The 135,835-nt window shown below is 46.3% G+C and overlaps 3 protein-coding genes across 6 annotated transcripts; 2 read left to right on the top strand and 1 right to left on the bottom strand.

Annotated features, from left to right (window-relative positions):
* The first annotated feature begins 5,931 nt into the window (after positions 1 to 5,931).
* On the top strand, positions 5,932 to 25,329 carry FCN3 (ficolin 3). Its single transcript, XM_048500938.1, has 9 exons — positions 5,932 to 5,957; positions 6,041 to 6,216; positions 8,386 to 8,508; positions 13,207 to 13,251; positions 15,305 to 15,340; positions 16,187 to 16,314; positions 18,425 to 18,554; positions 23,023 to 23,157; positions 25,017 to 25,329. The coding sequence occupies exons 2-9, from the start codon at positions 6,126 to 6,128 to the stop codon at positions 25,256 to 25,258; spliced, it is 930 nt and encodes a 309-aa protein (XP_048356895.1). The 5' UTR covers positions 5,932 to 5,957; positions 6,041 to 6,125; the 3' UTR covers positions 25,259 to 25,329.
* Positions 25,330 to 30,030: 4,701 nt separating this feature from the next.
* Positions 30,031 to 92,023, top strand: MAP3K6 (mitogen-activated protein kinase kinase kinase 6). 2 transcript variants are annotated; one of them, XR_007244838.1, is made up of 30 exons: positions 30,031 to 30,621; positions 43,190 to 43,329; positions 47,042 to 47,065; positions 48,418 to 48,605; positions 57,628 to 57,796; positions 59,675 to 59,781; positions 60,423 to 60,593; positions 61,627 to 61,739; positions 62,941 to 63,100; positions 64,091 to 64,241; positions 66,348 to 66,455; positions 67,029 to 67,078; positions 68,132 to 68,227; positions 69,886 to 69,964; positions 70,430 to 70,563; positions 70,759 to 70,886; positions 71,550 to 71,686; positions 71,835 to 71,940; positions 72,633 to 72,790; positions 75,298 to 75,481; positions 75,596 to 75,758; positions 80,320 to 80,491; positions 81,554 to 81,727; positions 83,518 to 83,623; positions 83,927 to 84,191; positions 85,479 to 85,588; positions 86,695 to 86,807; positions 87,866 to 87,942; positions 90,522 to 91,105; positions 91,462 to 92,023. XR_007244838.1 is itself a non-coding variant. In XM_048500749.1 (29 exons), the coding sequence occupies exons 1-29, from the start codon at positions 30,324 to 30,326 to the stop codon at positions 90,598 to 90,600; spliced, it is 3,960 nt and encodes a 1,319-aa protein (XP_048356706.1). In that variant the 5' UTR covers positions 30,031 to 30,323; the 3' UTR covers positions 90,601 to 91,184. The 2 variants fall into 2 exon arrangements, 1 of the variants encoding a protein (XP_048356706.1); XM_048500749.1 differs by lacking the exon at positions 91,462 to 92,023 and having other exon boundaries at positions 90,522 to 91,184.
* On the bottom strand, positions 90,120 to 134,840 carry SYTL1 (synaptotagmin like 1). Of its 3 annotated transcripts, none has more exons than XM_048500750.1 (15): positions 134,549 to 134,840; positions 113,478 to 113,845; positions 108,573 to 108,712; positions 107,865 to 107,979; positions 106,513 to 106,561; positions 105,613 to 105,655; positions 104,556 to 104,653; positions 103,471 to 103,596; positions 101,991 to 102,157; positions 101,342 to 101,444; positions 98,926 to 99,087; positions 97,023 to 97,101; positions 95,552 to 95,651; positions 94,678 to 94,883; positions 90,120 to 91,632 (listed from the first exon to the last, which is right to left on the bottom strand). In XM_048500750.1, exons 2-15 carry the CDS (start codon positions 113,645 to 113,647, stop codon positions 91,493 to 91,495), a joined length of 1,698 nt encoding a protein of 565 aa, XP_048356707.1. In that variant the 5' UTR covers positions 113,648 to 113,845; positions 134,549 to 134,840; the 3' UTR covers positions 90,120 to 91,492. The 3 variants fall into 3 exon arrangements, with proteins under 3 accessions (XP_048356707.1, XP_048356708.1, XP_048356709.1); XM_048500751.1 differs by lacking the exon at positions 134,549 to 134,840 and adding an exon at positions 128,743 to 128,858; XM_048500752.1 differs by lacking the exon at positions 134,549 to 134,840 and adding an exon at positions 124,474 to 124,494.
* Between the last annotated feature and the right edge of the window lie 995 nt (positions 134,841 to 135,835).

The following is a 135,835-nucleotide window of genomic DNA, read 5'->3' as shown; positions in this document are numbered from 1 at the left end:
CTCATGTGGAGGAGAATGGAATCAAACCCGGTTCTCCGGATTAGAGTTCACCACTATACCATGCTGGCTCTCAGATATATGAAATTCAGCAACTTTTTATTTTTGCGTTTGCTTGAAAATAGAAAAGGCCAAGTTGGCTGGATGTAGATAAGCTCAATAGTGCTAGATTTTTGTTTCAGCCTTTGAAAAATATATTCATATTTGAAATATTAAGTAATGATGGTAAAGAAAAGGGAAAATATTTCATTCACAGAAACGGTTAGAATGGCAAGGAAACAACAATTAGAGTAGTCAAAAAATAATTGACTGCAATACAGACTAGTATGACTTATATTAGTCACATACAAACTGTACCATTAAAGAGCAATTATTAGCTAATTATAGGCCAGCATTAAAGAACAGTAAAAATGATACTGTTTTTTAACTAGAAGAAGGCTAATAAAATTGGTGGTTAGAAACATAGCTGATGCTGGTGATTGTATAATTACACAAGAGTTTTGATTAAAGATGAGACTGAATAAAAAGAGGGGCAAGAATTTCAATCACAATTCTGCCTGCCATTAGAGCAGTCTGGAACAGAGTTACACTCTTTTAAACCCCTGTTCAGTTAAAATTAGAAGAGTATAATGGTTGTTAAGTTTGCGAAGGAAAAAACTGGCAGAAATCCTAGTGGTCCCTGTACATGGAGGCAGATGTTTCTGAGAAGAGCTTGCTCTTCATAACCATTGTACAATCAAGTAAACAGCTTCCTTTAATTCGGTCATATCTGAAATCCTTTAAATCCCTCAAAAATAATAATTTAAACAAAGCTTCTTTTTAAAAAGATGTATTTTAAATAGACCAGGCATCTATTAGGAAGAAGTCAACTTAGTGCAGAGTCTTGGTCTAAAGTTTAGGAGACAAAATATGGTTCTTCGGGGAAATATGGTTTGACTTTTAAAGAAAGCTCAATCCTTTTTGGGAGGGAACTATGCAAGTTTGCTGAGTATAGAGGGAAACACACTCTGTACATGCTCAGAGGTACTTTTTACACCATAGCATGTCTTTTTTTCCTCAAAAAGGGGCACAGCAAAAGGTAGGTGTAGAAGCAATAAACCGGCATGGATAAAATAGAAAAAGAGGGTATTACAAAGTTGCTGCTACTTGTGGAAGGAAAATGCACACGAACACATAAAGCTACAGCAAAACAAATGCTCTATACCAGAACATCTCCCTCAGCTTAAAAGGGGGAGGGAGTCGGAGCCATGAGTGGAAGAAATGAGCAAATAGAAAAACTTTGCAACATGGCTTGAATCTTCAGGTAGACCGTTCCAATGCTGGGAGCAACAGTTAAAGCGGGACTGCAAACCTTCTGCATTTAATTCTACACCAAAGTAATTCTGATTTTGTGAAATATATGGGTCATATTTCAGATTGCAACGTGGCTGCTGAGAGGAGGTGTGAGCAATGGGAGAGTCCTGGGTTCAAATCTCTGCTCAACTCAGTGGGTGATCTTAAACCACCTCTCTCAGCCCAGCCTATCTCACAGGTGGTTGTAAAAATTGCCCTATTTACCAGTGTGTAGTGGTTAAGAGCAAGTGGATTCTAATCTGGAGGATGAGGTTTGATTCCCCACTCCTCCACATGAGTGGCGGAGGCTTATCTGGTGAACCAGATGTGTTTCCACACTCCTGCATTCCTGCTGGGTGACCTTGGGCTAGTGCCAGTTCTTCGGAACTCTCTCAGCCCCACCCACTTCACAAGGTGTCTGTTGTGGAGAGAGGAAGGGAAAGGAGCTTGTAAGCCACCTTGAGTCTCCTTACAGGAGGGAAAGGAGGATATAAATCCTAACTCCTCTTCTTCAAAATGGCTTACATTGTTCTCCTCTCCTTCATTTTACCCTCATAACAATCATGTTAAGATAGGTTAGCCTGAGAAAGTGCAGCTGGCCCAAAGCCGCTCAAAGCTCCTATGGAAGAATGGAGATTCAAACCTGGGGCTCGTAGATATTAGTCACACACTCTTAACCAATACATGACATCGACTATTCTGAGTTAAAATTTATCAGAACTGCCCACCATGCAAAGATATAGATGATGTCTATCCAAACTGCTCCAGACTTTGTGGAGTGGGACTTTCCCACTTGCTTTTCCTGCCGCAGTCCTCTGAGCAACACCCCCCCCCCCAAATATTCTATGGGAGAAAATTGCCTGTGAACCCTCAGAAACAACATATAGGGCAAAATGGAGGTCTGCAGCGGGAGCCAGGATTTGGTGAAAGCCGCCATTCCCTCTGCCAAAGGTTGATGTGCCGTGACGTTGCTGCACCTGCATAGTTGGATACCTGCATACTTTGGGAGGCACCGCCATTTTACAGGAACCTTTCCAGCCTGTCCTGAAAGGTAAGTGGTTCTGTATCTTTCTTTCCCTCTCTGAGCAGGCAGAACTGCAGTTTCCTTTTGTGGCCTTCTTGTGCACCAATAGCAGTTTGAAAGAGGAATAAATGAATCTCTTGATCCAACAACCCCCAAAGCTTAGTGGTTGGTGGGACCAATATTTTGACATCAAATTGAGTCTGACAGTCATAACAGAGGATAATGAGGGCATATGCTTTTAGTCCAGGGAAATATTTATTTGAAGCATTGCTAAGCAGCCCTGTCATGCCCCCACAGAGGCTTTTGTTATTTCCCCATAGTTAGCATGGTTTTAGTTCATTGTTATATCTTCTAAGAGAGGGCATTTTAGTTAGCCCCTGTCCCTTTAAGACATTCCCCAATAGGCAGTTTCCTTTCTTTACCCAGCAATCCCCTGTTTTAGCTCTAACCAGTCAGTCAGAAAGAGGTGCTAAGGGTAGTTGGAGACCGGAATATTCGTGATGTCCATATTATTATAATGTGGTCCATAGAGCACAAGTTAAGTTTAACAGCAGTTAGAACATGTCAAAGACTGAGAGAACTAAAAGGAAGCAAGGCACAGTGAATTTTCTTGAAAGCAACCAAGAGAAGACACAGTCTACAGCTTCAAACCTGCTCAAGACAAGCAAGTACTCTGACTTAGATAGACCCAAGGGAGGAGTTAGGGTCTTGTTTCTCTCCAGTAATAAACCTATTGTAAGAACTGTTGAACCTGGCTTTTGTTTCCCACTCTGACTAGCCAAGTACAGGGTACCTCAAACAGATTCACTTGGGGGGCAGAACAAGTCCTTCAACTGTGCATTGAAAGTGCATTATTCTGCATGTGTGGAAGGGGCCTAATGAGTCACGGGTTGACTCCAGGTTAAATTTCCTGTTAATGGAAGGCACTTCTGGCTGCCAAACACAACTTTCCTGCCTCTTCCACTGCTGCTGAAGCTCGCTGGTCTTTCCAAAATGCTACTCTTAGGGGAAAGGGGACCCTCAGGAATGACATGAGGAGCAAATCAGGAGTCTTCAGCAGGGAAGGAGAACTGTGGAAATTACAGCTGGTTATAGACTGGCACTCTGCCCCACAGTGGGTGTATGGTTCATCCAGGATGGAGATTCTTGTACTGACACCATTGAAGTTGCATTGCTGGAGATCCCTGACACCTTGCAGTGACTTTTGCATTTTAAAGGGGAAGCCTGCCATCAATCCCTGTGTATGTGTGTGTGTGTGGGAGTAACGTTTCCCCCCTTCCTCTCAGGGATCAATGACTACTTTTTCCCTTAAAATGCAGAAGCCACAAAATCAGCCTCCATGGTATTGATATAAGCAATGTCAATATTATCTTTGAAGAGTAATATTGATCATTCCTGTTGACTATCGATCTTTCCTTTTGAGCAACGCAGGGGCAGGTGATGGTGAGCCATGAGGCAGACAGTAAGGCGGCTCTTCGTGTTTAAATAGGGAAATATGAGGAGATCACACTGCGGAGGGTCTGTGGGGCAAGGAGTGCCACAGAAAGGGCTCCATGCATAATGAGCCTACGTCTCGCATTAAAATGGAGTGCTTTCCTATTAGCAGAAACTTTAGTTTGAATCCTACCCAATGTCTCAGAAGAAGAAGAGGAGGAGGAGAAGGAAGACGAGGAGCTGTTTGGATTTATATCCCACCTTTCTCTCCTATAAGGAGACTCAAGGTGGCTTACAAACTACTTTCCCTTCCTCTCCCTACAACAGACACCTTGTGAGTTAGGTGGGGCTGAGAGGGTTCTGAATGAGCTGTGAATAGCCCAGGGTCACCCAGCAGGAATGTAGGAGTGCGGAGACACATCTGGTGCACCAGATAAGCCTCTGCCGCTCAGGTGGAAGAGTGAGGAATCAAACCCGGTTCTCCAGATTAGAATCCACCTGCTCTTAACCACTACACCACGCTGGCTCTCTGTTTAGTAGTATGTGTGATTCATCTTTTGCTTAATATAAAAATGACATTTAATTTTCTAAACAGTTATCTTGTGTTCTGTTAACCTAACACAAATAAAGGGTTAATTACTGGGATGCCAGCACAAGTTAAAAAGAGACCACAACATAATAGGGAGGTTGTCCCAAACAATGGTTTTCCAACTTAGCAGATTCACATCTGAATTTACTGAATTTTACTGAATTTTCGCTTCAGTTAATCAGAAGTTTATGCAATTAGTTAATTAGTTAGATCCTCCCATAAGTAGCATATTGGGCAACAAGTGCTCTCCAGCAGTTCTGGTCTTAGGCGAGTGTTTCAGCCTTTTCCCATGCAATACTCAGTGTCTTCAGGTCTTGCTTGAGTGTTCTCCTCCAAGTGTTTCGGGGGGCGTCCTTGCTGTCATTTGGCATCAGGAGGTATCCACCTCATTGCCCTCCTGGGGCCAGCCAGTCAGTTTAGGTAATGCAATTCTAATGCAATTCTAATATTTTTGCAAACTGGAAAAGTTGAGGAAGAGGGGTACAACAAACTGAAAAGTTACAAGAAGGGATATCCAAATTTAAATACATTCATTTCTGGCTGCCAGATGTAGTTACAGGAACGACTTGTGCATGCTTACTTCACCAGATGAACGGATGAGTTCTGGGTGCTTGGAAAAGTGATGCATCCCCCATAATAGAAGAAAAGGATTGTTGTCTGGTGTTATTGTCAGAATGGTTGTGGGTGCTTAATGTCTTGGCTCCACCCGATCCTGATTTGGGCCCCTCTGGGTTGCTGGGTCTTTCATTTCTTCCCTCCTTCCCTCTGTGCTTGATAACTGTAGATAACAGTTGCATCTTTGGCCTTCCCCGGGAAGGGGGGTTGGGTAGATGGCTTCCTATCTCCGCAACAACCTTGGAGGGGGACTGTCGCTTCTTTCACTTTTCCCGCTGTCGCCTTGCATGGGAAGGGAAAGGGGTGTGTGGGCAGTAGAGGTAATAAAGCAAAGGGGGATTTGGGAAGCGGCCTTTGCAAGCCAGGGGCACGTCAATCATTCCAATAAAGACTTCCGTGTGATGAAATCCAGACTCTGTCACTGAGTGAGATCGTAGACCTGACAGTTATACTCCTTCTTCTAATAAAATCATTCAGAGGCGAAGGCTCTTTTTATACTTTATTTGCCAATAAAGGGGAACCTTACCCAGCAACAAGTTGGGAGGGCTCCGAAGAAACATCCTCTTCACTGTGTACCCTTTAACCAGCCGCTTAATCCCGCTCTCTTAGGCTAAAGGTACTTGAGAGGTACAGACTTCCAACACACCTAATTGTAAACACTTTTTAATATGCTCTCCCTCTCAATTGCACATATGTGTTCCTTATTATTCACGTAGGGGCTGCTCAAAAGTTTAAGCTGACTAAGCATGTCAAGAGCTGAAGCTGACCCAAAAAGGCTTGAACGGGTTCCAACAATAGCAATCAAAATCCTTCCCTGCAACTCCTTATCTGGATAAGACCAAATTCCATCCTAGAAAACACCCATTTAACCCTTACATCGGGGACATGTTGTGCTATTTAGGGGATGAGGCAAAGACTCAGTTCACCCAGTTCTGACCCACTTCAGCAGATGTTTTCCAGGAAATGGTCAGTATCTTTGGAGATTATTCTAGTTGCATTTGTGACTGATGTAACAATGGTGGGAAAAATATTTCATTCGCTTTCCGCAGATAAGCTTTTTGCAAAGGCATTGCTTCTATTGAATTTATAAAGACTGTGAGGACAAAGACCGGTGGTCGCAAAAAAGGGACAAAGATGAATCCTCACGTCCCTCTGAAGATTTCTGCAGCCTTGCTTTGGCTATCTTTCTGGGCCATGGCAACTGAAGATCCCAACACCTGCCCAGGTAGGAGACAGTTGATTCTCATGCAGTAATTTGAGATCTGTCAGGCAAGACAAATTCAAGGAAGATGGGTCTGTCTAATAGTTATTGAGGATGACAGCTAATGGAACTTCTATGCTCAGGAGCCAGCATGGTGTAGTGCTTAAGAGCAGGTTGATTCTAATCTGGAGAACCAGGTATGATTCTCTGCTCCTCCACCTGAGTGGCACTGGCTTAACTGGTGAACCAGATGTGTTTCCGCACTCCTACATTGCTGCAGGGTAACCTTGGACTAGTCACAGTTCTTCAGAACTCTCTCAACTTCACAAGGAGTCTGATATGGGGAGAGGAAGGGAAAGGAGTTTGTAAGTTTAAGTCTCCTTAAACCTCGAGTCGTTGTCTTCTTCTTCTTCTTCTTCTTCTTCTTCTTCTTCTTCTTCTTCTTCTTCTTCTTCTTCTTCTTCTTCTTCTTCCTCTTCCTCTTCCTCTTCTTCCTCTTCTTCCTCTTCTTCTTCTTCCTCTTCCTCCTCCTCCTCTTCTTCTTCCTCTCCTCCTCCTTCTTCTCCTTCTTCTCCTTCTCCTCCTCCTCTTTCTCTTCCTCTTCCTCCTCCTCATTATTATCTTGGGAAACAAGATATTGGAGTAGGAAGGTCTGATCCAGCAGAGCCATTCTTTTGTCCTAGTGGATGAACTTTGTCTTGACTTCTGAGGTGGTTTCCCAGCTGATCTAAAAGCATGTGTTGTTCTAAGGGCTGAATATGGATCTATATTCCCAGGCCCCTTTAAGGAAAGTCATAGGTCCCTTCCACACATGCAGAGTAATGCACTTTCAATCCACTTTCACTGCACTTTGCAGCTGTATTTTACTGTGCGGAATAGCAAAATCCACTTGCAAACAATTGTGAACGTGGATTGAAAGTGCATTATTCTGCATGTGCAGAAGGGGCCATAGAGACAGTTTTGACATGGTAGGACAGCCAGTTATTTTTTAACAGATGCAAACCCATGAGCTCCTGGAAATTACGTTCCAAGAATGAAACTCCCAGAACATCTGCCAGTGGGACCTGCTGGAGACATATATGTGGGGAAAGAATATAAGGAGGTTTGTAATATGTCAAGCAATCCCCTAACCCAGTTTACGGACTCCTCAAATTGCCTACCAACACTGAGTTAAAAGCAAGGAATAAATACTTTTTTTACCTTACGCGTGGCTCCCCTGCATCTCTTCTCTTTCCCCTTCTCTTTATTGCCTGCTGGGAAGTAAGCAGAGGTGGGATCCAGCAGGTTCTCACCAGTTCCCAAGAGTGGGTTACTAATTATTTGTGTGTGCCGAGAGGGGGTTACTAATTGGGTCTGCTTTTCTGTTAGAAATTCCATTAGGTCCAAAAATCATAAAGTCCTGTTGTTTCCTTTGTGGCTGGTTAGCGAAGGTAGAAAACGGGATAATTCTCCCTGTTGGGCTGTTTTAAAAACATGTTTTAGTAATATGGTAAAGTTCCTTGTTTAAGGAAAGTATCCTTCTTTTGATTTCTAGAAACAAAATTAAGTATTTGAAAGTATTAAGTATTTGACAGGCAGTCAATTAGAGGAGAAGTAGTTGTTTCTGTTGGCAGTAGACGATAGGACTTGCTATAATGAGTTGAAATTATGGACAGAAAGATACCAGCTGGAAATTAGGAACTTTTTTTTTACAGTAAGAGTTTTTTACAGTAACAGAGAAATTATTAATGCCCCGCCCCCAGAATGCCAGGCCATGCCCCTGTTCCATTGGCGCTACACCACTGTTTGAATCCCACCACCATGGGAACCTGTTACTAAAATTTTTGGATCCCACCACTCAGCCCCATTGGCGCTACACCACTGTTTGAATCCCACCACCATGGGAACCTGTTACTAAAATTTTTGGATCCCACCACTCAGCCCCATTGGCGCTACACCACTGTTTGAATCCCACCACCATGGGAACCTGTTACTAAAATTTTTGGATCCCACCACTGGAAGTAAGGCTATTTCAGGAGCATGCAGAACACAGCAGGTGTTCCACAGCACCCAGTGGCTCAAGAGGTGTCTCTAGTCTCAGACACAGCCTCACCTTGGAGAGAAGGACGGGTGTTGGGTGGATCTTGAATGCATCTCTTTCGCGGCAGGGAGTGGAATCTTCTGCTTCAAAAGTGTTGCTTTCTGTTCACACAGAAGTGAAGCTTGTGGGTCTTTCTGGTCAGGAGAAGCTTGCCATCCTCCAGGGGTGTCCTGGAGTTCCCGGAGCAGCTGGAATCCCTGGAGAGAAAGGGGCCCCTGGCATAGCAGGACAAAAAGGTATGAAAGAAGCAGAGCCATAAACCTTTCTTCAAGGGGAAGGGCATCCTTGAAGTGCTGTGGCTGACCTCCACCTGGGTGGCAGCGGTCAGCATCATTCATGAACACTTAATATAGATGTACATGGAAACACTTGCTCATATTTTACTTTACCATGGGTGGTACAGGGATGATAGGAGTTGGTTAATTTCAACTTTGCTGCACAGAGCCCTTGGGCACTTGGACATCCTGATGACTTTGTGATAAACTATCCGCGTGCTGATAAGAATGACACAGTTTCATATACAGTAGCAAAGTTTCGCTACAATGCTTGAAGGTTTTGGTTGGCAAGTCTATTAGCTACACGATTTTATTGTACTATTGCCGTGCAGTCTTATTTGTTTGAATGTGTTACTCTGCTGGTCTATAACTATATTTAAAAATAATAAACTGAAGCAAATATGTATGTGCATTCAGGACTGATTCACTCATGCAGGAGAGTGAGGTGGCAGAATAGACTGTAGGTGGGGCTGTTCTAACTTCACATTTACAAAGTTCCCTGCAGATAGAAAATTAGCAGAGATTCTACTCCCTCTGGTTCCTTGCTGTGCTAGTTTTCTGTTTACAGGGAATTTGTTTTAATGGAGAGAGAGATCCCAAAATATGAACCTCCACCTGCACTCTGATGTGGCACAGTCCAATCTTTCCTCTCGGTATTTAGCTACCTTATTCGATGTACAAACTGAAACCTGATTTAGACATGCCAAAAAATGAGACAGTCAAATATGAAGGTGGTAGAATGGAAGGCACCACTGTCGGACTGCTCATGATGGCTTTCAATGATCTTTTTCATACCAGACTCCCCACAACTAGAAATCTAGCTCTGCAGGCAGAAAGATTCTTTGCTTGTAGGACTGGTTTTCTGTTTGCAAGGAGCTTAACTTAAGAAAGTATTCCAAAATGTGAAACTACGAGCCTTCACCTGCAGTCACAATGGTCACTCTGTTAGTTTCTGTGTTAGATTTGAGGGTCAGGTAATTACCTATAAAATTCCTTTAAGGCCTAGAATCTGCATATCTGCAGGACCACCTCTCCTGCTAATAGCAGCTTCACTCACCTGAGGAAAACCTTCTGAAGGTACCACTCTGCAAACAGTGTCCATATCTGTTGTGACCCCCACCTGGGGGAATGGCTTCCAGGGTCTTGCTTTTTTTAAGCAGCATATGTACAACAGTATTGTCCATGGGGGTACTTTTTATAAAGAGAATAGAACAATAGATGTAAGTGTGTATGAAAATTTTTCAATGGCATTAAATTGTTTATTGAGCGTATTGTTCTTTACATTATTGTTGGATAATTCTGCAAACCTCCTTTAGTTTCAAGAGGAAAGGTGGATGATAAAATACATAAATCCATTAATCCACACTACCCCCTCCTCATTTGATTGCCTAATCCCCACTTTACTCTCCTGCAGATATAAATAAGACCTCAGTGAGAACTTTAGTGTGGAAGTGACCACCATAAATACCAAGTCAGGCCAAACAGAAATCCTGATCTCAAAAAAGGTGATGTCTTGTGACACACAAATGCACCAATTTCAAGTCAGCATGGCATATGCCCATTGCTTTATGCTTCCAGTGCCCAATACCTGGAAAGTACAGGGTTAACAAAGATTGATGAAATGTCAGTCATCCAGAGACACTGCAGCCATTCAGTGGGATATGTTGATGCCTGACAGCAGGAAGCATGACGTGACTCTGTTGAAAGGATCCCTGGCTGCAGTTCACATGGAGATGATTCTTTATTGTGCTCTTGTCTTACATCAACAATAGAGCACCACATGCTGGGTAATTCTTCTTTCCCCATTTTCTCTTTGCTGCCACAACAATCCAGTCTGCCTTAAAAAAAATAAATCAGTGGTAGATATATCCCTACATTATTATAATTATAAACCTACTACCAATTTCTTTAAAATAGCCCAAAACCTTTGGTGGGCAGCAGGGAAAAGGGAGGTAAATGACACTGGATGATGGCAGAGAGAGATGGAAATTTCCACCCTCCTTTGTACACTGCAGAAAAGCTTGATTTGAGTTTGGTATTTACAGGAATAGCAGATCAAAATTCCAAAAACAAAATGTCAGAGGAGGGAGACCATGGATGGTGAAGGGGTGGAGGAACAGGATATTATCTGAACACTTCCCAAATCGCTTCTGCAGACTGGGAGACAAGGTGAAAGAAATGCCTAGTGCAGAAGAAGCCGTTGTGCCAGATCCAGCATTTGGCATTAGAGCTATGATCTCTCATTCATACGAATGCTTACCGATGCTGCATCCTCAAAACAAATATGCTTGTGTTCCAAAGCCCCCATAGAACAACTTTACAAAAATGCTGGAAGATATGTAGTCCCACCTTACACTTCACAAACATAACAACCTTGAGCTAGAAAATGGTTTAGATCCAGGCTGTATTTGTGGGAGAGGATACGTATAATGGAGCAATGGGATGAACAAAATGTTCCATACTGAATGCAAAAAGCTGCAACGGGGTTGTTTTTTATGAACCAGTCATTGATTGAACTGAGGTGTATTTGTGCATTATGTAATAGGTACCAGGACACAGCTGGTACAGACATAGCATTTCAGATGTGAAACTATACAGGATGTGATTTTTTCAGTGATTTGCTTTCCTGTTGGTTGACATGTTCTTTTCCGCGTGGTTTCTTGATAGATGAGGCCAGCTTTTTCCTTAAAGTACAATCAGAGGCATCCTTCATGCTTACAATGGCAAAAGTTCAGTGTGACAGTTGGGTTTTCCACCCCCTGAGTTTCTCTATGTCATGATCTGCTCAGTTCTGGTTCGATCCTGCCATGTCTCCCGACCGGGACGTGGGATCCTCCCTCCCTCCCACATGTCTGCTTTTGCTTTAGTTTTGTTTCCCAGGCAAAGTCTCATCTGCTTGTTAGACACCTGCAAGCTGCTGCCCTCCATAGCACTGGGGAGTGTGGGTTGTTTTGACCTAAGTGAAGGTCGTGCTGTCTCTGGATCGTGGGACTACAGGATGTCCACCCACCCCCTTGGGAACTGGTGTTCAGGGCAGGTGACATGGTGTGACATGGTGGGGCATGATGTGGGGTATAATGGAAGATGTTTTGGGCACTAAAACTTTAGTTCTGGCAATAGAGGTCTAAATGTTGTTCCCTGATGCTGTTTCATGATAAAGCAATCATCTGAATACAGAGTCTCATCACTGAAAAATCCAGGGGCATGATGACACTCTTCATCAGTGCTCTGAGCACACCTTTTGTTCTTGACATAGGGAAGATGGCAAACTCCACAACAGTAATTCATGCACGGATGCACTCCTGCGAGGCCTCCTTTAAGGGCTACACATTCTATATTGCATTGCATTTAATGGCTATTGATGCAGTTACTTCCAACGCAGAGACACAGCAGACGTGGTCACCCCATTGAAGGCTGATTGGACACAGTAGAAATCAGAACAGTGAGTCATGCTGGAATGCAGTGGGCAGACTCCTTTGAGTATTCTGTACCATCTTTGCAGTGAGAGTGATTAATGATTCTGTCCCATCTGCTACAGGCCACAGTGGGCATACCCACCCTACTGGAGGCTAAATGCATGCAGAGATACAGCGAGCAGCCTCTTTTCTGTTTGAGTGCAGGAGCGATTGGTGCAAATTCCAGAGCCAACCACACACAATGCCAGACCAGAGTGGACATTTAATATCAGAAGTCATATTATACTTAGTATAATCCTCTGATTTTTGAGTGAGAGAAATAGGATGCTTTATCTTATCGGATTTGTTATAACTAGGTCTGCCAGAATAGACATGTGTTTAAGAACATAAGAACAAGCCAGCTGGATCAGACCAGAGTCCATCTAGTCCAGCACTCTGCTACTCGCAGTAGCCCACCAGGTGCCTTTGGGAGCTCACATGCAGGATGTGAAAGCAATGGCCTTCTGAGGCTGTCGCTCCCGATCACCTGGTCTGTTAAGGCATTTGCAATCTCAGATCAAAGAGGATCAAGATTGGTAGCCATAGATCGACTTCTCCTCCATAAATCTGTCCAAGCCCCTTTTAAAGCTATCCAGATTAGTGGCCATCACCACCTCCTGTGGCAGCATATTCCAAACACCAATCACACGTTGTGTGAAGAAGTGTTTCCTTTTATTAGTCCTAATTCTTCCCCCCAGCATTTTCAATGAATGCCCCCTGGTTCTAGTATTGTGAGAAAGAGAGAAAAATTTCTCTCTGTCTACATTTTCTACCCCATGCATAATTTCATAGACTTCAATCATATCCTCCCTCAGACGTCTCCTCTCCAAACTAAAGAGACGTCTCAGACGTATCCTCCCTCAGACGTCTCCCTCTCCTCATAGGGAAAGTGCTCCAGTCCTTCAATCATCCTCGTTGCCCTTCTCTGCAATTTTTCTATCTCTTCGATATCCTTTTTGAGATGTGGCGACCAGAATTGAACACAGTACTCCAAGTGCGGTCGCACCACTGCTTTATATAAGGGCATGACAATCTTTGCCGTTTTATTATCAATTCCTTTCATAATTATCCCCAGCATAGAGTTTGCCTTTTTCACAGCTGCCATGCATTGAGTTGACATTCCCATGGAACTTTTCTTCCTCTTTCTCACAGGACGCCTTTCCCTTAAGTTTTCAGTGTTGTTCACATTCCATTTTCCATTTAGGAGATTTGGGACCTCCTGGCAAACAAGGACCAAAAGGGGAACCAGGTAACCATACATAAGCTTTCCTTTAGAAACGACGTTTGGGCTGGGAATGTGTATTCAAAAAAGCCAAGCTGAAAAAATAGCTAAAAAATACCTTACTGGTATCTGCTAATTTTTTTAGCTGGAAAAATGGCAGTCCTGAAAAAACATTCCCCCCTAACCCCAGCTTTTTTGGGATCACCAGCTGCAATAGCAGAAAGGGAAGAAAACACTACTTAAAGGGGGGAGGGGGACCCTGCAATACATTTGAACCAGGTTCTGCACAGAGGTGTATTTAGGGTGGGGCAAGGTGGGGCATGAGCTTGCAGTGTTGAGTTGCGCTGCACCCCACAATGTGTTCCACATGGAGATTGGAGGCAGGGTGCATTGTTGAACACTGAACCCAGCAAGGCTGAACTCAGCATTCAACTGAGCTTGCTGGTCCCCCAAACTCCACATGGAACAGGAGTGCCTGTTCAGTGCTGAGCTCAGACGTGTGGAGGTGGAGTTTGGGGAGTGCAGCCAGCAGTATAAAGCTGGAGCCAAGCAGAGCGACTGCTCAGTCCAACACTGAGCTCATCCTGGCTAGACAGAGCTTTAAACAATAGGCTCGAAGCCTGCCATTTAAAGCTGGACCATGGGTGCCATTTTCTACAGATATACCCCTGGTTCTGCAGGGCTTTAGAATTTAAACCCTCTCCTTTCATCCAGAGGCATAGCAAGGGGGAAAAGTGCCCGGTGCACTGGTGCATCCTCCGCTCCCGCCCTGCAACGCCCCCGGAATTCCCCCTTGGAGCTACGCCTCTGCTTCAGCTCCACTATAAAGGTAAAGGTAGCCCCCTGTGCAAGTGCCAGGTCATTACTGACCCATGGGTGACATCACATCATGAAGTTTCCTAGACAGATTACATTTACAGGATGGTTTGCTATTGCCTTTCCTAGTCATCTGCACTTCAGACCCAGCAAGGTAAGTACTTGGTTATGGGTTGTCTTTCTGGGGCTCTGGGAGGGGGGGGGTGTTTTGAGGTAGAGGCACCAAATGTTCAGTATAGCTACTGGTATAGTGCATTCATAAATGGGAATGCTTACCGTTGCTGCATCCTCAACACAAATATGTTTGTGTTCTTCTTAAGGGGGAAAAGTAAGTGGGATAAAGATTGGATCAGAGGTCCAATTTAATGGGCCCCCTCAAAGTGAGTGCCCTGTCTACCCCATTGTTTCATAAAATCTTTAGCAAACTTGTGAGATTTTTAAGGAGAGTCACCAGCAGCTATGCTGCAAATTTGATGCCTCTTAAATTAAAAATAATAATAATAAAAAAACAGCTCCTCCAGAGTCCCAGAAAGATTTTCCACAGTCTGTAATAGGGCCAACCCCCCTCCCCCCGAAATTATTGTGGGAGAGAAGGGGGGAAACCCATACCAGTATAGAATTTGGGGATTTTCAGGAATTCCCTGGAAATGTTCAGACCCAGTACACTTGGATCTGACTTTTTCTGAATTTTTTTTTTGCATACCCTTAGTTTGGAGGGAGGGAATACTTGTCTGCCTGCTATAGCAAAAACAATATGTATTTAGATATTTATGCCTTGCTTTTCTTCCCAGCAGGGATCAAAGCAGCTCATAATATTGTTCTTCCTCTTCTGCATGCTAACCATAACCCTGTGAGGTAGGTTAGGCAGAGAGACAATGATTGGCCCAAGGCCACATACGGACGGTAATTCCTGCAGAAGAGAGAAACGAGTTCTCCCAGATCCTGATCTAATCATTATACCACACTGGCAGTGTATGCTGTAGAGTTAAATGTTCCCTCTTCCCAGGGAATTCTGGGAACTATGGGGTAGGCAGTTAGGATCTGTAACAGAGATTGTAGCTGATAATAAATGTAGATCATTTCCCAGGCTCCTTTGGGGAGAAACCACGGCAGTGAAACTGTTAGTGGTCTTTGCAATGTAAATTTACTTGCACACATAAACAAGGAACCCACAATTTCTGTACCTTTTGCCTAACCAAGATCGACATGATGAATGTTCACATTACAATTTGATTTTAACAAGTTCATCTTCTTCAAATCCTAGGAGACCCGATGGACTTTACAGCTGGCTGCCAAAGTGGTAAGCTTCTTTATTGCTTTGGTAGGAAAACAACTCTCAAATGTCTATACCCATTCTAATTATCTGCACCTCAGAACTGTAGAGATAGGAAGCAACAGTCCATTAGTGAATTTTCAAAACCTGATCCAATCATCCTTTTTCAAAGGATGATGCAGGCTTTGAAACTCCACTGCTTTGTAATTCTTTATGTATGGTTGAGCATTTCCCAGTAAGAAGCACAGCTGAGCTATTGATAAAATTCCAGCAACATACACTGCAAGCAAGTTTTTTCTTGATGCCTCAAAAGCATCAACCAAGATTCATAAATGTGGAAGTCTTATAAAAGTTGTATCTTAATAAACTGTGCTTGGATTAAACCTTGGTTGCAACAATCAAATGCAAACTAAAGTGTATTGGTAGGTGCTAGACTGGGATTCCAAACTTGAGTTTGCAGGTGGTTTGCTAACCACAGTTGGTACAAACTGTGGTTTGTTTTGATGTCTGAATTTTTAAACCACACTTTGTTGAGTAGTGCTACCCCTTGTAGCTGACTACAGAAATGCAGTTGATCCAGCCCAGAATCGCATTGGCTATTTTGGCTGCTGCATCTCACTGTTGACTTGTATTAAGGCTGAGAGCGTGACTTGCCCAAGGTCAGTCTGTGTGTTTCCATGGCAGGGTAGGGATTTTTACCTTGGTCTCTCAAATTCTAGTCCAACATTCTAACCACAGTAGCTCTTAAATGTCAAACGTTCTGTTTGCTCTCAGTGCTTCCTTTTCCCTGCTGCATTTGAGTTTTACCTTTGTAAATTTACCTTTGTAATTTGTCATATTTCACTCGAGGACCAAATTCTGTTTTGGTTACAGCACCAAGGAACTGCATGGAGCTATTGAGCAAAGGCAACTTCTTGAGCGGCTGGTACACAATCCGTCTGCAGGACTGCCGGCCACTGAGGATCTTCTGTGATATGGATACAGATGGAGGGGGATGGCTGGTAAGAGCAGTAGATCCTTCAAGGGGGAAATCTGTGTTGATAAAATTATGCATATGGTAGAGAAAGCAAGAAGAGAACTTTCCCCTCCCTCTCTCATACTAGATAGGTAATTGACAGGTAAGAGGTAATCAATTCAGGATGGACAAAAGAAAGGTATAACAAACAATTGCCTCACGGAATGCTGCCAGTGATAGCTGATACTTTAGATGTTTCTAGAAAGAGGCTAGGATGACTGGATCCATCCATCAATTACTAGAATGGTGGCTCCATATTCAGAGGAAGTGACTTTCTGAGTCCTCAGGTCATGAGTCAACTCTGGTCTGCTCTGAAGACTGTTTGTCAGACGTGCACTTGTGAATTGCTGGGAACTCAGTTTCCAGGTGTGCAGGGTCCGATTTAGATCCAGTTCCTGTTGGGAAGACCTTTTTGTGTCCTATTAGTGCACCTGGAGCCCCCAGTGGGAAAAACAGCAGCCTCACTAAGGCCATTTCAAGATAAAATGTGACATGTGACAGACCCATCAAAGTTGGGCCCAGTGTGCTCAGCAACTACATGTCCAGTGGGGAACTAACAAGTACGTGTGGGACAGGCAGACCTGTGGAATAACACTGCATGGTATTTTTCCCTGGAGGAGACTTTGTTCTCTGAGCTCTCCTTGGATCCCTTCCAGGGTCAAACAGATTGCTAGGCTGTTTGCAACCTGGTGTTGTGCTGTTCTTACATTCGGTGCTATCTGAGGGCCTTTCCCCACCCTCTTCTATCCCCCCTATGCCGTGCGCTGCTCTCAGCGTGTGGCATCCCAGGCGCACGCCCAGGCATCCCCACAACCCCGCTGTTGAGAAGAGCGCCTGGGATGCCACGCGCTGAGGGGGAGCGACAGCGGCAGCGTCAGGGCATCTGCGCTGTTGCCGCCCCTGTCGTGGGGAGTGCCGGGGAACCCCGCGCTACTCTCCTCAAGTAGCGCGGGGCTTAAGGTAAGTGGGGAAAGGCCCTCAGATTATTCCACAGTGTGCTACTTGTTCATGGGGGAATTGTGCTCCAGGTGGGTTAGATTTCCCTGGGACTGTAGCCTTCCTTGCCAGTGTCTCCAGGGGAGACCAGACCTGAACCAAGCTGGTTTGTATGGAGGGTGAGAAGGAGGAAGACAGAAGTTACATCCTGGTCGGAGAGATTCCAGTGCTTAGCCATAAGAGGTTGGCTACTCCTGCTTTAGGATCCCCAAACTTTTAGATTTCATTCCTTCAAGTACCTTGCCCTATTCACAGACATAGTAGTTCATTATTTTTAATAAGCGGCTATTATTTTTTAAACCAGAAATGTTCCTTTTCTTAAAATAAGCTTGCTGTTGCTTTCAATAAAAAGGAAACTAACACCACAAGCTGTCTTTTAAATAAGAAAAATACTTGGAGAGAAGAGGTGTGGCCAGGCCCTTTCTGTCTCCCCACTGCAGCCCTTGGCTCTCCCCTCAGTAGCTTATCGCAGAACTAGATTCTGCAAGTCTCATTTTTCATTGCGTCTGAAAAAGAGAAATTGCCGCCTGCCTAATCAAATAAGCCGATTTCACTGACATCTGCCTCAAGCTGGTGAATCAAATGGTTAGCCCGTTATAATCCCCAAACCAGGATTGTATTCACTTAAAGTAAGACCCCGTTAATACAATCATATTAACAAAATGCCTGTATGGATTAAATGTCAAACTAGAGGGGGGGGGGGTCAATAAAACCACCAATCACCATCCACTCAGGCCACTTCCGCACATGCAGAATAATGCACTTTCAATCCACTTTCACAATTGTTTGCAAGTGGATTTTGCTATTTCGCACAGTAAAATCCAGCTGCAAAGTGCATCGAAAGTGGATTGAAAGTGTATTATTCTGCATGTGCAGAAGGGGCCATAGCCCTGCACAAAGGAGTCCTGGCGGCGGTGGCATTGCCCTGCTCCGGAACTATGGTGGGGGCATCGATCACCTGGTGGCGCTACCGTATTTCATGGCGTCGCCAACTGAATCAGTGGCCGAAGAGGCCACAATTCCATGACCCACTTTGGGTCGCTGGGCTGGCTGCCGCCGAAGCACATTTTCCCGTACACCGACTACCATGTGCGGCACAGGTCTTTCAGAGACGGGTAGATGGGTCTGTTGATTTCTACCGAACCTGGAGCGACTACAAGAGAGGCTTTGGAAACGAGCTGTCAGAATTCTGGTTGGGCAATGACAACATTCATCAGCTCACAAGTGAAGGTCAGGGTATCTGTATTTTTTTCAAATTGGGGAAATCTCATCAGCCGTGGTAACAGACATCCTGGCAGCCCCCTCTCTCATATGAATCTGCTCTCCTGTGCTTTTCGCTGCTGCCCTACTGCTGGAAAAGAGGCGAGGCAGGAATCTACTACCCTAGGGGGAATTCTGGGTAGGCTATAAAACACGTATTAAAAAACAAAACTTATGAGGCAGAACTTGTAAGTTATGGCTGTGGGCTTTATTTGCATGGTGATGTCTCTTCTTCTTTATATAATACGTTCCCCACCCTGGATCCTGCTAGTGCTGGGAGAAAGGTGGGATATCGCCAGTAATCTTATCCTAAATATATGGCGCGAGCAGCGGTGGCGTAGGAGGTTAAGAGGCTTGCCGTAAATACCAATCTGGAGGAGCTGGGTTTGGACCCCAGCTCTGCCACCTGAGTAGTGGAGGCTTATCTGGGGAATTCAGATTAGCCTGTACACTCCCACACATGCCAGCTGGGTGACCTTGGGCTAGTCACAGCTTCTTGGAGCTCTCTCAGCCCCACCTACCTCACAGGGTGTTTGTTGTGAGGGGGGAAGGGCAAGGAGATTGTAAAGAAGCCTTTTAGTCCTCCTGCAGAGGAGAAAGGGGGGGGGGATATAAATCAAAACTCTTCTTCGCTTCGCTGCAGCTGTTTAATCTAAATAAATAAATGGGCAGGTTGGCACCATAACTCAGTGGTAAAGCATCTGCTTTGCATTGGAAACATCTTGGGATCAATCCCTGGTATTTCCAGTTCAAAGGATCAGGTCATATGAAAGACCCAGTGGTTGGATTCAGCAGGTTCGCACCACTTTGGCAGAACTGGTTGTTAAAATGGTGCTTGTAATCAATCGGTTGTTAAGTTATTTGAATCCCACGACTGGAAAGACCTCTGCCTGAGGCTCTGGAGCTTGCTGTCAGTCAGGGTAGACCAGACCAAGAGGCTTATGCATCCTCCAGAAGACACGGGAAAAGATTTTTTTTAAGGATTTATGTAATAGGATTTTTATCTGTATTGATTAGCTGACAGCTTCGTTTCTGGTGCTCTTCCTAGTCCTGTTTCTGGAACAGATCAAAACTTGGTAACATGCCGAGCAGGAAATAGTAGCTCAGGATACTTTTCACTATTCAAAAATGGCCATCTTTTAAAGAAAACTGTCTGATTAACGACAGGGGTCCAGTTGCGTTGAAGGCAGCTTGATGTTATGGAACCTGCAATAACTTCATGAACCTCAGGGAGGCGAGGGAGATCTACGGCTTGGTTGTTTTCTACTCTTAACAAGAACAGCGGCAGCATCCTTACTGACTCCTCCCGCTTCCTGCTCCTAAGATTTGAAAAATCCTGTGATCCCGTATCTCAGTTTGAAAACTTTTAGGCAAAGTCTTTTCATATAACAACCACCCAAATAAAAGAACGTATGTCAGTGCTACAAAACGAAGAGGTTTTGTAGCATCAAATGCAAGTTCCAGAGTTCCTATTGAAATTAATGATGTTACTCTTTAAGGAGCCACTGGACATTTGCCTTATTCTGCTACAATCGGCTAAAAAAGGCTGTCCAGAATGACTATCAGATGCAGGAAAAGTTAATGAGCCTCTTTTGGCACCTTGAAGGCAAGCAAGATTTTGTTTCAGCATAAGATTTTATTGATTTATTTTCTTTAAAAATATTGACATGGCTGCCTTTCTCCTGAGCCCATCTGATTCGACCAAATGATACCACAGCCAGCGTGGTGTAGTAATTAAGAGCGGTGGATTCTTACCTGGTGAGCTGGGTTTGATTCCCTGCTCCTCTACATGAAACCTGCTGGGTGTGACCTTGGGCTAGTCGCAGTTCTTCCAGAACTCTCCCAGCCCCACCTGCCTCACAAGGTGTCTGTTGTGGGGAGAGAAAGGGAAAGGAGCTTGGAAGCCACCTTGAGTCTCCTTACAGGAGAGAAAGATGGGATATAAATCCAAATGCTTCTTCTACCATTTGGACTAGAGATCCCAGCCTGAGACCCTACAATTCCAGGTTCAAGCTAAAAGTCTTTGAACTAGGGGCTATGGTCATGGGCATTCTCAGTTTTGGGGTGGGATAACAAGATCCTGGTTTTGCTGTGCAAGGCGAGATGTAGCAGCTGAATCTATTTGTTTTGAAGAAAGACAGGTTAGGGGGAAGGTAGTATTGTAAACTCTTTGTTCAAGCCTCACCAAGATTCTTAGCTAAGGTTGCCAATCTGCAGTTGAGGCCTGATGTTCTCCTTGAATTATAACTGATATCCTGGCTACAAAAATCTGTTCCCCAAGAGGAAACAGCAGATTTTGAGAGGGTGTTACCGCGACCCCGGTAACATAAAGTGATTTCTAGGAGTGATTTCAAGTGATTTCAGCTCATGGCAGCAAGGCAAGGAGGAAAGGTGCAGGAGACCAGAGTTTCTTCAAAAGCAGGGAGGTTCTTTATTGGCAAGTGATTTCTTGGCACAGCTCAGCTAAAAGAACCCCCACATGGGTGTGCATCAGCCCTTTTATACATTTCCCCAGTAACCCAGAAAGGGGGTGTAGGGCAGTCCCAGCTCCATAGTGCAAAAACCAGGAAGGGGGCGGTCTCCTTCCATCTAATACAGAGAAAATTTCCTAGAACGCCAAAGGGAGAAAACAATCCGTTTGCACATGCTGATGAAATCAAATCCCAGAAGAAAAGCTTGCACCTTCTTGCCTGAAGGGTGAGTTTCCCTTTGGGAGGGTATAGACAGAGACAGAGTTTGAAATAGATCCAATGAATGGTCTTGATCCTGGAAAGTAAAGGATGTGGAACAGTCCAATGAGCTTCTGGGATCCCTGAGAGAGTAAAACTTCTGAACAGGTCCAATAAAGCAAAACAGGGTGACATGCTTCTGTTGGGGTCAAAAGGCCCTTTTGTTTGGTGAAGATGGGATTTAGCCTGGGTGTTGGTCCAAACTAAATTCCAGGAGTAACTTCCTTTGTCTCCTTAATAATTTTCAACTCTTTCTGGCCACACTGTTGCTTTGGCTGGCATCAGTAACAAATTTCAAAAGAAATAAACATTTCTAAACTTAAACGTTAGGGAAACCTTAAAGGATAAACACATTACGTACTTATACTTCTATGGGCAAGACTTTACAGATACTCTCTTATTGGCATGGCTTTCTTTAAATCTAACAATAACAAAACCTTAAACTAACTGAACAACCTAACTAAACTAACATCCTAAACTGCGGGCACATCATAAATTCAACTTAAAAGGGGCTTTTATTACATCCTAGAAAGGCATAAACAAGAGGGAAACCATATATCATTGGCACAAGCATACATAAGCATTCTCTATGAGCCTTATGGAGGCTTCCAAACCATACAAGTCTCCGCGTCCGGGCATGGAGCCAGTGTAGCCAGGCAACCTGACTTCAGGAAAATATTTTGTTTATTTTCCTGGCGGTAACTGGGGGGAGGGGGGTCCATATCTCACACCTCCTGAGCTCCCTTCGCTCCCCAAACTCTACCTTCCCCAAATCTCTGCTGCCCCCAAATCTCTCAGCATTTCCCAAGACGGAGTTGGAAAGTGAGCCTGTGTCTTTAACTAAGCATAAAAGGAGTGAAACATTGGCTGGGCTTGGTATATATGCTAAGAACAAACCCTTGTTGCTTTGTTTGGTCAACAGACCAGAACCTTCCGCTTCCAGCAGTTCCAACAGTAGCATCCAGCTCCACTTTTCAACTGCTTTCAATGGACTCAGTTATCTTTATGATGTTACCAGTTGGTTTGGGGGCTAAATTTGGTTCTGACCTTTACAGCCCTATCTTGGCTCACAGTCTTCTAAGCCTGCTGACTCTAGGGTCATAGAGTTTGAAGGGACCCTACAGGCCATCTAGCCCACCCCTGAGATCAATGCAGGATCAGCCGCCTGTGCTGAAACTAAACATATCAGTTGGTGATGTGTGTCCAGTGGGAAGAGGGCCTAGGAATCCTATGCAAGCCACCTAGAGTTCAGTGAAGGAAAAAAAGCTAATTATCAGTGAAGTCATGAACCTCACTCTGTGATTTTGGGATAAAATTAGAATATTTCTTCTACTACATATTCACATTTATACTTAGAGCAGAGTTAACAGTGTGCTGTAAAGTTCTGTTATGTGGAGAGCAGCAGTGGCATAATGGTTAAGAGCAGGTGCACTCTAATCTGAAGAAACCGGATCTGATTCCCTGCTCTGCCGCTTGAGCTGTGAAGGCTTACCTGGGGAATTCAGATTAGCCTGTGCACTCCAACACACGCCAGCTGAGTGACCTTAGGCTAGTCACAGTTCTTCAGAGCTCTCTCAGCCCCACCTACCTCACAGAGTGTTTGTTGTGAGGGGGGGGAAGGGAAATTAGTTTGTAAGCTCCTTTGAGTCTCCTTACAGAAGCGAAAGGGGGAATATAAATCCAACTCTTATTCTTTTTCTCTTTCTTAGGGAACTCAGAGCTCCGTGTGGACTTGGTGGACTTTGACGACATGAAAACCTTTGCTCATTATAAATCATTCCAACTCAGGGGCGAAGAGGAAAACTATCAGCTTGTTCTGAGGCAGTTCCTGAGTGGTTCAGCAGGTGAGGGATGTTTCCAGATGGATTTGTTTAGAAAAAGATCAAATAGCTGAACATGGAGATTGCAGCAATACCAAGTCAGCAAAGTGCAGTTGAATAACAGAACTGCAACAAATGCTGCCATTTCTTCACCAGCATGGTGTAGTGGTTAATACAGTAAAATTTTATTGACCAAAGGACCTCACAGTACAGAGAGAGAGAGAGAGAGAGAATAAAACTTATTAGCTTTAAAAGGGGCTTGGACACAGATTTATGGAGGAGAAGTCGATCTATGGCTACCAATCTTGATCCACCTTGATCTGAGATTGCAAATGCCTTAGCAGATCAGGTGCTCGGGAGCAGCAGCAGCAGAAGGCCATTGCTTTCACATCCTGCATGTGAGCTCCCAAAGGCACCTGGTGGGCCACTGCGAGTAGTGCTGGACTAGATGGACTCTGGTCTAATCCAGCAGGCTCTTTCTTATGTTCTTATAACAAGATTTAACGTTGAAATATTTATGTTGAAATACAATCTTTTTTTGTTAAATCATTTTCAGCCACTCAGTGTAGGTGCTTTCTTTACAGACTCTGTGACTCTTTGGCTCTAATCTGTCCTGCTACCAATGCAAAGAGAGTTACTCTGTAGGACATATAAGGGCCAGTATCAGACAGCAAGTATATCCATTTATCAACATCTGAAGCAAGATTGCCCGGGATAATCTTAACGATACATTTGTTCCTGAACTCTGCTTAAAATGGACAATCTTGAATGCCATTGGGGAGATTTTTGACAACTGAATTCTCGCATGCATCAAGAAGATGAGATAATGGAATTCAAAAATACCGCCCAGTAAGAACAGCCGATGGTATTGTTTGGAACCATGGGGATGTAAACGCAATCCTTAGGTTATGTGCAGACACGTTTACCAGATACAGTGCTCTAGAATGGGTGTTTTTTTGATGGTTTTAAATCATGGAGCGAATTTTGACTAGAAAATAATGGAACTGTCAATCAATGCACCCAGTCTCGTAAGTCAGTACCATCTTCGGTGTCTTTCATCAAGTCACCTCAGATAGCATAGTTTTGGACTAGGATCTGGAAGACCAGGTTCAGATCGCCTTTTAGGTATGGAAGCTCACTGGGTGACCCTAGGCCAGTTAAACATTCTTGGCCTAATCTACCTCGGAGGATAGCTATTGTCAAGGTAAAATGGAGGAGGGGTGAATGCAGTTGTAAGCTGATCAGCATAGACCTTTGTTGATTATTCTTTTGCTTTACCCATTGAAATTGGTGTCAGTGAAGACCCCAATCTTTCTCCAGCATTGTCGAAGGCTTTCGCAGCTGGATTCAACTGGTTGTGGTGGGTTTTCCGGGCTGTGTGGCCATGGTCTGGTAGATCTTGTTCCTAACGTTTCGCTTGCATCTGTGGCTGGCATCTTCAGAGGTGTATCACTCTGAAGATGCCAGCCACAGATGCAGGCAAAACGTTCGGAACAAGATCTACCAGACCACAGCCACACAGCCCGGAAAACCCACCACAACCAGTTTCTCCAGCTTGGTTGCAATGCTGAGGAGCAGCCTTCCAGAAGATGTCCAGAATTCTCCCTCCTTTGAATCATTCTGCAGAACATGAAAAACTGTGCCTTTGATAGAAAAGGCATTTGATAGAATAAGTTCTCCAGGCAACACTTTCCTTTTCTATTCAACTGAAACTGCAGCATTTGTTCTGGGTTTTTTTTTTAAAAAAAAAGAAAATTGATGATGTTATGCTTAATTTTTATGGATTTTATTGCAAGATGTTTTGATCCATTTTGGAGAAGTGGGACACTGTTTTATTTTTTGAAAAAAATTAGATCTCACATTTCTGTCCCTGTGTTTTGCAGGTGATTCCATGACTTTTCATCACGGGCTGCCCTTTTCCACCCACGACAATGACAACGATAAGGGGACACAAAACTGTGCTGTAACTGTGCACGGAGCCTGGTGGTATGAAAACTGCTATAGAGCCAACCTGAATGGGGGCTATCCGATTGGTGTTAGGAAGGGACAAAACTACGGCATCGATTGGATAAGTGGCAAAGGCGTTGGCACTTCCTACAAGCGCACAGAGATGAAAATGCGCTAAATACACACTACCGTGAGAATCCGTATTGGCCCTATGGGAAAACCAAAATAAACAAAGTTTTAAAAGACTGATCTGTTGGGTGTATTGTGATTTATTTTCCAGTATTTTTTGAGCAGAGGCAGCTGTAGGGATCTTGTGAGCTACCAGGCATGGAGTGATCTCAGGGCCATCTGCTGCATTTCCTTTCTCCCATCCCCTAACTGTGGCCATTGTTCCCCTATTCTTTCCCTTCTTCCCATATTAACAGAACAACATAACCTTTATTAGGCATGAATATCTGAAAAATCACAGCAGGGAATCACAAACAAATCAAGACAAAAGAGGTTAGACACCTCTTACCATCAGGACATGCAATAAGAAGAGCAAGAGGAAGAGGAGTTTGGATTTATATCCCCCCTTTCTCTCCTGTAAGGAGAATCAAAGGGCCTTACAATCTCCTTTCCCTTCCCCCCCCCCACAACAACAAACACCCTGTGAGGTGGGTGGGACTGAGAGAGCTCTGAAAAGCTGCAACTAGCCCAAGGTCACCCAGCTGGCATGTGTAGGAGTGCACAGGCTAAACTAGTTCCCCAGATAAGCCTCCACAGCTCAAGTGGCAGCGGAAAAATCAAACCCGGTTCCCTAGATTAGAGTGCACCTGCTCTTAACTACTGCACCACTGCTTAGAAATTGGGCTGTTTTCCCTAGCATCATAGGATCATTACTATTCAGTAGTTTTACAATGCTTGCTTTTGGAGAACAGTTACGTATGGTCCCTAGTAATAAAGCATCCCTAAAAAACTTGTATTTTGGGCAGCTGAGCAAAATATGTTCCAGTTTTTTGATAAGAGTTGGACAGTATGGACACACTCTATCAGAGAATTGCCAAACCGGCCCTGTAGAAGAGCTGGGGAAAACACGTTACGCCTGGCCCTGGCGAGGGCCCACTGATGCTTAGGATGGGGTAGCTGCAGTAGATACATAGCCATCCTGCCGAACACCAGAATGATGCCAAAGCATAAAGGGGAGCATGTTTTTCTTGCTTGGCTCCTTCCCATATTACTGCTTCCTCCTTTCCCAGATGGGTAGTGATGTTTAGTGTGAAGCAGCAAAATAAAACAAGGCATCCCCTTTAAACACTAACAATTTATTCTTGTAGAAGCTTTGGTGCGTCAGAGCTCATTTCTTCAGAAGCAAATAGTCATGTGTGCTACTACATGCACCCGATAACTCTTTTATGAAAGCTTACGCTGGAATACATATTGCTGATCTTGAAGGTGCTACTGGATCCTGGTTTTATTTTCCTTCTTCCTATGCATGGCTCTCTTCCAACATCACCTATTGCATATGCACCAGAGGGAGCAGCCAGAATTTCTTTCATTCTTTTTTAAACAAAAAGGAATGAGAGTTACTATGCAAACTCCTGGACAAATGGGGAGGGTGCCTAGCAGAAGCCACAAAGTGGGATTCTTTTGTTCTTTGTTTCCTCTGTGGCCTCCAGACATTGCATCCATTGGGAGACAAAACTAGAGGCACAGAGCCACTTACATTGGAGGAAGCCTTTCCAACCTACAAGAGGTTTTTGATCCTAAAGTAGAATGTAGGCCAGTTGTGGCTCTGCTCTAACCAAAACGGCTAGCAACTTTTCAAAAATTAAAACCTGAGGATTCTGAGGAATTAGTAGATTGTGACAATAGACTGTTACTGTGATAGAACTCACAACTGTTTTAAAAACGCTCAGAAAGCCCTCTAGTGGGATGAAAGGGATTGTGTGGCTGAAGGAGGAAACTGTGCACAAAACTCCTGTTTTCTGGACATATTAATTTCTTTGTTTGCGAACCCTTGCTCTCCCTTTTCACATGTGTTTTGCTCCCTCTAGTGGCTGCTTCCATATTTCCTTGCCGTATCACTGACTTATTTACAAGCATTTTAAAAGTGCAATACAGTCTTGCTGCTACTTTCCAATAGGACATTTTAACACATTGCGCTTCTTACCTGTAAACCAAGATTCTAAACTGTGGATGACTCCTGGTTAGTAAACAGTGAAGACTGACGTTTATTAAAGCCTCTCCTTGGGTGTCCTGATAAAGTGCAGTTAATTCTGTAACAGCAAAGTCTAAACTCAGTCGAGCCAGGAGGGGAGAAAGGAGGCAGTGTGTCTCAAAACTACCAAAGTTAACCTTATGAATAAAATTGTGTCCCAGGACAGCAGGCAGCCCCGCCTCGCCAGATGTCACTGCCTGGGACTCAGAAGGAAGGGAAGCCTTCCATCATTCCTAAAGGTGGGGGACATCATGGACCGGGAGGCATTGGCTGCTATGAAACCTCCTTCCTTATTTCTGAGGCCATACAAGAGGGGGAGGAAGCAGAGGAACCCACTGTGGAGCAAGCCGAGGAGGATGCCCCAGCCAGCGGGGGTGGTGGTGGTACCACAATGAGGTTTTATTAATTTTGTTCATGGCATCTGAATTCTGTTACTGAGTCAAACAAATGATCCAGTTCTGCCCAATGGCAGTGGCTACCCCAGGCTTTTTCTTCACAGGCTGTTTTAATTTGAGATAAGAAAGATGGAAATGAAGCCCTTTAGAGACACAAAGCTGCCGCTCTGCCGCTGAAATAAACACCTTTTGCAGTTCATTGACGGGAGGCTATGTAGGGACGTCATTGTGATCTGCATGGAAGTTTTTACTGTGGGCAACTTTGAGACTGTAAACGGCAGTACCTGGCTTCAAGAGCTATGAAGAGTCTTAGTCAAACCAGACTACCTATTCTCCATTTTCACACTACTGGAACACCCTCTTTTCCACTTCTGCCGGTTTCTGTTGAAATGTATTGTTGAAGGTCTTTCATGGCTGGACTCAACTGGAAAAGGATTTGCAGAGCGTTTGACACAGCAGAGTTCAGTATTCCCAAGTGTTCCTCCCTTCTATTAGCTTTGGACTGCAGGCGGATGATGTACCCAAGAGCAACCAGCTTGAAAAACAACCTCAGGGCCTAGCCTTGGACTTCAAGGATCTTCCTTTGTAATAATAGTTGTAAAGGTTTACAACCAAGCGAAATTTCAGGACTGCAGCAATAACAGTCACGCTTCTAGGGTGTGTCTTCACGCATCTCACCAAATGGGTCAGAAAGCTTCTGCCACAAAATGTGGGACTCTGACATCTGCAATGAGAATCGTCCTTATTTTGGCTGCCACAGAGTTGTGCTGGCAGCCCAATCAGATGCCGGCGGGGGGGGGGGGGGGGGGGGGCCTTCCTGGGGGTGGAACCAATGTTTGTCAGCTTCCACCCCGGATTTGCGGCTGGTTGTGCTGTGGCTCGGGTCCTGAATTTAAGCCATTGGAATTAAACCCTATGGAGAGCTCTCCGGAAGCGGCAGATTGTTGTTGGGGTTTTTGCCTTTTTCTTTCTCCCCACGCTGTTGGAGAAAGGTGGTGGTGGGGTGGTGCTATCTACAGGGGCTCTGGATTGGGCTGCCCTATATATAAGCATAGGCAGAAGCATTCAAGAGTAGAACCCAGGGCCTGATTCACACATGCAAAAAGCCATGAGAAAGCAGAATGGACAGCACCATGTCAAATTATAGGGGGTAGATTCCAGTTGCAATAGTTCTTTTGCATTAGAAACAGACAAACAAAAGCCTCTATTGTCGAAGGCCTTCACGGCAGGACTCAACTGGCTATTGTGGGTTTTCTAGGCTGCGTGGCCGTGGTCTGGTAATTTTTGTTCCTAACGTTTCACCTGCATCTAAGGCTGGCATCTTCAGAGGCGTGTCACAGTGAGATGCAGGCAAAACGTTAGAAGCAAAAACTACCAGACCACAGCCACACAGCCCGGATAACCCACAACAGCCAACAAAACGAAAACCTTGTAAATAGAAAACTTCCCCTTTTCTTGACTTTTGTGGTGGTTTTCTGTTTGTATTATAGGAGATATTGTCATCTTCCTTCCTACAGTCTGAACTGGTGCAATCCAGCCTACCAATGCATTCCTACCTTGTATGTTAGAGACCAAGGAGGGCTTTCGGGCAGAGGATTTCCAGGGTCAAAGTTCCCTTCCTCAAATACAAGAGTGAAAAAAGTCTTGAAAGCTTAAACCTTGAAAATCTAGTTGGTCTCTAAAGTGATACTGGACTCAAATCTAACTGTACCTCTGCAGTGTATAACATGGCAGCCTTCTGAACCAGAAGAACACTGTAACAGCAGCAGGAGTTTCCTATTGAAGCTGGCCAGAAAAAGTCTCCACTGAGTCTTACATGAGCCAGCGATACATGAACCCCGCAGCTTCTCTTCTCCCTGCTTTTTAACAAGTTTAAACATGAGGCGGAAGCGTCTTCCTGGGCTGCACCACAATAAACAGGTGAGCCGCGGCATGTGAGCAAACACGAACGAAAATATCTCCGTGCACGTAGAGAGCTAGCACCTCGGGGAGAATGATTCTGGTTTATCTTTCTTTTGTGAAGAAACGTGCGTATTTAATATATGCATGGGGGTCTTTTCCTGGGGGGAAAAAAACACTGAATCGTATCCTCCCTACCCTTGGAGCTGCATAAGTTCCTAGGAAAGGTAGTACTAGAGTTTCCGGCATGTTGCATACATGCTGTCGTGCGCAAGGCAGGGCGAGAAGCAGGCAGGCGTCACCAGGGCCGGTGGCTGCTGGCACCCCGCCGCATGCCGCAGTTTCTTGCCAACAGGAAAGAGGGCAGAGGAGCGGCTGCCCCTCCAACTGGAGCCTCTCCCAGGATCGCGGCGGGCCGTGGGCGTCACTGTTCAGTCTTTGGCGGGGTTTGTTTTCTTTTGCAGAAAAACGCACCGGAAGAGCGCTTCGCGACCGCAGCCGCTCTCCTCCTGGAACTGGCCGAGGAAGTTTTCTGGCGGGGGCGGCGCTTGGGAAATCCCACGTGGGCCTGGAAACGGACCAAATTTAGGAGTTGCAAGAAGTCCGCCTGGGGTTTGAAAGGGGAAGGAGGCGCGCACGCACCACAACGCCGCCCTGGCCTCGGATGCGGGCGGTGGACAAAGTCACTCCGCTTCTCCTTTTTTTTTTTTTTTGCAATGGGGCGCTCGCTGCAAAGCAAGTAGGGGAGCATGGAAAGCTACGGCGGCAAGCTGGGCAGAGCGGGGAGTCTGTGGCAGGACCCCCTGGCCATCGCCCTCACCCCCAGCAAGCCCGTGTCGGCGGGGAGCCAAGACAGCCGCGGGGGCAACGGCCGGAGCCGAGCCTTGAGCGTCGTCCTCGTCTTCACCGAGGATCTCACCGAGCCGCTGCCTCTCCGGTGCTTGGAAGACGCCTGCAGGGAGATCCCGGCGGCAGAGCTGACGGTCGTGCCCTTCGGTACCGTGGCCCTGGGCGACATGGGCGCCTTGGACAGTTTTTATAACGCAGGTGAGTCCCTGCTGTGTCCAAAGCAGCCGGGTCAGCAGAGGAGCCCGGTGGCACCTGGAAGACACGCGGCTTTTTGGGCATCGTTTCCCATTTATTAAAAGGAGAAACGAATTCGTTTATTTATAACAATTGCAGCGCGTTATAAATATGCTGTCCGGAATCCACTGGAGCTTGCTTCATCAGATGCATGGGAGCGTGCATCCGTTGGATGTCTATTCACTAAAATTACGAGTGGCGGGGAGATGTGGGAGCTACCCCTTCCGCTCCCAGCTTTCTGCAGCTTTTAAGCACAAATAGATCTCTTAGGGACGGCCATGTGTCTGATAAAAGGGAGCTCCCATTTCCAAAAACTGATGCTGGAATTTTTTGGAAAAAAATGCTTGTCTTTTAGATGCAGATGGGGCCCTGTCCAGATTTTTTTCTCTGAAGCTATAGCTTTATTAGGTAACGACACTTCACTGTGTTTGGCCTGGCTTGCCAGCTTTTGGGTTTAACTGGACTCCTGAATCAATATGACAAACAGAACCCTGTGGTTCATCTCTCCATCAAGTGAAAAGCAGGGAATTAAAAATCATCCAGGCCCTGCCAGCTGCATCAATGGCAAGACATCGCTGCCTGACTGGCAGGGACCCAGCGGGTCGTGACTGGTGAACTGACACTGATCCCTGTTGAAGAATGGTCCAAGTGGCTACTTTAGGCTGACAGGGCTTCTGGGGCTAGGTTTTGCTCGGTCCTTACGACCAGTACCTTCCAGAGCTGCAGCCTGTCCGGAACTTTCCTGGGAAGCTAAGTGATCCGCCTGCCCCTAGATCAGGGGTAGGGAACCTGTGGCTCGAGAGCCGCATGCGGCTCTTCTGCCCTTGCACTGCGGCTCCACGAGCCGAGCTGCCGGCCCCATCCTTGCCCGCCCTGCAGGCAGCAGGGCAGGCGCACCAACTGCCCACGGCCGGCTGGGCTGCGCCACGGGCTTCCCCTCTCGCCCACCCCGTTGGAGTGGAGCGGGCGCTTTCCCGGCGGCCAGCGAGGCTGAGCCGCCGGCTTCATCCTTGCCCACCCTGCAGGCAGCAGGGCGGACGCATCCATGCACTTCTCAGAATGAGCGGAGTAAAAGGTTAAAAAAACCAATATATACAGTGTTATCTTTATTTTAAATGTCAAAAATTATTTGCAGCTCCAAGTGTTTTCTTTTCCCGTGGAAAACGGGTCCAAATGGCTCTTTGAGTGTTAAAGGTTCCCTACCCCTGCCCTAGATAGTATTGTCTAGTGATGCTGGCGTTAGTTAAACCCCCTCTCCAAAAAAAGCAACGATCCCTTAGAGTTTTGCCTTCACGTTCTTGTTCTTACCGCCCAGTATTTTCTGGCAAGTTCCAGTAACGCTCTTGCTTCCATCTGCAAACAGCGCTTGGGCTGTGGTGACTCAATGATTGCGAAATGTATGATCTTACTATTGGCCCAATTTCAATTGAGGCTATGTTTTGCACACTTTTGAGACACACAGAGTTCTTTGTCAATCTGAATTTGCTTTAGGGCAGTGTTACAGAGTGCCAGTCGTCACGTTGGGAAACCCGTCTCTGTCACACAGACAGTGATATGAATTCATTTTTATTGCCCTAGAACTGAGAAGGTTTCTGGTGGTAAAACTCATCTGTGCTCCAGCACATGTTTTGAGATATCCTTTTTCTCAGTATTGAGAAAAGTAGTGGTGTTAAGAGCCAGTGTGGCATAATGGTTGGATTGACAGGCTACAATCTGGGAGTGCATGGTTCAGACCCCCACTCTGCAATACAACTAACTGCTCTCCACTTACCCTACCCCACAGGGTTGTTGTGAGGAAAAATGAAGAAGGAAGAATTGTACACACAGTTATATAATTCACAGAGAAAGAAAATATAGTAGCATTGTAGATAGCTTAAAAATAGATCCATTCTTCATCATTTCTTTACTGCAGAGTCTTGGGTGGGTGGGGGGAAAGTGGTATCTGAGAGGGGTAGTTGCATTAGCCGAAAATAACTGGATCTTGTGTCATATAACCAATTATATTGTGGCATGAGCATGGCCCAGTGTTACAATAATTGGTCAGAAACCTTTACACCCAAAAGTTACAAAATGGGTGTGGGAAATTAATACAAAGAGAGGTCAGAAGGTCCAGTTTCCCAGGACACAGTGTGTTGTGTCACATTACATTGCAGAACACAGATGGAAACAAAATCCAGTTACAGCCATCCACTCAGAAGTGGGTGTGGGTGATGAATTGACACAGGAGACTGAATCTGGATCCAGTAAAGAGGAACAATTTCCTTTTGTGGTGAGCTAACCACCCCAAATCCCTGTTGAGACCAAGTCTGATGGTGAGCCTATGAAATCCAATTCAGTAGCTTCTCAGTCTGCTTTTTGAAATGTTTCTGCAGCAACATTTTGAATGTCCTGGGAAGTTAAATCACTTCCTACACTATTTCTGAATGTTTTCATTTTGAATATGTGGTCTGCTTATCCGCTCGCTGAGCAGGGTTGGCTAAGTTTTACCCCACAATCCTTTGCAGTGTGCAGTCTCTGAAGGTAATAATGAAGAACGCATTCTGAGTTCACATGGGTGGAACCAAGTGCCTTGTATTTGTTAAAATGTGCCCCAGGGCACATTTCCCAAACATAGGCTTGTTTGAAAACAACTCAGCATTCTTTATGGTCTTACCAATTGGTTTGGGGGCTGAATTTAATTCTGCTTTTACAGCCCTTCCTAAGCTATGTTATATTCTTCTAAGCCTATTGACGTGAATAGGAAGAGGGTATAACTCTGTTTATGATGATAGTGTCAGTGTCTTGAACAGCTGGTGTCTGAGGTATTTTCCTCTAGATCCTGGGGAGTTAAGATTCTCTGGAGAAATGCTTATTCATGTTCTACAGCCATGATCTGTACAGGACAGCAGGCACCATAAAAGTCGGGGTTCTTCTATGTTTGGAGCCAATTTATGGTGCCTGCTGCCCTGTGGAATTTCTTTCCTCATGAAAAGGATCTCTCACATCCCTCATCCTTATGCCGACCGTTACTTATTTAAATATTTGAACCCTGCTTTTCTCCCTAGTGTGGCCCAAAGCTTCTTACAACAACATTCTCTCCTCCTTTTTATCTACACCACAACAACCCTGCAAGTGAAAGTGACTGAGCTAGCTCACCTATGAAGCTTCCATGGTAAAGTGGGGATTCGATCCTGGGTCTCTCATATCCTAGTCCAACAATCTAAATATTACACCTACTGACCCACGGGGTGATATCACATCACAACATTTCATGGGGTGTTTTGCCATTGCCTTTCCCAGTCGTCTGCACTTTACGCCCATCAAGCTGGGTAATCATTTTACCAACCTTGAGTCAACCTTGAGCTGGCTATTGGAAACCAACTTCCATTGGGATCGAACTTGGGTCTTGATCATAACTTGGACTGCAGTACTGCAGCTTACCACTCTGCACCACACTGGCTTACTAGCTTTCCAAGTGTGTGGAGATCTGGTCAGTATTTTTGTTTATTTTGGTTTTCTTTACATTTGGTCTTATTTTTGCCAAAGAATATACATATCCCTCTCCCCCTCCCCCCCTCTCTCTCCATCCATCTTCCATCCATCTATCTATAAAATCCAAAGAATATAAAATCCACCCATGGATGGATGGATGGATTTTCACCAAACTCCTATTCAAGGGGCTGATCCAAGCCTGTGTAACTACAGTAGCTCACACACTCTTTGATCAGACCTTGCTCTGGAAGGCAAAGTGATTGCTCTTTCAGGAATTATGGCTTGTGGATGCTGGGGGAAACAGATCCCCTTTTCACTAGACTGACTCCCAGTCACTTTTATATTGGTGGGGGTGGGGTTACAGTTTTCATGACCCCCCTGGCAGTGTGTTTTGGTCTCGGATAACTCCACCAAGAAGGCTTAGTGCAGTGGTCTGATGCCAGAATTCAGCCAACAAAGAGCCAGTATAAGAGAGCTCAACCACATTGGTGCTGGAAAGTGCTGTCCAGCAGCAGCTGACTTATGGTGACCGTGTCGGGTTTTCAAGACAAGGGACCTTCAGAGGTTTGCCATTTCCTGTCTCTGAACTTCCTTCGTGGTCTCCCTGAACTTCTTTGGTGGTCTCCCAGCCAAATACTAATCAGGGCTGACACTGCTTAGCTTTCAAGATCTGTCAAGGTCGGGCTAGCCTGGGTCATCCAGATCAGTGATTTATTCAGAATGCAAAAGTCAACATTGCTGAAAATGGACATATTGAGTACTTCACAGTTTTCACAGCCCACATTCTGGCTGTTGTAAGTCTTTTATTAGCAAATGCCACTCGCATGATCTCAGAATAAGTCATTAATATATACAGGAGCATCCTGCACCATCGTCTTAGTGCACTGTCATAAATCTGTGCTTGGTTTGCACTTGCATTTCTGGAAACCGTAAACCTCCGTTCTTTCCCTTTCTGTAAAACACCCCTAAGAAGCTGTTTAATCCTGTTACAGTCTTTGCCTGCCATTCCCTATGCGTACAGGTTATTCTAGCATCCTACATACCCCTCCAAGAAACCTCATCAAAAAGATTTTATTTTTTTAAAAGAGCCATATTTGGTTCTGTACTGAGCCATATTGAGTTTCAGATCTTGATTTAGCATCTGTATATAGAGCATCCTTGGAGAGTTGACTAGAAAAGGGGTGTTTCCTGGCTTCTTCTACGTCTCCCAAGTTGTGGCTCAGGCATTCATATCACACGTAGCAGAGCATCCTTTGCCAGGAAAATAAGTGTTGCCATTCCTTGAAGGAAGAGAGAAGGAATTGCACCGTGGCTAAAAATGAACAAAGTAATTATTATGGTGATTATTAAAGGAGTGAGCAAACATCCTTCCACTTAGCAGCTTGTTTGACTAGTAGGACAGGTAATAAATTGGGGAACAACTTGCCATGTTATTCCATGCCACTTTATGTATTCCAGAGGTCCTTTTTTACATGGTGCCCTTTTTGATAAATTGCTGTCCCTGCCTTGACTTTTGAAGGGATGCATTTAAAAATTCTATTAATGCACATTTACCTTTTTCAGTCTTCTTCCTGAGATCTGTAGAAGTTAAATATCTGGGGGTGGGACAGGGACTGATACAACTTGATCCTATTGCTCATGTGCACCACCAGGGTGGGTGGGTCATGTCCAGATGCTGGGCCCTCTCCCCTTCCCTCCCCTCCCTTAGACACATGTGTGTAGCCTAATACATCATCCACGGATCAGCCCAGTAGTCTACCTAGTCCAACACAGTCTTTTCCCACAATAGCCTACCAGATATCACTGGAAAGCCCAGAAGTAAAGGCACAGAGACACAAATCTCCCCCTGTTGTTTTCCCTATCATTGATATTCAGAGGTATACTGCCAACAAAAATGGAGGTTCCACTCAGTCCTCTGTAAACCTCTCTTCCAGGACTTTTTAAAAGTTATCAGGACATTAACTGTCCCTTATTCTGGGAGAAAGAGCTATACACTTATGAGTGGGGAATACTAATACGGGAGTATAAATGGCTCGTTTTATTAGAGTATGTTATAAATAACAAAGAGAAGGGAAATAGAAATGTGTGTTTATTTGTTCATTTATTTATTAGATTTGTTAATCGCCCCTCTCATCTCTGGCTCGGGGCGATTTACAATCAAAGTGCAATTCATAAAAACTGTTTCAACAAGGACCTATGATTTAAAAAGAAACAATGCCCAAATCATAGATAAAATAACCTATGTAGTCCATAAAATCAGAATTTAAAAATTGGACTACACTAAAAGCTGTAAAATTGAGCGGTTTTATATTTATTTTGTTTTGCTTTTATCGCCCATGATGTCTCATAGCTGCTTACAAGTTTGTTCTCTCTTTCACCTTCTATCCTCACAACAGCAATTCTATGAGGTAGGGTAAGCTGGGGAAAATGACTGCCCCGATCACCCAGTGAGTTTCCAAGGCAGAGTAGTGGATTTGAACTTGGCCTTCCCAGATCCTAGTCCATGACCCCAGCATGGTCACCACTGTGCCTACCAATATGTTTTCTGGTTCTCACTTCCTTTTTCCCCAAAGCAAAGAGCCAATCCCGACTTTTCTCCAGCTCAGCAGAGCCCAGAAGGCATCACCCCTGGGTATGCAGGAAACATCTATTCAGAAATGGCAATCTCCATTGAAAGAGGATGGTTGGCTTTGAATCTCCCAACTCTTCATGAAACCCTCCAATATTTTGCAACTGACCTCATTCCTCTCCAATGGCAGCCATTTTGAAGTGGCACCCACTTCTCATTCGCAAAACTCCCGAAGTGCCCACAGAGTCAATAAGGTTGGGGACTCCTTCATAATTTATTGTGACCACTACACCAAACTGGTACATGAATAAATGAAATTATCTAAGCTTGTGCCTCTCACTAAGTGCTGAGGTCGACTGTTGTGATGGGGAAATGCAGGATCCTTCAATTAATACTCAGGGGAAAACATTTCTGTGAGAACAGAACTATAATGTCTCAGATTGCTGGCTAAGAGGAAATGAGTTTCCTGTATGGAGTCAAAGAGGCAGATCATTTGTCCACCTCCCAGGAAAGGCAAAATTTGTGCCTTAATTTGACTGGATAAAAGGTACAAGTGAGGATCCATTCACAGTTTCATGATGCATTATTGGTGAACTAACTCAGCTGGGACAGGATGCGTGAAAAATCAGAAGCATGCAAGTTGAGGTCTTGCTTTGAAAACCCTAGGGTCACCTCAAGTTAGCAGTGACTTGATGGCACCAAAACCAAACCAAACATTCAGGCCCTGACCCAGGTAGCCCAAGCTAGTCTATTTTCATCAGATCGCAGAAGTATTTGAATGGGAGGTGATGGGAGTATTTGGATGGGAGATCTCCAAGGATGACCAGGGTAGTGATGTGCAGGCAGGCAATGGCAAACCACTTCTGAACGTCTCTTGCCTTGAAAATTCCACTAGGGGTTGCCATAAATCAGATGTGACTTGACTGCTAAAATAATCCTCCTCAGAGATCCTGTGTATGTGGGGAGAGGGATGCATACCCTTCACTGGAACTGAGAGCCCAGCACAGGGACCCAGCAACAGACCTGACTACCATCCCCATTACCGGCATGAGGAGCAACAGACCTGACTACCATACCTATTACCATGAGGAAAAAGTTGGATTAAACTATAGATCTTGCCTGAGGATGTTTATAGGAACTTATTTCCTCATAACTGTTGTTCATATTTCTTGCAAGATTTGCTGGTGCTAATCAGAAGCAGCGTTAAGCTGCAGTCTCAAGCGACGTTCTAAACTGCCCAGCCTAAGGCCTTTCTCTGGAGCAAGAGAGTGTGTTTGTGCAGATAAACTGGAATTATGTGAGGGAGACTTAGGAGAGATTTGTTTTCCTCAGTTTCACCAGGGGCCTGGAATTATCCCAGAATTACAATTGATCCCCAGGTTACAGAGATCAGTTCCGCTACAGAAAATGGTACCTTTGGAGAGTGTGCTCCACCCCCAAACCCTGACCTTCCCAGACACCACCTTTACATCTCCAGGAATTTTCCAACTTGTACTCCTATTTACAAGTCCCAGAATCTCTTTGTCATAGGCAGGAGGAAGGGACATCTGGCAGGAAGGGCAAAGAACCAAAAGACAGTGTTTCTGTTGCTGTTTCTAATGGGATTTGCAGTCCCAAAATACATGTGAACATGTATCTAATTCATTCGTAGTCTCTCTCTCTCACACTCACACCATGTCTGGTGGTAACTATGAATGAAAATGAGGTAACTAGAAAGATGAGATGAAAAAGAGAACAAAAAGTAACCAAGGACACCAGTATATCCTCTGGTTTTTTTAGATCAGACAAGGCCTTTCTGCAGTTGCACCACAACACAGTATCTAGAAAAGCAGATGAAAAAAATCAAGATAGAAATGATGTTGCCTGTTAAAAAAATCCAAGACATTGACAGGATAATCCATTTTTGTACTGGCACATCAGCTTCTTCAGAGTAGATGTGATTTTGTGTGTGTACATGTTCACTTAGGCTGAAAAGGTTGCTGCTCTAGTATGTCAGGTTTTTTTTAAAGCAATACAGGATAGTCTGTGGCAGGATAAATAATGCTGCGTATAGCAAGTAGAGAAGGGATTTTAGTGTATGCATTCCAGAGGGGGTAGCTATGTGAGGCTATTGCTATAAAAAATTAACAAGCATCTTGCAGCTTCGTGTGTGTTTAGAATCTTCTGGCTTTAAAGTGTGTTTATTCCAGAACAAACATTGATACATGAGAGCCCACTTTGTCACAAGCGTGTGATTCAGAGGCTGATATTTAAATAACGAAGTTATGATGAGAAAGGTAAAAGAGCAAGGCCTCAATGATGATATGCAGGAAATACAGGGTGAGATTTCATTACAAGGATCCCTCCTTTTTCATTTGTGAAATGTTGAAGAGTATAGTAAGTGCTGTCTTGGCGGGAATGGGTAAATAATTCTTAGCTCCTTATCTCAGCAGCTGGAGAACCAGCTGTGTTTATTTCAGGGGTGGGGAGAGTATATAATCTATATATATTATAAAACTAACAGTGTTTTTGTTGATGATAGTATAACTCAGTAACTGCTGGGCCAATTCCTCTGGAAATTCCCACCCACTATAGTCAGCCAGGTGAGAGTGTTTTTAGATGTTCACATACCTGAAATTTCACACCTGGCCCAGGTAAAACACCTTTTTCCTGGCGCTCCATGGTGAAGGACATGCAGCTGCCTGTGTGTAACTGTCACCCTTAGAATGTTCATGCAGCTTAGAACGTTCGCTTAGATGGCCAGATATGAGCAGTGAAAACAGTACATAAGCAGTAACTCGAGTGGAAGTGAAACACCTACACACACATACACACGAGGGAGAGAGAAGGGAGGGAGAGGGAGGGGCGGCATGCAAGGGAAGAGAGGGAGGGAGAGGAAAGGGACGGAGGGGGGGCATGCAAGAGAGGAGAAGTGAGAAAGGGGAGAGAGTGATGGGTGGCATGCAAGGGAGGGGAGGCAGGGGGCCCAGCATCTTGATATGACCCACCCACCCTAGCGGAGGGAAAGGGAAGGGAGGGAGGGGGAGGGGTGGCATGCAAGGGAAGAGAAGTGAGGGAGGGAAGAGAGTGAGGGGCGACATGCAAGGGACAAGAGGGAGGGGCCAGGCACCCTAGATTCCCTGAATACTGCAGTTACAGTTAAGAAAACCAGGCACGCATTACTCAGGAGTAAGCTCGGTGCAGCAACCGTGACATACTTTGAATGGCTGCGTCGCGCCCCTCAGAGGGTTTCCTCAGAAGCGACACCCATTGCCACCAACCAAGCTTACTCCCAGGTAAAGGATCATGACCAGCCAGCCTAGATGTGTGGGAGGGGTGCCTTTCCAACCCCCACCCCCCAAGGAATGCGGGCACACACATCAGTGACATCGCACAGTATCAGGCTGCGTTTTTGCATGAGCACATACTGCTGGCCTCTGCAATTGATTTGCTGCTACTGTTCCTTTCCCATTTCACCACAATAAGCCACAGTAACGCGTGGCCGGGCCCCGCTAGTTCAGAAATTAAATGGCGAACTGTGCTGAGAAGAGATTAGAGACCCAGGATTCTGAATCGAGATGAGGGCAGTATGAAGGCACTGTTGACCACTGGATTTATTGCTCTCTCATGCACCCAGTTTTGATACAAGATCCTTCACCTTTAATTGAAAGTTCTGTGCAATGACTGCCAGGATTGTTTGCTTTTCAAACAAGGTAGAAGCATCATAGCACCTGGAGAGTGAATTAGGTTGCGCATGTTATTTGCTTATTTTAAGGAAAGCAGTGGAGGACATGCTGCAATTGGGGAAATCCCAGATCTTGCTTTTGGAATCAACTTGGCATAGTTGGCTGAATTAACCAGGACGATAAATACTTTGCAGGGAAGAGGGGGTCAGGCAAGTAGAAATGCCTTGAATTTCTCCTCGCAAAGATCACCCAGATTGCTCTGAGCATAGGATAGCTTGAAAATGTCTTTTCTGCCCCAGGCAGTGAGGTCTCCACTTACTTACATTGCCAAAGTTTGAAGTTGATGTTCAGTTCTGGTTTAGAGGGGGAAGTACACACCATCGAAAGCCAGACTGTAGATTGCTAGTTGATATGTAAAGGCAGGTACAGTTTGCGCTAAATCAGGAACTGATTTGCGGGATCACAGCATGCGGGGGAAGTGTGCCGCCTCAGGGCACATTCACAACTTTCAGCACTAAATTCCTAGTGACATACAGTATACTTTCTTATCGCAAGGTGGGGCATGGCGGGTGGAATAGACAATGATGTTAAAGTGACGAGAAAAATATTCCAGGAGTTTCTTGGGGTGAAATGGGTCAGTTAGGCTTTCCAGACTCCAGTGGAACCTGAAGTCTCCCAGAATTACAACTGATCTTCAGATTACAGAGATCAGTTTCCCTGGAGAAAATGGCTGCTTTGAAGGGTATACCCTGCTGAACTCTCTCTCATCCCCAGACTCTACCCTCCTCCCCCCAATCTCCCAGAATTCCCCATTCCAGGATATGTAATGCTTGGTATCATTAGCATGTTAATGACAACCAACCCCCAGATTACGAAATATCTGTCCTAAAGGCTCCTGTGGAGTTCCATTGAGCACAGTTTTATCCCTTATGCTTTTCATCAGTCTGTATTGATGAAAAGCATGAGGAATAGAACTGTGCCCAGTGGAACTCCACAAGATGGATCCCACACTGATCACAGCTGGTTTCTAATAGCAACCCTTTGAGTCTGATCCACAAGGAATGATTTAAACCAGTCCAATTCACATCCCTTGGTGCTTGCTTTTGCCTCTAAATGCCTCAGCCACATGGCATGATCTAGGCTGCAGAGAAATCCAATAAGAGCAACAGAGAGGCATGGCCGTTGTCTACACTCAGATGGAAATAATCAACTAAAGCTAGTAGGGATATCTCCGTCCCACAGCCTGGCCTGAAGCCAAACTGAAAAGGGTCAAGAACAGATAAGTTTCCAAGATTTGGAGTTACTCTGCTACTGTTGTCTCAATCACTTTGCCCAGAAAGGGTAGATTAGAGGCGGGGAGATAATTAGTCGCATCATTTTTCTGTAGGGAATGTTTTTTAAAGTAGAGGACAGATAACTACCTCTTTGAGTGGCTGAGGGAAATAGTTGCCTTCACAAATCCCAGGATCTTGTTAACATCCATCATGGAAACTGAGTCAAAATTATGGTATCCATAAATATACCAGGGGGGTTATTAGACCTTTCTGGTGCACCAGTCATCCAGATCACAATATATTCCTGACATTTTATCAGCAAAAGATTTGGCAAAAGCATCACAGCTGGTTGCTTATGATGCATATAATAGTACACTGTTAAAAATTTCGGCATTCTCAGTGTTACAAAGTTTAATGCAATATCCAAATATTCTGCTAGCCCAATTACGACTGAATAAGCTTGTTTCTAACTGAATAATACTTTTGAGAAGGTATGGGGTAAAGCCCCTATAGCAGAGTAGCACAATATACTGGAACGCAGTAGGAAGTCAGACGCACACAGCAGCTCAGCTTCACAGAAGCGGTCCTACTTTTATTAGTTCACAAGTATAGCTCACACAGACAAAGTGTTCCGTCAGGCAGTGCGAAGACAAGTGTCTCACAGACCTCAGTACACTGCAGCCTTATATCTGGTTTACTGGCCAATCACAGTTCTTTACCAATTAAACCCAGAATGAGGCTGTGTCATGTGATATCTGTCAGTTAGCTGTCAGTTAGATTTTGATGATCAGACACCAGTTACAACAGTGCTCTAACAACTTTTTCTTTGCTACAAAATCTGTTTTCTGATTTTCAGCTTTCATTTTTTCCCTGTACCTTTCAGGCTGAAACAGTTTGCAGCCCCTCTCCCCCAACTGGACGTAGTTACAATTTGGCATGTGGAAAGCTGTACAAAGTTACTCCAACCTATGTCTGTTGATTTCAGTGGGCTTAAAGAGGACTCACTCTGTACATGATTAGTGTGGGGCATTTATACTTCTACATTTCATAAGTATGCCACAGAGTACCATTTTATATGCTAGATTTCAAATAATTTAATTTATGTGGTTGAATCAATAAAATTGAGCTCAGGCTTGATAAGAAAGCAGAACATATATTTAGGTTTTCCTCCGGAGTCGAGGGTTTCTTTGCTGGGCGCAGGTAGAAGGGACACTTTTTTTTTTTTTGCATAGCTTCATATCCCTATCTCATGCAGACATTTGTTTCCATCAGAGCATTTTACATTCCCTAGATCCCATTTCTCCTGTTTCATTAGCCAACCATCTCCACAACGTTTTGCATTACAAGAGAAGAAAAAAAGTTCTATCTATCCAACTTCTCCCGACCATGCATAATTGTATCTTGCTATTGTTTTTTTTCTTCACCAACAAGCTTCCAGTGTGGAACCCTTTTCTGGTACAGAAGGTCCTCCAATGTTAATTTGTACTGTGGTGATGGGGTATCTGGGAAAACTGCTGCGAGGGTTGTAACTGATGGTCTCTCTCTCCTTGCAGATGTGGTTGTGGTGGAGATGAGCAACAGGCTGTGCCACCCCTCCCTGTTTTACCACCTGGGGGTCCGCGAGAGCTTCAGCATGACCAATAACATCCTCCTGTGCTGTTACACTGACTTGCCAGAGCTGCAGGCCCTCCGGGTGAGTGAGAAAGTGTGTGCTTGGCAGTGGAGAGGGTAGAGTTTGGGAGAGAACATGATGTCATTACAGGGTGACACTCAGGCTGCATCCTCTGAGTCTAGTCTTTTATTCTCTTTACTGTAGAAACTTGGGGGAATTCCTTAAGCACAGAGGTCATGTTTTCTCCCACTCCTTAATCCTTTGGGGATAAAAACCTTGGCTTGGGGCAGGTAATTCTCTGCCCTGGGTGAATAACTGTGAAACCTAGTTAGACGATATAGCCAGTTGCAACATAAACTTTTGCTTTTTGGCAAAGAAACAGTGATTGAGGATTCCTTGTCATTTTGCCCTCTGGGTGCAGCACCTCAGTAGCATTGTGCATTGTTCAGTAGCATTCTTTATATTGTGTCATGTGGCCAGAAGTCCTTGAGTGCTGTACAAATAAGTCAGATTATTGGTAGACAGTTCAGTCAGATTATTGGTAGACAGAGGCCCCTTCTGCACAGCAAATATATAACGGGCTGCAGTCTAAATAAAGAAACCCTTTTTCCTGTTTTCGCATTCACATGCATCTGTGCAGGCAGAGATTGGAAAAGGGAGGCAGCCGGCCAGGCAGGAGGCACTGTATTTGCCTCTGTTTTCCTTTTTTTAAAAATTTCACGGTTTACATCTGTGTAGCCACGCAGGTGCAGATGGTCGTATCATGAGACACCATCATGGCTGTGTAGCTATGCATTGGTGTAGCTGTGCATTGATGGGGAGTAAATTTTTAAAAAGAGATACATCTCTGTGTGAAGGCGCGACAGCAACCTGCATTGTTTCCGTGGGCTCCAATCACAGCCTGCATAGATGCACACGAATGCAAAAACAGGATCCTGACTGCAACCTGCTATACATTTGCTGTGCAGAAAGGGCCTCATTTTTTTCTACTCTGATTGGCTCTCCAGGATTTCAGGAAATGGTCTTCCACATCACCTACCACCTGATGTTTTTAACCAGAGATGTCAGAAATTCAGTCAGATATTCCATTGCAACGTAGGCATTGCTCCACTGAGCCCTGTTTCCTATGAACCCATGAAGGCGTAATGATGTAAGCATGACTGTAGCTGTTCAGAAGTGCTGTGGGCTGCTGTGTGAGTGGTAGTATCTACCCCCGGATGATATGATCACTGTGCCCGTTATCAACTCTGTTGAGCGATAAGGAAATGGCACCCGACTGCAGCAAATGATACAGTTTCATCAGATAATGAATGTCACCTTAGCATACACACGGAGGGATCCTATCCTCCTACTTCTCTTTAGTTTATCAGAAGTAACTCCCACCTTTAGGTTTGATTCCCCAGAATTACACATGCAAAATGGGATTCCTATTTCTCATGTATGCATTTTGTGGAAACTGTTGCAGATGATGCTCCCTTTTGCCAAACTGAGAGAAACTGAGGTTGTGAGATGGTAGTTTGTATTAAGCCACCTAGTCAGTCTATGGCAGAGCCTGGTTACTGTCTAATGTTGCAGAGCTGTATCCTTCTACACCTGTTGAATTCAATGGACTGAGAAGGATGTGATTCTGTTTATGCAGAATTACTCCATTCTGCACCCACTGATTTCACTAGGTTTACACCAGAGCAACTCTGCCTAGGATAGTGCCATCAAAGATGTTAAGGGATTTCTGATGTGTGCTCACTGCTCACATATATGGCCAGAGACTTATGCAGAGATTTTCAGGCTTGAGCCAGGAATATTTGCAAGTTGGAGTAGAAAAGCAAGGTGCAAATTAGCTTGGTAATCATTACAGGTTTGTCAAGTATAGTTCACATACATTCCTTGGCAGCCCTTGCAACAGCTTCATGAGGCAGATCAGAATTATTATCCGCATATTGCATATCATAGAATTATAGAGTTGGAAGAGACCCCCCAAGGGCCATCAAGTCGAATGCAGGAACACACATTCAAAGCACTCCAGTCATTTGGCCATCCGGCCTCTGTTTAAAAACCTCCAAAGAAGGAGACTCCACCACACTTGGAGGTAGTGCATTCCACTGTCAAACAGCCCTGACAGTCAGAAAGTTCTTCCTGATGTTTAGGTGGAATTTCTTTTCCTGCACCTTGAACCCATTACTCCTGGTCCTAGTCTCTGGAGCAGCAGGAAACGAGCTGGCTCCTTCTTCAACATGACATCCCTTCAAATATCTAAACATGGTTATCATGTCACATATGGGGGGGACTGAGGCTGTGTCTTAAGAATTTATGGTGGAGGCACAATTAAAAAGTGTGTTTGGGGGGGAGGGCTCCCTGATTAGACCTCTGACTCTTCACACTGATACATTGCAGCTCCTGAATCAAATAACTTTAGCAACCATTTATATCCTAAACATGGTTTTACAATATGCTAACATTCCATACTGCAGTTATTTATTTCGTTTGCTGCTTTTAAACCACTTTGCTTTTTTTTCATCCCGCGCAAACTTCCTCTTTTTTGGGAGTTTATGCAGCACCTGGGCTACAGTGGGCTGTTTGCAACTGATTTGTATTCTTTCTTTTACTAAAATGGATTGCTGGTGAAATTGTGGATTATCATATCCTAGAAGATCCAGTGATGTTGTTTGTTAGCTAAGTTTTGGAAACATTCACTTCTCAGCGAGTTTAAGAGAGCCTTCTATTTATTTGTTAGTTTTTCTGGGAAATAGGTGATATAACCTAACCACATCTCTGAAACTAGCTAAAATTTGATATATAAAAAAGCAAATGGATCTCTGGAAGGCTTGTGAGTTTAGATGAATGCATGCCAGATGTGTTAGTGAGAATTCAGTTTTGGTCCATTGAGCAATCAAAATCATACCTTGCGAAGCCATCTAAGTACTGCTTGTTCAATATTTATTGATCAGTGACCATTTCATAGTGTTGGATTGATTGCATCTTTTTCCATTTTCCTGCGTATAGGAAAAAAAATGATATTGCATTATTCTTTCTGGTGAATTGTTAGGCAGGCTTTTAAGTGTGTTTGTTAATAATAATATTAATGCTACTACTTCGGTATTTTTGTCTTATTTGTGTTCTGATTTGCCATTTTAAAATGCATGTGGGAAAAAGAAATTTTCCTGAAAAATGGGGAGAAGGGGTTGGATTTTAGCTTGCAAATGCAGATACTAAGAGGAGAGCTGGGGGAGAGCTGGGTTAGGATTACCTATGTGTGCGAGACAGTTCATACGATAGCTTCTCTGTAGGGGCTTAACTACAGAAAATGGCAACCAGGTACTGAAATTGAGCCCCCTTTAAATCTGACATGTCTTCCTCATCTTGAAAGACCAGCTGTCCAGCACCCAAATTTACCCATTACTTTCAAGTGCATGTAGACCAGCTCTCTAGGCAAGTAATGCCCGGGGCTCACACCCTAGCAAACCAGCTCAGAGAAGCACTAAATGCACCAGTGCTTCTGTGAGCTGGTTTGGGACAAGTGTGCCTTGGTGTTTAGACATATTCCTCAATATTGTCTCATTATGAGTATTAGCTTGGGTCAAACAGGCTGGACAGGTTCCAGAACCACTGCAAAACCCTGCATAACCTGTTTTCCAATGATGAATGTGTACTGCCTGAATACACTGTGAGCAGCTATTAAGCGGACTTTGACTGTCCATAACAAAACAAACTATTGGCAGCCTCAGGGGATAAATTATACTTAAAATGTAAATACAGCAATGCAGTTAATAATCCTCCTTGTGTGTTTTTTCTTTAGGAGGAGATTTTCCACAAGAATTCTGTAAGTCCAGCTTCTTTTTGTTTATTTATTGGGAAGAATTATAAGATGTTTTTCAAATGTTTCAAAGCGGTGTATAATGTAGTAAAACAAGCCAAACAGTCATAACTTTATGTGTGTAATGTAGTAAAACAGCCAAATGGTCATAACTTTATTTACTTAAGACAGATATGAGTTTTTTAAAGCACTCATTCTTACAATATTAAAAAGATAACAGCAGTATAGAAACAGAGTAGGCCATGTTAAGCACTGAAAAATTAAATTGTAAGATGGCAAGACAGGAGAGTTTTTAAAAATTTCTTGGGAGAATGTTTGCATAATCAAGGGCTTGTCAAACTTCCTGAGGAAAAGCATTCCAAACTTTAGGGCAAAAACTGAAGTCCTGTAAGCAGGGCATTTTGGTTTCCTTGCAAAATAAAATATTAAACTGTTTTCTGAGGTTTTATTTGGTCCAAGAAGATGATTCCTCCCTTCCCCCTAAGCACTTTATAAATTGTGTTACTCAGCATTGATTTGTGTTCTGATTTTATGTAGTCTGATAGATCGCATTTTGACACAATATGTATTTTTAGCTATTTGTGGCCTTATGCATTGGGTAGATTTGTGTAGCTAGGGGGTCTTCGGTCATATTTTTCAGTAATCAAGTGTAGGACCCTAGGCCCCAGACATTACACATCCGGGTACAAGTTGACAGTAGCACCTTGCCCTGGACTAAGACAGAGAGGGTGGGAGTTGAACACCACCCTGTTTTACTTCTGCTCTACTCCCTTCTGAACAGGGAACAAGAACTGGCCAGTCCTCCCGGCTTCCTTCCTCAAGCCTTTTAAAGCCTGAGCATGTTCAGTGGCCTTTCTCTACCTAGAAGCCCCATGGAGGTGTGGCCAAATCTAGAAGAGACCAGTAGGGTCTTCTGACAGTGTCTGCCCTGAGGGTGGAGCTTCACAACTGCAGGTGGATCAGGTGATTGTTAAAGGAGTAAGAGCTACCTGACTCTTAAAGGGACAGGCACTACAGATCAACTGGTTGGTATTGGGATGATCTTTATAAGGGGCATCTATGACCCATCAAGGCCTGGTGGATGTCAGGCTAGACAATGTGAGAGGACAATGGGGATGGGCGGGGGGTGGTGTTGCCTCCCCCACTCCTGGTATTAAGAAGGGCCAGTATCTGGATCTTAAGTAAAAAAGGAGAAGACAATGGCAACGAGAAATAAAATTAATGCTTTAATAATGGGTGGAATCTGAAAGTGAGCAAAAGATTCTTCCACAGTCACCTTTGGGTCCAACCCAGTGTAGTGATCCAAAGATGGAGATGGAAAGTGTTCAATGGGACCAATCTGTCCATTGTGCTTTCAGGATTGCAACTGCAGCTACACGTTCATCCCTTACATGGTGACAGCTCAGGACAAGGTTTTCTGTTGCGACTCCAGTGTCATGATGTGCCTAAGTGAGTTCTACCAGCCCAACTTCAATAGGGAAACCTTCTTCACACCGTTGACTGAACAGCTTGCCAAACTGCTTGAGGGCACATCTGTCAACTCCTGGTAATGTCCCCCCTCCTCCTTCCACATATACACTTGACTAGATTGGCATTGGGGAGAAGCATGCATATATGTAAAATTAAAGCCATTGTTTAATTGGGTCAATCCATTTTCCCCAGAGAGTGAGCAGCTTTTACAGAAGGAGTTTTCTTTGATAGGGAAAAATACTGGATGCAAATGTAATAGGGCAAGGAAATTTATGAATTATTTCATTTATATCTCACCTCTTGTATCCCGCCCAAAGTGGCTTACATTACTTGTGTCTCTTCCATTTTAGGCTCTCAATAAGCCTGTGAGTTAGATTAGGCTGACAGTGTGTCTGGCCCAAGGACAGACAGTGAGCTTCCATAGCTGAGTGGGAATTCGAACCCACGTCTTCCAGATCCTGATTTACGAATCACTGGATACTTGATAGTAGGCATCATGTTGGAGAAGGCTGTAATAGACACTTGTCATTTGCAGGGATTTATTCCTTTGGCTGCCATGAATGATGAAATCTGTGAATACTGGGAGGCTGGTGGTCCTCTGCATCCTAGTAGCACAGCTTGCATTTCTTGCACAACATTATGATTGCAGGTGTGTGGGGGGGGGACGGGACAGTCTGGAGACCATGCTGCATGGTCAGCCCACAAATAAATGAAACTGTGGTTCACCTATGGCCTTAAGGTACTTAAAGCAGCCACCCTGTGTACAAAAACCCCAATGTGATTTGGTCTTACTCCACATATTTAATGCCTTGTAAAACACAGAATCATAGAGTTGGAAGAGACCACAAGGACCACCAAGTCCAACCCACTGCAATGCAGGGACACACAATCAAAGCACTCCTCACACATGCAGGACAGAATTGGACAAGAGAATGATGGGGTGGTGATAATGTTAATTAGTGGAAGAAAGTGAAACAGTGTGAACAGGAGCAGACTGGCCATTGGGGCTGTCAACTCTGGCTTGAAAAATTCCTGGAGTTCTTTTGGGGAAGTGGGGAGGATTGCCTTGGGAGCACAGAGTTTGAGGAAGGAAGGGAGCTTAGTAGCAACCTGAGACCATTTTCCCAAGCTGCCATTTCCTCCAAGGGAAACGTTCTCTGTGGTCTAGAGATCAGTTTTCAATTCTGGGTGACTTCCAGGAATTCTGCCAGCCTCGCAGGGGTCATGTGGCTCAGACCCTTCTGTGGCAGCAGTGACCTGCGCCAATTCGGCCGTTACCTCTTCTCGCACTGCGAGGAGATGGTGGGGAACCTCGCCCAATCTCCTGAATTCAAAGCAATTGTTTTCCAACCAAGACTTTCCAGAAGGTTCTGAAAAGGAACCCAGAAGAGGCCAGGAATTAGCTTTAGGAAGGGACTTCTTTATTTTATTTCTACCCAGCTTTCCTCCCTAACGAAGACCCAGAGTTGCTTACAACACCCTCCCCTTCTCCATTTTATCTTCACAACAATCCTGTGAGGGAGATCAGGCTGAAAGAGAGCAATTGGCCCAATGTCATCCTGAAGGCTTTCATGTCAAACTGGGTATTCACAAACTAGGTATTCAAACATGTTTTTTGCTAATCCTGCCCCATCATTCTGATTACTAGAGTAAGATGTCTTTGACAGAAACTGTAGTTTTCAGAGAGAACAGCGCTACAAATAGCATGACCTGTTGATAGCAGTCTGCCAGTTAGCTTGTACTATGTGCAAACATGCTTCTCTGTTCTCTGTGTTAGAAGCTTCATGGGAGACCCTTTGATGTTTCTTCTTCAGATATGCGTGTTCACGCTTTTGCCTGTAACAAGGTTTTCTCCTCTGTCCCTCTCCCAATCCCCCATCCTTTTAACTGGAAAACAGAGCCTTTCAAGATGCTGCTAAAGATACCCTGGTCTCGTCGTTTTTTTAAAAATAACTCTAGGTGGGAGGGGAGGAATGGTCTTGACCTTTTCTGAGTTCTCCAGAAGAATGTGGCATAATGCTGCCGTCTAGTGAGTCAGATCCTTGGTTCATCGAGTTCTATATTTTCAGCTCTGACTGGCAGATTGTAGAGTGGTCAAATGAACATGTGAGAAGGGCATTCAGTTCACTGTGGGGCATCTTCATGTCTTCCAGCTGCATGGCCAAGGGAGTGTTCATGGCTAGGACCTCAAGCTAACTCTGAGGAGGTGTGGATTCAAATCCTCACTTTGCCTGGAAACTTACTGGGTGCCCTTGCATGGTTTATTAGCCCAGTATACCTCTGTGGGTTCTTGGAGTGTGGGGGACAAGAATTCAGTGTATGTCCCCTATAGCTGCTTAGAGGAAGGGGGGAATAGCAATTAGTGCGTATACATTATATGCAGGTGCAGAGACCCAGGTTTGAATCCCCACTGGACATTGCCAGGTAACCTTGAGCCAATCAGTCTGACTTACCTTACAGAGTTGTTAAGAGAATATTATGGTGGAGGGGAGAACAAGGCAAGTTGTTTCAGGTCCTTAGAAAGGTGGCATATAAATAAAGTTGCATCCCTTCTTCGACTCCCCCCAGCCTCCCACCCTCACGCACACACAGCTGTAGGTAACATAGTTTTAGCAAGACATCCCCAGAATGGTACAATAGAGACACTGATCAAAAAAATATGGTCTGTCCCTGTTAGTTTTTTTTCTTTTTGTTTGTCTAGAGGTGTTGAGTATTCCCAGTTTGTCAGTCACTTCGGGCCCTCTTAGGTGAGGAAAGGTGAGGTAAAAATATTTTAATAACGTTAATAAATCAGGGTGTTTGGAGCGTGTGAGATCACTTCTGATAAGGCTCTTGAAAAAGCCTTGCTCCCTTCTACAAGAAGTCACCTTGCAGCTTAATCTAAGCGAAGGGCACGAGGCCTCTGAACTCAGTTTCCATGGTTGCTGCTGGAATTGGTTATCTGTTCGAGCACACTGGCATCCCACCCTGCCTCCAAGCGTTCAAGACAATAATCCTCTTGAGGTATGTTACTTGCCAAACATCATTCGTGGGCCTTCGAGATTGAGTGGAGATTTCAACCCAGGCCACCCCTCAGAAATCCTCACAGAAATCCACATGTGTGCTGTAGAACAAAACACAGACATGACTGCAATATGGGGAATAATTTGCAGTCCTGCACCCCTGCAGAAACAGTTTTGAGAATGATCAGAGATATCAGGCTGAATGGGATTCTGCAGTCGGCTGAGGTAGTGGCAAATACCTCCCAAGGCGAATATCACCTATTGCAGAGAAGTGTACTGGTTAGAGCAGACCTGGGCATTATACAGCCCACGGGCCACATCCGGCCCACCGGATGACCCCTGATCAAGTCACCGCCTTGCTGGGGAGCAGAGAGCGCCTTTGAAAGCCCCGCCAGAGAGCCGCATTGCCTTGGCTGCCGGCTTCTGCTTGCGGGCTTTCAAAAGCACCAGTCGATGAAAAAAGTAGGTCAAGGGACTTAAGTCTCCCCACTTGCTTGATTGTCACAGTGGACAACTATGCAGGTTGGTTAAGCCTGTGATTCTTTGTGCCAAATAGTGTTGTATGCAGAACTGTTGCCACTGATTCCAAGTTGATCTGTGCACCAGTCTGTCACTTATGAGCCCCTATTATGCAGAATTGAGTTCAGCCTTTTGGCCCGGCCCTCCATAATATTTTCTGTTTCTTATGCGGCCCCATGGAAAAAATAATTGCCCACCCCTGGGTTAGAGTGTTGGATTTGCTTTTGTGAAACCTAGGTTCAGATCCCTGGAGCCAGCGTGGCCTAATGGTTGGGAGTGGTGAACTCTAATCTGGAGAACCAGGTTTGTTTCCCACTCCTCCACATGCTGGCTGACCTTGACCAGTCAGTTTTCTCAGAACTCTCTCAGCTCCATCTCCCTCACAAGCATCTGTGGTGGGGAGTGGAAGGGAAGGCACTTGTAAGCCATGTTGAGACTCCTTACGGTTGAGAAATCCAAACTCTTCTTTTTTTACACTGACTTGACCAGTGTGCCCCCCCCCCTTTCCCCCCACTTCACAGGGGGCTGAATTTAAGGAGATAAAGTGGGATGCAAATATTTAAAATAAATAAATAGGTAGAACCACATGTGCTGTTCTGTACTCCTTGGAGGAAGGCTGGGATAGAATGAGACAGAAATACAGGCCATGACAATGTCTAGAACACAGGTGTCAAACTCGCGGCCCTCCAGATGTTATGGATTACAGTTCCCATCATCCTCTGTCAGCATGATGCTGGCAGGGGATGATGGGAACTGTAGTCCATAACATCTGGAGGGCCGCAAGTTTGACACATATGGTCTAGAAAGTTCTGCCAGCAAATGGGATGTTAGCAAGGAAATATTATGTATTTATTTATACCTCACTTCTCCCTCTTGGGCACTCTCCTCCCCTCCATTTTGGCCTCACAAGAACAAGCTTGTGAAGCAGGTTAGGCTGCGAGAAGGTGCCTGGCCCAGGAACACCCAGATTGCTTGCATGGCAAAGTAGGAATTTGAATCTGGGTCTCCCAGACTGGAGTCTGATATGGAAATTACAACACCATGCTGGCTAAGGGACTCTTGCTTGCATATAGTTTTGCAAGGCATGCTATTGTATTTGTGAAGAACGTTGTGCCAGGAACACAGTCCAGGAAAGGGCAGCCGCATTGGGCAAGACCTTGCATGAATCAGACAGGCGCGTGTTGTGGTGGCAGGTCTGTTCTCTGTGTGTGTTTAGAGGAGTGGGGGGTATGTGTTTTGAATCTGTATACGTGCCCTGCACTGGACATCTTGAAGGAAGAAGTGTTCTTTCTGGGGTCAGTCAGGGTCAGCTTTACCCAAAGACTAAAAACCATTCCTCAATCAGCAGAGCTTCCTGACCACAGGAAAATCCTACAGGTGCTCATCAACTATGACCTATTATGCATGGAGCGTTTTCTGCGATGCTCCTAACTCTGCAGTGCCTTCGCAGTCAGGTCTCCTTGTGTTTCCTTGTTTAAACATGAGAAGGTATCCCATTGCTTGCACGCTTGCCTGCCCCCACTTCTTGCTCATCCCCCCCTCTCCCCATCATTTATGCAGGGATCCATGGCCAGCATTTCCCTAAAAATACAGGGAAATGCTGCAAAATATTGATATGAGGAATATCAATAACATGGTTAAAGAGCTTTAAAAATTAAAAAGGCAACCTTCAATTTTGATGGGGGAGCAACCCAGAAGTAGCGAAAACCGTGAAGCGAGAGAGAAGCATTGGAATTCCCCTGCTCTCACTAACTGCAGGGCTTCTGGGATCTTCAGGGCTGCAACTTGAATGGCGCCAGTACAGAAATCTCTGCCCCACAGGAACCGTACCCTCGTTGCTGGGCAGAGCTCCAGAGTATAATTGACCTATGTTAACTTTTGTGCTAGTACAATCCAGCCAGTACCCTCTTCTTAGACCCTGTGCCAGGCAGCGTTTAACAAGAGAACATGGTGCAGTCCTCACAGGATGACACCACCCTGCTCCCGTGCTATGAACAATGAACTCATCATGCAAATCTCCCCCCATGACAAGCTTCTCTGGCTGGTTTTGGCCAATCACACCACTGTTCGGGACACAGTAGCAGGCCTGCTTATATTTTATTTTTCTGGTCAGTTGACAACCTTATATTGGTCACCTGGGAATACATAAAAGGGACTCACAGGTTTCAATGTGCATGCTTAATTCCTTTCATTAGCACATGGGGAGAAAGTTCAGATTCTTTCAGGAAAGTATATTTTCATTAGGGACAAAGCAGTCTTCTTGTTCCCCAATTACGGTAGGCCAGGGATTGAGCTCCCAAAGGCACCTGGTGGGCCACTGCGAGTAGCAGAGAGCTGGACTAGATGGACTCTGGTCTGATCCAGCTGGCTTGTTCTTATGTTCTTATGAACCTGCCTCCTTACCACATTGTCAAGGACCCACATAAAGAAAACATTGACAGATGCAATGAATGGCACAGAGGAACCACTTCTGCGTCTGTCTACTTGACATTTTCATCCTGTGCCATTCTGGGTGGTGCACATGGTTTTCTTTTCAGTCTTTACAATACCCTTGCAAGGTAGATGAGGCTGAGACCATATGTTATTGGGCCAAGATCACCTAGCTAACTTCATGACACAGTGGGAATTTGAACCCAGGTTTCCTCAGTCCTAGCCCAACACTCTGACCATTGCACCACACTGTCTCCCTGCAAGAGCACCTTGGGCTGCCCATTAAAACATTTCCTGCACATTTAGTAGGGGCTTAATGGAATTCTATTTGTCAGGCAGTGTTTTTGATCTCTGTGCCATGGAGAGCTTCAGCTACCCATTTTGCACCCTTTAAGCTTCTATTCAGGATTGCCAGGCCTGGCTTGGCATCTGGTGGGAGACTGAGGGGGACATGGGGCAGCAAATGATGACATATGTCAGTGGAAAGTGATGTCATGCTTCTCTGGGAACTGTCAGAAGTTCTATGGTAAAAAAAAAATCAGCGATTCCTAGAAAGGAATGACATCATTTCAAGGGAAAACCTGAAAGTGATATGTCATCTTTGATGTATCACTCCCTCTCCCCTCCTGTGGCCTTTCCCCCCACGCCCTTTGGCCATTGCAGTGCAGGCAGACAGTGGTCTCTGGGACAGGAGATGTCCTGCCCTCAGCAGGCATATGGCATCCCTACCTCTAGGACAGTGATGGCGAACCTTTTCAAGACCGAGTGCCCAAACTGCAACCCAAAACCCACTTATTTATCGCAAAGTGCCAACACGGCAATTTAACCTGAATACTGAGGTTTTAGTATAGAAAAAACGGTTGACTCCAAGGTGCGCGTCACTTGGGAGTAAGCTTGGTGGTAGTTGTGGCTTTGCTTTGAATCTTCGAACGGGTGAATCACGACTCTAGGAGAGTTTACTCAGAAGCAAACCCCATTGCTAGCAACCGAGCTTACTCCCAGGTAAAGGATCACGCTTTCGTTCTTCCCATGAAAATCAATAGGGTTTAACAGCACTTAACAGGGTTACCTACATTGCTTCCCCAAAACTAGGTCTTAATTTAATGCTAATAATCTCCCTGAAATAATTACACTATTATCACATGACGAACTCTGTGCACACGTGCCCAGAGAGAGGGCTCTGAGTGCCTCCTCTGGCACCCGTGCCATAGGTTCGCCACCACTGCTCTAGGACAAGGTATCTTTCTTCCAGGTCTGTTGGCAACTGGAAAAGCACTGTATGCCACCTCCTGTTGGGAATATTTAAACCACACATTAGGAACTTCTGTTTCTAAGAACAGAACCTCCTGTTGCTCCTGAGAACAATGACTTCTGCTACTGCTCTGAGATTTTTTCCGAAGAAAAGCAGACTTGACCATCATATGTTCCACTTCTGGCTCGGGCTTCCCTTCAAGCCAAAAAGCAGAAGGAACCCTGCTGTTCAGATTCACTTTACTTTCTCTAGAACTGCAGCAGGAAATTGTGGTAGGCCTCCGCAGTTTTATCACAGCTAAGTACATGGTTATCAGGGCTTCAGTTTGGAAAGGAATGGCATGAGAAATGTTGCGTGGGTCCGTTGTATGGCAGCATTTGGGGTGTACAGTTTTGGTCATTCTGCCTTTAAAAAAAAAGGCTTGGTGAGTATAGAAACCAAAGTGATTAAGGGACCGGTGTGTCTTCCTTTTGAGGCTCTCCGTTTAGAAGGCTCATGTGAGACATTGGAACAGCTCTGCGAAACGATGTTCGGTGAAAAGCCAAGACAAAACTTTTCTCGCTTTCCCAGCATACTGAAACTTATCAGGAGTTAATGGCTAGTAAATTCATGACAGCCTTAGACAGCTAGTGTTGTGTAGTGGTTTAGAGTGGTGAACTCTAATCTGGAGAGCCGATTTTGATTCTGCCACTCCTCCACATGAATTGCAGACTCTTATCTGATGAGCTGTATTTGTTTCTCCACACCTGCACATGAAGCCTGATAGGTGACCTTGGCCTAGTAGTCACAGTTCTCTCAGATCTTTCTCAGCCCCACCTGCCGCACAAGGTGTCTGTTGCGGGGAGAGGAAGACCAAGGAGTTTGTATGCTGCTTTGAGACTCCTTAAAGGTAGAGAAAAGTAGAGTATAAATCCAAACTCTTCTCTCCTGCTTCTTACACAGAGCACCAGTACCATATTAAACTACTACAGGATGGGGTGATATCCTCAAGAGGGCTTTAGAAGGAGGATTCTGTGGACCAGAAGTCCATCAATAGCACATAGTCCTAATGACTAAGTGGAGCATCCATGTTGAGTGTCAGTGTATCTCTGAAGACCAGTGGTTGGGAAACAACCACAGGACCTTGGCCTCCAGTGGCCTGCTTCTGGGTCTTCCAGGGTCAGCCACCGTGGGAAATAGGAAATGGGTGGATCTTTGATCCAGTATGGGAGGGCTCCTCTTGTACTGTTAATGTAATGCCAGAATACACCACTGTGCCCTTTTTGCCACCCCATCTATATCTCCCCTGTGATGCAGAAACTTAAGGTCCTTGTGAAGAATATTGGGCCCTGTGATAGACTTGTTGACCTCAAATTTCTCCTCCTTTTACACCCGTCTATCAGCGTGGTGTAGTGGTTAAGAGCAGGTGCACTCTAATCTGAGGAACCGGGTTTGATTCCTCGCTCTGCCGCTTGAGCTGTGAAGGCTTATCTGGTGAACCAGATTAGCCTGTGCGCTCCAACAATGCCAGCTGGGTGATCTTGGGCTAGTCACAGTTCTTTGGAGTTCTCTCAGCCCCACCTACCTCACAGGATGTTTGTTGTGGGAGGGGGGGAAGGGAAAGGAGATTGTAAGCCCCTTTGAGTCTCTTTACAGGAGAGAAAGGGGGGATATAAATCCAAACTCTTCTTCTCTTCTTCCTTTGCCTCCATTGTAAGAGGACACTTTGCTTGAGGCCTCCCAATATTCTCCCAATGAATGTCCTCCCTTTGTGGCAACCGCTTTGTGGTTGCACTCACCACCCTTTTTCAGCCTTCTCCAAAAGTCCACAGGTTCACCTACCTGATGCCCAGTAGAAGAAGTCTCCTTTGTAAGCCGTAGTCGCACTGGCATTCAGACTTTTGCTGTTTCTCCAGCGGCTATTTCCGAGAGATGATCCGAAGCGACATCCGAAGGGCTCGAGAAAGATACAGCGGGGCTCAGCTGAGTCACGAACTGACCAGCATTCAGCAACGCCTAGACAGTGTGGAATGCCTCAGCCTTGACATTGTCATGAATTTTCTCCTGGCCTATCGCGATGCACAGGTGAGTGGGGTTCAGTGGTTCTGGAGGACACGTGGCAGGAGCACGGTGGCACACAGTGACTTTTACTGGCAAGATGGGTGGCACGGGAGAAGATGATCCTTTAGGTACCCAGTCCCGAACCACTTAGGATTTTCAAGGTGAGCATCATCCCTTGCAACTGGGCCTGGTAACAGTTTTCAGTTGATATTCAGAGATCTGACCTCGATCTCCATAACTAAATCAATTTTTTTGAAAGAAAAGCCACCATTGGTTCACCAGCCAAAACTGCTAAAAGGTGTTATGTGACGTGGCACATTCTTGGGCCTCCAGCTATAAGCCACGATCCAGCAACACCCCCAAGCTGCAAATCTGGTATTTCAGGTAGAGTTCTTAAAAAGGAGCTGTATTAGTGTAAGGGTCTGTTACTCCAGCCAATAATTGAGACTCAAGGAAGATTCAGGAGCTTTATTGAACTGTATCAGTTCCCCTGATGCAAAGTAGCCAGAACTGGGCTCTGGACTTTGCACAGGGCATATATCAGTGGTGGCGAACCTATGGCCGGGTGCCAGAGGTGGCACTCAGAGCCCTCTCTGTGGGCACACGCGCACAGAGTTCGTCATATAGGGGGAGCAGAAAATCACACACACCCCCCACACACATATATCTAGGCTGGCCTTGCTTCTGAGTAAACCCTCCTAGGGTCATGATTCACCCATTCGAAGCATTGCACGGGTGCTTCACCAAGCTTACTCCCGAGTAACACGCGCTACGGAACAAACTGTTTCCCTTAAACTAAAACCTCAGTATTCAGGTTAAATTGCTGTGTTGGCACTTTGCGATAAGTAAGTTGGTTTTGGGTTGCAATTTGGGCACTTGGTCTCAAAAAGGTTCGCCATCACTGGCATATATCTTCACATGTTGCTCCCCTTGACGGTTCCCTCCCCACCCCCCTTCCCAGGGTTAGTTGCATGAGAAAAGAACAGTGTTAAAACAGCTTTTGTTATGTATAGTCCAAGGTCCGCTATAGCCTCAATCTCCCCCATGGGTGGAGGAGGACTGATGTCTGCATACTTCACTAGTTACAAGCAGCAATAGGAGACAGGAAGGCCCACAGGGCACAGAGAACAACAAGTGCAGGTGTGAGCCTCACCCTCATCCATTGATGCCAGGCCGGGCCAGGCCCAGGCCTGACAATTACAGTAACTTGGAAGAACCTGGATTTGATTTTATATTAAGACAAGGAACTTCAAATGTACTCTCTCTGTGGGGAGCTTTTTCACTTCACTTGTGGCCAGTTATTCCTCATTTGTCTGGGTTTTAAAAATACCATTTTAATGCCATTGACACACACAAAAATTGACATTACTTTGGATGATTACAGCTCTCTTGAGTTTTGTTCATATGGTCAGGAAAACAAAATACTGTGGTGTTATAGTCTTGAGTAGTGAGAAGTTGGACCTTTCAGATGGAAACAAGAGACCTTTCCAGTCGGGCACACCATGAGCCTATTGACTGCGTGTCAGACATGCACAAACCTATAATCCTGCAGCATGCACAATCACCATGTAACATGGACAGGTAATGCATGCATTTACTCCGTGCACACAGTCTCAACGTGCGTTATCTAGGATTTTCCAGGGTTTACATTTTTCACACATTAAAATTGTCTATACATTATAAATATTTGCATTGTCCCTGGTTGCACGCCATGGTAATGATGTGCATGGGTTCGGGTCATGGGTTGAGCATTCTCCCATGATGTGCCGTTCATGGGCTCCCAGTATGCATGATAATAATGTGTGAAAAGAGGCAAAGGGTCCAGAAAAATGAGTGCCATCCCTGGCCTAGAAGATGACCGTGTGCTTCCTGCAGTGCAGCTTCTCTTGATATCCACTCCAGGATTTTGATGCCATCATCACTCTGGTGGAGACCTTGCAGGCCCTGCCCACTTGCGACATTGCTGAGCAACATAACATCTGCTTCCACTATGCCTTCGCTCTTGACAGGTAAGGAATGTTGCTGAGCTGGGCGGGTTGAAAGTTTTTTGTTCTCCAGGCATTGGTCAGCCAGCAGCAGGTCCCTGAGCCAGCTTCAGGTTTTGAGGGGCATCTAACTTTGGGTGGCTTGGCCAGACCACCAGCCCAGCTCTTGTCTCCAGCCCCAGAGATCTCTATGGGTCCCTCAGGCCTAGAGGTATGAGCCCTTCTAGATGAGGGTAGGGCAGCTGTCCTCCTTATGAAGGATTTATTGTTTATCCTTTCTGTTGCAATGGGATTGCCCTGTCTAGGGGCCAGTGTTTGGGGCACACATCTCAATAGGGGTCTCACTGCCAACTTCTGAGACCTCTCACCCTCTCCTCTTTGCCGTCACTCTGCATTGCTCCTTGTATTTGAGAGAGCGTGAACGAAGAGGAGCCTCAAGAAGGAGCAACTCACAGCCTCTGTCTCTCCTTCAGGGTGGCAAAGTGCCAATCAGGCCAACAGGCAGAAAGGAAGTGAGGGTTAGCAGCAAAGTAGGAGGCTCACTCAAGGGGTGGGGAGGACCTGCTGAGAGCACATTCCCTCAAAGGCCCTTCAAAACCGGAAGCTGGCATCAACCTGCTCTTTATGACTCTTCCATGCCGAGCATTGTTGTGATGTATTTGCAGGCGGAACCAGCCCGGCGACCGTGAGAAGGCGCTCTCTGTTCTTCTGCCACTGGTGGAAAGGCCTGAAGGAGTGGCGCCTGACCTGTGCTGCATTTGCGGCCGCATCTACAAAGACATGTTCATCGATTCTGGCTTCACGGATGCTGAGAAGCGGGACCAGGCTTTTTACTGGTGAGGAACATCAGGCTGTTGGTCTTTCCAGATCAGTCCTGTCTCCTCTGACTGGCGGCAGCTCTCCAGGATCTGCAGTGAAGGACTAAGTCACCTCCTGTCTGGTCCTTTTAGCTGGAGATCGCACCTGGGACCTTCTGCAAGCCAAGCCAGTGCTCTGTCACTGAGCCACGGTCTCACAACCAGGGTATTGATTATTCAAAAGCTTTTGCTGGGTTATCTTTCCTGCTGGCTCGAGGCAGGGTTACATAAAACAAAACTCATGGATTGCAATGCAGCAAAACCAAACTTGAACCAGTCGTTGTATCAAAAAATCACCCCCACTGGATCAACTGTTTATGGAGGATACTGTCCAAGGTTTAATCCTATCCTTTGTCCAAGGAACTCATGACAGCATGCACAATTCTCTTCTCTCCCAGTATATCTTCATTATGACCTTTTAAGGTTGATTAGGATAAGAGCGAGAGACTAAGCCAAGATCAATAAACGAAAAATCTGGTGGCACCTTAAAAGGCTAACAACATTTATTTCAGCATGAGCTTTTGTGGGTCACAACCCACGCTGTTAGATAGATATATGATGGAAAACCATACTGAAGAATTTTTATGGGATGGGCTATGTTTAAGTGGGGGAAGAGTCACGGCTTGGTGTGAATTACACTACGCTGACTTTTACACTTTCAAGTGTAAATCTCAGCGTCAGGGGGAAAGTCTTGTGCCAAAGGGTAGTTGTGGAAAATGTTATTAAGTGACAGCTGACCAATGGTAATCCCGCAGGGTTTTCAAGGCAAGAGAGGTTCAGAGGTGGTTTGTCATTGCCTGTCTTCGTGGGCTGAGAGGGGTCTTAGAGAACTGTAACTGGTCCAGGGTCACCCAGAAGGCTTCATGTGGAGGAATGGGGAACCAAACCCAGTTCTCCAAATTAGAGTCTGCCACTCTTAACCACACTATACTGTGCTGACTGTGCCAAACAGTGGAGGCAACCTTTTCTGTTTTCCTCAGTCTGAAGCTTCCTTACACTTTTCACTTCCCAGGTACCACAAGGCCTTCTTAACGGAACCCAGCCTGCATGCAGGGATTAACTCTGTGGTCTTCCTCATGGCTGCTGGGCACAAGTTTGAAACCTCCGTGCAGCTCCGGCAAATAGGTGCGGGGTTTTCCTTGTTTTCTCTCTCATTGGGGGCCTCTAGGAAAGTAGTGTCAAATATTTGTGAGAGGTACAGATTTGTGAGAGGTACAGATTGCACAGAAAGATGAGATCAGGGTTATATATTCCTCCACCACAGAGCAAAGCATGCAGGACCTCGTTTGTTGTAGAATGCTCCGCCCAGATCCTAGTGCCTACCTAGCCCTGCTCCCCTCCCATCCGTTTGAAAGTAAAAATAGATGTCGGCATAAATGCTCTTGTATCAAAGTACCATGTTCAGTAATGCACAAAATAATGGGTTTGACAAAGGCAGTGCATAAAAATGAATGCTCATTCTCATATTCATTCGGGATTGTATTATGATGCGGAAGCATATGACTTTCTCAATCATTGCACCTCAGCTGACTGAGCTATCATCTTTATGTGGAACAGAGTAGATATCACAATTCTTTAAGAAAGGCTGCCAGGTGGAATATGTAAGCTAACTATTGGGAGGTAAGTTTGAAAGCATTTAACTCTTGTTGACTGTTTTCAAGCAAATAGCTTCCGGTATCAACTTGCCAAATTCAGTCTTTTCATGCCTGATTCAACTGCATCATGATTAGGGACACATTCATACTGGGACACATTCAAATTAATCGAAATGTAAATTAGAGGGGATGGGTATGTGTTTTTTCCAATTAGTTCAGCTAATGCAGAAGCACTTTATAATCCTGCAGGGAATTTTGAGACAGGGTTGTAAGAACCTCCACAAAATGGTTCGGGTAAGACCAGTCACAAACTGTGGGGAATCTTCAAGCCCACTGTCCTGCCGTGATGAAGGCAGCTACCATACAGAGAGGTTTCCAAACATAGTGACCTAAGAAAATATCTGTAAGTAAGTCAAGGACTCACAGGCCAAGACACATGTTCTGGAATGGGCTCAGAACTTTGCTAGTCAGTCATCTGGTATGGAACAATCCAAAACTTTCTGTTTCTCTTGTTCCTTTCAAGGTTTTTTTTAATTTCATCCTCAAGATTTAAGAAGTAAATGAGTACAAGGAGACACTGTCAGGCACAATGGTCCTTCTGCATACCATGTTGGGAATCGCTGATTTTTGAGCCAGAAAGGCATACATATTTGGGAATTTCCTACTGTTCTCCCTCTGCCCTGACAAAATTTGTTTCACCTGTAGATAAATCTCTTCCTTTTTCCTCCCAGGTATGAAGCTGAGCTGTGTCCTTGGCCACAAGGGCTGCTTAGAGAAGATGGAGCATTATTGGGATGTTGGTTTTTATCTGGGCGCAAGCATTCTGGCTGCTGACATGGACAAAATCATTCAGGCCTCAGAAAGACTTTACAAGCTCAACGCCCCTGTTTGGTATGTTGTTGGGAACTCTGGCTCCTCTCGGTCCAGGACCAAGGGTTCCAGGGGGTGCTGATACCCTGAGGAGAGCAGAAGTGAATTGGAAGCTGAAAAACATCAGTGAACACACATTTTGGAAGGAATTTCTTTATTGTGCTGAACATCTAATAAATAATAGGGCAAAGTCACTTTTTATATTACAGAATGATCTTGTATATTTTCATTGTCTTTTTTTTTTTACTGCAAGTTTTTACCAAAAGGTAGAAATCATTCTGCAGTTACTTACAGTAGACCTTCGCCATTTGTGGAGGATACGTTTTCAGGATCACTGTGAATGGTGAAATCTGTGAATGCTGGATTTTGGGGGGGTCAGCTGTTTTGAAGTAGTATAACAACCACTTTTCCCGTGAAATGCAGCAAGGCAGTGGCTGCTGCTAAAGATGTGGCTGGAGACTGTAGCCCGTGGTCAGACTACAAATAAGTGATATTTTGACACTGGATGGCAAAGGTCTAGTGTGTTTGGTAAGCAAGAACCCGCTTGATGAAATGAAGATGGTGACTGCAGATTTTCTTCTGTTGGAAATTAAGCACTGTTTAAGGCTTAAAAAAACAAACCAATAAATATTGTCGAAGGCTTTCATGGCTGGATTCAACTGGTTCTGGTGGGTTTTCCGGGCTGTGTGGCCGTGGTCTGGTGGATCTTGCTCCTAACATTTCGCCTGCATCTGTGGCTGGCATCTTCAGAGATGTATCACAGAAGGAAGTCTGTACACACTGTGTCCAGAGAGAAGGGAAATGTTAGGAACAAGATCCATCAGACCACGGCCACACAGCCCGAAAAACCCACCAGAACCAAACAAATAAATAAGTAAAAATTTAAAAAGGCGCAAAATGCACAATTTTGCATCAGAGAAGTGGAAGTCTGTACTGTGTTTGAGATAAACTATTGAAGAGTTCATTTCTCTGTCTCTCGCTCTCTTTTCTCCCTCTTCCCCACCCACCCAGGTATCTGAATTCCATAAAAGAAACATACACCATATACAGTCACTTCAAGACTGCTCCAGATACATGGTCGCCTAAACAGGAGCTGGTCGATTTCTGGTTGGGGTTCTTGATGGAGTCATGCCAGACCTTTGTCTCCACTGAGCAATGCCCGGTATGTTTGGGTCTTGAAAACTTTGGTGAACATGTTCGGCTGGTGAACTGACCTTTCTCACCAGCTGTGATATGGGCAGAACTTCAGGCGAGGCTCGCCTTTGCTGTCCAGCCCACAACTCAAGCAGCATGTCGAGCAGCTTTACAGCTGTGTGGTGGCTGCAGGGGTGGTAGAATTTCATGTCTGTCTGCCTTGCAGCCAGATTTTCACCTGAGCTGCAGGTGATACCAATTTCCTCCAGGAAGGCTGGGTCAGGCAACGAAATGGCACCAGGATATGGGTGAAAATCTACGACTCCAGTTGGATTGTGCGAAAACATGCATGTGCAAACCGCTGCTGATCCAGACAGTCACAGCCAAATGTGCAATAAGACTTTTTGGGGAAATTGCAGTGTATATTTCTAGATGACTCACTGTTTCCGATTAGGTTTCTTGTTCTGAAACCTGCAAATACAAATAGACTTTATTTAGCTTGAGGAAACTGGCTAGGACTATTTAGGTTATCAATGCTGTCTGTATCTTTTCTGCCTCAGTACTAGAAAAAGCAAAGTAATGGATGTAAGAAAAATGTAAGCTAAATTGCAATGGGCGATGTTGATTACAGGTTTTTGTGGTAGTATCAGAGTGTCTAGACCAGGGGTAGGGAACCTTTAACACTCAAAGAGCCATTTGGACCCGTTTTCCACGGGAAAAGAAAACACTTGGAGCCGCAAATAATTTTTGACATTTAAAATAAAGATAACACTGTATATATTGGGTTTTTTTACCTGCTCATTCTGAGAAGCGCATGGATGCGTCGGCAAGGATGTAGCTGGTGGCTCGGCCTCACTGGCCGCCGGGAAAGCACCCACCCTGCTCGAACATGGCGGGCGAGAGGGGAAGCCCGCGGCACGGCACGGCCAGCTGCGGGCAATTGGTGAGCTTGCCCTGCTGCCTGCAGGGCGGGCAAGGATGGGGCTGGCGGCTCGGCTTGTGGAGCCGCAGTGCAAGGGCAGAAGAGCCGCATGCGGCTCTCGAGCCGCAGGTTCCCTACCCCTGGTCTAGACATAGGGTAGGAAAAATTGTCTTCCAACCTATGCAGTGATTTCTTGTTGTCACTGTGAAACATCTTCCTGCCTGGATGCTCTTAGAGAGCTGAGTGTGTTTTCAACTTGGGAGGTGAACACTTCTGATATCTGGTTTCCCACTTGGGTGGATATGATGAGGGTCTCACAGAACTGCAAGCCTGTAAATGCCATGGTCGCAGAGGTGTAGCTGGGCCAAACTGCACCTAGTGCGCAGTCTATATTTTCCACATACCCCATAGCCCCTTACACACACACCCCGCAGCTTCCCCCTTCCCCCTTCTCAAACTTACCTTAGTTCCTTTCCTTTTCCGAACTTTTTCAGGCTGGAAAAAAGGCCTATTCACAGTTCAGGTTTAAAAACAGCCTGATGGGAACAATACTTCCCAGGAGACCTTGTGAGCCCCAAGGTCTCCTGGGAACTGTAGTTCCTTAGGCCATTTTTAGCCTGTACTGTGAACAGGCCTTTTTTTCAGCCTGAAAAAGTTCTAGGGGGAAAAGGAATTAAGGTAAGTGTGGGAGGGGGGCATGGGGGTGATTTTCCACCCCCATACGTGCGCCCGGTGCACGGCACACACCCTGTCCCCTTGTAGCTCCGCCACTGCATGGTCTTCTTCCCCTGACTGCTGCCAGCAACACTGGAGGGTGCTGTGTCTGGGCTCAGGTTCCTGTAGGTTTCAGTCCTCTGCCAGGACAGCCGTTCAGAGCTCGGTTTTCTTTCATGGGAAATGGCAAATGCCTTAACAGACCAGGTGATCGGGAGCAACAGCTGCAGAAGGCCATTGCTTTCACATCCTGCATGTGAGCTCCCAAAGGCACCTGGTGGGCCACTGCGAGTAGCAGAATGCTGGACTAGATGGACTCTGGTCTGATCCAGCTGGCTTGTTCTTATGTTCTTATGTACACATTGGGGTGAACCCACAAGCCCTCTCATTGTGTGAAACCCAAATGTAGCTGAAGAGAGCAGGGGGAGCGCCGTGAGATGCGTGTCACCAGCCACGCTTGGGCCTTGCTTTTCACCTTCTGGCTGCCTTTGTTGGCAGGTGCTGATCTTAGAGCTGGCCAGAGTGCTGCAACCCTCCCAGCTCAGTGTCTGCAACACAGAGGACAAGAGGTCCGTGACGCTGAGCAACATCTGCTCCCTGGAGGAGGTATGTCCAAGATAGCATCATGCAGGGGTAAGCAGCCCCCCCCCCCCCCACCGCCTGCGGGCCAAACGAAGACACAAGGCTTTTTGCTCGGCATGGCATTCTCTGCCTGCGTAACTGGTGCAAGACCCTGTGTTGCTGGTTGCCCTACTGGTCCTGCTGGATGGGAAAGGCAAGATATACCTAGGCCCATCATTACCCTTGGCTCCCAGTATCCACCCTGTGGGTCCAATATGTGCTCCTAAGGTGCTGACGGTGCCACTGGAATGCATATTTCTCCCAGCATATCTGGAAAGTCTCTTGCCCCTTCCTCTTGCTTTGCATTTGCCAGATCAGAAACACCTCCATGAGCAAACCTGGGTTTTGTTTTTCTTTGGCCCTTCTGCCCAGAATCCTGATTTTGTGGCTGGGCGGGTGGGGGTGTGTGTCTCTTCTAGTTGTTCCCTTTGGTGATGATGACTCCCCAGGATTCACATGGCTAGAAAAGTTTGCTTTTATTTAAGACTATTTTTGTTGGTGGGGAGGAATGTTTTGCTGGGATTTTACTTTATTTTAAATTTTGTTTGGTCCCTGCAGGAAGGGATTTCGACCTGGACATTTCCAGCATCTTCCATCCGTGGAGTCAGGTGATAACTTTTTAACACTGTTTTAAGTGGCTTGCGTTGAACTTCATGTGGGATTGATGCCTTGGCAGGCTCATTTACCTCCTGCTGCCTTGCAAGAGAGGCATGGGAAGTAGCCCCTGGGTCTCTCCCCCACGCCTTGTTTTCACTGAGATGCTTAACCTGTCTGGGCTGAACCACTTGAGTCAACACAGGGGGAGATCAGGTGCTCCTCTGTTTAAAAAAAACCCCTGCACACAGAAAATGAGCATCACAAGAGAAAAGTGACTTTCTCTTGAGATCTTTGCCAGACAAGATCCCGGGAGATCCACAAACATTCCCATCATTGTTACATTCAGTTACACTATGTGGAGGCCTGATATGGATCAGAGCTGCACAGAAAGAGTTGAGGGGTTGCAGCCTTTCTTCTTTGCCCAGATTCACAACTCAAAACTGGCCTCTCCACTCTTATAGTGCTATAAAAAGGAAGATGGCCCAAAAGAGAAGTGCTTTTGTTCCTTCAAAGAACTCAGGGGAGTGAGTTTAGATTTGCAGAACTGTGTGGAGGTAGAAGGGTTAAATCTCTTCCAACCTCCCTGAATGAAAAAGGCTAGCAAAGATCATTCTAGGAAAAATGTTGCCCAGTGCAAAATCTGAGTTTTCGCCCCCCGCCCTCCCTTTATAGGTGGCTGCCCTTCCCCACCATGACCAAACAACTTTTTTTGCACTTGTCTTGAAGTCAGTGTATGGACCCGGGGGGAAGGAGGAGGGGTGTGTGAGTGATTTTCCACCCCCCACATCACTAAATGGCTGCAGTCCAGGGATATTTGACCTCATATTTCCCCCTGGGTGGTACATCCCTGGCCGAGAACTACCTCTTTCTTGATCCTCAGTTATCTGAGATCCCTTAACTAGCAATTCCAGGAATTGAAACTGGACCTTTTGCATAACCTTCAGGTACACTCACAGAAACTCCCCTCAGTCCAAACCATGAAGAACTTGATAGGCAATAACCAACAACACAAGGAGGAGGGGCTCCTTCCGCAAAACTGGTTCCCTCTTTTTTTCTCTCACCAGCATCTCCAAATGTGATGAGAGGTGCTGCTTCCTGTATGTATTGCACACGGCTGAGGACTTCCAACTATGTTTTCCCAATCAGTATCACTGCCGCTGGTGAGTAGGGGTACCTGCAGGGAAAGAGAGTGTGCCAGTGTGGGGTTGGGGCAAGTGTTGGACAATGATTTAAACAGGGGCCCTTTCAGCACGGGCCAATAACAGCGCCCTAGGGATGGCAAAAACGCCATCCCTAGGGAGCTCTTCGCATGGGGGTGTGGCTGCATTGCAGCCGCGCCGCTGTTGCTCACCCCCAGTGGCGCGAAGCCGCTGTTTTGCAACCTTGCTACCCGAGCTAGGTTTTTGGGAAACAGCAGCTTCCAACCGGCAGCGGCTGGAAGGTGCCATTCCCCCCCCCCCTTTCCCAAACGCCTTACCGTGTCCCCCGGCCTCTGGCGCGTCGCACAGGCCAGGGGACACACACACCCTGCCCTGCGACTTCCAAGCTGTCGCGCAGGGCAGGGGGGCGTCTCCCCTGGCCTGTGCAACATGCCGGAGGACACGGTAAGGCGTTTGGGGGACAGCGCAGCCTGCGCGGAGGCTGCGCTGTCTTCCCCACCGCAACGGGGACCGTTCGTGTGAACGGTCACGGGGGGGTTGGGTCGGCGTCATGTACGCCGACCCAACCCCCAGCGTGGCCATGCGGAAACGGCCAGAGGCTGGATGAACATATGTTGGGAGTGTTTTGGTTATTTTTTCATGGCAGCGGTTGGACTTGATGGCCCTTTTGGTCTCTTACAACTCTATGATTCTATGATCTGGGAGACCCAGGTTCAAGACTATCCAGGTGAGCTTGCTGGGGTGACCTTGGGCTTGTCATATATTGTCTGCCTAGAACCTACTTTATTGAGTTGTTATACTATGAGGAAGAGAGAACCATGAAAGGCATTCTGAGCTTTGTGAAGAAAAGGTGCCAAGGATACTTCCACACAGCCATGATTCTGCATTTATGAACTGTTGTGAAGGTGTGTGGGTTGACAGTAGATTATTCATGTGGGAATTTTCTGTGCAGTTTTCCTTTTGTCAGCCACCATTATCTCTGCATTTCCCCCCTCTGCTTTACCACTGGAGCACTGCTTTGAGAGCTTTGAAAAAAATCAATAATTGCGATAGCTTTATGGTACTATAGCAATAACTGGATTTTTAAGCCTTTAAAAGAGCCCTCTGGTGGCTCAGCAGGGAAAAATTGCATCTGCAAAGGGGTGACAGGAGGAAAATATTGCTTTGTCTAGGTGGCATCATGTTCTTTCAGAAAAGATCATAGTAAAACCAGGACTCCGGGAGAGAGAGCATGATGAGGGTAGGGAAAACCTGGGAAACAGAAAAATAAAACGCAGGATTGTTTTGATCACACACCCCCTTCCCCCTCCCTCCTCCAGGTAAAAATTCCCCAGAATTGCAGTTTGGAAGCCAAGGCAGAGAATCATGGAGTTGGAAGAGACCCCAAGGGCCATCCAGTGCAATGCAGGAATACATAATCGAAAGAAAAACATCTGCGGAAGCCACCAAAGTTTCCATTTTCCTTGTTGGAAAAACAAAAATATTTTACTAGGATTGATCTGGAAACTGATTCATAGGCTATGACTTTTAAGTAATACAGCCCCATGTTGTCAAAAACTGCCTGAAAGTAGATTATATGCAGCATAGGATGCATAGATGGAATGGAACCAAGGATGCCCAAGGACTTAGACTTTTTCTTTCCCCCTTGCCCTTCTTAGGTTTTGTGAATTGCTCCGTTCTTTCATGTCAGAAGCCGGTGAGGAAGATAACAGCTGCAGCTCCCCAGAGGAACTAGAAGTGAGTTGGGGCCCGGGGAAGGGACATCAGGGTAACCTAGAGCCATATTGAACCCCACAAGCAAAAATAACCAATGGGCAATTCTTAGCCCCATAGGTAAAGACCTGGGAAAAAACACCCCTGTCTTTGTGCTCTCCTAAGCTGAGCAGGGTTGGCCTGGTTAGTACTTGAACGGGAGACCACCAAGGAATCCCAGTGTCACTGCAGAGGAAGGCAGTGGCAAACCATCTCTGAACCTCTCTTGCCTTGAAAACCTTATGGGATTGCCATATGTCAGCTGCAACTTGACAGCACTTTACACCCAGGCTGACCAGGGCCTTACATCTCTCTGCAGCCTCCAAGAGTGCTTTCTTTCAGGGCCTAGGTGCGCTGACTGGCCAGTCCCATTGGAGGGCAGGCCTGGGCTGCATATTCTGGAAAATGTTTCTAGGCCTCTCCCTAATCTTGCATTTTTGGCTTCTGCAGTACGATTATGAATACACTGAATCAGGCAACAGGGTGATTCTGGGCAAGGGCACCTATGGTGTAGTCTATGCCGGGCGAGACCTCAGCAATCAGGTGCGCATCGCCATCAAAGAGATTCCGGAGCGGGACAGCAGGTAGGAAACACCTGGGAGGTAAATTATGGGGCAGAACGCACAGGAATTAGTGCTGCCTTCTCATGGGATCTGAGGGGCTTGGGTCTATTCCTGCAAAGTCTGGCCAAGCCTTGAAGGGTCATCCAATTCCCATATTTGTCATGGCCCTTGGATGAGAGATTGCCTCTTTTGTTAACTATGACTGCTACTCTTCAGGTACTCACAGCCCCTTCATGAAGAGATTGCTCTCCACAAGCGTCTGAAGCACAAGAACATTGTCCGGTACCTGGGCTCCGTCAGCCAAAGTGGCTTCCTCAAGATCTTCATGGAAGAGGTACCTGGAGGTGAGAAGCGGAAGATACTGTCTGGAGTGTTGACATTATTACAGATATTTTTTTTCCTGTCTGACTTTAGTGTTTATCTGTTGCTGTTTTTAAAATCCTTTGAAACTTCTGCCCTTGTTCCAGCTTTTTGGTTTCGTTTCTGTAAATGTTTGTGCTACCCAAACAGATCTCCTGTACAGAGATACTTTATAGGGAAGCAGTTGCCATTTATCCAGAGTGGCTAGACAGTTATTGATCATGTTTTCAGATGCATGTGTGCTTTGCAATTCGAGAAGACAGCCAGGACCTACAGAACTGCCTTGGGCAGTGTTGGATCTACGTGTAGGCTTGACAGTGTTCTAGCAGCATTCTCTCCTGACATTTCGCCTGCATCTGTGGCTGGCATCTTCAGAGGATCTTTTCAGTAATTTTCAGTAATTTTCCTTGCACTCCATTTCAGAATAATACTGTCTAAAGCCACTAACTTGATCCTAGCATTGATTTCTGTATCAATTTTGTCCTTCCAGGGTTTCCATCTTCCTCTAGTCATGAGAGTGGGGGATTGGGAGGCGCCTCACAAGTGGAATAGCCTAGGACTGCTCTTCATCTAAATCTTGCACTGGTCTTGGAAAGCTGGATCCAGGGCCCACCCTCCCCTCTGAGACCTCTTTTTATCTCCTTTAGGCAGTCTTTCCTCTCTCTTGCGTTCTATGTGGGGCCCTCTGAAGGACAACGAACCAACCATCATTTACTACACCAAACAGATCCTAGAGGGACTGCGCTACCTGCATGACAACCAGATTGTCCATAGAGACATCAAGGTGAGAGCGGCCTCAGATGGGGCTTGTCTGCACTGATGAAGGTTGGTGACAGCTCTGAGCAGCATGCCAGAATGGCCAAGGATGGCAGCCACCTCTTTACTCCACCATGTAGTTCCTTAAAGTTTGATGTCGTTTTCTGGGTCTGCAGGGAGATAACGTCTTGATCAACACGTACAGCGGAGTGTTAAAAATTTCTGACTTTGGCACCTCCAAGAGGTTGGCAGGGATCAGCCCCAAGGCAGAGACCTTCACAGGTAAGGGATGCTGTGCAATATTTAAAAAAGGAAGTGGAGGAAATAGGGGCTCTTGTATCAGCATCACCTGAGATGCTTCATAGCTAAAATTGGTAGCCATCTTTGAAAATTCCCTCCCCTAGCTCTGCCTTTTCCCATCTGCACTAAACCAGCATTCTCAACAGACATGTTACCCCAGATGTCAATTACCAAACAAACCAACAAAGACCTTGTAATTGGCATGCCACAATGAAGCCATAACAGAAGCCAGGATTAAGTTCTTGATGTAACAAAGTTAATATGGTTCAGCGGATGTTGTTTAGTCCATCTTCAGTGCTGCTGTCAGGTTTCAAGTTTACAACTGGTATCTCTCACGATCTCTTGTGGTAGAATTTCTCCCAATAGCAGTGTGGATGTTATAGTTCCCCAGGCTAAAAACAGTAGGGCAAACGCCCTTGTTCTCTGGCCCTGCACCTCATTCCTCCTGACCACTTTGAACTGACCGTTTGCCAGACCTGCTTCCTTGTCTAAGGATTCAAATAGAAAAGGAGTGTGTCTCCTTTAAAAAAAACTATACCCACATCTCTGCCCTCCTCAGGGCCACGAAATCCCTGCTGTTTGCCTTAAAGTTATACAATTAAAAATGAACAAATTTTCATCGCTGGTGGGGGGTGGCTTTCCTTACTCATTCTGACTGTCTGCTTCCTTTCCAGGTACCTTGCAGTACATGGCTCCGGAAGTCATCGATCAGGGACCCCGAGGTTATGGCAAACCAGCAGATATCTGGTCCCTGGGGTGTACCATCATAGAGATGGCAACAGGGAAGCCCCCTTTCTTTGAGCTGGGCAGCCCACAGGCCGCCATGTTCAAGGTAAGGCAGAAACTGAGTCCTTCCAAGGGAAAGCCTAGTTGAACAGAGACGGAGCTACCAGGGGGCTGGGGGGTGCCCGTTGCACCGGGCACGCACCGGGGCTGAATCGTGCCCGCCCCCACAGCGCCCCTGCCCCCTCTCCACATACACACACTTACCTTCACAATGGAGAGATGTCGAGAGTGGTGTCCCCCAAGGATCCGTTTTGGGACCAGTGCTCTTTAACCTATTCATAAATGACCTGGAAGTAGGGGTGGGTAGCGTGGTGGCCAAGTTTGCAGATGATACCAAATTATGTAGGGTGGTGAGAACCACAAAGGATTGCAAAGAGCTCCAAGCGGACCTTGATGAATTAGATGAGTGGGCTCAGAAATGGCAAATGCAGTTCAATGTAGCAAAATGTAAAGTGATGCACATAGGGGCAAAAAATCCAAACTTCACATACACGCTACAGGGGTCAGTGCTATCAGTCACAGACCAGGAAAGGGATTTAGGTGTCTTAGTTGATAGTTCCATGGGAATGTCAACTCAATGCATGGCAGCTGTGAAAAAGGCAAACTCTATGCTGGGGATCATTAGAAAAGGAATTGATAATAAAACTGCAAAGATTGTCATGCCCTTATATAAAGCAGTGCTACCGCACTTGGAGTACTGTGTCCAGTTCTGGTCGCCGATCTCAAAACGGATATTGAGGAGATAGAAAAAGTGCAGAGAAGGGAAACAAGGATGATTGAGGGACTGGAGCACCTTCCCTATGAGGAGAGGCTGCAGCGTTTGGGACTCTTTAGTTTGGAGAGGAGGCGGCTGAGGGGGGATATGATTGAAGTCTACAAAATTATGCATGGGGTAGAAAATGTAGACAGAGAGAAATTTTTCTCTCTTTCTCACAATACTAGAACCAGGGGACATTCACTGAAAATGCTGGGGGGAAGAATTAGGACTAATAAAAGGAAACACTTCTTCACGCAACGTGTGATTGGTGTTTGGAATATGCTGCCACAGGAGGTGGTGATGGCCACTAACCTGGATAGCTTTAAAAGGGGCTTGGACAGATTTATGGAGGAGAAGTTGATTTATGGCTACCAATCTTGATCCTCTTTGATCTGAGATTGCAAATGCCTTAACAGACCAGGTGATCGGGAGCAACAGCCGCAGAAGGCCATTGCATTCACATCCTACATGTGAGCTCCCAAAGGCACCTGGTGGGCCACTGCGAGTAGCAGAGAGATGGACTAGATGGACTTTGGTCTGATCCAGCTGGCTTGTTCTTATGTTCTTATGTTCTTACCTTCGTCTAACAGTGCAGGCTGGAGAAGGGGCCTATTCCCTTCAGGCTGAAAACAGCCTGGTTGGAACTACACTTCCCAGGAGACCTTGTGAGCCCCAGGGTCTCATAGGAACTATAGTTCCCACAAGGCTGTTTTCAGCCTGAAGGGAACAGGCTGCTTCTACAGTCTGCACTAAGGTAAGGGGTGGGGGTGGGGGGCAGGGTGCTGCTGAGGGGGGAGGCGGAAAATGCAGAGTGCGAACTGGGCGCACTCTGGCCCAGCTACGCCTCTGTAGTTGACTTGTCTTCAGAGCCCTGCAAGACAATCACCAAAGCGTGACCGTTGATGGTCTTGTGTCTGTTTCGTGCTTTTTAATCACCTCATAATAAAACGATATTCACAAATATTGCTGTGTCTAAAAGTAAAGGGGTGGCTTGTGCCAGTTGTGAAAGCCAGACCAACCCAAAGCAACATATTTGAGCAACTCGAATATGTAGGAAACAATGGCGTGGTAAAAACCGAGCCTGCTTTAGGAGGCACCAAACATTGAGAACAGTTGAGAGTTGGTTAGTGGGGAAAAATGCAGAGAGAGATGGGAGATTGGAATGCTGAGGAGTTTATAGAATCCTGAAGGGGAAGATTTCTTTGTGTGGGAAGAAATTTCCAGTTTGTTTCTGACATCTGAATGTAACTGTTAAGTTCTTCCAGCTCAGGTTATCTAAAATATCTGTTTTGGAGCTTAGTAGGTGTGAGTGCACCCTTAATTAATAGTATACTTAACAGAAAATGGAGGTTACAGTGAATTAGCTGCTGGATAATGAAGAAGGCTAGATGGGAATCCACTGGCTTGAGTGGAGTTGGCACATAAGGGGAGGATAATGCCTGAAAGACTTGCATTGATTAAGAAGGTCTTGAACAAAATTCTCATGGCGGGAGAAGTGACAGCTGGGTGAATAGAGGAGAGGCCATTCCACGCTTGTGGAATCCAAATTGACAATAGTGGGTGAGCAATATGGGGAGAACTAAGAGCTACTCTGTCCCCTTTGCAACAGGTGTGGGTCTCACTTGACTAGTAACACTTCCTCTGACCCACTACTGGCAAATTGAGGCCCCATCCTTGACTTTGTTTCTTTTTCCAAAAGACAGAATCTTGACAAGGCATGCCAACGCATGCAGTGTAGATGGGCATTTACGACTGTTTTGTGGGTTTACCATCTGCAGCGATGTGTCTGCTTGTAGGTAGGCATGTTCAAGATACACCCTGAAGTGCCCAGCTCCATGTCGGTTGTGGCCAAGTCCTTTATCCTGAGTTGTTTTGAAGCTGACCCAGACAAGCGCGCAACAGCTGCTGCATTACTTCAGGAGTCTTTCTTGAAGGCGTCCAGTAGGAAGAAATCGAAGAGCCCGAGCCCAACTGTGACAGGTGAGAAGGGGAGAAAAAACCTGCCAGCGAGCCAAGCCAGGCTTGTGGCCCACATTGTTTGGCAGGGGGCTCTTTCTTTGATACCCCTCTTACAGTCCTGTTTTATCTGCACAGATGACCCAGCAGCGTCTGCCACACCTGAAAAGTTGACTTCGCTTGAGGGCGTTGTGGAGCTCAGCAGCCACTCCCTCTCCTCACAGGCGTCCCAGCCACAGACAGAGAATATTTTCTTATCTCCGAATTCCAGTGGGGTGATCCAAAGTTCCACTCACTTACGGTAAGATCTGGGCAGACAGAAATGGAACAGGACTCTTTGGCATGTCCATAGTTTTTGTTTGCTGACCAGTCCCAGCTGACTTTCGTCAACCCTGTCGGGTTTTCAAGGCAAGAGACATTCAAAAGTGGTTTGCCATTGCCTACCTCCAGGGCAAGAGATATTCAGAGGTGGTTTGCCGTTGCCTGCCTCCTTGTCATGACTCTGGCAGTCCCCTGAGCCTCCAGTGGGAGAAAAAATATGTCTCGTCACTGGGGTTTTTTGGCTGGATTGTTTTAAATGGTTTTATGATTTTTAATTGATTGTTATTTTTAGGCTTTGTATGAATTTTATGTACGATTTCAGGCTTTATGCCATTGTAAGCCACCCTGCATCCTTTGTGGGGTAGGGCGGGGTATAAATATAACAATAAACAAACAAATAAAAATGTTTTAGAACAGATCTGTTTTGCTTAAATGAGGATGCCTTTCCTCTGCTATTTTCCCAAAGCATACCACCACCCCAGACTGTAACTTACCCTACACGGGGAGGAAATATACAGTTACTTTATGATTCTTTCCCCAGATGAGGGAAACAACAGCCGTGATGCAGGAGAAAATAGTCAATAGTGCTGGCTTTTCCCATCCGGAGCAAAGGTGCATCCAAGATGGGAAAGTCTGCTGGTTTGGTTGTTTCGCCATCCAGAGCAAAGTGTATGTGTATGCCCCTTCTTGATGAGGAAGAGAAAATGGAGAGAAGCTACTGCGGGTAGCTTTAGGCAGAAGGGAAAGTGATTATAGCAGCACAGGAGGATGGCCGGAGAGCTAGTTTTAATTGCTTGGAGACTGACCTTTCTCCCACCTCTGATCTCTGATTGGCAGCTGCTCTCCCCGATCTTAGGAAGAGGTCTTTCACATCACCTCCTGCCTGATCCTTGGGCAGGCCAGAAATTGAACCGGGGACCTTTTGCATTCAAAGCGGAGTTTGCCAGCCAGCCACAACCCCTCCCCAGTGGCAAATGGTGAAAATGTGCTTGAGATTCTCCCCTTGCTCCCCACCTCCCCTTTCTTCCAGTTCTAATTCAGAGCTCTGCTGAATGTTCACAGTACACAATGTGAGCAGTGCGAAAGCCACGCAAGAGACTGTAAGCTCACAGGTATTTCTCTGGGTTTAGTCCAAGCAACAGCAGCTTGAAGCTTGGCCATTTGCAATTACTCTTGGGTCTCCTCTATTTTCTTCCTTCTTTCTTTCTGGCATCCTAATGTTGCCATTTTTTTTAAAGGGAGTGGGAGCTATGTTGTTTTAAGATTTTCTGAAAGTGGCAAGTCCCCCTGCTGTGACACATGAACATCCACACTGCAGATCAATTTGAAGAACCGACAGGCAATAACTGACAAACACAAAGCAAGAACTAGAACAACATGCTGAGTGGATAGCTCAAAAAAGCAAGCCAAGCTAAAGACCACAGGACAAACTGTATATGTGAATATATATATGCTGCTTTTCTCGGGGGTGGGTTTTTTTTTCAAAATCCCTCCTCCATTTTATCTTTATAACAACAAATCCTGCGAGGTATGAAGATAAGAACATACGAACAAGCCATCTGGATCAGACCAGAGTCCATCTAGCAGAGGCGTACCTAGGCCAACTGGAGCCCTGGGCAAAACCTGGGTTTGATGCCCCCCCCATGAGCGGCCACCCTCCCCACCGTGACCAAACAATGATTTTTTCCACCAGGTCGTTTCAAAGTCACCATCACATTATAGAACATGCCCCAACTCACAAATCTGAACACAGCAATGGGCCATGCCACACAGCAGACATAATTTTTGGAAAATGTTTTCAAAATGTTTTATTAGTGTTATGAAAACATTTTATGGTGTTGTATCCAGTCCCCCCAATGGGGGGAAACAGCATCACTTTCATTGTTATTTAAACTGGGGACCCCAGATTCTCCCTTTAAGGTGGATTTAAAAGGAGAATCTGGGCTCCCTAGATTAAACAAGTGATGCTGGAATCCACCCCCAAACAGCATCATTTTCAATCGACCTTAAAGGGAGAATCTGGGGTCCCAAGTTTAAACGACATTGAAAGTGATGCTATTTTGGGGTGGATTCTCCCCCACCCTGAAACAGCATCACTTTCAATATTAAAACTGGGGGCCTCAGATTCTCCCTTTAAATCGATGCCAAAGGTGGTGGATTTAACAACAACAACAACAACAACAACCTTTATTAGACATTGAGAGAATAAAAGAAAGAATGAAAACAAGCATTGGCAGGAAGGGAGTGGATTTAAAAAGAGAATCTGGGGAAATTTAGCGGGTGCCTGTTGTCAGGGGTGCAATTATTAAGATAGCAGCACCAAAATTTGAGAGTATCTTCGTGAGACCCTACTAATGATACCACCCAGGTTTGGTGAAGTTTGGTTCAAGGGGTCCAAAGTTATGGACCCTCAAAGGTGTAGCCCCCGTCTATTACCTCCCATTGGAAACAATGGGGGATGGGGGCACTCCATTTGGGAGTCCATAACTTTGGACTCCATAAACCAAACCTCACCAAACTTGGGTCATATCATCAGGAGAGTCTCCCAAACAATCCCTGAAATTTCGGTGCTTCTAGCTTAAAATCTGCTCCCCCTGCAGGCCAAAAACGGAAAAACTCTGAAAATACAAAATCCTTCACAAACGAACCTGCAATTTTGTCGCCCCCCACAAGGTGGCACCCTGGGCAGCTGCCCACTTTGCCCAATTGGAGGAACGCCTCTGCCATCTAGTCCAGCTACCTGCAGTGGCCCACCAGGTGCCTTTGGGAGCTCACATGCAGGATGTGAAAGCAATGGCCTTCTGCGGCTGTTGCTCCCGAGCACCTGGACTCTGGTGTGAGAGATGAGAGAGGGAGTATGACTGACACCTCACCTGGTGAGCTTCCGTGGCAGAGGGAGGATTCCCAGGCATCTACAGTTAAATATGATCCAGTAGGAGATAATGTGTAAGACCTCCACCTTAGACTCATTCAAAGGAGACCGATTTTGATAAACCAATGGGAATGTGTTCAGTGTAGAGGGGTAGAATGGACTGCTCCACTTAAAGGGGGGGGGGTCACATTTCTGAATGCTCGTCTATGTTTAAAAACTCCCTGCAAGTAGAAAACCAAAACAAAAGAGAAAGAGAATGTAAAACCTTATTTCCTTCCTATGCGAATCTTACTATTTGCATTGAGTTTTTGAAAAAATACAAAATAATGTTCAGAACTGAAATTCTCCACCTGCTGGCTAAAGCAGTGCAGTGCATTCTGCCGTGTTATTCTCAGCACCTTCTGTTGCACATGTGAACCAGTCCAGATATATCCACGCTGTGATGGGATCCTCACACGGATGTCAGAGAAGCTAAGGCAGTGTTTTAGCGCCATCTGGTGACAGCATCGTACCACTACCACCCATGATATTTTTAATCACACACAAAAAATGAAACAGGTGATCCATGCCAGCGTTGTTCAGTGGTTAAGAACAGGTGTGCTATAACCTGGAGGACTGGGTTTCGTTCCCCACTGTACCACTTGAGTTGTTGAAGCTTATCTGGTGAACCAGATTTGCTTGTGCACTCCAACACACGCCAGCTGGATGACTTTGGGCTAGTCACAGTTCTTCGGAGTTCTCTCAGCCCCATCCCCTCCCCCCCCCCCACTATTGTGGGGAGGGGAAGAAGGGAAAGGAGATTGTAAGCCCCTTTGAGTCTCCTTACAGGAGAGAAAGGGGGGATATAAATCCATACTCTTCTTCTTCTTCTTGACTAACCAAATTTATTCAAGCAAATGTTATTCTGGTTTGTTATAATTCAGAAGATGATATGATAACTGTCTTGGAAGATGTACTTCTTATGCATGATTAAGAGTACACGGCAGATAAAATCCATGTTTTGTAATGGGCAAAGATTTTGTTGTAGGCAAAGATTTCTGCCTACAACATATTGTGGTTTTTAACCAACTGTCTATGCCACATTTCAGAACAAAAATCAAACCTTAACAGGCTGTGATGGGTTTTCTGGGTTGTGTGGCTGTGGTCTGGTAGTCTGTGCTCTTGACGTTTTGCCCACATCTATGGCTGGCAAAACATTAGGAGCAAAAATTAGCAGTCAGCGGCCACACAATCCAGAAAAGCCACCACAGCCAGCCGATTCAAGCCTTGAAAACATTTGCTAGTACATCAAACCTTAACTCTAACCCCACTAAAACATCAAATGACCAGAGCATAAAACCCAGCAAGCATTAAAGCATCATGGGGGGGAAAATGAGGAAATTGGGCATGAAACAGCCAAAGGGGTGAAGGTCCACAGGCTCAATGAACAGAATGAGAACCTTTTGATCTCCTCCTGAGCCTCGCTGGCATCCAAACGGCAAAATTCAAAGCACAAGAGGTAAGGTCTCTCCAGCTGCCTTTCCTGTGGTGACGATGGGACACTTTATGCTATCCTTCTGACACTGGCAGGAGCAGAGAATGCAAGCATTTGTGCTCAGCAAGGCGCTGGGTCTCAGCAGGGACGCAGACCCTGCCTTTGACCCCTCCCCCTACCATTGTGTGTACACAGGACTCCAGAGGAACTGGCCAATTTTGACCTCAACCTGTCCTCTTCTTCCCATGAGGAGAGTGGTTGTTTGTTCTTGCTGAAGAAGGACAGCGAGCGGAGAGCCACCCTCCACAAAGTCTTGACGGAGGAGCTATCCAGCATTGCCTCTGCAATACATGAGGCCCAGGATCAGGTAAGCAACCCTTTTGTGGCTTATCAGGGGGGTAAGTCCTGGCTCGGAGAACCTGCTTGCACTTTTCCCAGCTCCAGATACTTGACCTCTGGCCTGACCTCTGTCCCTTGGTCCACCTCACACTGGATGACAGCAGATCTCAAGCTGAGACAGTGCTTTCCCAGCACCTCAGATTGAACCCGACTCCTTTTGCAGGCGCACAACCACCGAACCAAAGAGCAGTGGTGTAGGAGGTTAAGAGCTCATGTATCTAATCTGGAGGAACCGGGTTTGATTCCCAGCTCTTCCGCCTGAGCTGTGGAGGCTTATCTGGGGAATTCAGATTAGGCTGTGCACTCCCACACATGCCAGCTGGGTGACCTTGGGCTAGTCACAGCTTCTCAGAGCTCTCTCAGCTCCACCTACCTCACAGGGTGTTTGTTGTGAGGGGAGAAGGGCAAGGAGATTGTAAACCCCTTTGAGTCTCCTACAGGAGAGAAAGGAGGGATATAAATCCAAACTTTTCTTCTTCTTCTTTATTGGGAGTGCTACTCCAATGCTCTTGGTTGCCTTTTGAACCATGCAGGGGGAACCGTGTGGCTACCAAAGCAAAACCTAGGGCAGGAGGAACCTCTGGGCAAGAACCAACGTATACAGCTGGCTCAGCCTGCTTGCGGGACTTGGACATTGACGGAAGTTGAAGGAGGAAAGGTCTAATGAAGCTGAGGGGGAATTGAGTCAGGGCAGAAAAAAGAAAATGCTTCCTTTATTCAAGGAGCAATTAAATTGTGGAATTGGATGGTGATGGCTGGAAGCATCAATGGCATCAAAGTCAGATTCTTAGAGAAGAGGTCTCTCTCTCTCTAGCTGCTAGCCATGGGGACTAAATGGAGCCTCCACGTTGTGCTGGGAGGCAGGGGGCTGGGCCTCAATCTCTGTTTGTGGTCCCTTCAGAGTCACCAGTTGGCCAGGATGCTGGTCTGGATGGACCACTGGTTCTTATTACTGAAACCTGGGCTATCCGCACAGTTCTAGGCATTTTGCCTCCCTCACTGGGCCTGGCCTTTTTTTCTCCATCTCCAGAGTCCCTTGTCGTTGGAGCACATCTCGGAGTTGGTGTCCTGCCTCAAGAGCTACATCCGCTCCCCCAATCGCAAGCAGCTCGCCCAGGGCCTCCTGCAGCTCCAGCTCCACCTGCAAGCTGATCAGCTCAGCCTGTGTCACCTGCAGGCTCCGCTCTTCACCTTCCAAGACACTGTGAGTGTGCTGGGTGAATGGGCCAGGCGTCCCCTAACAAGGGACACTCAAACGTTCACCATAAGGAGTGTCTGGAAACCTGGGCCACCAAGAGGGGACAACGCTTCAGGATCCCTGGGGGCCCAAGGAGCCAGGCTAGACTTTTAAACTGATGTCTGGGTGATATTGACAGGGACAGAGGACATTTTTGTGTTGGGGCTGTCTAAGGTTTTGAGTGGGCTTCCGAGCAACTGGATTTTCCCTTTGAAAAGCGAGGCTCTAGTTCTTTTCACTTGTGGGAACACTACAAAAAGATTCTGCTTGATCGCTCATGGAGAAGTAAACTATCCCCTCCCTCCTGGATTCTGCCCAATGGGGACAAAGGACCAGTGTGATAGAATTGTTAGGACATTGGACTGGGATCATGGAGACCCAGGTACAGATCTCCACTCTTCCCGTGGAAGTTCACCGGGTGACCTTGAGCCATTTACACTCTGTCAGCCTAACCTAACCTACCTCGCAGGTCTGTTGTGAGGATAAATCGGAGGACAGGACAATGTCAGCTGCTTTGAGTTCCCGTTGGGGAGAAAAAAATTAAATGGATTAATACTACAAATAAATAAATAAGTAGAAGTTTTGAATATTTATCCTTTTAAAGCTGTATTTTACATAGCGCGACAGGTTTATAAACGACAAGCTGTTTATGTTGAGGTCAGGAATGATAATCCCACCTGGCTAGTCCTGCCTGGCTTGTCAGGTGTTGGAAGCAAAGCAGGGCTGGCCCTGGCTAGTATTTGGATGGAAGATTGCGAAGGTCACAATGCAGGGCCAGGCAACATCAAACCACCTCTGAACATCTCTTGCCATGGAAACCCAGAGGAGGACATGTGGGATCTTATGTCCCCGGGCGCACGCCAGCTGGTCACGTGGGGGGTGGAGAATCATGCCCCACACCCTCCCCCTCAGTCGGCCTCGCCAGGCGGCTCCTTCAGCCAGCGGAGCCTCCACCTGCTGAAGGAGCAGTTTGACTGGGCTGCCGCCATGCAGCCCTTGAAGGAGCAGCCCGGCCAAAGGAGCCGCCTGGCGAAGCGGGGCTGAGGGGCATCCGGCGGCAGCCCAGCCAGGTAAGTGGGGCACTAGGGGGTGGGGGTGGGGCGCCTGGAGAGGTTTTGCCCTGGGTGCCATTCCCCCTCCCCCCCCCCCCACGCCTCTGGGGAATCCCACAGGGTCAAGTTAAGTCAGCTGTGACTTGATAGCAAAAAAGAAATCCCATATCATAACCTATATCTTCAGCTCTCCTATCGTGAGATGGGACCTGGGGCTGGAACATTCCTCATTTTTTAAAGGACTTACTTACTTACTTACTTACTTACTTACTTATTTTATTAAATTAGATTTCATAGACCGCCTCATCCCCAAAGGGCTCTAGGCCAGAAGTGGCGAACTTATGGCACTCCAGACGTTCATGGACTACAATTCCCATCAGCCCCTGCCAGCCTGGCCAATTGGCCGTGCTGTCAGGGGCTGATGGGAATTGTAGTCCATGAACATCTGGAGTGTCATAGGTTCGCCACCACGGCTCTAGGCAGTTCACAATACACTATAACATTCAAAGTGCAGCATAATCAAAGAACTGGTACATATTTAGCCTAGATAGGACTTTGAGCCTACTGCTGCTGGGCTTTTGAGGGATACTTCAGTCTGATTCCGTGTTCTGTAGCCTGTGTGGCAGAGGAGAGTCTGTGCGCCTGACGCCAGTGGGAAGAGAGATGCTCAGCTGACCTTGTGGACGTCCTTTTCCCCTCCCACAGGTGAAGCAGGCACTACGGAAGCTGCAGATTAAGCCGCACTGGGTGTTTGCACTGGACAACCTCATGGGGCAGGCGGTCCAAGCAGCTTTCACTGTTCTCTTGAAAGGTAAGGCGCAGGCAGGGAGGTGGCGGTCGGTCCTGAGAAACGGAACTCCACCATTTTGTCCTCTGGAGAGAGGAAGAAATGGTTCCTTTGCGGGCTTCAGTGGTGAGTGGGTGGGTGTTGGGGTGTGCCCTAGAATCCTGCACTTCCGTAACTGGGGGAGTCAGAGTGCCTGGGTTGTAGTCTTAAGAATCAAACTGGCATTCCAGTTTTGGAGATAGGGTTTCCTGGTGTGCAACTGGACGCTTGGTCTGTTCACTGAGCCGCAGCTTCTGTGTTTCATCTGGGCTTCTCTGGCTCATTTAGACCTCAAAGTGAAGCCATTGCTCTCACTCGAGAAAGGCTGTGGACCGCCCATCAATGAGGAAGAGGAGGAAGAAGGGGCACTTTCGATGCAGGACGAGCCACCTTCATTCCAAAACCTCGGCAAAACTGTGAAGGGCAGCTCAGACACACCAAGCTCTGGAATCGGCACCAGCAGCAATGGCAGCTGGCTGGACTCCCAACACCCCCTGAAGAGCCGTGGGTCCCTCTTTGCCCAGCTGGGCCATCTGCAGGCAGAGACACAAAGGTAAGCCTTTTCTTTGATCGATTCAAACATGGTTAAGTGCATGAGGTGGTGGTAGTGCTGGATTCTTTCCCCTTTTGGGATGATTTGGGTAATTGACAGTGTTGGTAACTGGAGGGGCCTGTGAGAAGGGGAGGCAGCATTGTCAGGTAGGGCCAGAACCTGCCCCACCACCCAATCAGGAAGGAGCAGATATGACATCATGACAGAAAGTCCTGAAAACTAGTAGGTGTGTGGCTCAGTGGTAAAGCATTTGCTTGGCAAATAGAAGGTCCCAGGTTCAATCCCAGGCATCTCCCGTTGACCAGGTCAGGGGATGTGACCAGAGGCCCTGGAGATCTGCTGTCAGTCAGAATAGGCAATGTTGACCTTGATGGATGGGTCATATAACTCATTAATAAGCAGCTTTATGTATGTGTCCCAGCTAAACCAGAGGGAATTCAATCTTTCCCCCATTGTGCATGCTGAGAGATACAGCGTCCTCTTTCTCCTGCATGATTCCCCATTCCTCCACCTGAGTTGCTGAGTGGCTTATGTGGTGAACCAGATGTGTTTCCACACTCCTACATTCCTGCTGGGTGACCTTGGACTAGTCACAGTTCTTGGGAACTCTCTCAGCCCCACCTACCTCACAAGGTGTCTGTTGTGGGGAGAGGAAGGGGAAGAAGTTTGTAGGCCCTTTTGAAACTCCTTACAGGAAAGGTGGGGTATAAATCCAAACTCCTCCTCCTCCTCTTCCTCCTCCTCTTCTTCTTCTTCTAAAATCTTCAGTGCTCCCTGTAGGTTTTGTTATCTCTACCCACACCAGTTCTCTGCTGTGCGCTCAGAACACCCCCAGTCCATTGAGTGACAGTGGCCTAGCAGTTTCTCACATCACACTGTGCGTACTGCTTAGGAGAGTGCTGCTTAGGTTAAGAGCAGGTGTACTCTAATCTGGAGGAACCGGGTTTGAATCCCCGCTCTTCTGCCTGAGCTGTGGAGGCTTGTCTTGGGAATTCAGATTAGCCAGTGCACTCCAACACATACCAGCTGGGTAACCTTGGGCTAGTCACAATTCTTCTGAGCTCTCTCAGCCCCACCTACCTCACAGGGTGTTTGTTGTGAGGAAGGGAGGATAAGGAGATTGTAAGCCCCTTTGAGTCTCCTATAGGAGAGAAAGGGGGGATATAAATCCAACTCTTCTTCTTTATCCTTTTGGTTCAGTGTTTAACTAGGTCACACTCCCATGGAGGCCCACCATCGTGGTTGCACACAAAGCAGACTCTTTTCTCCCCTTTTCTGTTTCACCAGATTGCAGTGGGAACTGATGAAGAAGGAGCATGAATGCCAGAGACTCCTTCAAGAGGCATTGCAGCGCATGGAAAAGGATGTCTGGGTTCTAAGAGAGGCCAAGCCAATAGGTGAGATCCATCGAGATGGAAGGTTTAGATTGGAAACCCTCCCCATCCTGGTGCATGCCAAAACAGGGCTGTGCCTTTAGTGTTTCGTGGTCCACAAGGCTGTGCCTTCATTGCACTGAACAAGTTTGAACTCGGCACCCAGGTAGTGCAAAATCTGTTTCAAGAAAAGCTGGATTCAACATGATGCAGATCTGTACCAGCGATCTTACTTGGCATAATTCTGAGTCTATTGGTCAAAAATGGAGGGTGGGGGGAGACAAAGCCCTACTTTCAGAAAGCCCAGCCATTGCTCTGGCTGATAAGGTTTCTTCGGGCATTGTCCATTTTATTTTTGAACACATTTTTTGCAGCTATGAGGGCTAGAAACTTGTTTTGCAAATGATTAATATGGTAAATTCTGCAGAATCGTTTATGCACAGCTCAAGAAAGGATTAACTTTAGTTCCTCAGCCACCTGTGCAGAGACCCCTCCCCCCTTCATTCTCCCCGAATCTGAATCACTGGCATTTGCAGGGTAAGCCCCCCATGCCAGCCTTTCTGTAGGGTGAGGTTGGGGCGGGAGGTTAGCTGTCATTTAGAACCAGTTACCACACTAAGGCAGGCATTGGAAGAAACCATTTGAAAGGGAGCATTTCATCATAAACGTTTTCTGAGCGAAACCATGATAGCTAAATGAAACCTCCAGGCTTGAGAGCCAGTGTGGTGTAGTGGTTTTAAGAGCAGGTGGATTCTAATCTGGAGAACCGGGTTTGATTCCCCACTCCTCCACCTGAGCAGCAGAGGCTTATCTGATGAATCAGATGTGTTTCCTACATTCCTGCTGGGTGTTCTTGGCCTAGTCACCATTCTCTCAGAGCCCTGCCTACCTCACAAGGTGTCTGTTGTGGGGAGAGGAAGGGAAAGGAGCTTGTAAGCCACCTTGAATCTCCTTACAGGAGAGAAAGGCGGGGTATAAATCCAAACTCTTCTTCATATACATCCATACCAGTGTGGGCTGTTGTCTTCATGGTTTGCTTCTGAGTTCCCCAGCATCATTTAGCTGTGAACAAACAGAATTGCCTCATCCAGAAGACCTCTTCTTGATTTTCTTTTCTCCATTCCCTACAGGAATTTCTAGCTCTCGCTTACCTCATCTCTTGAGGAGAGAAGAAGAGGCTGTAGACCTCCTGCTTGTTGAGTGGCTGGAGCAGCACGGGGTAGACAAAGACTCCATCACAACGGTCAGTTGCCTTTGTGGGCTCCTGTGCAAGCATCCCCTCCTAGCTGCGAGAAGTCTGGCCCTCCCTTTGTTCTCCATTAAACTGGAATGTGGAGGAGTCTCTATGCCGGCTGGCTTGACTCATTTAGGAGAGCGGCCAGTGGCTGAAGAAAGCAGAAGCACCGCTTCCAAAGCAAACCACTTCCCCTTTCTGAAATGATGAGATGCTCTTGATCTTTGTTGAAATTGATCTCTGAAGGCTGGAGATCAGTTGTAATTCCAGGAGAACACATTTGGTGCAGGGTTTTACCCTTTTTTTAAACCTTTAGGGCGTAGGTGTCAAACTTGTGGCCCTCCAGATGTTATGGACTACAGTGCCCATCATCCCCTGCCATCACCATGCTGGCAGGGGATGATGGGAACTGTAGTCCACAACATCTGGAGGGCCACAAGTTTGACACCTGTGCTTTAGGGCACCTACCCCAATAGTATTATGGTTGGCATCCCTGGAGGTTGGCAACCCTGTGCACACTCAACTTGCACGTATGTTCATACCCCTGTTTGTGAGAACAAGCCAACATGCATTTGCTTTCCAAATGAAACCGGTACCGGTACCTGGCTCAGTGTGGAGTTTAGTTCACGTGACCAGCAGCATATATGCCAAATGTAACACCCACATAACGAAAAACCAAGAGTTCATCATTGTGGTGATGACTCAGCGAACAACAGTGACAGGTCAGTGCAACCCTCTTTGCAGTGTACATGGATTGTACATGCACACACTGTGACTTGTGACCAGGATCTGTGTGCAGGAAAGTACTGGTGGACACGGGCCCAGTGGGGCCCTTTGCAGTCTCTCCACGTTTCCGGTTAGGCCTTGATCTGGCAGCACACTCTTCAAAATGCAGCCCTGCTTCCAAAGTGAGTTGCACGTGGCTTGGCTGGATCGACCTCTGCCAGTTTCTGCCTTGCGTGTGCTGTACACGATCCCTACACATACACACACTCACACTGGAGACATTCTGTTGCACCCCACACATCTGGCAAGCTGTCACTAATACTTCTTTCTCTGCTTCCCAGCTTATGGACCACGGCTTCACTTTGCCCATCTTGTTGAACTGTGCTACCAAAGACGACCTCCGGTATACCTGCATCAGGTAGGGCTGCAAGCAGTGGTGGGATTTAAACTAATCAACCACCAGTTCCCCCTCCCACTGTGCCCCCCACCGCCATCCACTTACTTGACTGATGCACCCCTGCCCCCCCTTTCCGATGTTGGGTAGGGGGAGACAAGGGAAGAAAGCGGTTTCAGGGCAGCAGCAAGCCGCCGATTGGGCCATGCCGCACACCTCTGGTCTGGCAGCGCAGCCTTCAAGAGAGGCTCCCTCGAAGGCCACGCCACCGGCCCAGAGACGCACAGCCCCATCAGTGGCTGACTGGCCCCCCACGGGGGGAGGGGACCTGCCCGGCCACAGATTGGGCCAACCCTGGTGCGGCCTGCCAAGGTGCCATAATGTGATTCAGCCAGTTCGCTACTGGTTCGGTAGAACCAGTGCAAACTGGCTGAATCCCACTTCTGACTGCAAGCCTGCTCTTCCTCCCTTATTTTAAAACCAACGATAAAATAAATCAACGGAAGCGTTGTTCATCAGAAACCTCCTCCCAACATGGTGTGGAGAAAAAGAACAGAAACTTTTTCCCCTTCACCCTAATACTAGAACAGGGGGGCAGAAAGCTGCATGGTATAGCTCAGTCTCATCAGATCTTGAAAGCTAAGGTCATAACTTGGAAGGTAGACCACCAAGGGAGGCTCTAGGGAGGAAGGCAAGGGTTGACCACCTCTGCTTTTCACTGGCCTAGAAACACCCCTTGTTGGGGTTGCTGTAAGTTAGCTGCAACTAGATGGCACTTTACACACACACTAGAACATAGAGTCACTACACAGAACAGATTGACAGTGGATTCAAGGCACACACAGAAAGAACTCCTGTTCTACACAACAGATGGTTGACTTGTGAAACTCACCATCACCAGATGTGGTGACAGCCACTGTTTAAGATGGGTGTTAGAAAAGGGCTGGACAGATTATTGGAGGACACGGGTGCAGCAGCACAACACCGCTGCTAATCAGATGCTGAGAAGCAGTTTGCCGGTAAGCGATGTTGCCGGTCAGCCCCACAGCAATTGTTTGGCCTCTGTGTAAAACTGGACCTGGATTAGATGGACCATTGGTCTGATCCAGCAAGGCTGCTCTTAGGACATGGGATGGAGTTGCAAGCAGCAGGTACAGAGCAGCACAATGTGGATCTAGTACCGTGTAGTTTGACTTTCTGAGAATACCTGATCCTAGAAGCTAACAAAAGGAGAAGGGGAGAAGTGATCAACAGGCTTTTGCCAGAAACAGATGCTGGGCTGAGAAGGAACTTCACCTAATCTAGCAAGGCAATTTTAAAAAATCTCCATTGAGGGTTCTTTAAATAGTGATCCCGTGAGCGTGAAGGTGCCCGGTGTCTTTCCTGGAATGCACTTGCTTCTCCCAACAAGGCAAAGAGCCAATTGAAGCTGGCTTCCCTCAATTTCATTGGAACAGGAAGCATTTCACCAGCACCCAGGAGCAGAGGTGGGATCCAGCAAGTTCTCACAGGTTCCCGAGAGTAGGTTACTAATTATTTGTGTGTGCCGAGAGGGGGTTACTAATTGGTGATTTTGCCACGTGATTTTTGCCTTAGTTACACCCCTCTTCTCAGCAGTAGTGCGCAGAACTTGAAGCAGTCTAGCAGGAGGTGCACCTGTATGCATGGCAGCCTGCGCCTGCATGCATTCGTTTCCCATCCAAGGACCGGCGCAGCGGCTGCGTCCTTGCCACAGCCCTGCCCAGGAATGCCCCGCCCCCAGAATGCCCGGCCACGCCCCCGTTGTGCCCCGCCCAGCCCCATTGGGGCTACGCCACAGTTTGAATCCCACCATCATGGGAACCTGTTACTAAAATTTTTGGATCCCACCACTGCCCAGGAGGCATCACTTTTGGGTGTCCAGGAAGCACCTATCTGAAAACAGCTGCCTCTGTCATCAAAACTGAGCTTGTGGGCAGTCCCACCATTTTGCACCCAGCCCTGATGACAGCCTTTTCAATTGGCCCCACTCACCATCATGGCAGCCATTTTATGATTGGTCCCATCAGCCCATAGCAGCAATTTATTGTGGTACCTGCATCGTATTCTCAAAACCCCCAAAACGCCCACAGCCTCAAAAAGGTTAGGGACCCCCACGCTATAGTCTTTCTGCTGCTTCGCAAAGCCCTGCCCCCGTGACAAAGCATCCAGACCTCAGGAAGCACAATAAGCAACCCACAGTTTATTTTGGTTGTAAAACAGAGGTGCGGTTCCAACAGCAGGCAGGCCCAAAGCCTGTGACCTGAATATCCCCACTCCTATGGAAGCCAGTCACTACTTCTTGAAGTGGGAAAAAGAACCAAACTCATGGAAGCCATTGAAGAGGTAGCAGCAGATAGATTAAGACCCTTTATTGGTGACTGCAGCCCTTTGGGGCAGTCGAATCATTTCCTGGGCCACTCATGTGGTTCTGAATGGTCAAGTTTTACAGGACAGGCCCACTGAGCTGCTGGGCCTTTCCTGCCCTTAGCTGTTCCTGTGCCATAGTCCAAGGCATTGTGAGCCACCTCAGCCTAACCAGCAAGAGGTTTAACGCCTGCAATTGTCCTTTCTTCTTCTGGCAGAGGCGGAATGGTGTGCTGCATCTGGAGGGCCATCACAGAACACCGGCAAAGCCACGCCCAGCATTCCAGAGCAGAGTGAGAGGACAGGGCGGACAATGTCTCGAGCCATACAGGCCCCACTATTGGTAGACTGTATCCTTGCAAAGCTGCAAGGAAGCTCAACGGCAGAAAGCTCAATCCCCATCTTGCCTCAGTGAAAGGCGGCTGCTTAAATCTCATCTACTGTTCGGTGAGAAAAGTCTGCTCCAGCTTCCCCTGCCGGAAACAAGGCCTGAAGGAAACCTCGCCCGGAGTCCATTTCTGCAGATGAGGGAAAAGGGGGGTATTCCTTCCCCAGGCCAGAATTTGCAAGAGAGGCAGAGGGGTTCTGAGCTACGCTGCAATGTTGCACCCAGGGCTGCTCTTAGCAGAGCAGCAAACACTCCCTGCTTGCTACAAGCTGTGGGTTATGAGCCTCACTCGGCAGCAAAGGCCGCAGCTGAAAAACACGACTGTCATCGGGAGAAAGAGATGACCGAAACACTCGCGGGCCTAACCTGAAGAGCAGAAAGGAGGCCAGGATGGCTGAAGGAGTGGACGAAGGGGTTGGTTTCTCAGTGTGCCACCACCAGGATGGGAATGTAAAGTGCAGGAGAAAGGAAGTGAATAAAAATGTGGAAGCCATATTTGTCTGTGTTGACAAAGCAGGGAGGGGAAAGGAACTGAGGGCAGCCAGAGAACCCTGTGGCTAGCCTAGGAGGGGATGCATGTGTATGTTTTTCAACTTATCTCAGCACCAGGCCTACAAGAACAGCCTCCCCCTTGAATTTGGAAGAGCAAAGATGCCTTTAGGCATGGTTGGCAGCACTGGGGACCCTGGGAGGGCTCTCTGCTGCCATGAGGTGCTAGAGATCTTTGCAGGAGGGGTCTTGGTTCATCTCCATCTCCTTGTCCCATACAGGTGTTCTACTGCAGACTAACCGGGGAGAGGATTAAGTCCTATGGCTCAAATTGGTCCGCACAGGAAGGCCGGCTTCCACCCACTGGCCTGTCTTGTTGAACACCGTCTCCCATACGTGGCGTTCTTCTTCGGTTGAATCCATCCAGGCCACTGGCAGTCCATAGCTCTTGCCTACATTAAAAAAAAAAGATCTGTGAGACATCATGGGATCAATCAAGAGATCCACTGACAGCGACCAGCCATATTTAGAACTTCCATCGTTGGAAGCAGTCGGTTGCTGAATACCAGTGCTAAGAGGTAGCAGCAAGGCAGGGCCTCGGCCTCTACATCCTGTTTGTTGAACTTCCAGAGCAACTTGGTATATGTAACAAGGTGCTGGACTAGATGCATCACTGGTCTGATCCAGCAGGGCTGTTCCTAATCTTTTGGCAGTAGGAGACTCTGATTTATCTAGGACTGGCAGGGGCTACTAGATACAAGACATACTTGGCTGCCTCTTATGCATGTTGGCATGAGTGTAGCCACAGGCTAAAATTTTATTTATTAAAACATTTATACCCCACCTTTCTCTGTGATTCAAGGCAGCTTTGCTATGTCCTGACCCTATGGGGAAATGAAGTGCAAGTCTCAGGGTGGTGCAGTGATTAGAGTGCTGGACCAAGATCTCAGGGACCCAGGTTTGAATCCACACTCAGCCATGGAGCTCACTGAGGGGACCTTGGGCTCTCTCAGTCTAACCAACCTGACAGGGTTGTTGTTGTGAGGATAAAATGGAGGAGGGGAGAATATTGTATGCCACTCTGGGTCCCCATTGGGGAAGAAAAAGATATAAATACCTAAATAAATACAAATACTTTGCCATTTCTGCCTGCAGAGCTCAAATGCTCCTCTACAGTAACAATTCTCCACAAGAGGAAAATTAGCAACACAGGGTGAAATGGGGTTATAGCCCACCTTTTTTGCCTATGGTGCTAGTTTTCTGCTTGCAAGGAGTTTATAATCTAGGGGAGCACTCAGACATGGGATCACCCAGCTGCATACAGAAGAGGTGCAGTCTTTTCCACCAGCTTGGCATTTGGCCATGCCGAATACTCTTTTTAAAAACGTTTAAAAATTTATTTTCAATTTTTTTGACAAACAATACAAAGAAGAGAAGAAGATTCTTCACATGAAGCTTGCAGTCTTACATTTTTCCAACTATTACAATTCATATTTATTAATTTCGATATATTCACAAGTTTAGGAAACATTTTATTTTACTCTTCATTTTGATCACCTAACAGCATATATGTACTATATTCTTACTTGTGCTCACTAATTATTTAGTTATGAGTTTCCAATTCTATGGTTTACTCATCATAACCTCAACTTATTTAAGTTAATAATATAGTCCATTTATTTTTAAATTCTGTAACTGGGCTATAATGCACTAAAGGCATTAATTTTGCCATTATTGCATATTCTGTTAGTTTACTTATCCATTCATTCAAGTCAGGAATGTTGTCTTCTTTCAACTTTGAGGCATATACCACCTTGGCAGCAGTCCCCATATATTTAAATAGTTCATTGTACCTTGTTAGTACATTGCTTGGCAGCATAACACACTTACGGGGTCTAAAGCTAATTTGATTTTGACCATCTTCTGCATCTCCCTGTGAATCATTATCCAATATTTTCTTGCTTTTTTACACATCCATCACATATGAAAATGTCCCACGAGTATTTTGGCCTCTCCAGCATTTACTGTTATAATCTCTGTTAGCTTTTGCTATATCTTTTGGTCTAATATACCACCCATAAAACATTGTTGTACCAGTTTTCTCTTCACACCTGATAGCCATGCCGAAGGCTCTTGCCTGCTGAGAATCTTGACAGCTCTCCCCAAAGCAGGAAAGATAAGCCAGGATGCTATCCATCCACACCCAGGATATCAGGGCCTGCCTGTCTCCTGTGTCTTGCTGTATTTGTTGGTCTTAGCACATAATTGTTCCCATGGGCAAGAGAGGGAGGAGGAACAACTTGCAGCTCAGGTGAGCAAAGATAAACAGCAAGAAAATCAGAGCCAGCAACTCTGCCATCCTCTGCAGACTTTGAGCCTGTCTCCCAAGAAGCCTTCCAAATTCAGGAGGCAGGATTCAGCTTGCACGGGGTCCCTTTTCATACAAGCAGCAACAACAAGCCAGACTTGGCCTACACAAGCAGAGTGAGAAGTGCAAGTGAACGTACACTGAATGAGAGCCAGCGGGGTGTAGTGGTTAAGAGCAGGTGGATTCTAATCTGGAGAGCCGGGTTTGATTCCCCACTCCTCCACTTGAGTGGCAGAGGCTTATCTGGTGAACCAGATGTGTTTCCACACTCCTAAATTCCTGCTGAGTGACCTTGGGCTAGTCACAGTTCTCAGAACTTTCTCAGCCCCACCTTCTTCACAAGGTGTCTGTTGTGGGGAGAGGAAGGGAAAAGAGCTTGTAAGCCACCTTGAGTCTCCTTACAGGAGAGAAAGGTGAGGTATAAATCCAAACTCTTCTGAATGCTCCACTGAATTTTCTCCAAACGGTTCTCTCCCAGCCCACTCCCTGGTTTGTTCTTTAGTTTTGAAAGAGTGTCCCCTTCACCCTACCTAACCCTGAGTGCCAGCTCCTTCATGCTCCTTCTATCAGCCTCCGCACATAAGCTTCTCCTGGCTACCTTTCCCAGGTGGAAACGAGAGCCATTACAAAGGCACAGCAGTACCTGGGCCAGCAGCTGCAAAAAACTGAATTGTGGGAGCTCATTCAAGGCACCCCTGTGGTCAATTAGCCGTGGGGCCTTGTATAGCTCTCTCAATGCCATAGCTACAAAAATAAATATTGCAGTTTGGAAGCTGCAGCCAAGGTGATTAAAAGGTTGGAGTTCCTTCCTATGAGGAAAGGCTCAGGAGTCTTTTCAGTTTAGAAGACAGACAACGAAGGGTGTGCGTGAAACAGAAGTTCATAAAATTATGGTGGAGGTGGAGAAAATGCATAGAGAGAACTCCCATAGTCCAGGGCACCCAATGAAGTTGGTCGATTTAGGGTGGATGCCAGGAAGCACTTCTTTACTGAAAGAGTAACTAATTGGCAGACACGGCAATGGCCACAAGGCTTTAAAAATGGATAAGATGGTCTCGTGAAAGGGGTGGCCTAGTTGCCCTCAATGTAGAGTTCCGAGCCCACCCCAGGACTCCCATCGAGGCCTTACCTGTGCCAAGACTCAGTCGGATGCCTCCGAGCCGCTGCCTGGAGAAGTGGATTTGGTCCCAGATGGTGAACTCGGCACATGCCTCTGCCAAGTCCTTGGCCTGGAATCCATCGTAGACCATGGTATGGTTGAAAATCGGGCTGAGGCTCTTCTTCACAATGCGGGTCTTCTGGCGGCTTGCCTTGGTGTCGTCAGGGAGGATGTAGCTGGAAACAGAAGAAAGTGCATTCAGTTAGGGAGGAATTCGGGCAGAGGTGGGATCCAGCAGGTTCTCACAGGTTCCCGAGAGTAGGTTACTAATTATTGTGTGCCGAGAGGGGGTTACTAATTGGTGATTTTTGCCTTAGTTATGCCCCTCCTCTCAGCAGTAGCACACAGAACTTGAAGCAGTCTAGCAGGAGGTGCACCGGCGTGCGTGGCAGCCTGCGCCTGCATGCATTCGTTTCCCGCCCAAGGACCGGTGCAGTGGCTGCGTCCTTGCCACAGCCCTGCCCAGGAATGCCCCGCCCAGGAATGCCCAGCCACGCCCCCGTTGTGCCCCGCCCAGGCCCATTGGCGCTACACCACAGTTTGAATCCCACCACTATGGGAACTTGTTACTAAAATTTTTGGATCCCACTACTGAATTTGGGTTATCAGGCAACCCCCTGTGGCAGACAAGCTCCTGCCTCTGCCCTCCATTTTGCTTATGAGCCCCCTTGTGCCCCAGAACACAACTGACTCAGGCCCCTTCCACACATGCACAATAATAATGCACTTTCAATCCACTTTCACAATTGTTTGCAAGCGGATTTTGCTATTCCGCATTGAAAGTGGACCGAAAGTGCATTATTCTGCATGTGTGGAAGGGGCCTGAGTGTTGGAAGATACTCACCACTGAACAAAGGAGTCCACAGAACTGCCCTTGAAGGGAATCAGGTTCTGGGCATTCTTCACCCAGATGTGCAACTCTCCGCTGGGAGGAAGCCCTGCCCCTGAAAGAAAGCCACATCAACAAAGGGACTGGGGAGGCCTCACCAGCTGCCCTGACCCAATGAAACTCTCCCATCTTACACCAGTCAGAATTGCCCTGCCCCCTCCCATCCTCAGAGGCACCCGATCCTTCCTCAATTCAAAATAAAAACAGTATGAAGTTCAGGACTGTGGTCACAGGATATGGGAACTGCTCTCTTCTGTGATATTTAAGAACTACAATCCTTTACAGTTCCTCTGGTGTGACCCCACTGAAGTCAATGGGGTTAGATGGGAGGAACTCAGAATAGGCTGGCACTATAGGATCCTTTTCTGAATATTCAGGGTTTTTTTTACAGGTAATTCCCTTTACCTGCTCTCCTCAAATGACAGCAAGTGTGGTGTGGTGGTTAAGAGCAGCAGACTCAAATCTGGAGTCTCTCAGTCCCACCTACCTCACAAGGTGTCTGTTGTAGGGAGGGGAAGGAAAGGTGATTGTAAGCCACTTTTAGACTCCTTAAAGGTAGAAACAAAGCAGGTTATCAAACCACCTCCTCTTTTGCATACAGTAAAAATGCTGCTGTCTCCAGCATTCTGACCAGCAAAAACACTGGAATGACTGAACATACTTGGCCTTTTTCAGTTGTATAGCAAATTAAAATTCCATTCATTTATCATAACTAATATAAAGTCCATTAGGTTGGGTCCAACCATTTTTTCACTCAGTTTCACATAATTCCCACCATTACTACAGCCCCCTCTCATTTTTTGTCTGTGCAGGTCCCATGATCCCCAGCATAGCCATTTTTTTTAATCAAAGGGGACTCCCTGCTCCCATTTTCATTAGCAGAAAAGCTGGCTGGATCTAACACAGTAGGTTGTATTTAGTTTGTTGCTGTTTTGTCCTTTTTACACCCCTAGAGTCTATTATTTATAACCCATTTTCCCCCTAATGGGAACCCAAAGTGATGTACAACATCATTCTCTTTTCCATGTTTATTTTCACAACAGCCCTGTGAGGTAGGAGAGAGTGGGTGAGAGTGACAGGCCAAGGTCAGCCATGGCTTTGAACCTGAGTCTTCCATATTCTAGTGTGAAACTGTAACCACTGTACCATGCTGGCTTTTATGGTCCATCACCCCCAAAAAAGGTGATTTCCCACCCTGAAAAAAATACACTTCAGAAATCCAATTTTGCCCTCTCTGGGGACTGGCTACTTGCTGGAGGAGGAAGGGAGACTGCGCTTTGGCTTCCTGATCAGATGAGTCAGTGGCTTTGTAGAGGGTTGACGAAGCGACTTGAAATGTCTGGAACCCAAATCATTGGGAGAGGAACCCATTAGGATAGGAACCCAAATAATTGGGATAGGAAATAGAAGCTGTAGCAACACTTACCTTCCAAGCCAGCTGGGATAAACTTCAGGGCTACATTAAGTTTGCCGCGGTTGGGCAGAGCATCGGGAGTGAGTGGCGTCTGGGACAGAGAGACAGACATATGGGTCACAAAAGGGAGAATGCAGCCAGGTAAGCATCAGGAAAAATGGCCAAGGTTGAAGGGAGCATGAGTGAGTGAGAACATCAGCTGGGAGGTGCCAGCACTGTTGGTTTTTGGCATTTGATAGGAGCATCTGTATAATCTGCCCACCAGCTGGCATTCAGGGTGCTTTATAAACACAAAGCAATAAAGCTGTATGAAACCATTAAACACACATTTTCAGAAAGGAAGATACCTGGCAGAAACCAAAGATGCAATTAGAGTTCTGGAAAAGTGACTCGGAAGGCCAAGTCATGGGAAACCGAGCAGTGGTCTGTCTGCTGTTCTCACAAATTTGCATCACTTCATTTTTTAGCCTTCTGCTGTGTTGGCAACTGCAAAACCACATGGTGACCAGGTTTGGGCTGGAGGTTTCCAGTTGCTGACCCCGTTTAAAGCTAAACCCTGAACATGTTTAGTACAATACACTTTTGCTGGTTCATATAGTTTTTAAAAAATGAAGGAGGAGCTTTGGAGGGAATGCATTCCATGCTACAGAATCCACTAACCAGGAACACAACAGCAAATGAACCAGGTTACAGGGAGTATCTGAGCCCAGATCTTTTTCCTGCTATTTTTCTGGGTGTGCAGGTTTTGAAATACTCTGGAGGAAACACCACATGAGAAAGAGGGCACAGTTGGCCATGGGGTGTAGGAGGCTTTGCACAATATGCTCCTGGGTTGATTTCATCAGTAACCCTCTGGGTTAGTAAGGAAAAGTCATGGGCTTGCAAGATTTAGTGGTATGGGACTGAGGCTCTCCCAAAATTCCTTTGGAGGAAAAAAAAATGCCCCTTGGGTGCACTTCACATCATGGCAATCATTAGGGGGCAGAGAACTAAGCAAGTCTCTCTTTGCTTGTTTCGCCTCTGCCAGAAAGCAGCTTTGGGAAGACAGAACTGAAAAGGGGAACCAATCAGAGAATGGAATCAGCTGAACGGCCCCCCAAAAAATGCTGCAGTTCAGAAGATAAAAGGGGGTGGAAAAACTATTGGTTTGACCCAGGTTAAGGTTTCCACTAGCAGAAGGCACCTCCATCAGTGAAGCAGAATTTTCTTGCTTCCCACTGCTGGCCACGGGTCTCCCCGAAATGCTGATCCTGGGAGACGGGACCCTCAAGAATGTCACAAGGGGCCACCCTGGGGTCTGCAGCTGCAAGAGGGAGTTGATGCAAATTATACTTCCCCTTCCATTAATAGAAAATTTAGTGTGGACCTGTCAGGAATGGGGCCTGGTGACTGAGGGCCATCCTTACTTCAAACGGCTGTGTGATGCAAAGTGTTAAGGATGGCACCTGGGTGAGGGAAATGTACTTTCACTTTGCTGTTGCTTGGTTGTTGTAACCAAACCTGTGATATGTAAATGGACCCTTTTCTACTGATCTTTCTGTATACGCTTACATATGCAGATAACTAGGCTGACCCTGCTAGTTGATCCCCGGGTAGATGGCAAGTGCTCTAGCTCTGCAGGGGAAGGCTGCCAGGTGCCCATACCTCTCTCTGCGCTGGCCTTGGGGCGCCTAGCTCCAAAACATCTCTTTCACACATTCTCTTTCACATATTCTCTGGGAAAACAGGAGGGGGGGAAATCCAGGGGGATAAATGAAACTGCAAACGCCAGGTCTAGCAGAACTGGCTTCCTAAAGCTAGGTGCTTGCTGCCTATCAATAAACACTACTGATTAAAAATCCAGAGTCTGTTTATTGACTACATGTCTGAGACCTAACAGGACCCAACCCACTGGTTTTAAGCCAAAGATATTTACCCTGGGCTGGAGGTTGAACCACTGGGGACCGGTGTTGCTCCAGTCCCAGGCCTTCAGCTCTATCTCCACTTCTCCCAAGAAGAGATTTCTGTTTAAGGAATCGTGATGCCAGACGGATAGGTTCAAGGTGCGACCCTGGAGCTCAGCCTTGTCAATCTTGTACTGCACCCCAGGAGAGGAGATGGGAGGTGGATGGGGAGGGCAGAGAGAAAGAAGGAACAGCAGAAGAAACAAACATGGTTAGAGTCCAGTCGACAGCCAAATGGATTAGAAGAACCAGGGACCTCACTGCAGCACATCACTTGCAAGGTTGCATCCACAGATCCATGATTCTTTGTGGAACTTGCATTTGCATTAGGAAGGGAACATCCATAGCTAGTTTCCCCTGCACTTTCCTTGTTTCAATCTGCTTTGGCGGCCCTTCCATCCCATGCCACCAGAGGGCTTTAAAAAAGAAATCCCAAATTGACATATTCCTCAGTTCATGATCTAAGAGGGGCTGCAGCTCAGCACAGGATCACACACTCTGCCTACCCAAAAATACCAGGTACAATCTTGGTATGTCCAGTCAACAGGATCTCAGGTAGTAACTGGGAGGAAAGACCCAAAGAGCTACTGCCAGTCTGAATATATAAGGCTGAGCGGAATAAATCAGTGGTCTGATTCTGATGACAAGACTGGCTACTTGACCCCTTCCAATCCGGTTTCCGTGCTGGGCATGGGACGGAGACGGTTCTCGTCGCTGTCACAGACACGCTCCGTATGCAACTTGACCGAGGCGGATCAGTGCTGCTGGTGTTGTTAGATCTCACTGCAGTGTTTGATGTGGTCGATCACGACCTTTTGACCCACCGCCTGGCCGCTTCCGGGGTCCGGGGCACTGTCCTTCAATGGATTGTCTCGTTCCTCCGGGGGTGGAGTCAGCAAGTGTGGTGTGGGGACAAAGCTTCCCAGAGGTGCCCGCTTCATTGCGGTGTGCCTCAGGGGGCATTGCTGTCCCCACTGTTGTTTAACATCTATATGCGACCCCTTGCTCAGTTGGTACAGAGCTTTGGGCTGATCTGCCATCAGTACGCTGATGACACTCAGCTCATTCTGTTGATGGGGGCGGGGGGGGGGGAGCTGCCGCCGCCCCTGCAGCTCTACAGCACTGTCTGGAGGCAGTTGTGGGTTGGCTACAACAGAGCAGGTTAAAACTTAATCCATCGAAGACGGAGATCCTTTGGCTTGGTCGGGGTGCAGAGATTGGCAATTTCCAACCGCCGGTGTGGGAGGGGGTCACATTGGCGCCGACCTCCTCCGTCCGCAGCCTGGGGGTCCACCTGGATTCGTCTCTTTCAATGGAGACCCAGGTGGCCCATATAACCCGGGTTGCGTTTTTCCACCTTCGACAGGCCCGTCGGTTGGCTCCCTTCCTCTCCAACACCGATCTAGCCACTGTGATCCATGCAACGGTCACCTCCAGGCTAGACTATTGTAACTCGCTCTACGCGGGCCTTCCCTTGCGTCTGATTCGGAAACTGAAACTGGTCCAAAATGCGGCGGCTCGATTGCTCACAGGTGGCGCCTTTCGAGAGCATATTCATCCTGTGTTGCGCCGCCTGCATTGGTTACCGGTTGAATTCCGAATCATTTTCAAGGTGTGGGTACTGACCTTCAAGGCCTTACGCGGCCTGGGACCCTCGTACCTTCGGGACCGCATTACCCCTTATGTCCCAGCTCGACCTCTGCGGTCAGCAGAGGCCAACTTACTGGAAATCCCTGGACCCTCAATGACGCGGCTGGCCTCTACTCGGGCCAGGGCCTTTACAGCTCTGGCACCGGCCTGGTGGAACACTCTACCACCAGCTATCCGGGCCCTGCGGGACCTTGGAGAATTCCGCAGGGCCTGTAAAACCGAATTGTTCCACCGGGCCTTAGGGGGGTCCAGCCGCTGATGGTGCCCATGCCCGTGCCTGTACCCCTGCCCCCCTGTTTATAAGGGTCTTTAACACCACTGAGACCCATTGCTCTTCTCTGAGGGGGGTTGTTTTTGGGTTTATATGTGGGGTTGTGGGCTACTATTTTAGGATGTAACTATTTTAAATTGTTATTTTATGATGTTTTATATTGTTCACCGCCCTGAGCCCTGTTGGGATAGGGCGGTATATTAAATCTAATAAATAATTAAAAAAAACTTTCCCCTTCTCAACTATTTCTCTCTGATTATCTTTAGAAAGGATGAGTTGGGACAACTCACTGCAAAAAGTAGAGGCTACAGAAAAGAAGTGGGGATGGGGGCTGCTGGTCCTAGTGGCCCACATATATTTGCCGGCTCCTTTGCACTTTCTCTGCCAGTGTTTAGGGGAGCTCAGAAGGTGGTGAAGCCAGGTGATAAGAAGAACACATAGAAGTGTCCCCCAACACTAGTTCTCACCTTCAGCGTCTCACTGAAGATGGGATCTAGACTCCGCTTCCTGATGGCTGTTTTCCTCTTGCCTTGGTTGGATTTGTCAGGAAGAAGATAGGTTTTGACATACCTAAGAACGAGAGAGATGTGAAACAAGGGAACACAGGTCACCTCTTGAGGGAGACTTCCTGGGTTGACTGCCACAGCTGGCAAGCTTTGACCCATAGCTGAGTCTACTTCATTTCAAAGAGAACCACCCCAGAAATGCCACAACCATCAACTGGTGAGCAAAGAAGAAGAACTGAGACTGAAACAATGAGAGAGAAAACAATGAAAAGGGAAAACAAGAGAAGAAGGGTGGGACTGTGGCTCAGAGAACTTGTTTTGCACGAAGAAGTTCCAGATTCAATCAGCAGCAGCTCCAGTTAAAGGGATAAGGAAGTGACATGAAAAAACAGAGTAGCTCTTGACAAAATCAGCACAAGGCAACTTCACGTGTTATGTAACAGTTAAAACCCAAAGAAATTATACAGGATTAGTGCAGCAGGCTGGTATGGAAGGACTGGAGAAGGCATCGTTAAAAATGACTTCTTCAGGATCCTCAAGGCATTTGGCCTGATCCCAGTAACAGGGCAAAAAGGGACAATGGCAAGCAATCCCCTGGTCCCAAACTCACGGGTCTGTCCGCTGCTTCCTGGCTTCTGCAAGGTCTCGGCACTGGATCACATGAATTTGCAACTCCCTCTTTCTGGGGTCATACTGCAAGGAGAACTGGATGCAGCCACGGACATCCACGCTCCCAAGTTCGTTATCGCTCAACACGCTCATGAGGCTTCCACTCATCTGCAACCGAGCAGGAAGAGTGAGTGTCAACATCAGTCACACTTTTATTCTGCCCGTCCTCCAGGGAGTGCAAGATGGCATCCTTGGATCTTTCTTTCCTGCCATTTATTCTCACAACAACCCTGTAAGGTTGGCTAGGCTGAAAGAGTGTGACTAGTCCCAAATGACCGAGTAAGGTTTGAACTTTTATCTCCAGTCCTAGTCCAGCATGGTGTAGTGGTTGAGAGCAGGTGCACTCTAATCTGGAGAACCGGGCTTGATTCTCCGCTCTGCCACTTGAGCTGTGGAGGCTTATCTGGGAAACCAGATTAGCTTGTGCACGCCAACACATCCAGCTGGGTGACCTTGGGCTAGTCACAGTTCTTTGGAGCTCTCTCAGCCCCACCCACCTCACAGGGTGTTTGTTGTGGGGGAGGGAAAGGATATTGTAAACCACCTTGAGTCTCCTTACAGGAGAGAAAGGGGGATGTAAATCCAAACTCTTCTTCCAACACTAGGAGTGGAGGCAGGGGTGGAACCAGGGGGAGGCGTGAGAGGGCTTGAGCCCCCAAAAGCACTTCCGTAAGTCCTGTGGGAAGGGGGGGGGGAGGTTGAATATTTTGAACTGTTTGAAAAAATATGCAAAGTATCAATGACAATTCATGATTGTCAGTCAAAATAACTTCTTCAGAGTCGTGGCAAAGGAAATAAGTAGCTTCAATTTTTTGTGCTGTATCAGGAATTATTTGTTCATGTTTTCTAATGACCATGAAGTTTTTGTGAAGCAACAGGGCTTGTCCGGGGAATTCGGTGTAGTGATGGTATCTTGCTGTCAAATGGCACTTCCCTATTTGTCAGATGTGGGAGGGGGGGCACAATTTGAGAGTTTGCCCCAGGCACCATTTTCTGTAGCTATGCCCCTGAGTGGAGGATTCTTGGTAGATGCATCCTAAGGTTCTCAAACTCTCTCCAAGGCTCATTCCGCACATGCAGAATAATGCACTTTCAAACTGCTTTCAGTGCTCTTTGAAGCTGTGCGGAATAGCAAAATCCGCTTGCAAACAGTTGTGAAAGTGGTTTGAAAAAGCATTATTTTGCCTGTGCGGAAGGGGCCCAAGATTCTTCCCTCCATTTTATCTGTTTTTAAACAAGTGTTTATGACAGAATGGTTCTTCTAGCTGAGGGCTTTAGTAGATAGCCTGAAGTAGCTAGGTTCTTTTGCACACGGCTCGTGTTTCTGGTGGTCCATGCCCCCTTCAGGAGGGTTTATAAGCAACAGGCAGGAAAGAAAGTTAGGAGGATATTCCCCAAAACATAGCCCCTGGTGCACATACTGTGGATGAGGTCAGACTGGAGACTGAAGAACTGGTGCTCAGCGCTTTATTCTGGGAACTTATGTTGGTCTTCGGAGGGGAAGAACCTGAAGCTTCTTCCCGGCCATCTTCCTGGCTTCCGTTACTCTGAAAACACAAAAGACAACGTTATCAAACAAAAGGGCTTATTTCTACAGCGGCGCATCCTGCAGATTTGTGCCCATCTGTGCGGACTTCCAGTCGTGGAATCCACCAGAGGATTTCTGTAGACAGGAGGGGGGCAATTTTTGCTGCCTCGCTGCTTCAGACCTTTGATTTCACTCTTCCCCTGTTCCCCAAATGCATCACTTAGGGAGGCAGGGGTGGGGCATTTTGGGCTGAGGGGTGGGGGTGGAAGCAGGAGGAATGAAACTGCATGGATGGAAACCTCTTCCACTCACAGAAATTACCAGTGGATCCAAACCAGGGGAGTCACCACATCCATTATTTTATAAAAAGCCATTCAGTTTCAGTCTACTCTACTTTTTGGCAGGTACAAATCATTGATGCATTACACATCTAAGCAGTGGCGTAGCGCCAAGGGGACAGGGGGTGCACACCAAGGCGTAGACGTGACAGGGTGCACGCGTGCCCCGGGCACAGTTCTCCCTCACTCCGGCCTTGCATCTAGGGATACCAGTCTATAAGACAGCAGTGTTTCTGCTGTCAACAAGAATGTGTTATATCCTCTCTCCTCTCAAATCACCCCATGAATGGGGCCACTCTTATTCCCTTTTTCAGACTGGAAACTGAGGCTGAGAAATATCTGTTTGGTTCGTTATCAGAACTCGCAGGTATTCATCTATCACATTTTTTATACCTCCAAAGAGGTTGGGGTGGCTTACATTGTTCTCCTGTTTTATCCACCAAAACAACCGGGTGAGACAGGTTAGGTGGCGAGTGTGCGACTAGCCCAAGGTTGCCCTGCAGGTTTCATGGATGAGTGGGGATTCAAAACCAGGTCTTCCCAGTTCTAGTCTGACAATCTAACCACGATACCATACTAGGTTTCTCTACTCTGACAATAGATAAGCTTTGACAATTGGGCTGTTGAGCAAGATTCCTACCTGCACTGAAACCACAATGGCTGGCTGCAGGTCGTTCAGTTGTTTCTCCTCGTCCTCAGTCTCCGAACTTAGGCTACTGAAGGAGTCACTCAGCTTAGCTGCAAAAATGATGGAATTGAAGGGGGAAAAGGCAGCTGAGACACAGAAGGTGGAAACCCCGCCAAAGCAGGCACCACCTGTTGCCATTTTTTATTCATCCAGTTTCATGAGTAGGGTTGTATGTATAATGTACCAACATAGCTTGACTTTTATACACCAATGAAACAAAAATCATGGACGTTTTTGATAATATTTCATTTGGAGGGTTGCATTTTGTCTGCTGTTTTACTGGCTTCTTCTATCATATGCATTTTTTTATCTCAACAAATTCTGCTCCCCCCCCCCCCTGTTCTTTGTTGTAAGCTGCCTTGGAAGCCAATTTTGATGAAATGTACACGTGCACAAAAACGCACAGCAATTCTACACAAGCTTGAAATCCAGTACCATGTACAGAATTCAGCACCTTGAGAACATCTGGTTTCACTGAACTTTGGAAATCTTTGGAAAATGCCTGGTAAAAAAACTGGGGGCAGGATTTCTAATTGAAGAGCCCCTGACACCCTGCATAGTCTCTTTGTCTCATTCCAGGATTAGCACAATCAGAATCACTTAACACAATAAGCTATCACGTCCTAAAGGAAATCTGCACAATTCATTCCAGGTATAACATCCAGCTTTCTTTCATAGCATGCAGCTTATTAGCTCTCCAGTTAAATGTCCCCACCAGCTGCACAGTGCAGGTCACCACTTCCCCAGGGCCACATAAAAGACAGCACCCATAGAGCAAACACCATGGGCAAGCCCAATGCAGTCTTAGCAGGGTAGACTGTTTAGCATTTTGGCCTCATGGCATGAAAACGTTTTGGTTATCCTTTGTGGAGGAAGAGATACAGCCCAAAAAGAGAGCAGGCTAAGATCCCTGGCCTTTGCCAGGAAATAGTCCTCACGCTGCCATTCCCTGATGTGCTGTTCACAAGACAAGATGAGCACTAGAGTCCGTCTGTGTGTTTCTGTTTACCTGGCTTGGTCTCAGCCACCTGTTCGAGGGACCGGGTAGCATCCTGCCGAGACAAAACAGTCAGCTAGAGAGATCTGCATGCTGACTCTTCACACAACTGTATTGCAATTTGTATTTGCATATGCAAATCCTATTTGTTACCCCCTCTTCCCCCTGTCCCTTCAGACCACAAAGGTGCACAACCAAAACAGTGTCAGCAAAAAACGCAGGGGGAGGGGGGCTCTGAGCCTCCCAGAACATCTGCGTCCTGAAAATCATTCAAAAGCTCCCACTCTGCACATGACAATCATGCAAATGAAGTCGAGCATCCATCCAACCTCCCATAAATTTAGGAAGCGGTGCTCTCAAGAGGAGTTGGGAAGGATATTAAAGGATGCACACTAGGGATGCCTGCCTCCAGGTGGGACCTGGAGATCCCCTGGAATTACAACTCATCTACGGATTACAAAGATCAATTCCCCTGGAGAAAAACGATGCTTTGGAATGTTGACCTCTATTGAGGTCCTTGTTCTCTACAGATTCCATCCCCAAGTCTCCAAAAGTTTTCCTGCCTGGAGCTGACAACTCTGCTGGTACCCTATCTTCTGCCAGTAGCCAAGGGGAACCAGGCAATCCTCACAAACACCTAAGCTTTTCAGCTTACAGTGAGACACCTTTGAGAGTGAAGCTGGTAATGTGCCCACTGTCGCCCATGCTACACTCAATTTAACACCACCCTGCATACTTGGCAACAGCAAGTGGGTGAACTGGCACATCAGGAAAATCCCAAGCTGGCGTGCTTCCAATCTTAACAAGTTTGGGGTCCAAGGCTACTGAGGCCCAATGAGAGCTGCTCAGGGCCAACTGGGACCCTGCTCAAAACCACACACGCAGCTGCCCGTGACCAGCAAGCAAACTTACCTGTGGATGTTGGGACCAAGAGAGTCGAGGAGGTTCCTCACTGGGAAGACTACAAGGCAACAGAAAAATGGTTATTCTTTCCACGGCAAGGCACTGAGTAAATGGGGCAGTGGCATATCAGGCCTAAATAGTGCCCCGGGGCATGACTGGCTCCCAGCAAGAAGCAAAAATAATATAGAAGCCGTCGAAATTACCTTCTTTCTACAACTAAATGATAGAGGTTCTGGCAAATTCCTAGAGAGGTACAATGTCACTTCCGAATTTCCTCTGCCGGTACTCATGCCATAGGTCCAACAGCCATTATTTCATTTCTCACTACCACTCAGATTGGCAGCAGGAAATGGAACCTGGTGATCCCACACACGTGCAGCCCACTGTCCGAAGCTGCCTGAAGAACTGATCTCTGAACCCTGAAAATCAATTGTAGTTCTGGGCAAACTCCAGGCCCCACCTGGAGGCTGGCAACCCTGGTTCCAAACCCTAGTTCCACCACCAAAAAGGCCTTGTAAGCCGTCTCAGTTCAGGGGCACCCAGAGCAGGATCTCTGGTGGCAGTGAAAGTGAATAGGCAGATCTGTACAAGAGGAGACACCCTCTCTGATGCTGTGATATGTCTGCAACACATAAAAGCCAAGCCAGATCACCAATGGTTAAGTTTTTAAAAACAAAAGCCTGTCTGCCCAGTTGTCTTCCATTTAACAGGGCTGAATGGTACAGGGTCTTGTTAGTATTCCTAAAATAAAAAGAGGTTTGAAGCTCAACGGTGATTATGCCCTAGAAACCAACACTGACAATTTCTCCAGCATCCACTGCAAGCTTACTGAAGCTCTGATCTTCTAATCTCTTTCCACACAGAGACAATTATCCATGTTGCTTTCATTGCAGAGGCATTTGTTGCTGGTTTTCCTACCCTGCACTTTCCTTGCATCAGTTCCCTGTAGCCATTTTCTTTTTGGGGTGCTGTGTGGTTTCCGGGCTGTATGGCCGTGTTCTAGCAGCATTCTCTCCTGACGTTTCACCTGCATCTGTGGCTGGCATCTTCAGAGGATCAGCCCGGAAACCACACAGCACCCCAGTGATTCCGGCCGTGAAAGCCTTCGACAATACATTTTCTTTTTCTTCACCAGAGGCTTTTTTAAAAAGTAAGATAGGTGGCACCACATTACAACCACCTGTAGATGCCATCTTGTAGTTCCCAACATTCTATTTTAAAAATAAAATAAGCAACCCTTTTCATTGTGGATTTATAACAGGAAATGTGCAGCCTGTTTCAGCTATTGACTTTTCTAACTGAAAAACAAACAAAAACAGAACCTAGCCTCCCTTCCCCACCCAAAAATCAAAGTGTCTCACCTGTCCACTGTATCCTGGATGTCAAAGATGTTCTCCTTCTCCTCTTCTGCAGAAGGTTCTTTGATTGGTTCCAGATCTCCCAGGCTACCCTGTTGCTTGAATCCCCATTCAACTGCTTTGGTACAAAGAATATCCTTTTCGGATCATCTCATATCACTATTTTTTTTTTCAAATCCACAGCATCTCAAAACTCATCATTAGCCATCACAGCTATATAAAATCATGCACAGAGATTATACACTCAAATATCACATACTGTTCATAAACCAAAGGAGAAAGCTTTCACTTTGTTCACACCAACATTTATATAATCCCTTAATTGATCAAAATGCTACATACATATTGTAGTGTTATAATTCTTAATGCAAATAAATAAAAATAAACAATCCTGTAAGGTAGGATGGTATTTTTAGCTCCACACTGCAGAATAGGGGAAGGGGGAAATGGCTTGCCTAAGATCCAAGTGAATGGTGGTACAGCCTTACCCCTTTGACCCCTGACTCTCTCACTCAAATGGCTTAAGAGTTCCCTGAGGCACCTACTGTTGGAAACAGAATTCTAGTCACAGGCCTTTTCCTTGAATCTAGCACAGCAATGTTTATTGTCTTTAAAATGTGCCCTTTTTCTGTCAGGAGAAACTGGGCTCTAAGCAAGGGAAGAGATTCTGCTACTGCGGTGATAGAGTATCTGGGCATATCCACCTCTTACCTCTGGGCTTCTTTCTGCGGATTGAAGCCCGGACAAGGTCTGAGCCGAAGTGACTGTGCCGCTTGGAACGGACGTCGCAGAACCAGTCTCCAGAGAGGATTTTCAGCCAGCTGGGATCAGACACAGACTCCCGCAGTTTGCTTGAGGGAGGAAAACAAAGAGAAAGAGACAGCTTGGGATGTCTCCAGAGATGACTCGATGCATAATAGAAATGTTTCAGAGACAGCTGGGCACAGTGGAGTCCTTCTTTCTTTAGGACAAGGAGGTCGGATGATATCTTTCCAAAGTTCAGTTTGTAATTCAACACCAAAGGCCGTGAAAAGGAATCCAGATTCAGTAATGTGAAAGTTGCCAAATAATAACCATTCATTCGTTTCAATTTATTTTAAAATATTTATATCCTTATTCCTCACCCACAGGACACAAAGTGGCTTAGACCAGCTTTAAAAAAATCTCATTTCAGTCACAAACACACACACAGCACTGACAGCAAGAGAGCCATCAGAGAAACCGACCTCTCTTCACAAGCCACAAAACCATAGAAACACAGTTTGAAAGGACCCCATGGATTATGTAGTCCACCCCCTGCACGTTGTAAGAAATTCACAACCTTCCCCCACACCCTACACTCTCTCTCCAGTGGCCCCTACTCTATGCCCAGGAGGATAGGAGAAACCTCCAGGAGCCCTGGCCAATCTGGCCTGGAGGAAAATTTCTTCCAGACCCAGAAATGGTGATCTGTATTACCCTGGGCATAACAAATAGAGCTAGAAGAGCCATCACTGACTAATTCCTTCCTGCTCTACTTCCCATCATCTGCCGGATCAGCAACCAGCGGCTCTCCAGATGTTTATGGACTACAATTCCCATCAGCCCCTGCCACCATGGCCAATTGGAGAGCTGCAGGTTGCAGACCCCTGGGCCTAAACCCACAGAATCAACTTGGCTGTCAAATGGCCGTCTAGCCTCTGCTTATAAGCCTCCAAAAGGGCCACCCACAACTTCCCAAGGAAAGTTCTACTGAGGAACACTCTTAATTGTCAGGAAATTCTTCCCACTGTTCAGCCAAAAACTCTTTTCATTTAATTTCAACCCACTGGTTCTGGGCTGACCTTCCGGAACAACAGAAAACAACTCTGCACATCTTCTATATGACAGTGATTTAAATATTTGAAGATGACTATCACACCACCTCTCAGTCATCTCTCCAGGCTAAACACACCCAGCCAGAAGCGTTCCTCCCATTGGGCAAAGTGGGCAGTTGCCCTGGGCGCAGCCCTGTGGGGGGTGCAGGTTTGTTTGTGGGATTTTTTGTATTTTCAGTGTTTTTCCATTTTTGCCCTGCTGAGGGCGCAGTTTTAGGCTAGCCGCTAGCAGCACCAAAATTTCAGGGATGTTTTGGGAGACTCTCCTGATGCTATCACCCAGGTTTGGTGAGGTTTGGTTTAGGGAGTCCAAAGTTATGGACTCCCAAAGGGGGTGCCCCATCCCCCATTGTTTCCAATGGGAGCTAATAGGAGATGAGGCTACACCTTTGAGGGCCGATAACTTTGGACCCCCTGAACCAAACTTCACCAAACCTGGGAGGTATCATCAGAGGAACCTTTTACTGATACCACCCAGGTTTTGTGAATTTTGGTCCATGGGGTCCAAAGCTATGGACTCCCAAAGGGGGTGCCCCATCATCCATTGTTTCCAATGGGAGATAACAGAAGATGGGGGCTACACTTTTGAGGGTCCATAACTTTGGACCCCCTGAACCAAACTTCACCAAACCTGGGTGGTATCATTAGGGGAGTCTCCTAAAGATACCCTGAAAGTTTGGTGCTGCTAGCTTAACAATTGCACCCCTGCCAGCAGGCACCTCCCAAATTTCCCCAGATTTTCCTTTTAAATCCCCCCGCCTTTGACATGGATTTAAAGGGAGAATCTGAGGTCCCCAGTTTAAACATTGCAAGTGATCCTGTTTCAGGGTGGGGGAGAATCAACCCCAAAATAGCATCACTTCTAATGTTGTTTAAACTGGGAACCCCAGATTCTCCCTTTAAGGTGGATTTAAAAGGAGAATCTGGGCTCCCTAGTTTAAACACCATTGAAAATGATGCTGTTTGGGGATGGATTCCAGCATCACTTGTTTAAACTAGGGAGCCCAGATTCTCCTTTGAAACATTGAAAGTGATGCTGTTTCCCACAATTGGGGGTACTCGATACAACACCATAAAATGTTTTCATAGCAGTAATAAAACATTTTGAAAGCATTTTGAAAAAGTTTTCAAAAAATTATTTCTGTTGTGTGGCATGGCTTATTGCTGTGCTCAGATCTGTGAGTTGGGGCATGTTCTATAATGTGATGGTGACTTTGAAACAACCTGGTGTAAAAAATCATTGCTTGGTCACAGCGGGGGAGGGTGGCTGCCCATGGGGGGTGCCAAACTCCAGTTTGCCTAGATACGCCACTGGGCGTAGCTACAATGGGGGTGCACGTTGCATTGGACATGTGCCTGGGGGGGGGGGGGCATCAAACTCAGGTATGCCCAGGGCTCCAGTTTGCCTAGTTAAGCCGCTGCACCCAGCTCTTTCAGCCTTTCCTCACAGATTTTGGTCTCCCAACCCTTCACCATTTTCATTGGCCTCCTCTGGAAACGTTCCAGCTGGTTAATATCCTTCTCAAACCACAGTGCCCAGATCTGAATAAAATACGAAAAGGGAGGACTAACTAAAGCAGAGTAAAATGACACCATCACACACTTTGTGAGATCTGGACACTATACTTCTGTTGATGCAGCCCAAAATTGCATTTGCCTTTTAAGCTACCACATTACAGTGTTGTTATTATTATTATTATAAATTCGATTTAATAAACCACTCTCCCCCAGAGGGCTCGTGCTGACTCGTGTTCAGTGTGTGGTCTACTAAGACTCAATTCTTTTCACAGGTATTACTGCCAAGACAAATCTCCTCCATCCTATAATTATGCAGCTGATTTTCCTGTCTAAATGCAGAACTTCACATTTATTTCTGTTGACATGCACTTTGTTCATTTTAGCCCAGTTTTTCAGCTTGTCAAGATCATCCTGTATCGGGACTCTGTCTTCCACTGTATTTGCTATCCCTCCCAATTTAGTATCATCTGCAAATTTAATGAGCAAATTTAATCTATTCCTTCATCCAAGTCATTTATAAAGATGTTGAACGACACAGGGCCCAGGACAGATTCCAGAAGCACTCTGGAATCTGTAAACCATTAACAAGCATTCTTTGGGTGCAATCTGTCAACCGGTTATAAATTCACTTTAACAATGATAGGATCCAAACCGCATTCTACCAACTTGTCAACAAGAATATCACGTGGAGCCTTATCAAAAGTCTTGCTGATAAACTATGTCTACAGCATTGCACAGATACAACAAGGTAGTAATTTTCTGGAAAAAGGAGATCAGGCTAGTCTGACATGACTTGTTCTTGAGGAACTCATGGTGGCTCTCAGTAATCACAGTCATTTCTGAATGCTCAGGGACTGACCAACTGATGATTTGATCTAAAACCTTTTCAGGCATAGATGACAAACAGATGTCAGCAGTTACCTGGATCATCCTTTTCCCCCTTCTTGAAAACGTGGACGTCATTTGTCTGTGTCCAATCTCCTGGCACCTCACCTGTTCTCCAAGAATTCTCAAAAATAAGAGACAGAGGCTCCAAAATTATATCTGTAAGTCAGTGGCGTAGAGCCCAGGGGGCGGTGTGTGTGTGTCTTGCACCAGGCACATGCTGGTGTGGGGGCAGTGCAGGGGTGTGGTGGAGGTGGGGTATGTGGTGGAAGTGTGGCAGGGGTGCAGTTCCCCCTTGCTGTGGCTCTCCTGTAAGTTCCTTTCGTTCTCTCGGATGCAATTCATCTGGCCCTGAGGACTCAATTTCATTTAAAGAAACTAGGTGTTTATTTATCACCCGGTGCCTATCCTAGGCTGTAACTCCCTTCTCAGAGGATGTGCTCTCTTTTTGCCAGGTTGAATACCCTTTCCCTTGCAAGAGAAGACCAAGCCAAAATAGGAATTAAGAAGTGCTGCCTACTTCTCATCACTTGCTAAAATTTCACTGTCTTCTCCCCTCAGTGGGCCTACTACTTACTTGTTCTTCTTGTTACTCTGAACATAACCAAAGTACCTTTTTTGTTGTTGTGTTTAGCATCTCTTGCTACCCTAAGCTCCTGCTGAGCTTTTGCTATTCTAACATTCTCCCTACAAGCACTAGTTATTTGTTAATATTCATCTTTGGTTACAAGGCCCTCTTTCTGTTTCCTAAAATGAGTCTTTTTGTAATTTTCAGCTCTTTAGAAAGTTGTTAATGGTGCCATCCTGGCTTCTTTAGGCTTTTTCTTTTTAATTGAAATCTTTTGTGATTGTGCCTTCAGTATCTCACGTTTAAGAAACTCCCACCCGTCATTCTCCTCTCCTCCATTTTATCCTTGCACCAAGCTTGTGAAGTAGACTGAGACAGAGGCGTAGATCCAAGGGGACCGGGGTGCGTGCAACGAACCAGGTGTGTGCCCCTGTGGGGGTGTGGCGGGGGCATTCCGGGGTGGGGGTGTTCCAGGCAGGCTGAAGCCATTCCGGGGCGGGGGCAGAGGACACACCAGTGCACCGGGTGCTTTCCCCCCTTGCTACACTTCTGGGCTGAGAGTGTGTAACTAACCCAAGGTCATCCAGCAAGCTTCTATGGCAAAGCAGGGAATTCAAACCTAGGTCTCCCAGGTCCTTAGCAGGACCCCCTCTTTTAGGTAACACACAATACTATTCTAAGCAGAATGATACTATTCTAAGCTCATCAATGGCCTTTGAAGAATGATATGCTTAGGCATTGCATGGATTGCCAGTTATCTTAGCCAGTTTGCCGGAGCAGTTGACTCACCGGATCCGTCCCTCCTCCAATAGTCGGAGTTGTGAGTCTCTCCGCAGCACTTCTGCAATAGTGCTCTGTTCCTCCTCGGACAGGAAGCTGAGATCTAGCAAGGAGTCCATATCAGCATCTGGATCCATGTGAATGACTGTATGAGTTTCCATGAGGCCAACACCATTCATGTCCAAACACACAGGGTTTCTTAAACGTCCCTCAGGTACAACTCATTAGTGTATCGTTGTTATAAAAGTGACCAGCAGATTCAGCCAGAATTCCAGGATCATTGTTTTATTTCCTTGCTGCAGGCACTGACAAATCCCTCTGGAAGGAAGAGTGCCGCTTTAGGTGATGCTCCAGGTCTTCTCCATCCTAGACATTTACTGAGAGACAAGATCACAAACCACTGAATATAGCAGGGAAGAAACCACACAACCCCAGATCCAACACTAAGGATTTTTCCCAACACCCAGTTTACAACCATCAGGGATTCTTCTAAGGAATCTGGGAAACAGATTGCTAGGGATGTTTTAGAGATTCCTAGTTGCCCCATCCACCCTCCCCACAGGCCCATGCTCCTCAGGGTTCTCTGGGGAAGAGAAAAGGTCTATTACCCTAGGTCTAGCTCTTTTGAGTATCTTCTCTCCAATAAGTGGCATGCTGTGAACTGATCCTGAAATTAGAAGAGCTGGGTCTCAAGAATGCCTGGAAGCAAATCTGACATAGAAACTAACCTAGAACTAGCAAGGGTTATTATGAAGGAAAATATATTCCAGTTCCTTCCGCACATGCAGAATACTGCCCTTTCAATCCACTTTCAATGCACTTTGCAGCTGTGCAGAATAGCAAAATCCACTTGCAAACAGTTGTGAAAGTGGATTGAAAGTGCATTATTCTGCATGTGCGGAAGGGGCCTCTGTGTTGCAAGTGAAAGACTTTGTGCTGTCTCTTAACCTCAGACTTCAGAGAGGGACTTGACTAGAGGGTCAGAGAGACAGAAGGGTCAAGGCACTGGGCATCCTTTCTCCACTGCTCAGACAATATCTCTACTGCTCAGACTCTATTTCAGACACTATCTCTTCTCAGACATAGTCATACAACCCGGAAAACCCACAGCTATCTCTTTGTTGTGTCGATTGCTATTCTCAGGGAAACTGCCTTCCTTCCTGCTTCTTTTCACACTTGCACGCACCTCTTCTCTACCTTGTAGCCATGAAGGCAAGACACAGGCCCTTTATCTCCCCCCATTCTAGTTACCGAGGCAAGATTAGAAAACTATATTTACTCTTATCCTATACAGAAATGGAGTTCCTACAATAAACGTAATATATTAGTTTGAACAGACAAAAGGATCATCCAAGTTATTTTTTCCCCTCGGCACATGCAGAGGTTAGTCGGGGGTCTTTTGCACACATTAAAGCCTTGTGAACTCTACTAAATTACTGGATTGAGAATCTAACTGACTGTTGAGGAATCAAGATGTTGGAATCCAACACTCTGCACATGACCAGAGGTCCTCTCCTTTAATACTATAAATCCTGAATGCAGTGGCGTACCGCCTATGGAGACATAAGGCCACCCATGTTGCCGGGCGCGCTGCGCACGCCTGTGGGGCACTCAGCAGCATGATGCTAGCAGGGGATGATGGGAACTGCAGTCCATAACATCTGGAGGGCCATGAGTTTGACATCTATGGCTTAAGCAATCTTTGGACCATTGACCTTTTAAGAAAGTCATAGAGACAGGCTGCCCGACTGGCAGCTTCCCTGAAGCCGAGCCTCAGAGCCTGCAGGGAAAGGAAAGGGTAAGTGAGTGAGGGGGGTGAGGCGCTGTGAGAGCAAGCGCTGCGGCGCTTACTTGCAAGTAAGTGGGGCTCTGTGGGGGGCGCCTGGAGGGTTTTTTTGTCTCCGGGCGCCATTTGAACCCCATATTCCACTGCTTGGCGGTATAAGAATCTTCATGGAAACTGCTCTCAGGAGATGCATTTAGAAAAGAACAGTAATACAGAGAAGTTTGTAGAAAATTGGAAACTTTTTATGGACTACCGGTACCTATTGAAAAAACATGGCAGAAGAAAAATAACTGCAGGATTTGGGATTTAACAGAAAACAGCAGACTGAAACAGAATATTAGAAATGATAAAATGTGTAACTGATAAATTGTTTTGTTTTAATTAGATGCATGAACCTAGAATGGATTAGAATTCAATAATGAGACAGCAGGAAGTCATTATTTGGTTATTTTCTACTGTTCTCTTTTTTCTTTTTTGTATTTCATGTTCTTGTTTTGTATCGATTTGGTGAGGTGTGAAAGTGTTTAACTTTGTTTTTTGTTCTTGTCTATGTTCAGAAAATAAAAAATATAATTAAAAAAGAAGATGCATTTAGAGAGTCAGCATGGTATAGTGCAGTGGCGGCGAACCTTTTTGAGACCGAGTGCCCAAATTGCAACCCAAACCCCACTTATGTATCGCAAAGTGCCAACCCGGCAATTTAACCGGAATGCTGAGGTTTTAGTTTCGAAAAAACCCGGTTGGCTCTTTCTTCCTCCACTCCACCCGCTCGAGCAGGGGCCAGCCTGCTGTAGCCTCCAGCAAGCCCCGCAGACACCGCTCTGTACCTCTCTAGCATCTCTGCCTTCTCTGGGGCCCCCTCTCGGGCAGCAGCCACCTGGAGCACAGGCACCAGGCCCACCAGCCGAGTCCTCCCTACTCACCGCGGTGCACGCACATCGTGCTCAGTGGCCCAGGCCAGCCTAGACGTGTGTGTGTGTGTGGGGGGGTGATTTTCCGCCCCCCACATGACGAACTCTGTGTGCGTGTGCCCACAGAGAGGGCTCCGAGTGCCACCTCTGGCACCCGTGCCATAGGTTCGCCATCACTGGTATAATGATTAAAGTGTTCTAGTATATTGAAGACTGAACTTCAGGTCCCCCGTTCTGCCATGAAAAATCACAGGCTGATCTTGGGCCAACCGCACACTAACAGGGCCACGATGAGGATAAAATGGAGGAGGGGAGAGCAATGGAAGCTGCTTGGGGTATAAACGAAGTAAAATAAATAACACTTTTTTAAAAGACCACAAAAATAGGTGGCTCACATGAGTCACAGAAAAAGTGAAAGTTCTCTCAGGGAAAGTGCAATTCCAAGACAACAAAAGAGACAGAGGTGAAGTCACAAGGCAGCCCACACAGACCACATTCAAAGGAAAATGCACAGCCAAGGCACAAACCCTGCACACTTGCCGCAGATGCAGGGTGTAGATTCAGAACATCGTGCAGTACAGGAAGACTTCCGTTAAACATCATTTACAACCTACCTTTCAATACCAAGAAAACAGCCCCACCCCAGAACAAATTGCCATCTTTTAAAAGACACAGCTCATAAATTTACAGTAAAAATAGAGCCGTCAGCCTGCAAAGAAGCCCTTAATTTCTCATCAGTCAAAGCAGCATCATTTTAAAAAAATACATAAAACCAACCCAATTATAAAACAATCACATGACTAACAAAATAAAAGACTCTTTAATGTACAGCTTGATGTCGGTAAAGAAGTTCCGTCATGGAATCTAAGCTAGGATCAGGGTGAGAAATTCCTGGAGATTTGGGGGTGGAGTTTGAGGAGGGTAGAGTATGAGGAGTAGGGGAGTCCTCAGCACGGTGTAATATCATAGAACCCACTCTCCAAAGCAGCCATTTTATCCCAGGGAACCAATCGCTAGTCTGAAAATCGACTATAATTCTAGAAGATCTCCAGGCCCCACCTGGAGGTTGGTAACCCTACAGAAGGTTCCCAGCAGGTGTTCCAGTCAGACACTGACCAAATACAGACCAGGTGGTCTTCAGCAAGGTGGCTGCAAGATGGCGGGTTAAAGACAGGAGGAAACAACTCTCCCTTAAAAGGGAGTTTCTTCTCTCCTATGAAGGAAGAGTTAGTGGGGTGCAGTGGTTACAGTGTTGGACTATGATTTCAGAGACCCAGTAATAGTTTAGAGCAGGTTAAGAAATTTAAATTATCTGGTTATTCACTTTCAGTACAATGCATCCTGAACTGGGGGCCACCAAGCTGACAACCCATCCTTGGTTTCCGCCCTTTTGCAGAACCTTGAGATTAAGCTTTTGGTGACTCTCCAATAAGGCAAAGAGATTCAGAACTGAGTGGCCCATTCTCAAGCATATAATCTTGAACAGTTTCCTCTTCAGCATCCATTCATTCTCATCTACCAGTTGCCGACTCAGCCAGTCTGCCTGCACATTAAGAACACCCCTGATGTGTTGTGTCTTGATCAAGCGTGGATTGGCCTCTGTCCAGATGAGGATTTTCAGGACCTCTGCATGCAATTTCGAGGATCTGGATCCCCCCGATTGTTAATGTACATCTTGGCACATAGGTTGTCCGTCCTCACTAGAAGGTGCTTCCCCTTGATCTGAGTCTTGAAGAGTAGCTTGGCCAGAAGTATAGCTCGAATCTCCAAAATATTTATTTGCAGGCTGGCTTCTGAGAGACAGTCCAGGGTGGCATCAGCAGCAAAGTAGGACTTCTTGAGCATTTTGGAAGTGCCATCAATTACCTTTTTTTCAGAGATTAGGTTCAGCTGGAGCAACTTCTTAGAGCACAGGATTGCCCTTAGACAGGATAGATCCATGATAGCGAACCTATGGCACCCAAGATGTTCATGGACTACAATTCCCATCAGCCCCTGCCAGCATGGCCAATTGGGCTGATGGGAATTGTAGTCCATGAACATCTGGAGTGCCATAGGTTCACCACCGGGATAGATGCTGTGGTTGATGCTCTGCTTGCCCTGGCAGTGGCATCATGGGCTCTTCTTAAGGTGAACTCAGATCTTTTGTCTAACAGGTCCAGAATGAAACCCTCTCCATCCCTTACCTATCTTCATGAATCAGAGGCTCCAATTGGTTACATCAACAAAAGCATCATGTTGTGACCTCAAGTCATAGCACAGAGCAAAGATAAAACAGAAATGTGGCACTGAAAAGGAAAGACAAAAATTCTTCTATGCCAGGACTGCATTTGTGCAGCACAAAAATTTGCAACATGCTCCAAAACTATGATGTACTTTGGACTTCATGGACTTTGGAAACTTGGTAGAATGGATATTATGCAGCAAGTCAAGCCATGTACATAAAACAGATGTTGGGAAAAAACAGACGCACCATAGACAATTCACAGATGTTGGGAAAAAACACCTGTGCTCATAGCAAAAAAATGATGATCAGGCTCTAAACAAAGGCCAAGATTAATTAGCTAAGTTGAGCAGAAGGCCAAGCAGTTTCTTCACTGGGAATGCAAACAGACATCTGCTCCAAGTCCAAAGGAGGACTGGGATACACTCGGATGCAAGGATGAGCAGAAGCATTACCAGCAATACTGGAATAGGGATACAGCCCACAGAAACATGGTGTATGCATGCATGGGTCATGGAGAGTGGTCCCGTTTAAGCACAATACAGCCTCCTGCCTTCAGCCTTCCCCCTCGGCTCCAGCAATCTGCCCAGCCAGCGAGCACTAAAGCTCAGTAAAGAAACCAGTTTAACAAGCTCATGCAAGAAGCCTTACTTTCCCCCCCTTAAAAGTTCTTGGTGATTTATATGTATTTAGCCTGGCTTCTTTCTCCAAGGAACTCAGCATACACAACTCTTCCCGTTTCATCCTCAAAACCACATAGCGAGATAAGGCTAAGTTGGGAGGGAGAAAGAAAGAAAGAAAGAAAGAAAGAAAGAAAGAAAGAAAGAAAGAAAGAAAGAAAGAAAGAAAGAAAGAAAGAAAGAAAGAAAGAAAGAAAGAAAGAAAGAAAGAAAGAAAGAAAGAAAGAAAGAAAGAAAGAAAGAAAGAAAGAAAGAAAGAAAGAAAGAAAGAAAGAAAGAAAGAAAGAAAGAAAGAAAGAAAGAAAGAAAGAAAGAAAGAAAGAAAGAAAGAAAGAAAGACTGGCTGACTGACTGACAGGTCCAGGGTCACCAACAGGCCCCTTGGTTGAGTGAGGATTTGACACCAGATCTTCCAAGTCCTAGTGGACTTTTGCCAACAATTCACAGTTGACTTATGAAGACTCCCCTAGATTTTTCAAGGCAAGAATGGTTTAGAGAGGGATTGCTGTTGCCTGTTTCTGCACAGTGACTCTGGTTTGTGCTTCCCAAATTTGACAATATTGGATAGCCAGGGCTATCTAAGTTAGGGCCTTGACACTCAAACATCTATTTCTTTATTTCCTCATTTAAAAGTAAAGGTAGTTCCCTTGATAGATATATTAGCTTACAGATGTATTAAGTCATATTTAGTCACAAAAACTATATTAGAGTAACTTATAATTCACCATATATGTAAGAATCATATACATTAGTTAAAGAAGTTAGAAAAAGGCTTTTTGGGGAAAAACACAGACACCGCTGACTCTGCCTAGCACTGAAAAATACTTTGGGATGTAGAAACTACTGATAACACGTGGTTGTTATGGTAACCAGAACCTGATATGAAGTAGAATAAGTATGACTTAACCATATGCCCAAATATAGAAAGCAAGGTGGGTTTTGAGAGGGGGCATGACAGGCAGTCTATACGTCTTCACAGCCCAACCAATGGATAATGTTAGAAAAGTTGTTTGGGAGGGTTTAATAAAAAGGGTATAAGTAATTTTTGCAAACAATAGAGCTCTGAGACTCCCCCCTGAAGCTCACAGGAGATCTCCTGAAACTGCAGTTTTGAACTAATAAAACTTTGAAACAGAGGAATCTTTTGGAACTGGTCTATTTAAACCTTACAGAGCTCTGCGGCTATCACCCTGAGGTGCTGCTGTTCTCACCCAATGTGAGCCAAGCAGCCTACATCCTTCTCATTTCCTCCACCGTATCCTCACAACAGTCCTGGCACATAAGTTAGGCTGTGCATGTGTGACACCCAACAAGCTTTATTCTTTTATTTATAGCCCATCTCTCTCACTGAGATGCAAGGCAGGTTACAGAACAACAGCCGTGCACTCCTACAGCAAACAGCAGCCAACGAACAATGCAATAGTACAGAATTAGAAGGCGATGCAAAACCACAAACAGCCTAAGACAAAGTATACTGTAAATAACATACAATGTATAATTACAAGAGTCAAAGCCAATAAAAGCTAATGGCCTAATATGCTCCTTGCAGAAGACTACAATCCTCTTCTGTTATAGGCAAATACCTCCTGATATGCTGCAATCCATTACAGTTCTTTTTTTAATTTTTAAAGTTTATTAAAGTATTAAAAATTATACAATCTAAACACTTATTATTACACTTTTACATTATAGAAAAGAAAAGGGAAAGAAAGATGAGAAATAAGAGAGGAAAGAAAGTATTGTTCACTTTCTCTTTAAAAAATGTTTTTACAGTTTGTTAAAAAGATTAAAAATTATACAATATAAGAATCAGTTACAGTTCTAATCCCTTCATAAGAATGCCTTCCTTAAGCATCAGTGGCGTAGTGGCTAAGAGCAGGTGCACTCTGATCTGGAGGAACCGGGTTTGATTCCCAGCTCTGCCGCCTGAGTTGTGGAGGCTTATCTGGGGAATTCAGATTAGCCTGTGCACTCCCACACACGCCAGCTGGGTGACCTTGGGCTAGTCACAGCTTTCCGGAGCTCTCTCAGCCCCACCTACCTCACAGGGTGTTTGTTGTGAGGGGAGAAGGGCAAGGAGATTGTAAGCCCCTTTGAGTCTCCTATAGGAGAGAAAGGGGGGATATAAATCCAAACTCTTCTTCTTCTTCCCTGAAGGAGTGGGGATTTGAGTCTGGGTCTCCCAAATCAGTAATCAGTTTATGGATACAGTGCTAGACCAGTATAAACAACACTATATAAAATAGGTCAGGAAACATACAAAATAAGTAAAAAATCATCAATAAAATTCCCTTGGGTAAAAATTATTTAAACCAACAAAGACCAACACATTTTATACACAGAGGCACAGAACTGCACTGCCTTTGATCTATACAGTGATGGTCCCAGATCTTAGTTTGACACTCTAACTATGCCACACCAGCTGTTAGTAGTGGCCTACAAGGAAACAGAACTGGAAACTGGTACAGGAAACTGTCTTGTGCAGTTCTACTGAAATGAACCTAAGAATTCCATCAGAGATTTTCCCTGCTGGCTGTGCAGGGGAGGTGGATTCACGGGAACTGGTTTCTATTGGAAGTTTCTAACCAGCCCATCTGGAGATGCCAGGGTTGTACCATGTCAGTTTTGGAGCAGCAAAAATATACCAGAAAAGTATAATTCAAAGACTGTGCAGCAAAAGATAAAAAAGGAAACAAAAGACACCAGGATGTGGGTTTTGCATTCCTGTTGCCTACCTTATCAACTTGTTTTTTTGTTGACCAGCCCCTTTCCTCAATTCATTTCCTCTGTCTGATGAAACTGCAACCCCCAAAAAAGCTCATATCACAACAACTAAGTGGAAGCCTTCTCATAAGCAGCTCTACCACCACTGACATTGCATGGGGAATGCACTGAACTGTTATGTCTGCTCTGGCAGCGACCCCATACCCAAAGCAACTTACATCGTTCTCCTGTTCTCCATTTTCTCTTCACAACAACCCTGTGAGGGAGGCTAGACTAAGTGTGTGTGACTGGCAAAATGTCAGCTAGTTAGCTTCCATGGCATAGTGGGGATTTGAACTTGAGTCTCCCCGATCGTAGTCTGAAACTCTAACCAGTATACCACACTGGCTGTCACTATGCCACAGAAGATCTTGGAGAGCTGCTGCCAGCACAGCAGACAAGACAGTAGACATCCGGATTCCTCCTCCCACTAAAGGGTGCCATAGAAGCACAGGGACCAAAGGCTGGCACTAGAGCAGTGGTTCTCAACCTTCCTAATGCCACGATCCTTTAATACAGTTCCTCATGTTGTGGTGACCCCCAACCCTAACATTTATCCATTTTACAGATGGAGAACACTGATGCACAGAGTCTTAGGCGACCCTTGTGAAAGGGTCGTTCAACCCGCAAAGGGGTCCCGACCCCCAGGTTGAGAACCACTGCACTAGAGCAAGACTCTGCTCCACACAAAATGGATGCCTCTCAGAGAATTTTGGGATCTATCTTGTGTGTCAAACCTGCCAGTTTGACTCATACTACCTCAAGACCTATTTTGGGGTATAAATATTGGCCCTTTGACCATTCACAGTGTGTGCATGTTCTGGATCTCTGCACGTACCCCCGTTTACACATGGGCTCTTTCCTTTGCTCCTGGAAACACTGCTCATTTTTCTCTTCAGCGTCGCTTTTCCAGGATGTCTCTTCAAGACTGGTAACTATCACCCATCCTTGAAACCCTATCCGACTTCCACCCTTTTATCTTTTAGTCAGTCCTTGTATGCTTTGCATGTGTGCTTACTGCCTAAAATATATTCTTTGTTTTCAGCAATTATTATTAATAAAACACAATTTGTTAATTGTACCTTTGGCGAGTGTACTACTGCCTGTTCATTGGAGAGTTTTTGCCAAGGATTATACTGGTATTCACAGGTTATCGATCCCAGTTATCCCCTTCTGGCCCGATCTCCACAGCTAATTACCCCTATTAAACTGGAGACTATCTACCTAGGGCAGTGGTGGCGAACCTATGGCATGGGTGCCAGAGGTGGCACTCAGAGCCCTCTCTGTGGGCACACGCGCACAGAGTTCGTCATGTAGGGGGAGAGGAAAATCACACACACACCCTCACACACACATGTCTAGGCTGGCCTTGCTTCTGAGTAAACCCTCCTAGGGTCATGATTCACCCATTCGAAGCGTTGCACGGTTGCTTCACCAAGCTTACTCCCGAGTAACACATGCCTGGGAGCAGACCATTTTTTCTAAACTAAAACCTCAGTATTCAGTGGGTTTTGGGTTGCAATTTGGGCACTCGGTCTCGAAAAGGTTCGCCATCACTGACCTAGGCTAGGGTAACAAGATATACCTTGATAGCTCCAGCGGTCTGGCTCAGCTTAATGCTATGTCCCAGTATCAGGCCCCAGAAAATCCTAGGTCCCAGGCATAATGCTAGGTTCCAGTATCAGGCCCCAGAAAATCCAGCTAGAAGGGTCAGGTAGAAACAGCTCCATCAACATGCCCAAAAGTTAGCTTATTTTGGGACAGGATCTTGGGAGATAGAAGTAATCATGAAATACAAAGTCCCTCATGATACCTCAATTGTCTTAGAAAAATCTGATACACAAATTTGATATCCAAAAAATGGGGGGAGGGACTGATTTCGATACTGCTACTGGCAGAAAATTTCTGATTGTTTCATTTTGAAAAAAAAAGTCAAGATAGCTTCCACTGGGCAGCAGTATTAGGAGGTGTGGAACCTTTTAAGTTTCGATAAGATATCTTCACAACTTAAAATAGCAAATAACTTATCTTACTCTATGAACTGTTCAAATAGATGGCTGCCTTTTCCAGAGTGAGTGGAGAAGGGGGCATCGTGATGTAAACAGTGCCCACGCTTTGCATTTATTAAGTTCTGCAGCTAAGTGAATACAACAAATGGTACTACTGTTAAAAACACTAAGTATAATAACCCAAGTATAGAAGCATATCTCAACTGTACTAGTATGTTTAACCTACTACAGTTGAATTTTTATTTTCTTGCTGCTGCTATCGTAAGGTAAATTTAAAGATATATACATATATACGCTGCTCGCAATCAGAGAAGACCCTAGAATTCTGTTCCCAGTCAGAGAAGTCAAGGTTGACCTTGACAGCATGGCTCAGTATGAGGCAGTTTCATACTAGTGGCTTTTTAAGAGACTTATGCAAATACATGGAAGACTGGTCACATCATTAGTCATGACGTGACCTCCATGTCAAGAAGGAGAGCTGCAGGCTTAATCTGCAGCACCTCCATTGAAAAGATCTGGTAACAGGTGATGAGAACTACCTTCACCTTTGGCCAGTCAAGGCAGGATGCGCTGCAAATGTTTAAATAGATAATTTGGAATTTTAAGGTTTTGAATATGAAAGTTTAACCTACATTTCAGGAAATGGAGCCTCCCGCAGGCATCCCTTTGTTCCAGTTTTAACAGGTCTCCAATACAGGATTACCAGGCGGCCACTAGTGGGGGGCTTGGAGGTGAGGACAAGCCATCATCTGCACTGCTACAACATATCTAGTGCAAACCTGGAAGCAAAAGAGGGTAGCTCTAGGAATCATCACAAACTCCAAGAAGTGACAGAACAGTGCATGTGACACCGCAGGTTTTGTATTAGTATTTTTGGAACGGCAGCAAACAATCGACCCTACGGATGGGACCAGTAAGCCTCCTCCAGTAGGAAATGTCACTGATGGTTGCACATTAAACTTGCTTCCACACACAGGATCTTCTTGTGGGGACATCTGCACAACACTGCCGTCCGCTCATCCCCTATCCCCCTTCCTGGAGTTCCCTGGCTCCATTCTTGCAGTTTTCCAAACTTGCAGTGGTGTGATCTTTCAAGCATATTTAAAGCGGGGGGTGGGATGGGGGAGTATGCAGGGAAAGAACGGTGATGAATATGCATTCAATCCAGTTGGACATGTTTAGAAGTGAGTCTTGGTAAGGAAGGGAGAGGACTGTGTCAAAGGCCTCACGGGAAAGGTGGATTTGAAGCAAGTGGGAGCCCAAAGGAGAAAGGGCAGCTTTTGACACTGATCCGCAGCTCCTCCTTTTAACAGGTCAGTCAATGTCAGTATGGTCTGCTCTGATTGCCAGTGTTTGTACTAGTCTTTCAAACCACCTACAGCCTGATCCTTTTAACTGGAGATACATGGGATAGAACCTGGAACTGTCTGCATGCAATGCAAAGGCTCTACCACTGAGCTGAAATCCAACCTCTTAATGAGAGCACACAAGACCAATGGTGGAGCTACAAAGGGACAGGGGTGTGTGTCGTGCACTGGGTACACGCCTGGGGGCGGAAAATCGGCCCCAGGCCTCTCCCCCTCCCCCCACCCCTTGGCGGCGCCCCCATCCCCCTTCTCACATTTACCTTAGTTCCTTTCCTTTTCCTAGAACTGTTTCAGGCTGAAAAAAAGGCCTGTTCACAGTACAGGCTAAAAACGGCCTGAGGAACTACAGTTCCCAGGAGACCTTGGGGCTCACAAGGTCTCCTGGGAAGTATAGTTCCCATCACAAGACATACCATTTGTTTCTCAAAATGTACTGTGGCTAGCCGGAGCTCCTTGGGGTCTCATAACTTTCATATCACTTCCAAACTGATCCTTTTAACTGGAGGTGCTGGGGATTGAACCTGGGGCCTATTATATGCGAAGTAGTCCTTCCACACCAAGCCATCGCCCCTCATAAATATGCATATGTGCATAAACTCAGGCTGCTGCATAATACTGAGTCAGACCCTTGTCTTTCAATGTCAATTTTGTCTACTCTGACTGGCCATGGCTCTCCACAGGGTCTCACATCATCAACTGTCTGAGCCTAACTGGGAACTTGTACAAGCAAAGGAGAGGCTCAGTTGTTGTAGTCCAGAAGGTTCCATCTCTTCAATAAGGTACAAACACATAAAAACAGAAGGAACTCCGCCACAGACAGCCAACCTCCCCTCCACCAAACAAAAAAATGCTGAGGAGGGTGAAGCAAGACCAACTGACAGATCATAGGATGCAAAATGTGGTTTGTGAAATTCTTTGTAGCGGAATGGATAACGAAACACCGGTCTGGACATAACTGAGGTCTCATGTCAACAGAGACAGCCGGTGAACCTCAAATAGTCTGAAACTGCTCTTTATCTACTCCAAAATCTTCTTCCATACCAGACTTCCCTCCATCATGAACACATGAAGCTATCTTTCACCTAACTTTACCAATGCTGGCAGGGGATGATGGGAACTGTAGTCCATAACATCTGGAGGGCCACAAGGTTGACACCTATGCCTACACACAGAGCCACGCCCCTCGGAGGAGACAGATATTCCCCTCTTTCTCTTTGTAAACATAGCCTGACAGAATTACAGTGGAGATTTTCACAGCCAGTCAAAGGTTAGTCCGTTTGAATCTTGCTGTGGAATCCACACCCTTCACAAACACGACCTCTCCCTTTTCCCATATAGGCTCACAGATTCAGTCTGTCCAAACGCCCAGATGACATTATTAAATTTTTTAGATAACCATTCCTGGAAACTAAGAGCTGCCTTGCAGATGGCGGGGTTTGACAGCAATCTTGGTGCAGGAAAATAGTAGTCCATCATAAGTGTGGAGTGTGTGCTGTACCGTAGATCAGAGAGCCCAAACTTATTTGAGGAAGGAGATTGCAATCTAATATTAGAAGTAACCAGAACAACAGCTTTGGCTTCCATTTCACTGCCCTTCGCCTGACTCAGTCTTTGGTTTCCCACTGACCCCTTTCCTGTTTCTGTATGATGCTCAAACTCTGAAGGTGTGGGGTTCATAACATCTGTCCATGTGCTGTTGTTGCAGGAAATTTGGAGTTTCACCCCTTTCCCCTGAAAACTTAGATTTTAAAGAGCTCCCCCCAAGTTTGCAATATGCAATGTGACAGGTCTTGCCAGCCCCACTGTGCAGACTTGTTTATCCACAAGAGGACAGACAGCCCTTCAGAAACAGATAAGAGCGGTTACGCAGGAAACGCCAAAGTTATTATGGAAGCAAGGTTCTCATTAAGGAGTGAAAGAGAAACCCTCCCTCTTTCCTAAGTGTATAATTGTTACACCTCTGTCCAAAATGCTAAACTACACAGAAATCTAGATTACTGATTTCTCGGAAACTGCTTGAAGGAATTTGGTGCAGAAAATGGTAAAGACTTGAAGGTTAAAGCAGGAAGGGCCGAAGCAGAATTACAGCGGAACATCCAGAAGACAAAAGTAATGACTGCTGGGGAATGACACAACATTAAGGTGGACAGTGAAGAAACTGAAATGGTTCAAGTTCCTCTATTCCTTGGCTCTATCATCACCTAAAAGGGAGACTGTCTGCAACCAAGAAATCACAAGATTGTGACTGGAAGGGCAGCCATGAAGGAGCTAGAACAGATTCTTCAGTGTCACTGGCAACTCAGGTAATTCATGCTAAGGTATTTGCTATTATTAGGTATGGATGAGAAAGTTAGACAGTGAAGAAAGCGGATTAAGAAGAAAGTTGATTAATTTGAAATGGGGTGTTGGGAAAAAGTTTAGCAGCTACCGTGGACTGCCAAAAAAAGACAAATAAGTGCATTCGAGATCAAATCAAGCCTGAATTGCCCCTAAACACTGAAATGACTAAGTTGAGGCTACTGTACTTTGATCACATTTTGAGAAGACAAGAGATTCACTATGGTTAAGGTGCCGGATTAGGACTTGGGAAGTCCAGTTTTAAATCCCACCCCCACCCCTGATGGTGGTATCATCAGTCATCAACTCACAGAGTCCCCATAAGTCAGAAGCAAATCGATAGCAGTTCACACTCACACACACGCCGCGCCTCTAGGCTAGCTCTTGACAATGCTGATTAGTCAGCAACTGTGTTCATTATAAATGTGAATTAATTAATTCTCTCCATCTCCTTCTTATGCAGAAGACAAGTGTGTCTGCAGTTTGCATTGGGAAAGGCTTGGGCAACTGGTTGGAAGGTTTCGTCAGAAGAAACCCAACATACCAATGTCTACAAGATAATGCAAGACAGGCTTGACAAGCAAAGATAGGAAGTGAAAGAGGGAACAGTTCAGGAGTCAGGCCTTGGGTGCTCTATGGGTGCTCGTCGCCTACAAGGCTGCTCAAAGAATGGCAAGGGAGGTGTAGGGTGGGTCCCTAGAACCATTTTGTAACACATGAATCTGCCAGTCTTCCTCCTGTTACAAACCCCTATCACATCACAACAAAACACCCCGCAAATTTGCACCAAGTTAGTCAGCAACAAAGCACTGAAAGTTTGCGCAAGATGAAAAGCCCCAGGTGCCTGTGTACCAGTTTGTATGGGTATTTTGCAAGCAAACGGTCTGGTTTGTGGCACAGGACTTGCCCCGCCCCTAAGGCACATACTATATCCGTGGTGGCGAACCTATGGCACTCCAGATGTTCAAGGACAACAATTCCCATCAGCCCCTGCCAGGATTGGAATTGTAGTCCTTGAACATCTGGAGTGCCATAGGTTCGCCACCACTGTACTATATGAATGCCTCCATGATGGCAGCACACATTTCCTTCGCCTTCAGATTATCATGTAAAGAGCTGATCACTACCAAGATATGTTCCAAAGTCAAAGACCCGTACCAAGTCAGAGAGAGCTTAATATATTAAAAGAGAGGCTACCTGCAGGAGAACAGATCCAGTGCCCAGTTCAGAAATCCAGTTCAGGTTTCCCAGCACTCTTCCAAGAAAGCTACACACAGCTCTGAACCTGAGCCAAGCCTCGCAAATGTCTCACCTCCTGCCCTGTGAAGCTCTTTCACCTGCAACTAGCAGTGACAAGGAATTCCCGCCCCCTCCCGGATTACCAGATTCCCCGGAGCAGCCAAACTGTTTCACGGCTGTTGTCCCCACCCACCAAGTAAATGAGTCCAAGCCTCACCCCTCCCAGAGGTGAAACAGCTTGCCTAAAGGACAGGTTTCAGCCTGTCCTGTCCACACCTGCTTGGCAGCTTCTGGATTCCTCTCATCTGTGCACTCACACGTGAACGACGCTGTGCATTTTGCACACCAGTCCAGAAACATGTGAATGGTCCCCAAGTTAAGAGAGCGGCTCCAAGTCTGACAGTTTATCCAACTGCACAATCTGAATTCTGACACTTCTCCTATGCGGGTTCTGCAGCTGAGCAACCAGAACTCTGGTCTGCAACAAGCCACACAGTCACTAGAGGGACTAGAGGCTTCTGGTTGCTGCACAAAGCGACAAAGGGTGAGCTTTAGAGAAGAGCCATGCTCAACCACCATGTGTGTCCCCCCGCCCGCTACTTTTTTGCAGAGGAAAACAGAAGCAAGAATCAATAACAGGACTGACCAAAGACTGACCAAATTTATTCCAGCACCCGCTTACATGAGTCAGAGATGACTTCGTCAGATGCACAAGAGTGGACATGAATTAGGCAGTGGTGGGATCCAAAAATTTTAGTAACAGGTTCCCATGGTGGTGGGATTCAAACTGTTGCGTAGCGCCAATGGGGCTGGGCGGGGCACAATGAGGGCGTGTCCAGGCATTCCGGGGGCGGGGCATTCTTGGGCAGGGCTGCGGCAAGGACGCAGCCACTGCGCCGGTCCTTGGGTGGGAAACAAATGCACGCAGGCACAGGCTGCCACGTACGCCGGTGCCCCTCCTGCTAGACTGCTTCAAGTTCTGCGCGCTACTGCTGAGAGGTTACTAAGGCAAAAATTACGTGGCAAAATCACCAATTAGTAACCCCCTCTCGGCACACACAAATAATTAGTAACCTACTCTCGGGAACCTGTGAGTACCTGCTGGATCCCACCTCTGGAATTAGGCAAATATATTTATGTTAAAAGATGCAACCAGAAAGAGGAGAGGTCAATACGAAAGATCCCTGAGCTGGCTCCCAACTTTTTGCAAGAGATCAGCTGTGCCCACCTGCCTATATGCCTACCTAGGGGCATCAGTGGAACTCATTGGGTTGGTTCTCAGTGCTTTCACTATTGCTATTCACCATGTCTCTTGAGGTCCAGTGGCTGGGCACTCTTGTAGCTGTGGCAGGTGGTTTGCGGAACTTGATTCCAGCAGGAGCACCTGCAGAGCTGGTCTGGGGCTCCAACATTTCACAGTTGAAAAAAGGCATGCGCTGCATTTTATTTATATCCCACTTTTCTCAACATTGGGGAACCAAAGAAGCTTAGTGAGTTATCTATCTCCTCCATTTTGTCACTACAACAACCCTGTGAGGTAGGTTAGCCTGAGAGAGGATGACTGGCCCAAGGTCACCCACCAAACTTCCATGATAGAGCGGACTGTCAATTTCTGGGCAATAGCTGGCAGTCTCCTGCTATTACAACTGGTCTCCAGGCAAAAGAGATTAGTTCACCTGGACAAAATGCCCACTTCGGGAGGTGTACTCGATGGCATTATACCCCCCTGAAGTCCATCCTAACCCAAAAGCCACCTTCTTCAGGCTCCACCCTCAAAATCTCCAGGTATTTGCCAACCCAGTGTTGGCAACCAGTGGGGGTTGAAATCCAGGCCTCCCGGAATCCCAGTCCAACGCTCTGCTCTCTGTGCCACGTTGCCTCAGGGACATCTTTGTATGCTTATGATACACCTATTCACACACCAGCATGCACATACCTACACAAACACACCGGCAATGGCTTCTCTTCCCTTGCCAAGAGCTTGTCCTGCTTCTGAAGCAAGCGAGCTGCTAAAATACTCCTTTGTCAAGAGTATTTAATCTTACAAGAGATACAGTCATGTTTACTATAGAACTGCTGCAATTCAAAAATATTAAGCGACATTTAATATCTTGATAAGCAGGTCATGCCCAAGATAAAGAGGGAAGAGGCACAAAAGTCATCTGGTGTTTGGACAGCCCCAAAAAGAATTTGCTTAGGCACAATGTGGATCTCATGGCACAACTTTTAAAAGTGGGCATGAAGGACAGATAAGCTCACTGCTCACACCCCCCAGTGGCTGCAGCAGCATCAGGATCATGCCCAGCTGAAATCAGTGGATTGGCTCTGGCAGTTGGTTGGTATCCCTGCTTTTCAGCACATATCTGAGCATGCAAACAAAGCCAAAGAAAGTTGGTGATGTTTAGTAGCGTTTCTGTCAATGATAGGTCCAAGCCTGTTTTGACCACTGAGGAACTGTGTTGCAAGAAGGTGCCCAACCCTCTCTAAAATTGTGTGTGTGTGTGTGTGTGTGTGTGTGTGTGTGTGTGTGTGTGTGTGTGTGTGTGAGAGAGAGAGAGAGAGAGTCAAACTCACGGCCCTCCAGATGTTATGGACTACAGATCCCATCATCCCCTGCCAGCATCATGCTGGCAGGGGATGATGGGGACTGTAGTCCATAACATCTGGAGGGCCGTGAGTTTGACACCTATGAATGGCAACCGAGTAAGATTTTCAAAGCAAGAGACTAAGGGAGCAATCCTAAGCAAGTCTACTCAGAAGTAAGTCCTATTTTACTCAACGGGGGTTACTCCCAAGAAATGGCTTTTAGGACTACACTGCCATCTTCTGCATAGTGACCCTGGATTTCCTTGGGGGCCTTCCATCCAATTATTAATCAGGGCTGACCCTGCTTAGCTTCTGAAATCTGATGAGATTGAACCATCCAAGTGAGAGCATCATACAGTGGTCCCAACGTGGGTGGTACTGCCCTTCGGGTACCTCGGGGGGTACCCCCATGCCTCGGGGGGTAGTGGGATTATCTAGGTGGGAGACAGTAAGAAGCAAGGAGGAGGGGGGCGATGTGCCAGAGGTGGGCCCTTTAATTGTGCAGTTCACTTATTCACAATAGATCAAGCTATGAAACCATGCTGACAAATCTGGTGGGAAATAGCAGGATTTTTTAAAAATGATTTTGAAAAGCTGGGACCACTGGGTCAAGTTCATCAATTTTGTTGAATAAATTCAATTAAAAGGTTTTAATCTCCTGTAAGGAGATTCAAAGGGGCTTACAATCTCCTTTCCTTCCTTCCTGCCCCTGCCCCCAACAAACACCCTGTGATGTGGTAAGGCTGAGAGAGCTCCAAAGAACTGTGACTAGCCTAAGGTCACCCAGCTGGCATGTGTAGGAGTGCACAAGCTAATCTGGTTCACCAGATAAGCCTCCACAGCTCAAGTAGCAGAGCAGGGAATCAAACCCAGTTCTCCACATTAGAATGCACCTGCTCTTAACCAGTACACCATGCTGACTTTGGGAGCCACTGGCATAATCTCTTGTAAAACTTGGGGGCAGAGAAGGGAGACACTATTGGTTACATAGACTTTTTATACTTTTTAAATAAAACTTTACATTCCCTTATACTGAGTCAGAACAGTCTTGTTCACTCTGACAGTGACTCTCCAAGGTCTCAGGTGGAGGTTTTTCCCATCACCTACTAACTGATCATATTTACTAGAAACGTCAGAGACTGGAACCCAGGACTTCCTACATTCAAAGCAGATACGCTGCCGCTGAGCCTTCCTCTTATGAATGCAGGAAGTATTTTCTGAGTCAGATCCTTGGTGTATAATCTACTCTGATTGGCAGCAGCTCTCCAGAGTCTCAGGAAAAAGCCTTTCTCATCACCTACTACCTGATGATTTCAGCTGGAGACGCCAGGGCTTGATCCTGGGACCACCTGGTCACTAGGCAAATGCCCTGCCACTCAGCCACAGTTCCTCTCCAAGAATCCCATCCAACTAGGATCAATCCCAAACATCAGAGACCCTTTGAACACATGTTGAGAGAGTCCATGAGGACTGGCATCCCGGCCTTGAAGAGAGGGAATGAAGCAGACACGAGGGCAAGTGTTCAGCAAGCCCATGTCCTGTTTGTAAGCAACCACAACCTGTTGTCTACACCCCAACCCCCAAGCAGAATCAAAGTAAACAAGACTGAGGTCTCACCACAGCCCTAGAGATGACGAGGCTGCGGTCCTGCCTCCTTCCCCACTGGAAAACACCCAAAGCTGTCTCAGCCACAGGACAACATGGAAGGACAACAGAAAGAAAGCAACTGGGCGGAAAAGAAGAGGCTTCAGTGGCTCTCTGACATACTAAAAACACTTCCAAACACCCACCATGGGGCACACCCTAGAGTAGACAAACAGAGAAACCCTCTGCCTCATCTCTTGGAACTGTGCTCACAGCCACTCTGTGTTATCATTTTATTTTCACTCTTCTTCTGAGGGCTTTAAAATTCACTGTTTGTTTTCTCCAGAGTACACCACTTTGGAAACTGGCATCAAAAAAGAATACATCTACATATATATTTAAAACTAATTAAAAAAAATGATCAGTGATGGTTTTATCCTGGCCTTCCTTCAAGGAACTCGAGGCAGAGTCCCTGATTCTCACCGGCTCCATTTGATCCTCACAATAACAGCCTCTGAGGTAGATGTGTGTGTGTTTGTGAGAAAGAGCTGAAGGAGATTAGAACTCAGGTCTCTTACGCAACACGCTAATTTGTACATTGCACTGCTGTCAACCAACAAGTAGGTTTCATTTTGCCCTTTCTCCAAAGAGCTTGGGAAGGCTGAGATGGTTCCCCTCTTGTGCTTTCTATCCCCACAACAATCCCGTGAGGTAGGTTAGTCTGACAGACAGGCCTGAGCAGAGGCGTAGCTGGGGGAAATGGAGCCCAGTGAAAAAAATCTGAGTTTTGTACTCCCCCCAAAAAATGTTTGTTTGTGTTTTTTGTATTTTTTAGTGTTTTTTCCATTTTTGGCCTGCAGGGAGCACAGTTTTTAGGCTAGCAGCACCAAAAATTCAGGGTATCTTTAGGAGACTCTCCTAACCCAGGTTTGGTAAAGTTTGGTTCAGGGGATCCAAAGTTATGGACCCTCAAAGGTGTAGCTCCCATCGCCTATTAGCTCTGATGGATGGATGGAAGGAAAGAAAGAAGGATGGAGAGAGAGAGAGAGAGAGAGAGAGAGAGAGAGAGCTTTAGCTGCAAGTATGACCCAAGAAGAGTGTTGGATGCTCCAGATCCTACTCTGATACTCTAACTACTACACCACACTTGCTCACAAGTCTACCTGGGCAAACTGCTTGAGAGTTGAGACAACAACTAGCAAGGGGTTTAACAGGTTCTCATTTGGCTGGCCCCCTCTGCAAGTGCTAGGTTACAGCAGGCTCAAGTGCAAGTCTTTTGTTTTGCTTTGTTTTGTTATGGAAACAGTTAGGAAGAAATAAGGGCTCCTGTATCTTTAATAATGGGGGGGGGGAGTTTAACCTGCAATGGCTCTGTTTAGGATTGCCCTGCAAATGGTATAAAATGCTATCACAGATACACCCTTTACTGGGGCACTGGCACTTCCCCAATAGGGATTTACTAGGTCTGGTAAACTAAGTGCAGCTTATTACCCAGTTCCATGTCTTTAATCAGACTTCAGCTTTCCCATATGCTGCTAGCAAAGGCAACCTCTCTCCAACCCCCTACAACTTTAAGAAAGTACGTTTGCCTTACCTGCTCAGGTGAGGTGTTGTTACTCTCCCGAAGAGCGGGATATCAGTCTCAGAGCCTGAGCTTGTATTGTTTTGGAGAAGCACAAGGTTGTTCTCTTTTTTTGTCTCACTCCTCCTCTCTCTTGCGTGTTTCTCAAAGTCTTGCAGGCAGCCGGAGCAAGGAGACCCAACCAAGGCTGACTCAATGCACTCAGGAGGAAACACCAAAACCACACAGCTGGTGGGAAGCCAAGGCCTGGAGTAACGGCTGCTGTCTGGAGTGGAAGGTGCTAGTAGCCAAAGAAGCAGGGGACAGCAGCCTTTGATGATTCAAGAGCCGAGTGGCAACATTCAGAACAAGAAATTTAAAAAATAGCTAGGCTAAGAACAGCTGTAATAAAACTGAAAATATCCACTTAACGTTACCAAGAACGGACATGTAGCTTCCTCAATGTTAACAATGTTAAGTGTTAATGTTCTCCAGCCAAACACTGGTTTTTGCAATTCCTTTATTAGGAAACTAACAGTAAAGCTAATGTTATGCTGAAATAAAATGGGCTCTAGAAAGGGGTGGGAAGGGGGAGGACAGGGGAATGGAAGACTGAGGGGGTGGGCACCAGGGCAGTGGGCAGCAAGCCACCGCTGCCCCAATGGACCTGGCTTGGTGTTTGGGGCAGGGGGGTGCCAGGCAGGCAAATGGGAGGGGAGGCTGGGAGGGGAGGCTGGTAGCAGGGCCATTGGGGCAGTGGACAGCAGGCCGCTGCTGCCCCAGCAGGCCCAGCTGGGTATTTGGGGTGGGGGAGGGGTGCAAGGGACTGTCAGGGCCAATGGGGCATAGGGTGGCAAGTTGCCACTGCCCCACCAGCCCTGGGACTTCCACCCAATCTCCACGCAGATCTCACTTCCAAAACTGGAAGTCAATCCTACGTGCCAATTGGTTGGAAGTGAGTCGTCATGACGTTCCATCCCTAATGGAATTATATGATAGGATGGCACACATGCTCCAGTTGCCTCCCCCCCCCCCATGCCCCACTTACCTTAGCCGGCAGGAGCCTGCCGCGGGCCGCCCCTCAGCTCAGCCCCACCAGGCTGCTCTTTCAGCCAGCAGAGGCTCCATCGGCTGAAGGAGTAGCCTGGCGGGGCCGGTCTGAGGGGCACCCAGCAACAGCCCAGCCAGACTACTCCTTAGGCCAGCAGGAACAGCCTGGCTGGGCAAGCCCAAGGGGAGGGGGGGCAATTCTCCACCCCCATGTGACCAGCTGGCATGAGCACTCCATCTCTGATGTAACAAGGTGAGGAGGGGAGTTCC

The sequence above is a fragment of the Sphaerodactylus townsendi genome, linkage group LG06 (genome assembly GCF_021028975.2).
Source record: "Sphaerodactylus townsendi isolate TG3544 linkage group LG06, MPM_Stown_v2.3, whole genome shotgun sequence".
Lineage (NCBI taxonomy): Eukaryota > Metazoa > Chordata > Lepidosauria > Squamata > Sphaerodactylidae > Sphaerodactylus > Sphaerodactylus townsendi.
Note: the sequence above shows the minus strand (reverse complement) of the source record. Positions and strands in the feature narration are given on the sequence as shown.

Excerpts from the sequence above, each read along its gene's own strand:
- FCN3 (XM_048500938.1), top strand. The coding sequence starts at position 6,126 with ATGAATCCTCACGTCCCTCTGAAGATTTCTGCAGCCTTGCTTTGGCTA. Across the intron at positions 13,252-15,304 it reads AGGACCAAAAGGGGAACCAG|GAGACCCGATGGACTTTACA; the intron begins GTAACCATACAT and ends TTCAAATCCTAG. Across the intron at positions 18,555-23,022 it reads TCATCAGCTCACAAGTGAAG|GGAACTCAGAGCTCCGTGTG; the intron begins GTCAGGGTATCT and ends TCTCTTTCTTAG.
- MAP3K6 (XM_048500749.1), top strand. The coding sequence starts at position 30,324 with ATGGAAAGCTACGGCGGCAAGCTGGGCAGAGCGGGGAGTCTGTGGCAG. Across the intron at positions 70,887-71,549 it reads CATGGAAGAGGTACCTGGAG|GCAGTCTTTCCTCTCTCTTG; the intron begins GTGAGAAGCGGA and ends TATCTCCTTTAG. Across the intron at positions 85,589-86,694 it reads AAGAGAGGCCAAGCCAATAG|GAATTTCTAGCTCTCGCTTA; the intron begins GTGAGATCCATC and ends CATTCCCTACAG.
- SYTL1 (XM_048500750.1), bottom strand. The coding sequence starts at position 113,647 with ATGAATGGTGTTGGCCTCATGGAAACTCATACAGTCATTCACATGGAT. Across the intron at positions 105,656-106,512 it reads CTTGGTCCCAACATCCACAG|GATGCTACCCGGTCCCTCGA; the intron begins GTAAGTTTGCTT and ends TTGTCTCGGCAG. Across the intron at positions 99,088-101,341 it reads TCTTCAGTGAGACGCTGAAG|TACAAGATTGACAAGGCTGA; the intron begins GTGAGAACTAGT and ends CCTGGGGTGCAG.